Source organism: Trifolium pratense, linkage group LG2 (genome assembly GCF_020283565.1).
Source record: "Trifolium pratense cultivar HEN17-A07 linkage group LG2, ARS_RC_1.1, whole genome shotgun sequence".
Taxonomy (NCBI): domain Eukaryota; kingdom Viridiplantae; phylum Streptophyta; class Magnoliopsida; order Fabales; family Fabaceae; genus Trifolium; species Trifolium pratense.
Window position 1 is genome coordinate 5,402,256 of NC_060060.1, and position 111,614 is coordinate 5,513,869.

A 111,614-nucleotide genomic window follows, 5' to 3' on the forward strand; every position below is an offset into this window, starting at 1 on the left:
CTTTGCTTGCATAATAAGTGGAATGTGATTCTTGTAAATAAAAATGAAGGGTAGAGGAAAAGGATTGTGAATGTGATGCCACATGATGTCTTTGCACTTTCTTTGTTGCAATTTAGTTTCACATTTTGTCCTAAGTTTTAATTTTTGTTTGACAAACATGCGAGTGACGAGAATCTCACACAGTAAATGCGAATAATAAAAAAAATTGCGGATTTGAATGAGTTTGAACATATCAAATATCTTTGCAGCTGTATTTGATAAGATGTCTTAAATGCGATCCTCGTAAATAAAATTGAAGGCTTCAATGTGACATCACATGATTTATCATCACTTTCTTAGTTGCAATATTCAGTTTCACATTTTGTCCTAAGTTGTAAATTTGTTCTTTAGATTATTCTTTTTATGAATATTTGTTCTTTACATTTTGTTCAATTGAAAAGGGGGAAATTTAGATTAATTAAGATGCAAAGTCAAAAGCTAAAGTTGAGGCAGAAAGTAAGGGATAATGGATCAATTTAGTGACTGTTTCCAGATTTAATTACTTGGTAATTAATTTCACTTCTACTTTTTATGGGGAAATAAACTATTTAGTATACTCATCCATTAATAGGTTTGATTATTAGTTGTCAAAAGTGTACTTGGTTGGGATCAATTGACAAAAGTAGAACTTGGACAAAATTTGCTCTAACAAGGAATCAAACTCGGGTTCTCCTGAACGATTAGTCATAGAGGGAGTTCATTAATCACTTGAGTCCAATATTTTTGGTAGATGTTACAAAGTTAAATTTTTTCCATCTCACATTTCATGGATGAGAGAGTACCAGTTAAGTCATTTTTAAATAATCAAATATCATGCAGAAAAAGAACAACATAATTTTTCATTAGAAAATTTGTACAAGGGACTTGAATAAGTTGTGAACCAATCTACATGTATAAGACAAATGTCATCGACACGTACAAAGCATGATTCAACAAATTAAACTTATAATCAGTTTTCTGTCACCATATTTTATATCTAATATCTAATATCTATACTTATAAAACTATTATTCTATTAGTATTATTGTTATTGTTATATTTAATTCAATAGGTCAACAATCCCATGTTAAGCTTCAATATTGGAATCTGATTCTGTTTTGCTGTATACATAATGTTATAACCATGACTTGATATTAATCGTTGACATTCTATGGATTCTTTTCTCTCTATTTTTCTCCCTTTGAATTTTTTTGCCCTTTATTTGGTGAGAATGAAATGAATACTATTATAGAAGCACTTAAATATGTCCTCATGGGTTGGCACGAAGGTGTAGGCTTAGGCTTGAGAGTTGAGACTTACACCTCTCTAGGTGTCAGATTTAAATTCTTCTAGTGCCAATTTTTATGTTGGGTCGGTCTATTCAAAACTTTGCTCTGACCTCAATTGACCCCACATTAGTAAACAGTCAGATGAGTCTCATGAATTAGTTAGTCCTTAAAAGATGTTATTGCATAAAAAGCCTAGTAGTATAGATGTCATGAAATAGCATATGTGAGAAATTTCAAGTTTAGAATAGATAGTAGATTAAATACCTTAACTTCATTTTGTGCTCAAATTTTTGACTCCATGTAACAATTTCCTTCAAAATTTTGCAGGAGGAAATTCCAAAGGATATACACAAGGACTCAGAAGATAGGTTTAGAACATTTTATTTCCCTAACTATGATTTCACTCTCATGATGCTATGGAGCAGATTCCTTATAGTAGGTGAAGAAAGAATGGTAAATGGAACAGGAACAAGCGTTTTCGACTTGAATTTCGATAAAATAGACGAAGATTGGGCGAAAGTAATACCAGAATTGGACTATGCAATAATTTCAGATGGACATTGGTATTTCAGATTAATGTATCTTCATCAAGGTGGTAAATTAATAGGTTGTGTTTATTGCAATGAAAAAAATGTGAAAAATTATGACATAGATTTTCCTTTAAGGTTATCTTTTGAAAAAGCATTGAACTACATTAACAATTGCAAAGAATGTAAGAAAGGAAAATTGTTAACAATTTTGAGGACATTTGCACCAGCCCATTTTGAGAATGGAGTTTGGAACACTGGAGGGTATTGTAATAGGACAAGTCCTATGAATGAAGGTGAAGTTGATTTAGGAAAATTTGAATGGAAATTAAGAAATGTTCAAAGGGAAGAGCTTATGAAAGTTAAAAATAATAATAAAGGGAAAATTAAGTTTGAAATTTTGGATGTAACAAATGCTATGATGATGAGACCAGATGGACATCCTGGTGAACATTGGGGTAATAAATGGATGAAAGGTTATAATGATTGTACTCATTGGTGTTTGCCTGGTGCTATTGATATTTGGAATGAATTATTGTTAGCTGTTCTTCAAAGGGATGGTGATGAAGATATGATGATGAGTTTTGGATTAGAGTCATCATCAAATACAAGATGATTATTATAGTTTTTATGTTATATATAGTTAAAAGGGGAATATAAATTTCTATGATTATATACATTCTTTTATATAATTAGTACATGAGAATAATGATATTGTCTTTGTTTTATTTTGTTACATTGATATGTGGTTTTAATTTTTAGGATTGTTGTATCTTTTGTGTCTTTTCATTGTTCATAATATTGCAAGGGTAAAGTGTCTTAAAGGTATTGTTTAAGGATTTCATAAAAAGAAATTGTGGCTTAAGAATAGATGTCAAATACATGTAAAATAATAATTGCACAATTTTATGCATAACATTTATCACTTTTTGACTGCTTAAGGAATAAGACTTCAATTTTAAACACTTCATCTACCTTTTACTTTGGTGGTGCAACCTTCAACAACTCCTATGAATTTTATTTGATTACTTCTGTCTACTACTATATTTGATCGTATGAGATGTCGACAATAAATTTATAAGTGAGGATAATCTTTATCTTATAAGTTGGTTTTATATTGGTTGAACAGTCAACTTAACTTTTAAGATGATATTTTAGTATATTCAAAATCTATTATATCACTAACTAATAAGGTCCCTCCTATTAGATCATCCCTATCTCACACCCCATATATCTAGTTACATGCTTGTGTTACACGAGAGTTGTTTGGATATATATTATTGACAGTTAGACTATTTACTCGGGCTTATACTTGAGTAAAGGCGTCGTCGTTTGAGCAGCGCTCGTGATCAAATTCTTCGACGTTTCAAGAGGTAAACACATGAATTCATAGTGATTCTTGTAATTTTTTTCACTGAGACTGATTTTAAAAATAAGTTTTTAAAAGTCTACCTCTTAATTTGGGCGCACACACACGAGATACAACCATTTAATCGAATAACATGTATATTGATTATGCATTAATTAATTATATGATATTAAATATCTAAAATAACATATCTAATAATGTAATCATCTAACAATTTAGTTAAAGTGTTGTTTGTTGCTTAATTAATGTGCTAATACTTGCTAAAGAGTGCCCCCGAGGCAATAGTTAAGGACACAAAATGGTAGTAATATAATCTTAAAAGTAGTGAATTCAATGCTTTGAATTTTTGAAAAAAAAACTTTTTCGTTTAAAACTTTTGCTTTTATTATCATTTTTGTTTTCTTAACTATTACACCGGACACTATTTAACCGGACTCATAATTTAAAATGTAGAAAGATGACAATGTTTCAATATTATTAACGTCTACATATTTATTAAATGTTGCGTAAAAACATCAAACATTTGATTAAGAAACTAGAGGTTTAAAATGCATTGAAAATGATGTGAGGTAGTGTGTCAATAAAATTTGCATGTTTATCAAAATTTCTTTAGAAACACCAGAGTTTGATTGTAAATCAAAGTTTGCATCGAAAAATGAAGTTTAATTTAGTTTGTCATTAAAGTTTGTGCATTTGTAAAAGTTCATTGAAAACCTTAAATGTTACATTGATAATAAGTTAAAATGAATAGATGTAATAAAAATTTAGACATGCATTGGAAAACATTGCGTAGAACAATGCACCATTAAAGTTGTTCATTTATCAGAACTCAGAAGTTTCTTAAAAACAATAAATGTTGCATTGAAAATGAATCATTGAGCAATTAGAAATGCATTGAAAAATGATCTATAATAAAGTTTGCGTGTTCATAAATTTTTTTTTTGAAAACATCAATGGTTGATTGAAAAATTAAAAGTACAATTAAACGTAGAAGTTTATAAATTAAAGATGCATTGAAAAATAATATGTTGAAAATGTGACATTAAAGACCGTACATTTATCAAAGAATGAAAATGAGAGTTGAGAGTTGAGAGTTTCAAGCTGTTTTTTTTTTAATGCGAATAATTAAGAAAGATAAGCAAGAGTTAATAAGACCCCCACATGGGTTAAACAAAAGTTTCCTTAGGATAAAAGATTACGGGTTTGGATTAAAAAAAGAAGATTAGGGTTGAGTTCGGTTAGTCAACCACTTAAGAGATTTGGAAAGAAGGAATTTTTTTCTTTCTATTAAATAGAATTTATATAAATTAGATCTCAAAGACTTCCTACTTCCTAGTGCACACTTGAATGTTCAGATTACACAAACAATTAAACTTACATTGCTATAATTTTTTTTTTTTAAATTTTATCCAAAAATTAAGACTTGACTGAGAGTATCCAATCAAAAAACCCAAACACTATAATAACAATCGTTAACTCTACTGTTTTATCCGATAGTAAAAAATAAACCCTAAGTAAAAGAGTTTTTTAAATCTAAGCTATAGTGCTTTTGGAGGGAGAAAAATCTATAAGTACCCTTCCAACTTAAAGTTTTAATTTTTATTATCTTAAAAACTCATCCTAAATAATTTTATTTGGCCAAAATAATATAAATATAAAATAAAATAAAATAATAATTACATTTTGTAAGTTTTCTTTCCCTTCATTTTCTTTCTCTCACAAATCACTCCAAATTTCACAAAACCCGAACCAAAACAACCAATCACTCTTTCTTCTCCAATTTTCCGATTCCAATGGCTTCTTCTTCCGACGAAGGTTACGCGATCGAACTTTACATGGATCCAGCACTCGAAAACCAAGTTCTCAAAGCATGGAACGTTCTCGCTCGCCGTCAAATCAGTACCGAACTAATCGAAATCGGTTCACGACCACACATCACACTCTTCTCAACTCCTTACCTTCTCGAACCTTCCAAACTCGAATCCATTCTCAAAACCCTAACTTCTAAATTCGATCCATTTTCTCTTTCTTTCTCTTCAATCTCTTCTTTTTCTAATGATAACAATACTCTATTTCTCTCACCTACTCCTTCAATCTCTCTTCTCAATTTTCACTCCAATTTAGTTGATTCCATTGTTAAAGAAGGGATTGAAGTTTCTGATGTGTTTTCGGTTGGAAATTGGATTCCTCATTGTGAAGTTGCGAATCATGTTCCTAAATTGAGAATTGCTGAAGCTTTTACTCTTCTTAGAGATCTTAAATTGCCTGTTACTGGTTATGCTGTTGATGTTGCTCTTGTTCAATTCAATCCGGTTCGTGAGATTTTCTCCTTTGTTCTTGGTAACAATAGTAATAATATTATTGAGAATTGAATCCTTTGTTTGTATGTTAGCTTGTTGTAATAAGATTGTTGTTGTTGTTATGTTATTCTTAATTTGGAACTTTTTTTTTTTTTGGAGGAATTGTTTATGAATTATGATGATTAGTTTTAGAATATTGGAATTTTGATGATTAGCTATGAAGCACATGATACTGACATTGACATTGGTAAAATTTTGGAATTTATGTTGTTGATGCTGATTGAGTTATTCGTAAATTGGAACTTTTCGGAGGAATTGTTTATGAATTATGATGATTAGTTTTAGAATATTGGAGTTTGGAATTTGGATTATAAACTACGTAAGGCAGACACTTGATATGACACTGATAGTGACACGTAGATTAGATTCCGGTAGTAATTTAAGAATTGTTGTTGTTGATGCTAATTTAGTTTTTCTTAAATTGGAACTTTGTTTGGAGGAATTGTTTATGAATTATGATGATTAATTTTTTAGCATATTGGAGTTTGGATCATAAGATATGAAGCACATGACACTAACATTGACACACCAGTAATGATTTAGGAATTTTTGTTGTTGATGCTGATTGAGTTATTCTTAAATTGGAAGTTTTTTGGAGGAATTGTTTATGAATTATGATGATTAGTTTTGGAAAGTTTGATTATAAGCTATGAAGCAGAAATATAGGATAAGAAACTGAGATTGACGTGTAGATATTCTTAATAATTTAAGAAAATGGAAGTGATTGCTCTGTTGTCAATAGCGGTGCGTAGATTATAAGACATTGTTATGTGGAGAATTTGTCTTGTAATAAGATTTCTGTTGCTTTCCTTTTTATGCTAATTGAGTTATTCTTAAATTGGAACTTCTTTGGAGGCATTGCTTATGCATGCTTATGCATTATGTTGATTAATTTTGGAAAGTTGGAGGGTTGATTATAAACCTATGAAATGTAGACACCTGACATGACATGAAACTAACACCGCTAATAATTTAAGATTTGTTGTTGTTGTTGATGGTAACTAAGTTATTCTTGAATTGGAACTTTTTTGGAGAAATAATTTAGGAATTGTTTTAGAAAGTTGGTGGTTGGATTATAAGCTATGAAACATAGATACTAGTACTAGACATGATACTGATATTGACATGTATGTAGACTCCAGTAATATTTTAAGAAAATTAAAGCGATTGAATGCAATGTCGTCAAATAGAGATATAGCGTAGCAGAATTTGAACAAATCTATATTATTCTGAGATGCACTATTTAGTATAAAGTGTTGTCAAATAGAAGCTACCGTGGCACTATAAACGCTGTCGCGTAGTTGAATTTAAAAAACTTCTAATTTTCACTTTAAGCAGTTTTGACAACACGGGTTGAATGTAACCACATGTGTCTGACACCAGACCCGTCTTCAATTTGAAGTGCCGATTCTTCGTAGATTATAAGAAAATGTTGTGTGTAGAGTTTTGTCTTGTTATCTCTTGTAGAAGTGATTCGATTCCTTTTCATGTTAAATGGTTCTAACTTCTAATCAATGTTTTTATGTTGTAATTGACAACTACAATTGTGACTGTATTGTACTGTAATTTTCTACTAGATTAAGAGTGATCATTACTGATCTAAAACTTTGGTTCTAAGTTTCTAATGAAGATAGTCTTATCATGTTGTTGCTTTTTTAGAAGTTGGGAAATTATTCTCTATTAAGGCCTAATTTATATTTGCTTGTGTATTATGAAAGCTTCTCAATTGAAATAAATTTTTGACTATCTCCTTATGGAAAAGTATTCATTGAATTAGGATTGCTAATTTCATGTTATATGAGAAGAAGCTATGTTTAAAAGTTCATAGATATTGCAAGATTCTTTTCAAGTTTCTTTTTTCTTTCTCTTACATTAGTGTTTTTTGAGATTTTTATCAAACTGTCTCTTAATATGATAGCTGTTGTTATTTTGATTGTTGCTCCTGTGTTGCCATTGAAGTTGTCTTAGCTGGATTCCTGTAGTTTTCAAGTATCTATCTCCTGCTGTATACATTTCAGCTATGATAATGCATATGCTCTATTTAATTTATGTTATCATGTTGTGATCCTAGCTTAGATATCAGTGATGCGAGTTCCTTTTAGGTATTTGATACTTATGTGATGCAATGCATGGTGAATTGATTGTATATCAGGATTAGTGCATATGCATGTCTGTTTTGTTTTGTGTTGTGTTTGTGTTTTTCAGATATTGGAAAACATGGTAACGGACTTTGTTTTGTTGCTGTTTTGTTTATAAAATATTTTAATTTGAAAAATGTTTACATGATTCATTAAAGAAAGAGACATTTAAAAAGTTTGTGAAAAAGTTTATGCATTTTCTTTCTACATGTTGTCAAATTGTTATATCTGTATGGGTTTTTTGACCTGATAACCAACTGTGAATCCAAAGTGTGCCTACAAGTACATGTTTATTTACATATAGTAGCATATAGAATTTTGTCGACTTCACTTTGGTTCGGCCTTTTTGTGATTGGGAAATGCAAGTCACCTTCATTTTAGCCGGTTATTTATTGGGGGGATGGTATCTCCATTTCTATTGATATCCTTCACCAACAAATTGATAGGGATACTTATTTACAATTTTTCACCACTTATTTGTCAGTATACTTAGCTTAATCTACATTACAGTGAAAATATTAACAATGAGGTGTTCCTTCTCAATCATTTGACCATGTAAGGACATGCTATTTTACTCAAATATTTCGTTTTTGTTGATGACCGGTTGGGTAAGACTGCAAAATAGGTTAGGAGAACAAATAATGTGCTGAATGCTTTTATGATAAGTATTGACAACACACTAGACATTAGTTTAACCTATTTTTCTGATCTTGGAGCTATCTTAGGTGACTGTAGAATTATTTTAGCTTCTACTCTTGTGAACTCTCATGTTAAGTTCATCCGGAGACAAGCAAATGAAGTTGCTCATAGGCTTGCCGGGGCGGCTACATCGTTAGCTAGTTTCCATAATTTTATCGATATTCCTACATGTATTTACGATATTATTATGAATGAAATGAGATAAGCCTTTTACTGTAAAAAAAAAAAAAGTATTGACAACACACTCTAGTCTCTTGTGTGAAATTTAATTTGCGGTCTTTTGATCGAGGTTCTGGCTCTTAAAAAGTGAGAGATCCCAACCTCTAATAACAACAATGATTGATATTAACATATATGTAAAGTCATTTTCGACCAATGTGAATCACTTACTAATGTTACTTAAATGTTGATATGACAAATGCATAAATGTTGCTATTTGATGCCCTCTCATTCTGTTTTCTCCTGTTTGCGAGATTATCTCCGGTGTGCTTGGTAACAAAATCATCGCGGATGCCTAATATCCTAAAATCCTTTAATTTTTCCATTAACTTGAACTGATGGCAGTTGGAGTTAGTTATAATTAGTTGTTTCTGTGATCTTTCATTCACTCTGTGATACAGAGATGTAGAGCACTGTATAAAATCCTAACTGATGCTGAGAAATTCATAATTGTTCTGTTTTTCAAATTCCCTGCTACTCTTATATTTCTTTTCCATTGTGTCGTCCTTGGAGCTCAACATAGAATAAAATTATATTATAGTAGTTGAAACTCATTGTTTAAGAAATGAAATAGCATGTTTCACTTAGCTTTTAGCTTATGAGTGTTTCTTCCTTTAAAAAAAAAAAAAAGCTTATGAGAGTTTCTTTGTATGAAATAAGTTTATGGTTCTTCGCTTATGAAGATGTCTTTACACTTTCATAGATGTTTCAACTTTCAAGAAAAAATTATGATTCAGTCAGAAGATAATTTCAACATATAATAAGCTGTTACGTAAAAGATGCATAGTTATTGTAGGATTTTAATTTTTTTTTGAAGTGTTAATTTTAGAAACAATAGAATGTTAATTTTATGGCATTTTAGTCAATTTTGTTAAATTATTGTTATATATTTAACTAACCAAATTTTTGCCTCCAGATTGCTTAGGGTATTTGGTTCTTTAGTGATACGTTTTAATATTATAATCCTTTGTGCAAATGAAGTTTTCATCTAAATGCTACATTAGTGTACTTATTGTTGTCTCATGCATAAGCTGACATTTGTGATTGTATAGTTTTATTGTAGTCCAACCATATCATTGCATATTGATTTTTGAATTATGTTAATTGTTTTCATTGGGTCTTTATTTCCCCCTCCTAACATGGTGGTATATGATAAATGAGTGAATATGAGAAACTGAGGAAATAGAGAAAGAGCTTTGAGTATTCTTTTTTCTATGAAATATATTTAATATTACAATAGCTGTCTTTAGTAGAGGTTTTTACTTAACCAACAACCATCAGTTGTTAAAGTGACTCTAACTAAAAATACAACATACACAAAATACACATAAAAAACCTAGTATTTGGAAGCTATTACATTATACTATAAGCCGCAGCGGCATAGACAATAACATGCTAGAGACATAAGAAGATTGTGTTATGTACTGTAAAATTTGGGGTTACTTTGAACAAGTTATTTTGAAGAGTGGGGAAGTACTTTTTTTTGTGAGATTGCTTTCTTAGCACCGAGTCTTTATGAATTATTGTCCATAGTTATTCAAGTTTATGCAACTTAATAGATTTATGAAGCTACATTGTTTAGAAATTTTGAGCTAAATTTGAGCCAAAGATCCTTTGGAAGTTCAATTAACATCAATATATAAGTCATGTTAATGGGAAGTGATTTGTTTGAAATAGGCTCATATTTCACCAATATCTTAGAGGAGTAACAGCCATAAATCAGTCCAATCTGAAGTTTTTCTTGTTGGTTTGATTGACTCTTAAACCAGAACAAATTTAACTGAAATTATACGATCTAACTATATTTCTCAAAACTTCATTAATACAATGTAACAATACAAATGAGGTTGAGCTTTTGGAAACAAACTACTAGATTTACTAGTATGGAAAATCACATCCATTTCATGGAAATACAAAGGGAAAACTACTGAAAGTACTAAAAACAGAAGAAGATGGGGCAGAAACTTGCAGTGGGAGAGAATGCAAAATCACTCATTTGCCTCATCTCTCTCATGCTCCTAGTCCTAGAAACTTGAGTTACAGTATTAGTTTTATTCGTTACAATAGGATTGTTATGAAAGACACAAATACAACAAACATGGATACAACATACACATAAGTATAAATGTGTAATGTATGTATAAACACAAATACAACAAAGAACTATTTAAGACAGTTCAAATACAAACACATAAATAAGTTCAACAACTAGTTAGGAACACGACAATAAAGTGGAATAGAATTGGGTTTGTTTGGAGGTGCGTCCCAAACAGAGAAAGCACTAGAAGCGTTCAACCATTTGTCTGTCATTTCTGGATGGTGACGATCAATCACTTCTTTTAAGCTCTCGGTTGTGTTCACCCATTCCAAACCTTCTTTGGTGTATGTCTCCTCATTGAAGTTGATTGTGAAAAACCTATCAGCCTCTAGCCTCCTTCAAAATGCATCATGAAAGTTCAATCAAATTCACTATTTGTATTTCTTTAATAAAAACTTCAGTTTATAGTTCCGTGAGTTTAGTTCAGTTGTCAAAGACATTGCATTATATATGCAGGGGGTCGGGGTTCGAACCCCGGCCATCTCACTTATCCAATAGTGGAATTTCTAGCCACTAGACTGCTTGACAAAAAAAAAAAAAAAAACTTTTGTATAAAAATTCAATATTTTAATAATAAAAATTAAAGAACATAATTTTGTAGTTGTTTTTACCTAGTTGCCATGACAATGAATATTGCAAAAGCAGTCTCACTAATTGCAAAACCCTTTATCTTCTTCTCTGCCATGAGACCTACTAGCAAATCAAGCTCCTCAACATCATCTCCATACAACTCTTCTAATACTTTAATGGTTTCTTTATCATCTGTTAAATCTTCCCATTTTGATATAGGTATCATTAGCACTCCTCTCCTAAATTGGTTATATCTTGCAAGATTATTCTCTCTATCCCTGTAAACTGCATTTATCAAATTTAATTACAATGTTAATTCCATGTCACTAACACAAAAAATTAGAAATGGTTCGATCCCCGCAACTGTGATCGGGAGGGGGCTGAAACCACTTGATGTCAAAACTGATCCCTGAACCAGATTATGCGGTCCAGTGAGCCGGATACCGGTGGTGAAAATTAAAAATTAGAAATGGTTTTAAAATTAGGTGTAGTTCATATAACCTACTTTCAAGAGCAGCTAAGTCCACATGATCAGATCTTTCTGTGCCATCTACATTATGTGGTACTAGGTTTCTCAGCCATGATGGGTAGTTCCACAGTTCTAGAGCTCCACAAGATTGGTGACCCATTGATACTAATTGTTTTGCAACTCCTATCTCAAACAAGGTCTTTGTTCCTTGTAGTCCAATCATGTCATTCATAGGAATCCTATTTAATATCAAAAGAAATTTTAAGCCTTTGAGACTTGAGTGGTAAAAAAACATTTTATCAATAATCAATAAATACATTTTCTATATTGAAAATAAGATAGTAATAAGGTATGATGGTGTAAAATTATTGTGTCATACTCTTTGATTAATGGTGGAGATTTATTTGGTCCTGGGGTGGCAGAAATGTCTCTCAAATGCAGAGAATCAGGTAGTAGTGGATGCATTCTATAAACACTAGAAAAGTCTTCAGTCAAAGAGTATGGAACACCATGATTTTCCGTTCTCTTCATGCCCGCATATCCACTCAAGATGGCTACTCCAAGATGTCCAAATGTGTCCTTAAATTTCTTTCCCAATATTCCATACCTAATATCAAACTGAATAGTTTAGCAAAATTAATTAATGTAATGAACATCAAAATCCATTATACTTTATCTGCTCTTTTTCATAAGAAACAATCAATTTTTTATATTCATTCAATAAATGATATATCTAGTCTATAATATAAATCATACACATTAATTGTTCAATGAACCTAAAAGTCAATTGTTTGTTATAAAAAGAACCCGATTGAGTACCTATTTCCTTTTAGTTTGACATAATCATATTATAACTCCTATACATTTAGAGCAGAAATTCTATATTTACATTAAACAAAATATTATTTATTTTGTATAAATTATCAATAACCTATACATTTCGAAATGTTAAGAGAAAATATAACGAGATAAAATCGCTTCCAATTATTTGTGATTTTACCAATTGGATCGGAAGCCTGCAAGCAAAATGTCGGTTTTAATGAGCTCTACACTCCAATCTAAGATGTGAACCTTTGCAATCACAGCTGAAGTCACCAATCTAGCTCGACGATAAAGATCTTCATCTTCAAAGTCTGGGTAATGCTTCTAATAAAATATAATATTAAAAATATATTAATTTCCCTTTATTATATCAATTCTTTATGATTATTATTGCTCTTCCCTCCCATGTATTGCTCAGAGCCCATAAAATCCTTAAAATGTCCCTATCAGAAGATATCTTCCGTTTGCTTGTTACAGGAGGATAACATATAATAAGTAGGAGCATTTTAGACATTTTAGAGGCTATGAGGGAGAACAAACTTTCAATATACTACTCTCTTCGGCCTTAATTATAAGTAAAATTTCATATTTTAAATTTATTGAATAACTAATATATTTAGTCTGATTTTATTTACCAGACACATTACTTATTTAATAAATCTGAAAGTAAAAATTTATTTATAATTAAGATCGGAGAGTGTATACGTTGTACATACCTTAAGAGCATCACAAACAGCATTGTGTTCTTGAATAAAAAGGGCCTGCAAAGTTGAGACACCAGCCCAACTATTGCGAACATCACCTGATACTGCTGTCCCATCTTCGTTTTGGAGAAGGTTACCATCCTTTGATATTTTTAACTTCCCATCTTCAAAAGTCCTCACTTTGTTCAAAACTTCTTCATTGCTTCCATATATCACGCTTCCATCCCTTTTGTTATACATATATTTATTCATGTAATGTGTAAGTTCAATTAAAAGATCTTAAATTGAAATTATTTATAATTAAGACTTAAATATACAAATGGTCCCGTAATTATTGAGTTTTTTTTTTTTTGACATACAAAAACTCAAAACATTTCATTAAGCAATACCATTTCAATACAACTGAGGTATCATCTCAAAGATGTAGCAACTAGACCATGATATGGCTGCCCTAACAAATGAATAAGCAATTATATTTGTTTTTCGCTTAATCAACTCTACCACAAAGTTCGAACGAAAAAACAAGATGTTTTTTATCTTACAAATTAAAGTTCTAAACACTGACACACCACTATGTAAACTATGAATATTGCATCCACAACATTCTTCGAATCGGTTTAAAAAATGACGTTTGTAAAGCCTATTATATAAATTAATTTGAATATGAAGATATGTTGTATAAATAAAATCACTTGCTTTCTAGCTACTAACTTATTTGTTATCATATAATTTGTGTGAAACAGGGTGTTTATAATATTATATAAGATGTTGATTGAACCATATCGCCAAGATCAATTAAAACCATTATATATGACAAAAATTTAAAATTCCAAAAATGCAAAAATACAATTTAAGAATCAAAAGAAAATAATATAAATAAGTGACATTTGATCATTCAATAAAACAAGCCTTTCATTTGAAACTCTTAATCAATTTTTCACAACTATTTTCAAGACTTTCTCAATCTGTTTCTCTATTCTTTTTATTTTCTTGGATTAAGATTGATCAATAGTGAGTGTGCAATCAAGAACAATTGAATGCATAATTTACGAGATAAAATTTTCATATTTATATCCTTAACTAGTGTCCCGGGCATTTTCCTATAAATATATTATCATTGTTTGTACATAGCAAGCCGGCAGGCCATATGTTTATTATAAAATGACTTATGTTGTGTGTCTCGGAATCTCATCCTGGCAAATCGCACTCATGAATTTTATAAAAGATATGATTGATTGAAAAATATATAGATAGTTCATCAATTATTGTATTAAGTAATAATATAAAGGTCGTTGATGAGATTTTAAGTGTCAAACTTACTTGCTATCTAATAATTTTTTTAAGTCACAGACACATGTTAATACACGTGTGTCTATAACTTATATTATAGAGTGACGATCATAGTGTTGATCATAGATGCCTATATGATCAACACTAGTCATCATTATGTAATATAAGTCGCAATCACAGGCGTGTAGGAACAAGTACCTGAAAATATAGAAATATAAATATCCTTACCACCAAGGTGTGCGGATGTTAGCAGCTCCAGTCTTGATATCATAGAATCCGGTGGGAATTTCCTTTATTTTGTAGAACTTGAAAGATTTCATTGGGCATTGACTTGCAACTTCTCGTGGTGCACTTAGTTCAATCTACATATTTAATGATTATTTTGTCAGAATAAATGTTTATTGAAAATAAGCCGGATACTAATGGTGAAAAACAAAACATTATAAACACTTCAACTATACTAAAAGTATAAAAAAAATAAAATTATAGTACCAAAAAATAATGATATAATGTAATTTTAATGATGTAGATTGATAATGACCTGCTTGGTGTCCTCCATATGATCAATCCAATCATGTACCATAAATTGAAGCCAAGATGCTGCTATCACATTAAATTGCTTCCCAGTGTCCTTGTATGTTTTTCTCTCTAGAAGTTTTGTGGCCACTAGTATTGGATTTGGCTTCAACAACTGCACACAAACAAATAAGTTATATTTAATTTTTTTTAAGACTCGATATCTGGCACAAAGACTGACTAATCTGAGGAACATTTCTTCGACTGCTAAGAAAAACATATATAAATTTAATTTGAACCTTTTCCTTTTGATCAACAGGAGGAACATTTCTACCAAAGAAAGTCCCTTGGCTTCCAGCACCATCATTAAAAGGGTCATTATATCTTCCATCAGCTGTTCTATATGGAAAATCTGTAGGGTTGTACCTAATCCCTACAGGTGCTGTCCCAACATTTATAAGGTTGTATTGTTGGTGAAGATGGCGTCTAAGGTTCAAGTAAATTAGGCCTAAGAAAACAGGCAAACGGTGCCATATCCCCAGTTTGTCAATTGAGTGTACAATCTGTAAATGCCATGCAACAAAATATGTTCATGAGCATAATAAAATATAAAAGATTTAAATATGTAAATGGTTTCCTACAAATATATCACGAGTTTAATTTGATTTTAATCATTGTATATTAAACTTGGTCTTTGTTTGGTATATGGATTTTTTTTAATAAGTAATAATGAGAGTACAAAAGATACTCGAACCCTTACAAATATAAATATTTAGGAATAAAAATGACATATTTGCAATAAAAATAAAAAAAATATAAAAAGTAAAATTACAAGTATTAAAAATAGAACTAGATATATTTATAGGGACTAAATATATATACTCTCTTCGTCCCAAAATATAAGAGAAAATTGGTCAACCAAAATTAATGTATTTAATCTAAATTTTTAACTAAATACATCAACTTTCTTTGACCAATTTTCTCTTATATTTTGGTACAGAGGGAGTATATCGTTAGAGAAAACCTAGGGTCAAGACTTTGACCATGTGAAAACAACAAAAAAATGACTTGTATATTGACTTACTAAATCAACTTTAAAGTATAATTTAAATTTAAAATATGAGTGGTTTAATGTTTATAAAACCATCAAAATATGCTGAGTATCAAATTTCACAATAGCTATTATGTATGTATGATATTATGAATATGACGTATAATTTGTGAAAGAAACAAGAACAATATAGTGGAGTATGAAAGATATTTGTACAAGGAAGATAAAAGCATCGATGGGTGTCATTTTAGACACAATTTCATGGAAATCTTTATGGATGGCATGTTGCATAATTCTTGCAATAAGATCTCTAATGGGATCCACTACTATAGACCACATTATTGTTGCTTAACACAAGACTAATTTTGATGAATTATGTGTATGTGTTTTTCATTCAATACAAAACTTTAGGGTATATTTATAACCTCAAGGGAAAAGGACTTATAGAAGTTTTTTATTCTAATATCTAATTTATGTTCAAATTAATTATAAATGAATGAACCATATTCAACCACGAGGCTCACCACGAGGATAATGGTGAAATTTTTATTTTAAAAATATCATGTTTCTTTCCATTCAACATGTAGCCTGCAGGCCTATTTTAATACAGTGTTGTTTATTGCAACTAGTGATAATGTACAAACAAATGGTACTATATATATATATATATGAACAAAAAGACAAATGAACAATTTGTTTGATGAATTTAGATTTGATTCAATGCATACAAGTAGAAATTTTGTATCGTGAAATTAAATATACAATCTATTACTAATATATTAAAATCAACTACCATCAAAGTTATTAATTTATCTTTATTATTTTTAACTACGTTGTAAGTTTTATATCTTTCATTGTAATTTCATTAAAAAATTTAAAAATATAGAAAGATTTTTTTTTTGACAATTTTTTTTATAAAAAATATAGAAAGATGACATGGTTAACAATAGGAACAAAACTAAAAAAAAAAAAAGGAAAAACAAACAATAAAAAAATTATAAAAATTTTAGTAAATAAAAAAATATAGAAAAAAAATGAAACCCCATAAAAAATGAATTTGATGGGTGTATATAATTGATGGGTGATCCTATGATTCAATGGATCTTGATGAACATTTGATACCATGTTAAAATTGAAAATTGAGTTTAATTCAATCCTATCCTATAAAATTAGTTTATTATAAAACTCATTTTCAAACAAACTCTTTAACCTGACTTTTTTTCATCTTATTTAGAGGTTATACAAACAACTTATGCAATTTTTATATATTATTATAAGTTTGTTAAAATAGTTTATGATAAAATAATTTATAAAATTACAATTTTCACTAGTGTAAACTTATAAAATAACATAAAACAACAGTGCCCCTGGGGCACTAGTTAAACATACTAAAAAAGGAAACAAATGATAAAGTTAATGATGAGAGAGAATAACTTTTCACATCATTAAAACATTGAATACACAATTTACGAGATAAAACTTCTATATTTGTATCCTTAACTAGTGCCCCGACGGCACTGTTTAGCATTTTTCAAACTTAATTTATATTGCATAAGCTATTTGCATAAGTTCAAATATAACTAGGTCAAACGGACCCTAATTAACATGTATCTTTAAAACATGTTTACTCACAAAACTAAATTTCATGTTTATCTAACATTTTTCAATATTTTTCTACTTGGATTTTTACGATACAAACAAAATGAAATTATTAATTGCTAATTTTACTAAGTCAACGAATCAAACACATATCCATAATCCTTGTGGATTCGAGCTCCGTGGGGTCCAAAATCAATAAATTCACGTGTGCTAGGCAATCTTTTATGACTCAATATTAGTTCCGTTTCTAAAAGAAAACTACTTTTTAGATTCATCGAGAATCCTATGTATTTGACCAACATTATAGATGAAATACTTAAATTCTCGATGAATTTAAAAAGTAATTTTTCTCTTATATTTAGGACCGGATGAAGTATATTTTTGTATTTTTCGAGATACCCCTCCATCCCAAAATATAAGCAAAATTGAGTAAAAAAAACTTAATGTATTTGGTTGAAAATTTGGACCCAATACATTCACTTTGGTTGACCAACTTTTGCTTATATGTTGGCACGGATGGAGTATTTGTTAAACATACCAAAAAAATAATAAAAAGTAGGGTTAAATATGATTTTGATTCCTATAATTTTTCAAAATTTTACTTTTAGTACCTAAAGATTTTTTTTTTTCTGTACTTTTTAGTCCTTAAAAAGTAGGGTTAAATATGATTTTGACCAACTTATGCATATCATTCGAAATTTTAAAATTTTTTCTTCGGTCATGTTTAATACATTATATGAAACTCTCTTGCAAAAACTTAAATTTTTTTAATAAGAGATGAATCAAATATGAATATTTTAGTTTTTTTACATAAAAATTCATAAATAATTCATTTCATGTTAAAAAATTATAAATTTTTATCGAAGATGTTCTTATTATTATAAACATGAATAAAAAAATCATTCAAAAATATGAAAGTATACAAAAGTTTGATTAAAAGTAGGGACCAAAAGTTGTGATAGAAATTTTTTTTAGTACCAAAAAGTGCAAAAAAAATCTTTAGGGACTAAAACAAAAAATCTGGAACACTATAGGGACCAAAAATATATTTAACCATAAAAATAAAATTAATGTTGGTAAGATAGCTTTATACATTTTCGAAGTTCTGAATACACAAATTTCAAGACATAATTTCCTTTTTAATAGGCTTAACTAATGCTCTGGGACACAAGTTTCAATCATAAATATCTTTTATATCCACCGACAATAGTTTATTAATACTAACAAGTGATATTCTTACACTCCAACACAAGAAATTCAACGGACAAACTCATACTTAGATTAAATCCTTTGTGGGTTCTTCAGCTAGCAGGTTTATGATTGTTTCAAATTTGAGTAATGATAATCTAGGCGTGTATAAACTTGAAATTAAATAAAAATAATAAATTGCTGAAAGGTAAATTGAGTTCATACGTCAATTAAGAGTTTACAACTTGTATTAAGAAATGTATCCTTGTGTGTTTTGTGTGTTAACGTGAAGATGCTTTTCTATTTTAAGCTATGAATTCCTCTTTTGGAAATGAGCTCATATTTATAAGAAAACAAGAAAATTCGACTAATCGCCTTCAATCTTTACATGTATACCACATGTCCTGTTAACTTCTCTTCGATGGAACCGCCAAAAATTGTTTGCTATTATCTCCTTTGGTGTTTGAAAGTTAATTTTTGGTAGAAAACTTCTTTTGGTGTGTTTGTCCTTGGCCTCTCGAATTTCTCTTTGATGTGATTTCAAACTCAGTCTCCGGTTGCCTTTCGAATCTTAAGTAAAATTTTATATATAACAATTTTAAAGAAAATTATAGATATGAAGTTAAAAAAATAATGGCTTAAATACAGTTTTGTCCTCCTGTTTTAATTAAATAGGAATTTTACCCCCGATTTTAAAATGCGGACTTTTATCCTCATTTTAATTTTTGTTAGATTTTGCCCCTCTATCATATTAGCTTATGTGGCAGTGCTTATGTGTATAAGTGTTTTCCACGTCATTAATTATTTATTATTAAACATTATCTTATTATTTCTTTTGAATGAAAAAATTCTAAAAATGACAAAAAAATATCAAAATGAATATGGAAAAAAAGTAAAAATAAATAAAATAACTTTAAATAGCATAAACAAAAAAAAAGAAAAATTCAGTAAATCTCCAATAATAAGTAAAAAATAGTAAAAATCACAAAAAAAAGAGAGTAAAATACAGTAAAAAAAAAAGAAAAACATAGTCTAATCAAATCAGAAAAACCAGTAAAACCAGTAAAACCTTTTCATAGTAAAGAAATAATAAGATAATGTTTAATAATAAATAATTAATGACGTGGAAAACCATAAATAATTAATAAGATAATGTTTAATTTTAGATTTTAAACAGAATCATAAGCTGATATTAACTGAGTTTAATCTCAACACCATATGAACTATTATATCTGTTGTGAGAAAATTAAGATAATGGAATGCAGTTACATGAATGAAAGATTTCTCACCTGAGTGCATGCAAACTCAATCTTGTTAGAAGATCATCAACAGCTTCCTTAGTGTCAAAGGTAACAAACCAAAGACCACAAGATCGATTGGTAGCGTGTGAAAAGTCTCTTAAACTCATCTGCACAAGTAAAAACAATATACACCAAAGCAAGGTTCCATTTGCTGCAGCTTTTTCCAAATCAATAACTTAATTTTAGATTTTAAACAGAAGCTTAAGCTGATACTAACTGAGCTTTAAAGAAATGTGCGGTCATAATGAAAATAGTCAATTTACTTACCACCAGACATTGGAAAAGCTTTGGATTGAAGATTGAAACTTTGGAGCAACATATTTTCTTCATTCTAGAGTTATTTCTTACTCTTAATTTCATGAATTCAACTTTTATGTTGGTGTTCTTTTTGATTATGGATAGCTAAATACTATTCTAGGGTTTTTGGTGTATCTTGCAATTAAAATTTCTTTTGCTATGTCTTAGCTATATGTTCTAGTTTCTAATTTGAATTTCGATATTTTGTTAATTAATTTTATCCTATTGATTTTATCACATAAGTAGGAATTATCAACCTATGAATGTTTATAATCAATTGATTGATCAGCGACCGTACTGCAGTTAATTGGTGGACCTATAGGATAAATGAGACTTAAATTATTGCATGACCAAACCTTAATCATAGTCTTCCAATCATTCAACTTTTTTGTGCTTTATGCTTTTCTTAAATTTCAACTCTTTGCATGACCAAACAGATTAATAGTTTTAGTAAAGAGATTGGTAATTGAGTTAAAATAAATGAATTCAAATGGAACTAGACATAATCAAATATTGCAAGTGAAACGATGACCCTAGACCTCTCTCTACTGGTTTACAAACTTCACGTTTTTATTCTTGTTCTTACTCTTACACGTCATTATTTTCTCTTTACTTATCATGACAATTCAACTACTCGTTTGCAAACAATTTTCATTCAACTTCACGTTTTTATTCTTGTTTGCATAATTTTTATATATGAATAATTGCTCAATATTTCATAATTTCACACATTAAAAAGATAAAATATCACAAGTCAAAATAAAATACAATTTATAATTCAAACCAAATTAGAAATTATATAATAAACTAAGTTCAATAACACAAAATAGCACTATAACATCAATTGACAACATTTTGCCTTCAAAAAAATCAATTGGCAACATACTACAAAAACAAAGTGCCAAGTGAAAAAACAAAAACTAAATGTTCATCAAGTTCATAAAGAAGTCCATTGTCAAATGCATAGCAAAATGCAACATAGTGCCAAGTTAAAAACTAAATGTTCATCTAGATATAAAAAATTAAAAACTAGAAAAAAAGTTAAAACGACGTCGTTTTGCCCTGTTTTTTTTTTTTATTTATAAATTCTGCAGAACCGCTTGAATCGCCCTGGCCGGTTCGTCCCGGTTCACGCGGTTTTTTGCCGGTCCGTTTCCTATCAGTTTTTTGCTCATAACCGAACCGTTTTCATGACCGGTTCACGGTCCGACCGACCGGTCCGGTTTTGATAACCTTGGATAAAACCGTCATCAATTAGGTCAATGTTTAAGCCGAAAATAATATTCCCTCTGTACCACAATATATGTTATTTTGGAGAAAAAATTTGTACCAAATTATATGTCGTTTTACGATACCAATGAAGCATTCTATTTTTTCTATTATACCCTTAATTATTTATTATTCTCTATTCTTTCGATTCTTCAATTTATTTTTCCCATACAATTAATGAAGGGTAATTTTATAAACTAATTCATAATTTCTTTTTTCATACAACATTCATTATATTTCTTAATATGCGTAAAAATGTAAAAACGACATATATTGTGGTAGTCACTTTATTTTTTAAGTGTATCTCCACAGTTATTGGAATTTTTGACACTGATCTTCGGAATTTTTGACTCCATATTATAATTTGTCCTAGTTCACAATCTGATAGTTTGAGTTAGGATCTATCATAGCCTAGCTTCATAGGAGAATCCAAGGCTATTCTTAATTTACATAAAAAATTAACTACAAGATTAATCAGGGAAAAAAGCAAATCCAATTATTCATAGTTGACCGACCAACTTTATTTACGACTAGTTCTCAAAGCTATTCCCTAGTTTTTAGTGAAATGCAATGAATTCATCCTATTTCTATATATAAAAAAAAAGCCTTAAAAAAGAATCCATTATCAAAGCCTAAAAAATACTTTGTGGAAAGATGAGAATTTAAATATAGTAAATGAAAGAAATTGATTAAAGAAACATTTTCTTGAATGTTAAAATTGAAGGACAAATTGCTCAAAATTATTGGACCCAATGCAAATTGCTTAAAATTGAGGAAATAATGTTTGTATATAGACCATTGGATTAAAAACATGTGATAATATTTTAATTAGAAAAAATTAAAGTAAAGTTGGTCAATTGTTAAGCTGTAAAAATTGAGGAAAAAAAATTGAGAGGATAAAATAATTATAATTCAAAAAACATATAGAATAATAATTATAGAATATAGATAGAAAATAAAATTGAGATGTACCAAATCAATTTGTTTGCCTATACTCTTATAACAAAAAATATCATTTGCCAATATACCCTATAAACTATAAAGACACTCCAGAGTTACGAGGCAACTCAAACGTAGTACTTAGCTTAGACAAAAGCACTGCAAAAACTAAAGAAGCAGAAAAAGTGACAAGCAAAGACAATAAATAATAGCAACAGGGGTAAGGAAGGGCCAGAAACATGCAAAGACAATAATACTCGAGGATTGAAACTTCTATTGAATTCATATTTGAAGTATCTGAAATACTCAACAATGTTGAGTCTGTGTATTCATCATGAATATGGAGCATGAGTCAAGCATGCTGTCTTTCGGCCTAAATCTAAAGATGAAATCAACCAATCTAACGGAAACAAACGGAAACTCGAGGGATATCAACATCATTACCTTCCTCATCCTGACATCCCACAAGCAGGTCCAAATGACGACGATACAAAGGAATCGTCAACTTGTCCCTTACCAGATTTTCTATTGTTCTGTCCATACGCTTCTTTTTATCTTTAGTGCTACCGACCATGCTAGGAAAGAGCAAATAATTTCCGCATGAAATACTGTAAGCTTTCAAGCCTTTATCCTTCAGCCACTGAATAAGTTCCCTAAGGGTGGGATTGTTTCCCAGAGTCCATCGGTTCCAAACTGTCCAACTTGTCTCTTTATGATTGATAACCTTCGGTGGGACTGGCTCCGCCATTGAAAAGAGAGGCAATGCTAAGTTTGCAAATGTGTTTCTATAGTCTTTGACTTTGTGGCCTCCATCCAAAACTTTGTACAGCTCCAAGCAGACAAGACCAGTGGCCATGGCAGTTGAGGTTGCAATTGCAGGAATAATCTGCCCAGCAATAAACTTGGCTTTAAGCTTGTCAACCTCAGGAATGCTGTAATTCCGAGCTCTCATGTTTGCAAGCCCAGCAATCACATCCATATGGTAGTTTGTATCATCATCCTGCAGTTTTTTAACAGAAAATCAATTTCTTAAGTTATGACAACCAATAAAAGAAAGTGCATTCAAATACAGAATATAAGGCTCATAAACTCAAGTGATGATCCAATTTCAAGCTAATACAAAATCATACCCACCAATCTAGCATTTTCAAATGTAACTAAATTCTACAATATATGAACATAAATGACAAGAATTCAAACATTTTACTAGAGAAGCTATTTAGTTTTCCGCAACTGTAATGAAAGAAAAACAAACCTTCTCAAACTGAATTGGCTTCATCCTGAATGTAGGGGCCAAATTTGTCCGACACGTCTCTAACTTGATTATTAGATCATTAATAACATCTGCATCAGCCTTCTCGTCTGTCACTACTTTCTCACCTTTAGGCTGAAAGCCAGGTACAATCACCCTACCAACTGCATCAGCCACCTTCTTAGGGTTCTTAACCCACTCAGGAATTGGGATACCAGAAATTTCTGAGCGTAAAATAGCAGCAGACATCACAAAATTTAGGTGACCCAGACCAGAGGTCGAAAACTGCAATGGGCGAGGAAATCTTTTTGGAGCAGACCAGAAAGGAGCTCCAGTACTAGTTGTAGCATCTTCAGGAAAATTAATGGTCAACTGCTTCACCCGATTAGCAAAATAATCTTCAAACCTGTAGAAAAAAATGGTTATAAATAGATAGAAAAATTAATATGGTGCCACATCATTACTAAAAGAGAACACAAGTCTAAAATCTTCAAAAGTATACTTTAGTCGAGCCCAAGTAATACAATCTTCAAAAGTGTCACACTTATCCCTGTCCAGACAATCAAGAGCACGCTCCAAAGTATGCCTTGCTTGACCATCTCCAGCATTCCTCATTGCATTAGTATATTCACTTGGGTTGGACAAATATGTATCGACTTCAGCTGGAGTTTTCTCAAACAAACCATCAAACTCTGATCGGGCCCATGTCAAGCAATGATCAATGTTGTGTGGAAATGAGTGCACAGTGCACATCGGTGCCTGTTTCTCAGGAGGATCTATCGATGCACCATAATTTTCTGTGAGATGGGGAATGACCATCTGGGTATTGCATTTCGCTCCAAGAGTCCCAGATTCAAGAAGAGGCTTTTGGAAATACAGGCATCTCCGATCAACATACCGTCTTGCATTCACATCGTCCAGTGCATTTATCACAACACTCAAGTTTTCCCAGAAGGTATCATGAAACACATTTTCAGTTTCAGGGCTGACACGGTTTTGTAGAGCTTCAATATTAAAACTAGGATTTATAGATGCAGCAGCTGAAGCAGCAACAGTGGACTTGGCCTGTCCAATATTCCAATCACGGAAGAGTAACTGTCTGCTTAGATTGCTTTTCTCTATCACATCATCATCAGTAATTGTCAACTTCCCCTGCTTTCCACAAGCAACTCCCATAAGTGCAAGGTTTTTTAAAAATTCACATCCCAAGGCACTACATCCAACAACAAACACTTGAGAATCCTCTAACTTCTTTTGTAACTTCCGTCCAAAAACTGAAATTTGTGCATCATAACGACTATTTACTGGTCTAAAATCATCTGGGTCCAGCTGTTCTGAAGGAAGTGATTCCACCGAATCAAAATAGAAAAACTGCAAGGGAACAAAAGTTTAAACAAAAGTATTTTAAAAAAGCAGAGAACATGATGAAACAGTTCATTAAAAAAAACATGAAACAGTTCATAAAAAAATGATGAAACAGTTAAAAATATACTTACTTGAAAAAGTGGATGAAATTTTCCAGAGCAAGCTTTGAGAACTTCTTGTCCAACAATTCCACCAAACATGGCAGCCATAGGGTTCAGTACAGCCCTAGAACCAAAGGCAAATCGGCGCAACAGTTTTGGATTTATAGCATCTAGTTTATCATCACCTGAGCTGTCATTCATATCAGTGACAATGGCTATAAGCTTTTGTGCATCATCCTCTACTCCAGGAATAGGGAAGCGACCTAACTCAGACATAAATTTATCCAAAGCCTGGAATGCTAAGTGAAGGAGAGGTGGGCGATCAAACTTGGCAAAATCACTCAGAAGAAAATCACCTTTATCACTAAGTGCCTCCCTCAGTGGCTTAAAATTCAATACCTTTTGCTGCTTGATTTGTGTGACAATACCACCTTTTTCATAGCTACCATAATTTGTCGTGTCTTCTTCAAGGGTAAATGAATAAGCGCTAGCATTTTTAATCTTCCTTGGCTTTCCATCATTTAATTCCTTCATACCATGAACTTCAGAGAATACAACAAGATCTCCATCCTGAAACTCAAGCCTCTCATCATCAACACAGGAAACTAGAGCAGGATTGTCGTTGCTGACAGATGCAATTATGCCAGTATGGGCTTCCTCTCCATCAACATCAAAAACAGTAAACTCAGGCCCAAAATCACAGAACACGGAACCAAAAAGGCCTCTAACTTCGGTTTTAATAAAAGCAATAGTAGGTTCATGACTGTGGCAGTAATCATTGTACTCAATGGCTTTCTCAAGACTAATATCAGTAAAAACAACAGCCTACAAAAATAGCAAATAAAAAAATTGTAAATATCACAAGCATTATACACTACTTATGAAAGCACAAACAGTTCGGAAAAAACTTCAAAATAAATTACAACATTATACTACAAACATTATCAGTCTTAGGTTATATACTTGTCTTTACTTCAGAATTATGCAAATCATCACAGCAGGACTTTATGGAAAGGAGCAAGAGCAACAAATCAATATGCAGAAAGGAGTGCTTATCAGTGGTTTTATATGCTAGGGGAAACTATAAAACTTTACAAACATATTTTCTAAATATCAACTGCTACTAGCCTACTAGAAGTGAGAACATTTTCAGCAGCTACATTGCCCTTTCAAAAACCATAGATAAATTAAAATATTCAGAAACGACAAGCAAACAGACAAACATCTATGTAAGTGTGTGTGTGTGTGTGTGTGTGTGAAGAGTAGAAAGCAAGAGAGATACTTGGAAATCAGCAAGTTTCTCTTTTGTCAGCTCAGATGTTAAGCTTTGCACAACCACTGCATTGTTCAGCTCCTGCAACTTAGCAACAGAAGCCAATGCTCTGTTTTTCCCAACATCATTCTCCGAAAACACAAAATTGCTAGACATGTCCCATAGCTCAACATTCCCCACATCATGCAAGGTCACAGATTTGACACCGGCAAGAATGAGATTCTTCGCTGCAAATGGCAATTTAATGGCTTAAGTTAACAATGTAAACATTACAAGACTGAATTTGAAGAGCAGTTAATCATTGTCCATTGAAATTTCTCACCATAAACAATAAACTACAAGATTATGTACAGTGATATCCCCTCCATTGAAATCTCTTACCATAAATAATAAACTACAAGAATATGTACAGTGATATCCCCGTCACTGCCTCCATTTTGCAGATGGCAATGAAAACTAATAACCAAATCACAAAACTTAGAAGGACCAATCTCATTATCTAAGAAGCAGAGATGTTTAAGCTCCAGGATATAGAGCAGAAATAACCATTGGCAGTTTTACCGAGAACCATTACAAATCAAAAATTGAACAAAAAACACAAACCAAACCTATATCTAGGCAGCAAGAAACTAACCTAAAATCTACTGAAGAAACAACAATAACAATGTGACAAGCAATCAACAAAAATTCAAGATCAAAGACTACATACCAAAACCAAAAGTCATGACCATAACCACAGAACTTACTAGCACTAATCACATCATCTCCAATTAAATTAACCATTGAAAAAGCTTCATCAAGAACCATTACAAACAATATGGCACACAAAAATCACAAACAACAAAAAATATAACAGCATCAAGAAACTAATCTAATATTCATTCAAGAAACAACAATAACAACATGAAAAGCAAGCGATCAACCGAGATTCAATATCAAAAACTACTTACCAATCTCGACGCCAAGACCCTGCATTCCGGACACAAGGACATCAGCTCCAAAAAGCCTCCGCATGGTCTCTCTACCATACACAGCCAGCTGCCTGCTATGTAAATCTTCATCAATCTCTTGAGGATTGTTATCTCCCACAGGCATAACGTAAGTTCCTTGATCAACCTCTTTCTCGCTATTGCTATTGTTGTTATTACTGCCACTCAAACTCCGGTCGCTGTTAACGGCCGATTCTTCTGGTTCGGTAAACTACTAAAGATCAACTAGGAAGTATAAAGATCAACTAAAAAACATGCAAAAACGTAAAGATTAACTGAAAATAGTTAAGATTAACGGAAAAATGACTAACAAAAAACCATAACCCTAGAGATTCCTTAACGTGATTAAGATTGAGTAAAAAAGCAAGAGATACAAATCAAGAAGAGAATGAGGAAGATCGAAGCAACTTACCGATCGGAACATCTAGAAGAAGTAAGGAAAACGAAGAATGGAATCGAGAGAAATGGCGGGAATCAAGAGAAATGGCGGGAATCGGAGAGAAACAGAAAACGGTTATGCTTCTTCTTCTTCTTCTTGGTTTTGGGTTTTTGTGATAGTGTGTTTGAAGTGTTATGGTATTTATACTAGAATTTGAAATTAGAAAAACGAAAATGCGAAATTAGAAAGGAAAAGAAAATTGAGTTATGAATTGAGGGGTATTTATGGATTTTTGTAATGTAGAAAATTAGAAAGCAAACATGTTTGTTGTGACTTTGTGGGTAACAGTGTGAAGGGTGTGATACGGCGTCGTTTTGTGTTGGTTTGGTATGTGAAAATATGACGTCGTTATAGGGATGTTCACGTAAAGCGTGGTTCAAGTTTGAATAGTTTTGGGTCCAACGGAAACCATACTTTTGGTTCATTGGGTTTATTTTATATTTCAACTTTCAAGTACCTTATATTTTAAAAGTTTTGAGTTAATCTCTTCCGGTTCTTTATATTTTAAACTTTTTAAGTTAGTCCCTTAAATTTAGAAAATTTGAATTAGTTAGTTATTATTTAATCATCTTTATAGGACTAATTAATTCAAAACCACCAACACAAACCTAACTATTACAGGGGGTATGATTCGAAACAAGACTCGGTTGGAAGAATTGGACCGCACACATATTACTATGTTTTCTGTAGACGAAGGGGGGCAAGACCACATAAAGGTGGTGTTTATAGTGATGGACCCAGAGATGTTTATTTTAAGTTGAACAATATTGGCTCATCTCTTATTTCTATGGCAAAGCTTGGCCCATCTTCTAACTCTAAGGCAAAGTCGATTCCCCAAGTATCAATTGGCAAAACTCTTAACAGTATTAATCCTACACCTGCAAAAGTGAAAAAAACAACAACATATTATCCATCAATTGCTTTTTATTCATCTCAATGGTCAACTCTCCCTTCTTCATGTTGATGCAGGCGTGACTGGTTGCTAGGAATGGTCTTCATAGGATTATATCTCTTTCATCAGCTAAGTCTATGTTTATGATCACAAAGTCTATTGGGAATGTCAGGTCTTTGACTTTCACTATGACATCTTCAATCATCCCATGTGCATTTATTATTGACTTGTTTGCTAGGAGTAGTTCCAACTTACTGGAAATTGTCATTTTTCCCAGTTTGTACTTCTCGACGAGAGTTAATGGCATTAGATTGATGCTGGAACCAAGGTCTAGTAATTCTACTATTTTATTTTATCGATCAATGTTCAGTCGTAATCGAGATCGAGTCCTATCACTAGGTCAATAGAAATGACATCTACAGATTGATGGAATTTGGCTTTCACCGCTGCTTTCGACGTGTCATCGTCATGCACAACACTTTCTTTGTGAAAATCGACTTGAAGATTATTGTCCTTTGAGGAAGCTTCAGGTTGAGGAAAACCTTCACTTTCTGGTTCCACATCTACTTCATCCATCTCTATCACTTTGAATCGAATCGAATGCGGTTATGCTTCGATGCATGATCAACAGTGAAAGGTTCATCACATACAAAACATAAACCCAATTTCCATCTTCTCTTCTACTTCAACAGCACTCAAAATTTTCACACTCTTGAATTTTGCAGCCGTTATGCGCGCTGAATCGAAGGCTCGAGATCCCAATTGTAACGGAAAATAGATTTCAGAGACGAAACCGATAGAATCAAGTCTCGAAGTAGGAATTCCAATGGTTGAATAGAATTCAGTACAAATGAGAAATGTAAACATAAATTGAAAGTTATTTTTGAGAGGAGGGATAATTGTTCATTATGATTTCATTAATTTACAATTACAAAAGAGCTAGTGATGTATATTTATCAAAGATGATGAATCTAAGATGTAACTTAAATTACAAGCATGGCATAATAACTGACCCTATCAACATGGCATAACAGGTTTTGGCTGATCAGTCTTTTGCGCAGGAATTGAAAACTATGAATAACATGAGAGAGGCATTTCTGAAAAACTCTATCATTTTACTTTTTTCATGAAGAGTAGGCAAAGAATATAAACATGAAGAGAAGTGATGGTCTACACTCTTGACAGTTCAGCATAAAATCAAGAATGCAGTGAAAGATCACACTCAAGTGCTACACAAAGCATATACTGCAAATATAACAAATAACAATCAAACCTTATTCTTTTGGAATATACATATATATCCCCAATACCTTCGATCAAGTAGATTGTTTCTAGAAGCATCTTGTTTGTTGGATTACTAATTACATGATCTCACCGCGCGCACCTTCCAAGAAGTGGAGTAGCCAGAAAAAGTATATTATCGCTGGCAGAATGTTAAACATAGTGAATACATATTGCTGGCAGAATGTAGTAAAAGTTCAAAGTATATTATCAAATTCTTCATATAGATATTATTTCAACACAAACCTAAAGGCCATTCAATAAGGGTAAAATGTCAATCATTTCATTGATGCAGAAACCAAATTAGTTTGCAAATAAGAATAGATAGAGTAAACAAGCTAATATCCCAATAATTGTGAAAACAAGAAAAACAATTAATGACTTATTCCTTGAATTGGAAGAATGTTTTCCTTGTAGTTTACTATCTGACTATAATAAACCAGTCCTCCTTCGTAACCAAGCTCCGCAATCATTTGGGTATTTAAATCAAGCCAAACTAGTTTTCCATCTTTACTTATGAAGACTATTTCTCCTTTCATCCCCACTCCCATAGGACGCTCAACACAAGACAATGGCCCAACAATTAAAAATTTAGTCCATGATTCCTTTATACCAAATTCACCCAAAATTGATATGTGAAAAGTACTCGCCTCATTATGATATGAGATCAATGCAATGAACCCATTGAACACCGCCAAATTTATCCATGAATTAACCTCATAACAATTATCTACATTTGATGGTATGGGTGTTATGCAGAACACCTCATTGTTCAAGTAAAATGAAACCAAAAATGGTCTTTTTGGTCTTTCTTCTTCTTCTTCTTCTTCTTCTTCTTCTTCTTCTTCTTCTTCTTCTTCTTCTTCTTCTTCTTCTTCTTCTTCTTTTTCACACAACCAATGACACACTCCATCCATGTAGACTTGGGTGCCACCATTACATTCCAATGAATATGGCATGTTAATATGAAGTCTCCTCCACGAGTCACTTCTTAGGCTGTATATCTCCCATATGGGATTATGAAGTATTTTCACCCATTCGTCAAAGTAATCACATGATGATCCTATAGAAACATGCACATGCCGAATGACCTTATAGTCATTTGTAGCATGTTCATAACCAAATCCGTGAATATTATACGTAACAGAATTTGGGATATGCGAATGCAACCACTCAGCCTCACTGGAATGAAAGAGCTTGCCTGTTTGGGTAGCTGGTGTCCACAATGCAATTCTGACATTAATAGATGAATAGAGACAAAATGTGCCATTAATACTACCAGATCCAAAAATATTAGTAAGAAGAGGTCTCCAACCTTTAAATGGATTTGACCAATCTAATTGAACCATATTCTCAAACATCTCACCAGAAAAAGAATAGAAAAGGTCTTCATCAGGGGACTGATTAACATTTAGGATGAGAGATGATGGGTCATTATACGATAAGAAATTGCTACGGAACATGTTCATGAAGTGATCATTTTGAAATAAGAGAGACCATGATTTTCGAACACATTCAAATCGCTTCAAAGATTTAACAGGCAACTTTGATAGAATTGATAAGGAAATATCATCAGGTATGTAAGAGTTCACCTTTTCGTTTGTAGCAGCCATTGATTTCTTCTCCGTCGCAATTTGTTGAATAGAAAAAGGGAATGCTATGATATTATTCAACTGCAAAGTAGTGGCTTATATAAAGCCTTTACAAAGAAAAGCAAATAAATTGAATCACTCCACTAAACCAGTCCACTAACTGATAACGTGGATTGTGGAGAAAAATCCTCTAACAACTCCTAATAAGTAGGGATTTTTATTAACTAAAAGATTGAAACTAATCCTAACAACAATGACAATTTAGCAACAATATTTTCAACAATGCTAAACCCTAATTTTAAAGGTGCTAGGGTTTTGGTTGCAAGAGTAGTGAAACAAGCGTAGAGACTGCTTGTTTGTGTCTTACTTTATGTATATACTAGAAATTAAACCCGTGCGATGCACGAGTTTGATTAAATTTGTTATTTTATAATTTGGTTATTGAATAAAATAATATGATATTAAATTTTTTAAAATTTAATAATAGATTTATAATATTGATAAATAATAGACTTATAAAATTCATAATGTCCATTGTATTTAATGAACCCAATTAATCAGCTAACTAATGAGTTTGCTAAGCGGTTAATAAGTTTCTCCTAAGTTCAACTTCAAATAAAATTATCAAAGATAGGTATGTATATTAAAAATACTTTTTTATGATCAAGTCAAAAAGAAAAAAAAAATTATGATGAAATTTTTTTGTGGTGTTTAATCAAGACATAAACTTTATCGGTATTTTCTATTAAATCTAAAAATGAAAGTTGGTGTATTTAGAAAGACTAAAAATATATTTATTCCTATTTTATATTAGATAAGTACTTCAAAAGAATAAATAGTTCGTTTATAAACTTTCGAGATAGATTAAAACTCATTAGTAAAATACTGTAAAAATCCCTCACCGAAAAAAAAATCTGTAAAAATTTGAAGCTTTTGGTTAGTGAAATTTGAAAGAGATCCTTTAAAACTAACATTAGAATTAGAGGTTTTTTATACCCTAATTTGTATATTATAATGTTAAACAACACAAAAATACCAAGTTCAATGCTACTACCTCACTTGCAACACCGTAAACCGGCCTTGTTTATTGTTCCAAGCGATAGAATGTTACGACAATCCATACAATGGTGTATTTTTGTATTGTAGGGAATAGGGAAGAAATCAAGCTCAAATAAAATAATATATTTATAGGTTAAGTTGTACCATCAATAATAAAATGCTACTATAATACATACAATGGTCATTCAAGCCAGACCATACCTCGAGACCTATTCAACAACCAAACTCTCATAATCAATCGACCACTCAAATTTGAGTTTTTATAAATAATTAAGTTATAAATAGACATATACCTCATGATTTTGAAGGGAAAACCTTCCTTTACATTTTTTTTTGAAGCACTTCCTTTACATATAAATTGAGATATACCTCATGATCATTCTCTTATATGAAGTCAAAGGTACAAATCATATATACATTAGCACACATAATGTGCACCGTAATATTCTCACATGTTGAATCTATAAAAGATCAAGACACATAATGAGATAACAAATTTTTTTAAAAAAAAAAATTTTGCAGATAAGAAAAATAATAATAACTACAAAAGGGGTCTAATGTATATAAAACTAAGCAATATATCATTCTACAATTATACTTGACTTTTCATTGGCAATGGCTGTAATTGGTGATCATCAAAATAATGAAAACAATTGCATAAGCTTTGAGAGATATATCATATTTTATCTTAATGTTGCAATTATATGCAAGAATTTTTCATTTTTTGTTGATCGAATTGGTAAATTCATATGATTTTTATATCTTAGGATCCCTTATAGAGATAAATATGCTTGATATGTCTGTCTTGTCCATCAGAAAGGTTTCAATAAAAATCTTGTTTAAATGTATTTTATCTTTGGTGATTTTTTATCTTTTTCATCCTTTGGTTCAGTTCGTCTTAAATTATGTATCAGATAGCGTAACTGCTTACTCTTACTCTTCTTCTCTATTCTCTAAGCAATTTACAATTGCTCATATTTTAAAAAATGCAGTTCTTGTGCTACTTTATTGGATTATATAGAAATCGAGAGAACTTAAGAGAAATTGTGAAGCTTTTTTAGTTTACAGAGATACATGTCTCTTCTTCTTCTTCTTTTTTTTTTACTAAAAATATACATATCTCTCTTCTTATTAATGAAAATAAATTCTAAATTATTCAATTCTATACAATGGTTCTGAAACAGAAATTGAATAGGACTATTCATATAATGCAATTTCATATGATGCCACGGTTAGGACTTCCTCCATGATAAAGCTTGAGAATTGGTTTAATTTGTCATAGTAATATTTTCCCAAACTCCATTTGTGATGTTGCTACACATTCAGCAACAACAATGTTGCGTTAATGATCAAAGTGTGAATCTCGTAACCTTCTCACCCAAATAAAAATTCAAGCATGCGTGAACTCATATGATCAATAGAAATTAAAATTAAAATTCTCATTATTAAAACTTGATGAAATAGATAATCTGTAAAAGAAGGCAATTTTTGTAAAAAAAAATTGATATGTCAGTTGGTATAGACATCTCAACAAATAAAGACTAAAAATGTACAATTCATGAGATTGATAGCAACTCAACCTAAAATAGAACAAATTTTTTAACTAAGCACAATTTTTATATATGCATACTCAAGTTTACAATTCATGAAACAAATGTAAAATCTTGGCATTTTTTAAAAACGTGAAAGATCAATATAAGTACCATGGTAGCAAAAGAAGAAGCAAATAGAGAATATCTTATAAGTACCATGGTAGCAAAAGAAGAAGCAAATACTTAGAGAATATTCATATAAATATTATAATAAATAAACAAACATTTTTTCACCTTGCCAAAGAGTAAAAGTAATGCGATTGACAAAGGTAGATAGAATTTCAATGAAGTACTCCTTCCTAAGATAACAAAAACATCAAGGTGTTAAATATCAGAATGCACCGGATCACAAAATAAGAAGTAAAACAAATGATTGACATATAAATCCAAAGATCTATGGTACAATGTTAAAGTAAAATAAATAATAAATAATGAAATAAAAATACATTTTTATGTAAAAGCTAATTACCTTTAAATAAAACCCTCCTATTTCGGCATCATGCAAATGCAATTGTAAAAAGAGGATGTCCATTTAAGTAGAAATGCAAATGCAATTGTAATAACAAATTGTTGTTACCAATTAATTGATGGAAAAGGAAGAGTTAGTGGTGGTTACTGATTAGTATAATTGAAAGGTTTATGTATTATATGTATGTATTAATATATGAGAGAGTTTAGAATGTAAGAAAACAAATAAGTAGTAATTATTTTCGTAAATAAAGAAGATTCGATGCAAGATAACTCTTGACCTTATGTATTCTTTCCATTAAGTTGATATCATTAACCATATTTATTCATTTTTTTTTAAAAGATGACACATCATCATCATAATAGTATGAGAGATGACACATAAGCATCAACTTAAGCTTAGAAAAAAAGAAAAAATAGAAGCTTTGTTAGGCTGCCACATCAGCAAAAAAAAGTTTGCTTTACAATTATATATATAGATAGATAGATAGATAGATATAGATAGATAGATAGATAGATAGATATAGATAGATAGATAGATAGATAGATAGATAGATAGATAGATAGATGTTTGGGTTGGTTTTGGTCGCAAGAGTAGTGAAACAAGCGTAGAGTATGATTCATTAGCATGTACAAATCCAAACCCAATTTTTGGCACAGAAGAAACAAATATTTTTAGGGAAAATTCTTAACTATCCATTCCTTAAAAATGGGTCATTCAGCCCATCTTAGGTGTCTTATATGTAGTAGTCTACCAAAGTGTCATTTATAATATTATTAAAATATAGTTAATTCTTAATTGTGACAACACAACATTAAATAATTGTAAACACACCCATGTTTCAATTCATGTTTTTTAATTTTTCCATCATTCTCTTCCAGTTTTTTTTTTTTTTTACGGATATTTCATCCATTCTTTTCATCTTCTTCCTCTTGATATGCACCATTAGTATTCTCAAAAATCTCTTTTTACTTCTTTTCTCTAAATGCATCTCTTTCTTTTTAATCAAAATTCTCCTCTTGCATAATGGGTAACATAATTTAGGTATCAAATCTGAGTATTTTCTTCAACAAATCTGGGTATTTGTTCTTCATATTTTAATTTTAGTATTTGATTTAATACATTTTTAATTGAAATTAAAATCAAAAACATATTAGAAACTATTTGTATGATGTTTATGAGTTATTAATTGTGATTTTTTATCTTAAAATTGGATGGCAATGCGCGAGATCTACATCTGCGGTGGATGAGAAGTCGGGTCAAATTCGGGTCACTTGCTAGAGGTTGAAGAAAAACTTTTTTTTTTTCCAGTTGTTGCGCGTAACATATTAATATATTACGAAACGAAATTTAATTACATAAACATTGCTGGCGTAGTGTTTAAGGTTGTGAGTTCAAGTCTTGTTTATGTCATATTTTTGTGGGTATTTTTTTTTTGTGTAACTATTTATTGTGAGATTATTTATTTGACAAAAATTTTTAAAAAATAATAATTGGACTAACAATTAATTATAAATTTGAATTTTAAATTAACAAGACTAAAATGTTTGACTATCGAAATTTAAAAGTTTAATCAATTGTTAGTCAGTGTAGGTAATATATTAAATGGTCTGAATCATCAATGAAAAAATTTGATTTTTGTTTTATTGTAGTATAGTTATTTTAGTCTATGCATTGCTTCAAACAAAAAAGTTTATTCTACGCATAAAGGGTCTGTTTGGTAAAAATAAGCTATAAGCTAGCTGATAGCTGATAAGCTAGCTGATAGCTGATAAGCTAGCTGATAGCTGAAAAGCTAGCTTATAGCTGATAGCTGAAAAGCTAGCTTATTGAAATTAAAGTGTTTGGTAAAATTAGCTTTTAAAGTGGTTATTAAATATAAAATTACATAATTGATAGTGGGTAGTTTATTTTTTAGAGTGAGTAGTTATTAAATTAAAGGGTAAAAATGGAATAAAGTGTAAAAAGCTATAAGCTATAAGCTCAAATGCTACTTGAAATAGCATCTGAAAAAAAGCTATAAGCTAGTACAAAAAGCTTGTTACCAAACACCTCTAATTTTTTGAAACAAGCTTATAAGCTCATATAATAAGCTATAAGCTAGCTTATTTGTGTTACCAAACAGAGCCAAAATTAGAAAATAAAAAACAAAAACCAAAAAATTATATATATATTTTTTTTACAATAATCAATAAATTTTAAAAATTCGGACTGCTTATGATATCTCGCAATTATCAAAATTTAATTTAATTAAGAGTGAAGATTCATTTTGATCCAGCACAAATTTCAGACGGATCAATTTAGTCTCTAACATTTTCATACTAGGGATAAATTAGTTTTTTATTTGTTATAACCAAGAGACTAGTTTGTCGCTGATATAAAAATGTTAGAGACTAATTTAAGTTTTATTTTTATTTTTATTTTTTAAATATTTTTTAAAAAAAACATTGTTAGATATTGAATTGTTTCATACAAATTTTGTGAGAGATCAAATTGAGTCACCACTCTTTAATTAATTAGGGTATATTTTTAAATTCAAATCAAGCAATTAATTTGTTTTGCAACTTTCTAAGTCTGCCTATTAATTTCCAATTTCCAATTTGTTTTGTAACCACTAGGCCACCAATGTTTGTGTGCTTTAATTTCGTTTCGTAATATATACATATGTTACGCGCAACAACAGAAAAAAAAAACTTCATCTTCAACCTCCAGCAAGTGACCCAAATTTGACCTGATTTCTCATCTGCCGCAGATGTAGAACTTAATCTCTCCAACCCACCTCTTAGAAAAATTTAAATGGGTCCCACAAATAACTCCACATCTCATCAATAACTTTACACCTTTATAAATGAGTGCCACAAATTCTCTTAGGTACTATGAGAGAGAGTGCTTATTTGAGAAGTGGTACTTATTTGGTACTAAAATGTGTTGTGCTCCAATGGTAGTACCTAATAAGTATCATGAGTACCTAATAGGTACTACACCATTGAAGATGATCTTAGAGTTCAATTATGATCCAAAGTTTAGAAAAAGGGTAAAAAGCTAATCTTAGACTAAAAAAAGTTACAACATGTCAAAATAGAAAATGTGTGCCGAAATTCAGTGATTAGTAAGCGAATAAGGGAAGCTCCAATTCCAAAGCTAAGACTAGACAAAGATCTTATGCCAAGATCACCTTCTTCCAAGTCAAAATGATCAATTTCTTTTGAATTTTCTCGAACGATTCGTCATAATTTTTCTCGAACTATTCGTCCTAAAAAAAAACTCAATAATCACACGAGTTTAATATCTTGATTATACAATATTTTATTCTTTTTACAATACCATCTTGTTGATAAAAAAACTAAATTATTACGAAATTTCTGTATTGATTAAATACACATCAATTATATTGTGCAAAGATATTTTTGCATTACATTACGATTAATTACTAAATTTTTAAATTGAATTAAACGTAAAATATTATTATTAGTCAATATACACAACTACACCCAACTAAACCCCTCAAAGAAAGGAACACACACTATCAAATGAGAAGGATGTAGAGGAGGATGATAATGGTTTATGACTAATGAGATTGAGCTTTAGGAAATCAAATACTAGATTTTACTACTATGAAATCATACCCATTTTTTGAAAATACAAAGTACTCTAATATAAGCTTTATTCTTACAACAAGTAAACATGAATACATACACACCAACAAATGTGTATGTATGTACACAAATACACATATAAGTTCAATAATTAATTAGGAACGCGAAAGTAAATTGGAATAGGATTGTGTTTGTTTGGAGGTGAATCCCAAACCGAAAACACACTAGTTGAGTTCAACCATTTGTGTGTCATTTCTGGATAGTGACGATCAATCACATCTTTCAAGCTTTCAGTTGTATTCACCCATTCCAACCCTTTTTTGGTGTATGTCTCCTCATTGTAGTTGCTTGTGAAAAATCTATCAGCTTCTAATCTCCTGCAAAGTGCAATATATTTCAATAACATATCAAATGACACCCGTTAAAATTAACGGTTTATGAATTTTTATTAAATACCGTTAATCTTTATGAGACTCAATAACATATCAAATGATTTTCAATGTTTTTAATTTTTTTTTTATGAATGATCTATATAATATAAACTTTCAATCCAACGGTAGTTTTTGTAAAATTCGTATTCGTTATAATAAAATCGGCAACTTGTGCAACATGCATCATATCATGCACTTGTGCATGTTAGCCAAAACCTTATATAATATATAATGAGGTACGTATAAGCATCAATCTAATAAAATAAAATTTTATTATTGTTTTTACCTAGATGCCATGAGAAGGAATATTGTAAAAGCTGTCTCACTAATTGCAAAACCTTTTATTTTCTTCTCTGCCATGAGACCTACTAATACATCAAGCTCCTCAACATCATCACCATATACCTCTTCCAATACTTCAATTACTTCCGTATCATCTGTCAAATCTTCCCATTTAGAGATAGGTATCATCAGTAGTCCTCTCCTGAATTGGTTATATCTTGCAACATTTCTCTCTCTATCCCTGTAAACTGTATAATTTATTAAATGAAATTACAATGTCAGGATACTGGTAGTGAAAAAAAAAAAAAAAACTCGAAATCAAAAGTTATGGCTCCATTGTCATACTTTCAAGAGCAGCTAAGTCCACATGCTCATATCTTTCTGTGCCATCTATGTTATGTGGTACAAGGTCTCTAAGCCATGATGGATAGTTCCAAAGTTCTAAGGCTCCACAAGCTTGGTGACCCATTGATACCAATTGTTTTGCAACTCCTATCTCCAACAAAGTCTTTTCTCCTTTTAGTCCAATCAAATCATTCATAGGAATCCTATACAATACCAACCAAAAGTAAGAAAAAATTTAAAAAGTTTTGAGATTTGCACATATTCTTTGATTAATGGTGCAATAAACGATATATATGACATACTCTTTGATTAATGGGGGAGACTTGTTTTGTCCTGGAGAGGCAGATATATCTCTCAAATGTAGAGAATCAGGTAAAAGTGGATGCATTCTATAGACACTAGCAAATTCTTCGGTTAAAGAGTATGGAACACCATGATTTTCTGATTTCTTCATGCCCACAAATCCACCCAAGATGGCATTTCCAACATGTCCAAATGTGTCCTTGAATTTCTTTCCCAATAAACCATACCTAAAATAAAATTGTATTCTTTATCTCCATGACATATAAAATGAAATGAACCATACCAAATACTAATTTTATTTTATTTTGATTTGAGATATATAGTAACAACCAATCCAATAAATTTGGAGCAAAAATTTCTTATAAAAAACAAACCCTAAACATTATTTTGAATAATAATTAATATATTACTAAACTAAAATTATAAATGTCCAAGACAATAGTATTTTTTTTTTGAAAATTCGGTATTCGACCATATGACCGACTAAAAATAATATTTATAACAACAAGTGCTAGCTCTTACCAATTGGCGTGCATGCCTGCAAGCAAAGTGTCAGTTTTAAGGAGCTCAACAGTCCAATCTATAGTATGAATCTTTGCAATCACAGCTGAAGTCACCAATCTAGCATGACGATAAAGATCTTCATCTTCCAACTCCGGATAATGTTTCTAATAAAATACAATATTACACATATATAAATCAAATTTCCTTTGTTTGGTCTCTCTTTAATTTTTTTTTCTCTTGAAAATGTAACACATGCACAAGTGTGTGTGACATATGTTTTAGATTTCAAATGTATATACTAGTACACATACCTTGAGGGTATCACAAACAGCATTGTGATCTTGAACAAAAAGGGTTTGTAAAGTTGTGACACCAACCCAACTATTGCGAATGTCACCAGATATTGTTGTTCCATCTTTGTTATGGAGAAGGTGACCTTCTTTTGATATTTTGATCTTTCCATCTTTAAAAGTTCTCACTTTATTCAAAACTTCTTCGTTGCTTCCATATATCACACTTCCATCCCTTTTAGTTGATCAAATATGAAAAGTTACATAAAATTAATAGTTGTACGTACTAACTCATTTAAATGTATTAATTTATCCTAGAATTAACATAACTTGACCCAAAAGTAATATTAACACATGTTAATATAAGTATTCTTACCACCAAGGTGTACGAATGTTTGAATGTCCAGTTTTGATCTCATAGAAGCCAGTGGGAATTTCCTTCGTTTTGAGGAACTTGAAAGATTTTAGTGGACATTGACTTGCAACTTCTCTTGGTGCAGTGAGTTCAATCTATATATAATATATAAACTAGTGTGAGACACTATACGAGAAATTTTTACATTTTTTAACTTACAATAGAGTCAATGAGAATCGAACTTAAAATCTCATGCATTTTACTCAAACTTTTAATTAATAAACCAAACATAGGGATTTACATAATATACACATTAAAATAAGGTTTAAATGTATAATAGTTTTAAAATAAAAACAAAATATAGTATTGATAATAGCTATAGTTAAAAAAAAATAAAAATAAAAAAGTAAATATTAATGATGAAACTTTCACACCTGCTTAGTGTCTTCCATATGATCGATCCAATCATGTATCATAAATTGAATCCAAGATGCTGCTATTACATTAAATTGTTTCCCTGTGTCCTTGTATGTTCTCCTCTCCAAAAGTTTTGTAGCCACCACCATTGGATCTGGCTTCAACAACTGCACAAGAAAGAAAAAAAAAACACTAAATACCTTCTCATCACTATTGTAAGCAAAGTAATTCATGTTTATTTATTTTTATTTGGATTTTTATCTACTCTTTTAAAAATGTATTTTTCTACTCTTTATTTTTATGTTTTTGTATGGACCTCTAAAAAATAATTTAAAGGTGGACTCTTACTATTTTAAATAAAAAAAGATATAATACTTTATTAAAAATGTGTACTAAAAATAGTAAGGTTCATCTTGGAACTTGGTTTATATTAGATGCTCATTTATTTTAACATATTTATTTATTTCTTGTTCAAAAAAACATATTTATTTATTTTAATATATTTATTAGGATGTTGTAAATGATAGGTAGTCGGTGAGTTGTGAGTATCCAAATTGGGATGTCATTGTTGACATGTGATATTTTTGTACTCAAATTTTGCTTACCAAAAGGAATTTAAAATTTATTTTTTTTGTATGTTTAAATTTTAATCTCTAATTAAAAATTCTAAAAAAATCAATCATGTAATTTTGAATCTGTACCTTGTTCTTCTGATCAACCGGGAGAATATTTCTTCCAAAGAAAGACCCATGACTTCCAGCACCATCATTAAAGGGATCATTATATTTTCCATTAGGTGTTCTATATGGAAAATCAATAGGGTTGGACCTAATCCCCACAGGTGTTGTACCAACATTGATGAGGTTGTACTCTTGGTGAAGATGTCTCCTAATGGCCAAGTAAATTAGGCCTAAGAAAACTGGTAAACGATGCCATATTCCCAATTTGTCAATGGAGTGTACAATCTGTACTTATCATAAAAAAAAAAAAATCATGTAGTTAGAGGCTATGAGAATAATAAAGTAAATTTAATTAGTTATACATGTAGCATTGACCGAGATTTCCAGATTTCCTGATATAACTACATGATGAATTTATAGTTTCTATTATAGCGTCAAACTGTGTGAAAAATTTACTTTAGTGAATCTATATTCGAGAGTCTGAGTCTCTATGGTCATAGAAAACATAATCTCGACTTAGATAAAGATAAAATAAATTTGTATTTTTATGATTTTACGATTGAATTTGCTTTAAAATAGGAATCATCTGATCATCACTAAGAGGTTATGAGAATTCAATTTCACAACAACAATAATGTATGATATTGTTAAAGGAAGAATAATATAGTTGATTTGATGAAAAGAGTATTTTTACAAGGAAGAGAAAAGCATCTATGATAGACATTTTGGCCACTGCTTCATGGAAATCTTTATGAATGGAATGTTGCATAACTCTTGTAACAAGATCTCTAATGGGATCAATTACTATAGACCACATGGTTTTGTTTGATACAAGATTAATTTTTCTGAAATATTTGTGTTTGCGTGTGTCATTCAGATAAAAAACTTTAGGGTATTTATAAGCACAAAAGGGAGAGGAGTGAGAAGTTTTTTTTGGTCTCTCAATTTTGGTTCTTGCAGCTAAGGTGGACATTTTCTTGAATAACTCAATAGTAGAGAAATAAAAAAATAAAAATAGAAGAGTAAAGAATGAAATTGTAGTAAGTGCGGTTAATTAAAAAAATTCATATTAAGGGTACTATGTTTGGTCTAGTGGTGAGCGGTTTGGGTAGTACGTTATAGGTTATGTGTTCGATTCTCACTCATTGTAAACAAAAAAAAACATTCATATTAAAAAAAATATTTTTAGAAAAATACTAAACAATGTCCCGGGCACTAGTTAAGCACACTAATATGGAAGTTTTACATTGAAATTTGTACATTTAATACATTAAAAACATAAAAAACCATCTTTACTGCATTAACTTTATCTTTTAGTTTCATTTTTAGTATGTTTAATTAGTGTCCATGAGCTCTATTTAGCATTACCCATATTTTTATAGGGTTCCGCTAACATGTGCCTTAAGGGCGCATTTTAAGGTTCAATTAATGAGCTAGTATCCTACTTAATGTGTTTCAAAAATAGTAATAATCAAGTTTTTTAATTAAAAGATATGATCCACAATATTTATTAATTATTTAAATCAATTACAAAGGCAAATTGTGATACTTACCGACCATCATCATGATTACACGCGCCTGACATTATATGGATCCTTAATAATCTATTTTTTTTGGAACGATTGTTAGTGCTATTTTGGGTTTTGAATTGCTAATATATTTTGGAATTTTAAAATACTTCTAATTAAATTTTTTGTTTTCAACATTAAAAAATAATTGACAAAAAAAAACTGCTTTTGAAACAAAATAATTTATCTGCGTGTGTAATCATAGGATGATAATTGGCAAGTATCACAATTTCTTTGAAATTGATTTAATTATTTAATAAATATTGTGGATCATATCTTTTAATTAATAAACTTGATTATTACTATTTTTGAAACACATTAAGTGGGACATATTAGCATTTGTCATTTTTAAAGTGTGCCCTTATGACACATATTAGCATTTGCCATTTTTATATAATAATGATTACATAAGTTTTAAGCCGACTTTATCAAAACTATGAGCTTAAGTAGTTAATAATTTTTTTCTAACACGGCTAAACTCTCTATATCGACTGGACGCTCTTCTCCAAAAAATCAGAAAAAAAATGGATAATATTATTATATTTGATTTTTTAACTAGTAATTTAGGGATACTAGTTAATACTCTCTCGGTCCTTTTTATAAGACACACTTTGAAAAAATCAGAAAATACATTGTATATAATTATTTTCATTTAATACTTTTATAAATTTAAATGTATTTTATATATACTCTTATTGAATTACTCTTGATTCAACTTACTTAATTATTTTTAATATTCTATCTGATAATAAATAAGGGCATAAGTGAAATTAAACATTTAAAATATTTAAAAATTGTTCATAATTTCTTATAAAAAAGACAAAAAAATTCATTTTTGTTTCTTATAAAATTGACCGAAATGAGTATTTTCTATGCCAAAACTATAAATTTTGAATTAATTATAATTTTACCGGTTTATAACAAAAAATATTGCCTAAAAAAACAACAAAAATATGCACCGTTTAAATTTACTATTAATCTAATATGTACCAGTTTTTTATGCGGTGCATTATGTATTCTTATGTTTTAAACATATATAGCATGCATATACAGCCATCTAAAAGTTTGAAATGCTTAATAAATCTTTCCACGTATCATTCATGAAGGTACCATGTGTAATATATTTTTGGCTTAACTATACATTTGGTCCTTTACGTTTATTTTAGGTTTCAATTTGGTCTCTTATGTTTAAAAAGTATCAATTTGATCCCTTACGTTTATTTTAGGTTTCAAGTTACTCATTTCCGTCAATTTTGTCACATGTGGCAGTCAATTTGCATACGTGGACTGACACGTGACACTTGGACACGCTGACACGTATACTGTTCAAACGGTGTTAGTGACAAAACTAACGGAAATGACTAACTTGAAACCTAAAATAAACGTAAGGGATCAAATTGATACTTTTTAAACGTAAGAGACCAAATTAAAACCTAAAATAAACGTAAGAGACCAAATGTATAGTTAAGCCTATATTTTTCATCAGTTAGTAAAATTACAAACAAATAAGATACCCGTGCTGTATTTGCAATTTCAATAAATTTTATAATCTTTGTTTAGATTAAAATCAAAATTATCTTGTTTTTTTCTTCTAATAATCTATATCTAGTTAGACTTTTACTTTTTAAAGTGAATAAGTAAAACTATTAAGATTTAAACTCTGATCCTACGTATTAGAGATAATGTTATTATAAACATAGTTATGCTCACGGGATCAAACTTATCCTCCTGTATAAAAATTTCGGATATAAATTCCCTACAGTCAAATAATGACTGCACTTAAATCTTAACAATTGATCAGATCAGTACATTTTTTTTTACGAAACAATACTTTTTTTTGTCAAGTAATCTAGTGGCTAGAAAATCGACCTTTAAAGGTGAATAAGTAGAGTGTCTCGAGTTTGAATCCGGACTCATGCACATATAGTGCAATGTCATTACTAACTGAGCTAAACTCACAGGAACAAATAAAATGGAGTGTCCCAGATTCGAACCCAGCAATACATTTTATAGTATTAAATCTATATCATTTTATTTCAATCTAAAAATACATAAGATATAAACTGACCGCATGACTATACCATTTCTTAATTAACTGCTTGAAATCCATATATATAATCCACATAAATTTCGTAGTCAACATTCATATATTCTAGGGTGGCTTTTGGAGTGCACATGTAGTTAAATTTATGTTCCCCATTAAGAAAATGCTCTTTCCTTTTATAACTGATTTAAGAGTTTTAAACTCAACATACTATATGAAGGGCAAGTGTTACTTTGAGAACTTAAATTTATCGTGTGATACGAATTAGACATTATAGTATTTTGTGAATGCAGACAGCGGTGGATCTTATCCCTTTTTTGGGGTACAAGAATCCGATATTAGGATAGCACACTAATTATTAAAACATAAAATTATATTATTTCCTCTGACCGTATTTAGAAGCAAAAATTTCCTTTTCAGATTCATTTAATAATCTATGTATCTGATTCATATTATAGATTAGATATATCAGTTATATTCAATGAATTTGAAAAGTGAATTTTTGCTTATAAATATGGTCAAAGAAAGCATGACACTATAGCTTATGCTTCTCTTTCTGTTATTAATTATTATATGAGTAATGCTAAACAATATCTTCATAACAATAGTTAAGAAAAGAAAAATAAAACAAGAACAAAATTTTTAAGTAAAAGAGAATTTTTTTTTTAAAAAAATAAATTAATGTGTTACTTTCAATATTATATTACTATTATTATTTTCTTAATTATTGTCCTGAAGATATTATTTAACTGAATGATAATGGTACTACTCAACTGAATGATAAAATTTTAATATTGCTACATTTGTCCTGAAGATATTATTTAACTGAATGATAATGGTACTACTCAACTGAATGATAAAATTTTAATATTGCTACATTTACAAGGTTGAATTCGGACTTAGAACATTCAGTTAAACTGAAAGAAACAACTTTAAATATAAATGAAAAGCTTCTTTCAACTTAACTAAAAGTTTTGAGTTGGAATTCATTTTTCAATTGTCTCAAATGGATTTGAATCATATTCGTTTCAAATCCAAAGTAAGTTTTTTTGAGTGAGTTAGTAACTCTTAAACTAAATGCAAATAAAAAAAGCAGTGGACATTTATCATCTAAACTCTGAAGTCCAACATTTGATCATTAATAAATTTTTTTTTGAAAGAACATTGGATCATTAATATAAAGGACAACATATGATTATTTTGAAAATCACAAATACACCAAAAACATGAATACATACACATAAATGTGTAGGTGTAAACACAAATACACCATAAAATTATTTAAAAAATTCAAATACAGCACATAAATAAGTTCAAAAACTAAAATGGATAATCAAGGGAAAATAATATATCTTAAGTAAAATCGATTAATGAGGAACACGAAAGTAAATTGGAATAGGGTTATGTTTGTTAGGGGCTGAGTCCCAAACAGAAAAAGCACTTGAAGAGTTCAACCACTTATGTGTCATTTCTGGATAGTGACGATCAATTACATCTTTTAAGCTTTCAGTTGTGTTCACCCATTCCAACCCCTTTTTAGTGTATGTCTCCTCATTGAAATTACTTGTGAAAAATCTATCACCCTCTAGCCTCCTGCAAGATGTGTGAAAGGTTAATCCAATTCATTATATGTATTTTATTTACTAAAACATTTCAAAAATTAGAATTTAATATTATACTCCGACAAATAAATAAGTTTTATATAAACAAAACATCAATCTTATTAGATTTTTGCATTTTACCATGTCATAATAAGTTATATCTTTGGTACTATATATAAAATAATTACATATGAACAAAAGGTAAATGGACAACAAATTGCTCCACTAAGAATTCATAATATAAAAATTATGCATGTTTTTTTGAAGAAGCTAAATTAGCCCACCCAAATTAATATCAGAGAGAATCGAACTCAGACCTCAAGAGGAGCACACTCTCAGGTCCCAAGCCAATACTAATGCACCAACCAAGTGAGTTAAAAAAAAATTATGCATGTTGAATGACTTCAATCATGTTTCACTATAATATATTAGTGCAATATTACTACTTATTAAAATGTACACACAAATTAATATCTACATGATAATTAATATATGATTATATATTTCTAATAGTATAGAAAAGGTATAAACTTCAATAAAATAAAATTTTAATTGTTTTTACCTAGATGCCATGAGAAGGAATATTGTAAAAGCTGTCTCACTAATTGCAAAGCCCTTTATCTTCTTCTCTGCCAAGAGACCTACTAGTACATCAAGTTCCTCAACATCATCACCATATACATCTTCCAATACTTTAATAACTTCCTTATCATTTGTAAGATCTTCCCATTTAGAGATAGGTATCAACAATAGTCCTCTCCTGAATTGGTTATACCTAGCTACACTCCTCTCTCTATCCCTGTAAACTGTACAATTAATTAGATTAAATTACAATGTAGTTCCATGTCATTTACACATAAAATAAGAATGTCTTAATATTTAAAATATTACTCAAAAGAATCTAATATATCTGGTCCTAATTATGGACTAGATACAATTAGATTTTCAATGAATCTAAAAAATAAATATTCTCTTATATTTAGGATTAGAGAGAATAGTTCATATATCTTACTTTCAAGAGCAGCTAAATCCACATGATCAGATCTTTCTGTTCCATCTAAGTTATGTGGTACAAGGTCTCTAAGCCATGATGGATAGTTCCAAAGTTCTAGGGCTCCACAAGCTTGGTGACCCATTGATACCAATTGCTTTGCAACTCCTATCTCCAACAAAGTCTTTTCTCCTTTTAGTCCAATTAAATCATTCATAGGAATCCTATATAATACCAAAAGAGAGATTTTTAAAAAATTTGCAAGTACAAATATTATATTTTATCAACAATAAATAAGTATATAATTTCTAATAACATACTCATACACCCCATAACTAATAGAGCAAAGATAATAATTAGTTATGGGATGTACAAGCTAGTATTTTTTTTTTCATACTCTTTGATTAATGGTGGAGACTTGTTTTGTCCTGGAGAGGCAGATATATCTCTCAAATGGAGGGAATCAGGAAGAAGTGGATGCATTCTATAGACAGTAGCAAATTCTTCGGTTAAAGAGTATGGAACACCATGATTTTCTGCTTTCTTCATGCCCACAAATCCACCCAAGATGGCATTTCCAACATGTCCAAATGTGTCCTTGAATTTCTTTCCCAATAATCCATACCTAAAAAAGTTATAACAAATATATTATATATGTAAGATAATTAAACATGAACAAAAGTTAAATAGATAACAAGTTACGTCACTAGATAATTATTCAATTTGATATATATAATAATTGCATCCGCATTCAGTGATGTGTTGTTACCAATTGGCTCGCATGCCCGCAAGCAAAGTGTCGGTTTTAAGAAGCTCCACAGTCCAATCTATGGTGTGAATCTTTGCAATCACAGCTGAAGTTACCAATCTAGCATGGCGATAAAGTTCTTCATCTTCCAAGTCATGATGTTGTTTCTAATAAAGTACAATATTAAAAATATGTTAGTTTTTTCCTTTATTAGGATTAAGTCTACTTTATTTACTTTTTTGTCGTTCATAGAAAAATATTTACATGAATAAAAGTAGTTATTAGAATTTTAAATTAAGTAATCTGTATAAATCATATAATTAAAAGGGAGAAATTAATGTCCTCATGAACTTAGCTCAATTGATAATTAGAACATTGCATTATATATGAAGAGGTCGAGATTCGAACTCTGGACATTCTACTTAAAAAGTGAGAAATTAATAAAAATATGTATATATAAATTTAAGAAAGGAAATAGTAATTAGCTAAGTTGATCAATTCATTTCAATGTATATAGTATATACCTTAAGAGCATCACAAACAGCATTGTGTTCTAGAACAAAAAGGGTCTGCAGAGTAGTGACACCAGCCCAACTATTGCGAATATCACCTGAAATTGCTGTACCATCCTCATTATGTAGAAGATGTCCTTCCTTTGATATTTTGATCTTTCCATCTTTAAAAGTTCTCACTTTGTTCAAAACTTCTTGATTGCTTCCATATATCACACTTCCATCCCTTTTATTATATGCACATAAATCAATTTAAAAGGTCTTAATAATTTGACAATATGTATATATAAGAAAAATAGTTAACAATATTTGATTCCAAAAATATGAAGGAAAAAAAAATTCAAATATCATAGAAGCCAGTTGGAATTTCCTTTGTCTTTAAGAACTTGAATGATAAATAGAAAGTTTTTTTTTTTTTTTTTTGCCGGTATTTAGCCATTAAACCGTCTAATCTAATTCAGATGTCAGTTCTGACATCAAATGATTTCAACCTCCTCTTTATTGCAGTTGAGGGAGAATCGAACTGTGACCCTTACTACCAAATTTAATGGCAATTACTACTCGACCAACTAATAATCGGTTAAATAGAAAGATTCTTACCACCAAGGTGTACGGATGTTTGCATGTCCAGTCTTAATATCATAGAAGCCAGTGGGAATTTCCTTTGTCTTTAGGAACTTGAATGATTTTAGAGGACATTGACTTGCAACTTCTCGTGGTGCCGTGAGTTCAACCTATATGCAACATAATAACATTTATTTCTAATATGTTCATCTTTTTTATATAAATTTTTTAAATTGTTCTTGAACATTAATAATAACTCAAACAATAATATGTTAGTTATACATGTTTTTTCAATAAATTTATCACTCCTATTTTGGACCAAAATTGACTTTTGACTTATGTAAGTTGTAAATAAATGATTAAAAAACCAAAGATGTAACGTGTAAAATTGGGACACTAACATTTTTTTTAGTAAAAATTGAGCCACTTATAATATTATATTGAATATTCAAATCTAGCTACTTGAATATTTTAATATTCATATCTACAGACTACATCAATATCTTTTATTGTTGAAGGAATCTACATCAATCTTATATAGAAATGATTATGAAAGTAAATATCTTAATCTAATATCATATAAAACAATTTCTATGATTGAGGTTGTTAACAAAAGACGAGTATATAAATAGAAAAGACAAAGGAGGCTAAGCTAGACTAATTATATAGTGGTCATTAATAAAAATAATTGATGTATAATATACATCAGATACATCAATTATATCAATTATTTAATGAAGTTAAAAAGTTAAATGTTTTTTTTTATAGAAAGTACAAGAGATAATAGTATAATTTTTAGTCTATGAAACCAATTCATACCTGATTGGTGTCTTCCAAATGATCTATCCAATCATGTATCATAAATTGAATCCAAGATGCTGCAATTACATTAAATTGCTTCCCAGTGTCCTTGTATGTTTTTCTCTCCAGAAGTTTGGTGGCTACCACCAACGGATCCGGCTTCAACAACTGCACACAATATTTAACTATATATTGAGATTTGCTTACTCTGTGACACTTTATAAGGAAAATTATATTTTTTAGATTTATTGTATATTTAATGTGTTTGGTCGATATTATAGACCAGATCGATGCATTATATATAATGAATATAAAAAGTATAATTTTGAATATAAAAAAAAAAAAGGGATATAAACCTTATTTTTCTGATCCACAGGGAGAATGTTTCTTCCAAAGAAAGATCCTTGACTTCCAGCACCATCATTAAAAGGATCATTATATCTTCCATCAGCTGTTCTATATGGATAATCTGTAGGGTTTGACCTTACTCCTACAGGTGTTGTCCCAACATTTATGAGATTGTACTCTTGATGAAGATGTCTTCTAATGGCCAAGTAAATTAGGCCCAAGAAAACTGGCAAACGATGCCATATTCCTAACTTGTCAATGGAGTGTACAATCTATACATGCCATGCAAAAAAAAAAAAAAAAAATCCAACAAAAGAAAATATAATTAGTGGTCATCATGAGCATATAATAAAGTAAATATAACTAGTGGCCTTTTCGAGCAGATGATTTTTGTAAGATCTCTGCAACCCTTCATAAAAAGTGAATAGAGTGTTTTTTCAATGATGCTGAGATGTACAAATCAATAAACTATTTCAATTTATAAAAAACAAAGACTAGATATGTAATTAGTTTTTTTTCTTCTTCTTCTTAAAAGGCTAAAAGAGTACAAAGTGACATCTAAAGCATCTCAACTATATTGAAAACCCGATGAAGCCACCTATGACTGAGCGGCGGAGTGTCGACAGCCTAGCAGAGCAAGGTTGATTAAAATCGTGCAACCGTCTAAATATGTAATTAGTTAATAGTTTGTTATCAAAATGAAATGATGAGTAAGATAAAGATGAAATGACTCGTTTTGTGACTTTACTAAATAGACTTTAAAATATGAACCATCTGATTTTTTATCAATAAAATTTGTTTACAAATCCAATTTCACAACAACAATTATGAATGAATAAACAACAAGAATATATATATAATTTCACAACAACAATTTGAATAAACAACAAGAAGAATATATATATATATATATATATATTGTTTTGATGAAGAAGATTTGTACGTACAAAGAAGAGAAAAGCATCAATGATGGACATTTTGGCAACTGCATCATGGAAATCTTTATGAATGGAATGATGCAAAACTCTTGAAATAAGAGTTTTAATTGGATCCGTTACTATAGACCACATGATTTTGCTTGATACAAAGACTAAATTTGATGAAATGTGTGTGTTTGATATGAGAAAAACTATACGGTATTTATAAACCAAGAATGAGAGTTGACAAGTTTGTCTCTTTCAATTTGGGTCTCCTCTATATGGCAGCTAAGAGGGTGGCCTTTATTTTATTATAATTAATTAATACTAGTATTCAATTAATAAATCGTACTAGAGTAATTGAAAATGATCACTAGTATATCTTGTCTTGAATAATTCAACGGTAGAAAAATTATTCCTATTTATACAACTACGAGAGGATAACAATGATTTATTTTTTTTTTGTAGTTTTTTTTTGGATATAAACATAGACGAAATAATAAGTTATTGAAAACTCACAAACTCAAAATGAATCGAATGATCGGGATTCGAACTTCGATCATTGCGTTCGACCATGCAATTTCGACATTTATGCCGGTCGAACTAAAATTTCTATATGATGATAATTTGTTTTTTTTTTTGTCAAGTAGTCTAGCGGCTAGAAAATTTACCTTAAAAGTGAATAAGTGAAGTGTTCTGAGTTCGAACTCGGGATCCTGTACATATAGTGTGATGTCCCTATCAACTGAGCTAAGCTCACATAGACTTATGATAATTTGTTTTATTGGCGGCTTTTGCTAATTTTTAACATGTGTTGATTTTATATATTTTTTAAAATGTTGCTACTTTCCAAATAAATAACTTTTCTTTATTGCAACTAGTCCTGCCGTGTAGAAACCAAGGTAAGAAAAATAGTGTTACGGATTTCATTTTCTATATGTATACAAGTTACTACCAAACAAAATAACTTTTTTTTTTTAATATTAATGAAATTTGGCAGATCAAGATGTTTAGCACGTGCCCATGTGTGTTTGAGGGTTCAAAAATTAATAAAATCAAGTGTGCTGGACGATAAAATGAGACTTTGAAATTATTTTGGAGGTGTCAATTAGGAAATTATGTACAAAGCCTTTGAATACTTTTGCATATTAGAAATTGAGTTGCAGATGATACATGAATGTGGGTGGGTTTGGGAGTTGCGAGGATATTTTCTTTATATAATAAAAAAATAGAAACGTAGTTAACAAAATATATAGAGGATACTCTATTAAAATTTCAGTAATTATTATTTGAAAGTAAAGGGTTATTTTAGAAATTTTAATATTTATTGTTCGATATATTTGGTCATTAGGTTTGCTGGACTAATATTAGTTCGTACTTCGTTCACGATGCGAGTTTAGTCGGACAAAGTTGCCCTAAAAAAGAGAGGAGATAATTGCTCATTTTTTAAAATAAGGTGATAAAAATTGCTTAAAACAAAATAAAAGATCAAAATTACATATTTTGTAAAATATAAAGATCAAAACTGCATTTACAAAACTTGTATCCGCGACAGAGATGGAAGATTTGTACAAACATTCATGAAAAATCATATGGCTCAAGCGTCTCGTTTTATTGTTAGTCCCCAAATTTTTAATGACTGTTGTTCTTGTTTGAACCAATTATTATTAATGAAATGAATTAAACTTATTTGTATATATAAAAAAATAACTTTTTATTTTTTTTTATGTTTATAAATGTGATCGGAGATTTGCTTATTTAGGAATTGGTGGGTCTAACATTTAGTGAGATTTATTATATCTTGTGGACCCACCACCAAGCTTTTCAACTTGTTTTTCTCTATCGTAATTGAAGCTCTTAATTTTTTTTGAAAAATACTAAAACTTCTTATCTGTATTCATCACCTTAAAGACTAAAATAGGAAGATCAATGTCATGTTGAAAAATATATGACATGTGAGCGAAATTTCAATATTCTTCAAAAGAGATCAATATGACTTTTGCTATAGATGAGTAGTGAGCGACATTTCATTATGATTTTTGAATAGTAATAAAGTTCGATCCTTTTTATAAGAAATATTTTATTTTTTAAAATTCATTCAATAATTAATATAATTAATATATATATTATAGACTATGAAGCACCGATACTCCTCAGATTAGGCGTGTTCGTGTCAGACGCTATCGGTGTCTGACACCGACACTTATAATTACACTAAATTATGACATTTTTCCAAATTTTTATCGGCGTCGACGTGTCAGTGTCTGTGTCGTGTCCGGTGTCCGTGTCTGTGTCTGTGTTTCATAGATTATAGATCATATACATTCATTATTCGATGAATCTAAAAAGATAAAGTATCTCTTATAAAAGACCGAAGAGAGTATAGTATTGTACGAACAAAACATGATACTAATAAATGTGGAATATAATAATAACGTGTTTGATGCATATGATAATAATTTTTTTTGTCAAGTAGTCTAAGATTATAATTTTTATTTTTTTTTGTCAAGTAGTCTCGGTCCTTCATAATACATACAATACTCATATCATCAACTGAGGTATACTCATAGGCAAAACATTAATCATTTATAACATGTAACATACATGAATTCTCATTAACAATTTTTTTGGGTACATTTTTCTCATTAAATATTGTATTATATAAAAATATGAAAAATATTAAGGAAGTAATTGTATAAATCATTTTTTAGAATTTGTATTTTGACTTTTTAAATATTAAATTTCTTGCTTTAAGACACATATTATTAACATGACTTTAAAAATATTTTAAATTTTTTTTTAAAAAAATCTTGACAGTACATATTTTCATCAAACTTTTATAAATATCTCATCTAGTGAGGGCACTGGTATCAGTGTGTCGCATGTGGTGTATTTATATATTTCTTCATCGTTCTCAATCTATCTATATATAGTACAGTACTCTCTACATACATATACAGTCATCAAATTTATTATTTTTCTGAAAGGTCAGCCATCAAATTTGAAAGCCATATGTAAAAGTTTTTTCTTGAATATGTAACCAGTAAAAGACCAGTATGTTTATGGCTAGTGCTATTATGAATCATCTTTATAAGTGGTCTACTATGAATTAGTGCTTAAAATTTTAACGATTATCGACTATATTTTTAAAGATAAAAAATCATAACTCTCGTAGCTTTTACAGTAAACAATGACATGATTGAAATCAGTGCAATACAAGTATACATTTTTATTTTTCGTTGTTTTAGTCAAATCAATATCAAATAAATTATTATTTTAATCGTAAAAATGAGAATAATCATTAACTTATACTTTCAAACAGCGGTATATATCATCGTTGAAATTTTAAATATTTTCTAAAAATTGATCCACGATGAACCACTTGTAGGAGTCATCCATATTAGAATTACCGTGTTGATCAGGGACGGAGCGGTTAAGGGACTGGACCATAACCCTAAAACCTAGCTCCGCCACTAATGTGGGTGTTTATATCTGTAAAAAAATAATTTTTATATTTTGTTAATATGTAATATGTATATCGATATGATAAAATTTTAAAAATTAGTGATATTTTTTTATATGTCAAAATCTATTAAATATTGGCCTGGTGCCTATTAAAAATTCCGTTAAACATTTGCACCACACTCGTTCCAATTTATGACCTTATATTTACAGAAATCAATTCTTTTGTCTTAATATGATGATAAAAAGTTAAAATAAGAGAGAGAAAAGAAGTGAAAAGAGGAAAATATAATAAAAAATTTAAAAAATAAGAAAGGGAAAAAAAATAAAACATTAAATGTTAAAATGGAGACATTATTATCATGTTAATGTTAGTCTCTCTCTTTTGAATCAAGTTTAAAAAAGGAAGGAAATTGAACTCCCAAAGATTATCATTTCCTTATTTTGCAAGTGAACTTGTATTTTCAAGAGGAAAAATTTCTACATGGATGAAAGTAGGAATCCACATAACAATTTTTAGGGTTTGAAAGTGTAATCTAGTAGTAAAAAGTTGAGACGTTGAAGAAGTTTGAAAGGGAGGTCTAGGGTGCTCTACTAACATTTCCCATCTCCTATAACAATATACTACTAACAACTAGCATTTTGAAAAAAAAAGTTTTTTATGTCGAACACCATATTTATATATAAGGCTTAGATGAGGTGTTACTTTTTTTGATTAATTTTTTTTATCTCTTTTTATCACATCAAAAAATTGACACTGTTTTCTACAGTGTAAAAATAGGAAATTTATTTTTTTTACTTAAAATAATAGAAAAATCTTATCTCCCTCATGAGCATAATTTAGTTGGTAGGAATATTACATTATAAAGACTAGAGACGAAGTTCAAACTTACAATTTTCCACTTATTCACCTCTACGAGTTAGGGCCGGTCACAAGGAGGTGCATCCATTTGTTTGCATCGAGCTGGGCCTACCTCCAATTTCTGGGGGTCCTAATATTTTTTTTTTGGTTTTTCACCACCAGTTGAATTTGGTTCGGGGATCAGTTCTGGCATCAAGTACGATCGTAGTTGCGGGGATCGAACAAAAATAAACAACCAAAAATAAATATATAATTCCAAGTCTCATTTAACTTCTCCACCCACAATCCACTCTTACCTTCTTACCTTGTAATTGCTATTTTTATTTTTATTTAATTAGAACTCTATTTTAAATATTCGATCAGAAACTCTAAATATAGTACGCTATAGGTTCTGGGTTCGATCCCCAACTCATTGTAAACCAAAAAAGAAACTCTAAATATAGTTAGGGCTAATTCTGCCGGGAGTGGGTTACAAAATAAAAATTAGCCCTAACTATATTTAGAATTTACTGTTGGATTGAAAGTTTATATTATATAGATCATCCATAAATTTTTTAAAATTTTTTGAAAATCATTTGATATGTTATTGAGACACATCAAGATTAACGTTAATCTTGATGTGTCTCAATAACATATCAAATGATTTTCAATTTTTCTAAATTTTTCTATGGATGATCTATATGATATAAACTTTCAATTCAACGGTAGATTTTGTAAAATTCGTATTTGTTATAATGTTATTCATGTTCACCATGAATCACTTGATGAAGTCGTCCATATTAGAACGTAATAACATATTGGAAATGGAAATAGTGTAATCAAAGTCGTCAAAAGCATAAAAAATTATACTCCCTCTATGTTATGGCTTCAAGGACCAAACTTAACCAACTAACCACTCCTATGGGTAAATTAGGAAAATTAGCAAACGAGGAGCATATATAGAATTGATTTTGCCAGAGGCAAAAGCTACAAAAGGCAACTTCATCTAGAATTGATTTTGGAATGGAGAATCGCGTTCTTAATTAATTGCCAAACATCTTCCCACACCACAAAATCACGTTTGCTTTTCCAAACGCACGTCCATGGCTGCTAAATGCTGAACCAAACAGATACTATAGTATAGTATGCGATATCAGGCTACTCTCTCTGACCTGTCAATACCTACGACACATGAATCTTAGCATGTATCTCGAAAAAATTTGATGAATGCTGAACTTTGTGTAGTCACCATATTTCTTTTGTCATTTAGATTTATGACTTAAATTTTGAATTATTTTGAGGTTCGAATATGATATATCACTTGTTTTTACTCAAAAAATGTCATATATTCATTGCACATGTATCTTACGATCCATGATTCGACGTATATGGCTTTTGGTTCATGATGAAATCTCGATTAAATAACCATGTTTTTAAACATTTCCATCTTTTGTCTTTTCAAAAGTTTCAGTTCTATAGCTTTGCAAAAGAGGTGCATTCTCTGTAGATGGTGACTCCAAGATACCAACATCTTCCTCTATCTCTTCTGATGCTTTGCCCCATAATACACCATATAGACCAATTGAGATTATTGTTGCTCCAATTATACTGCAAAATCAAGAAAGAATATACATAAATGAACACTTCAAAAACCATAAAAATAGAGAAAGAACTATGCCACAAAATCGGTATACAACCTTTATATCAATTCAGTTCAGGACAAACTATAAACGGTTCGGTTGAGTTTTATCAAACTGTTGTAACAGTTCAATTTGGTTTGTCTTTTGAACCGAACCATAAACAATCCTACCTAATGGAAGCCTTATTTATTTGCTTCACCATGTTTCAACAAACAAAATTGGTGCGCTGAACCTTTTTACCAGTTCGGTTTGGTTGAGTTTTATCAAACCGTTGTAATGATTCAATTTGGTTTCTTTTTTAACTGAACGATGAACAGGCCTACCTGGTGGAAACCTTGTATATACTCCCTCCGTCTCATATAAAAGGAAAGATTCCTTTTTTAGGTTCATTGAATAACCCGTGTATACCTAAAAAAGGAATCTTTGCTTATATACGAGACCAGAGAGAGTATTTGCTTCCCCATGTTTCAACCAACAATCAAATGCAAAAGTTGAATGAATCATACCTTCCTAAACAAAGAGTATCACCAAGAAATATAATTCCCAAGCCAACAGAAATGATAATTTGCAGCGGCTTGAATGAGGTTACATAGACAGCTCCCTTTAAGTGCAATGCCCAAGCAGAAACTATATTTCCTACTAACTTTCCAAAAATGCCCTGGAAAAAAATGTGTAATCAATAACAAAACTCAAATTTTTTGGTCAAAGTGTGGCAGTAGTTTAAAGTGTATCTTACAGAAGAAACAATGGAGATGAGTGAGAGATTTAGTCCTATTTTCCAATCACTTGCATCTGGAACGGATAACAAAGCTACAACTGTTGATATGATTGTGGCAGCTATGGAGTATAACAAGACTAAAGTTAGTTCATCTGGGAACTCTTTCAAGGTATGTACCTGTAAAATGAATATAGGAACTGAAAATTTTTAGAACTAAAATTTGAAGCTCTCATCAAATACAAGAAATGAAGAAATATTTAGTTGTAAAGGATTTGGATTTTCTGAAAAACAAGTAGCATAATTTAGAGAAGAGTAATAGTATTAACATTTTCGAAGTTTCTTGTAACACACTTTTCAGTATAGTATTTGATATTGAGTGAAATTCGCGTGGAGTGATGGAAAGAAATAATTACAGAACTATTGTAACAGTGGTGTCTAGTGTTTGTATCGGTGTTTCATAGGTAGGACTATTCATGGTTTGGTTCACTGTTCAGGAAGGAAATCGAACTATTATAACAGTTCGGAAAAACTGAATTGAACCGTTAATGGTTCATCCAGGAACAAAACTGGTATAAAAATTTGATCCACCGGTTCTGCAGTTTTTAACTGAACCAGAACTAACTTTACAAAAAACCTAACTGAATTTTTTCAAACCAAACTAGTTCTTTGTAATTGTAACCGATAATTAGGACAAATGAAAAATAAAACAAAAACTGAACTGTTAAACCAAACCACATCGCACAGAAAAGTACCAAACTGTGACAAATAAGTTCATAAATTGAACTAGTTCACAAATTGAACCAAACTGGTATAGTTAGTTACTGTTGATCACAGATTGGTGTTTTTCGGTTCGATTTTTTTCACAATACTAATTTTACCTGTAAAATGTACCATATTGAACCCATAAAATAGTCAACTGTTAGCAGAACACCAGCAATGGCCCAACTTGAATCCACTGACTTGAGAAATTCAACTGGTTGATGAATTGGTGAGGAAATATGAGTATAGGAGGATTGCAAGATGGGTGGTCCTTTGTAGAAAGTCAACACAAAAGCACCTGCTATTGAGATTATGCTTCCCATTACCTTTGCATTACTACTTCTACTCTTTGCAGATAACTTTTCCATCCTTAATTGCAATGATTAGAGCAAACAAAATAAGTCGACAATAGACTAAGTTTAATATAACTTATTCAAATCTTAACTAACTTATTCTGTTAAGAAGGGCTGGACTGACTTTTGGTTAGAAACAGATTCACAGTTGGTTAACTTGGCATTCAAGAAACCTAGTATCATTCCCGAATTGCTTACACTTACTTAGCTAAATGTATTTTAAGGTCTCATATTTTGAGAAAGGGATTTTTGTGCCGACAAGGCGGCTAATATTTTTTTTGAAGAAACTAAATTAGCCCACCCAAATTGGCGCCAAAGAGAATCGAACCTCAGACCTCAAGAGGAGCACACTCCCAGGTCCCAAGCCAATACCAATGCACCAACCCAAGTGGGTTGACAAGGCGGCTAATATTGGTCACTTCATCCCAAGCTTTGCTTGGTGGGATAACATTCTAAATTCTATTAAGGAGGATTTTAATTGTAATAGGTTAGGCCCTTCTCCGAGGTTTTATCTCACTTGATTTTCCTGGTAAGGTTTTTAACAAAGCAGTTGCCTTTGTATATCTTGTGCGTTGCCTTGGGTTTTGGCCTAATCTACCCTAGTTTGTTATCTCTATTTTTCGATGCTTCTGCACTCTAATACATGCTTTATAAAAAAAGAAAAGTTTCTAGGACATTTCACTGAGTGCAAGAAAAGAAATGCAAAATTTAATTGAGTAAAAAAAATGAAATAACTAACTAGTTTAAAAGGGTAAGAATCTGCTAAAATCAAACCTGAAAGTAACAGCTAACATGAAAGTGAAAGCAGGTATCAGATTACCAATTGCTGAAGCAAGTGTTGGAGTACTGTAACTAATACCAATATACCCCAAAATCTGAGATGTGCATCTGCATAAAAGGCCCAATACAAATATCAAAACATGAAACACAAATCATTAGAAGCATAAAATTAATGACACCCCTTTGGCCTTAACTATCTAACATAACATCAACACTAGCTATAACAAAATTACTAGTATACCAAGGGCCTGTTTGGATTGGCTTATTTGAGCTTATCTAATGACATTAGTTTTGTACGACTGCTTGGTAGAACTTACGAGAACAGTTTGTGGTATTTTTCATAAGCTTTTTTCAGCTTATTTTCATACGTTTTATAAGATAGTTTATGAAAACAACTTATAGTAGACTTATACATAAGTTCTTATAATGATAAGCGTTTGTCCTATTTTGATAAGTGCTTCTGTTATAAGCTGCAAATAAGCTATTTATCCAAACAGGGACCAAAAGGCCTTAACAACGACTCTCTCTCAGGAGAAGAACATGAATTCAACCCCTAAAATCGTCTATTTAGACCACAGTTCAACCTCTCGTAAAAAAAAAATTGGATGTCTCACTCTCACTGTGGACTATGCTCAAAACTCAAAAGACATAAGTCGTAGAGATACCTTGAGACGCCTAATGAAGGTTAAAGGTACAATAGATTAGCAGGAAAAAAATGACTTAACAACCAATTATTGGTGTAAAGTAAAGTATGAGACCATTTTGTCATTACCCTAGTGCCCCAAGAAGAATACTTTTCCATATAATTGAGAAACTGATTGGAGGAACCACTCTTGACCTGCAAAAAGACATGATAAGAAAAACATCAAAAAATTAGTCAACTGAAATATAAGTCCTAAGGGCATGTTTGAAATCACGGTCAATTTGACGAAATCATAGTGACTCCATAATATCGATCGGTGGAGCACTGTGATTCTGCCAAACTCACCGTCAATAAACAGACACTAAATTATATGCATATGTTGTTTGTTTATGATGTTACAATAAATAAACAACTAATATGAACCTTCTGGTGAAAAGAGTGACAGGGAGAAGAACAGAAGTACCAACAGCATAAGCATAAGCAATAAAGACATGATTATTCATTCCTTGAAGTGTTGCTGCTTTGAACAAAGTCAATAAACCCATGTCAATACATTCATTTCCTATAATCACTACAACTGGCAGAAAATCCATGTAAAAGGACCATCTTCTTGTCATGTTTTCTGTCAGTTCTGTTACAACAAACAATCAAAAATTTCTGTTGATGTTTAGAATTTCTGAGACATGTTAATTATGATATGGTTTTGGTTTTGTGACTAGAAAAACAGAACCAAAGTTAAAGATGTTTAGCCTTAAATGGATAATAGTATTATAATAATAATAATAGTTTTTCATATTGGTTTGGCCAAAATATCTTAAAACTTTTTCATGGTATTGTCTGTTTGCATATAACATATGAATAATTAATTTGTGCTCAAAATGGGTCCACGATAGCAAATTAAATTTTACAAGCAATGGTGAAAATGACAATTCAGATAATTTTTTTATTTATTTTCTTCTTATCTACAAACAAATATCTCGGATTCGAACCCGGATGAAGGTCTTTATTCTAATAATTTCTGAATTGTTAGTTGAATCAGATGTCTGCTCAAATATTTTTTTTCACTAAATTATAATTTATTTATGTCTTCCATATAAAATTAATTGTGTTTCTTAATTTGTGTATCACTTCATGAAATCAAATATATTTTGTTGTTTATTGCAACTAGTGAGTATACAACATCACCATATAGTTGTAATTATATTGTTGTGTACAAACCCAGATACCTTATCCAATAGTCTAATCAACTCTAGGGATATATAATTTTATTATTAATGATAAATACTAAGATAATATTGAAGGGGTGTTGCTACAAAAAAGGCACGTTCCAATTTTTTTGTTCTAAGGTATAGCTCCCTAAATTAATGCAAAATCAGTTGAATTGGAATGACTCAAGTAGTTGTTACTAAAAATCTGCAACGTGATTAATAATAGTAGAGTGGCATTTGTAAATGTGAAAAGACCAAGTGAATAATTAATTATATATAAAAAGATTAAATATAATCAAGATTTTTTTTTTTGGTAAACAAAGGGGGGCAGAGTGCCCAAGAAGGAAAAATGAAAATTAGTAAATTACAAAGTTAAAAGGCACACTCTCTGACGCATACAAGCGCCGGATATGTCATAAAAAATAGTCTTTGAAGATCTCTAGGAGGAACCCTCCAAAACATGCAAGTCAAAAGAGTTTAAAGATAGATTAAAGTTAGCTAGTCAATCAGCCAATCTGTTTCCTTCACGCTAAGTATGGTTGATGTGAACCTGCCGGTTCATATTTTTTAGATCACGGTATCAGTAACGGTCTGTTATTATATAAAAAATGTCCGTAGAAACGGAATAAAACTGTATCAGTAGTGTCCGTTACCGTTTTTATAGAGTGAATAAAAATTACGGAAATAACTGTTGCTACTAAATAAAACAGTTTGATAATCTACTTGCATGTTTTCTTTTTATGATTTGACAGTTTGATAATCTTGCAAGAGAGGAACATTCTCAATAGGTTGTGATTCCTTGCTACCAAAACCATCTTCCTTCTCTTCAGTTGCTTTTCCCCACATTACAGTATAAAATCCAATTGATATTATTGTGGCTCCAATTATACTGCACAATGAAATGCCAATGTTAAACAAATAAAAAGAATCATACTAACAATTCCACGCCTTATGACGAAAGGAGAGTCGGCGTGCTTTGAACATTGTTTAAAGAATAAAAAGACTTAACTTTTGCATAAAAAATTATCTTCTCTCATTTTACTTGTCAAGGAAGAAACATGGTAAATTGGTAGTTGAAGGTTTTGTACCGATTTTAGGGTCTTATAACTGCAGGGCTTTTACAGCCATAGTCAAACCCTAGCAGGTGAAAGAAGATGTGGCTATGGATTTCATCACCGGATTACCACTTTCTTATGAATTTACTGCCATCATGGTATAGTCGTTTTCTTGGCGTTGAAATCTGACTTCACTAGCAAGGCAGTAGCAAACACTTTGCGAAATTACATGCCCTATACAAGTCCATTGTCTCGGATAGAGATAAAGTCTTCAATATGTGGCCATGTCTCCGGCCTATCACTTCCACTCTCATGGTCAATCCAAGGCTTTAAACAAGCTTGGAGATTTATTTGAGATGCTCTAGCATTCTATTACAACATGTTGCATTGGATGGAACTCTGGCATGTCCTCACTGAAAGGCTTATATGGTAGTAGAGATTGAAACCAAGGCTTATACTCTAGTGGTCCACCATCTGCGCAGGAGTTACTGTGCAGCCGAGAAGCCATCGCGGCTGAAACCAAGTTGCAGCCTTATACACGTTACTCTACTGCATTAAGGAAGAACCAAAAGTTGTGTATGTGATACTTTAGACCCCATTTCCGGCTCTCTGAATCCGCAAGAATTCACTCAATGTTCGATATTTTCTGGCTTAAACCATTCAAAGGTGATCCTAATGAGCATTATCTTCCACTACCATTAACCCCGACAAAATTTGGGCCAATTCTACAAACTGCAGCAGTGTTACAAACGATAACAGTTTCTGGTTCTTCCTATTTCTCTGCATAAATTTCCAAAGTTTTCCCGAATTACATTCTATCTTTGAATTGGAAATCATTTTTAAGCCTATATATACTTGAAGTGAACTGTAATTTGGATCCATTACAATATAAACTAATCCCTCGCGGCACTAAGATGCATTTAAGGGGTTAGCCTATGGATTTTCCTTATTCATGAGCCTGAGATCGAACATCTAATAATTATAGTGTCAAACCGTGTTGGCTCTCGTAATAGATGCAATAAGAAACATCTGACAACATGCTCAAGAGATCCTAATACATATATATCAACCGTGCCACATAAATTCCGAAATATTTTCTTTCATACTATCATAAAAATTCTTATTATATAAATTTTCATTTACCTTCTTTTATTTAACTTCAATCTTATTTACTTTCTATACTTTCCCATGTTGTAAACTTGAATCAAATATAAAAACTATATATACTCACTCACCTTCCAACATGAAGAGTATCACCAAGGAAAAGAATCCCCATAACAACAGCAATAACAATTGAGAGTGGCTTGAACAATGTTACATATACAGGACCCTTTAAGTGTATTGCCCAAGCATATATTGCACTACCTAGGAACTTGCCAAATATTGCCTAAGAATAAATACATCATAACATAATCAATAATCTGCATTAGTTAAGTACATAAGTTTAATGATCTGGCCTGGCAGTTATAATTGATTGATAACGTAAAATAACTTTACACTAACAGTATGTATGAATTCATATTGTTTGTAGATTTCATGTGTCAGTGAAAAGAAAATGTTAGGGGCGTCTTATCTTACAGTGCAGACAGTAGAGATCAGTGATATGTCCAGTGTTATTTTCCATAGACTCCTATTTGTCTCAGCTACTAAACCTACACCTAAAGCCAAAATGCTTGCAAATAAGTTGTGAAAGAAGACCGAAGTTAGTGCATCTTGAATCTCCTTCATGATTTCCGCCTTCAAAATGAACATATATATCAGAATCCAAACTTATTAGAAAGTAATCATATTCTATAAAGCACTGACACACCGATACAGATATTTTTGGCCCCTAACTTTCACAAACTTGTGATTTTGGTCCCCTAATTTTCATAACAACACTTTTGGCCCCTGCTAACTTTAGCGCCTTTTGCAAAAGGCTGACGCACTGATTTTGACAAAATCAACACACACTTGGAATGTGACTCACGTTTCACGTCAGCATGTCTTGCCACGTCAACATATGTGGGAAGACAAGCTGACGTGACATGTGAGTCATTGTCCATGTGTGCGTTGACTTGGTCGAAATCAGTTGGGGGTTAGTCTTTTGCAAAATGGAATAAAGTTAAGGGCCAAAAGTGTTATCATGAAAGTTAGGAGGCCAAAATCGCAAATTTGTTAAAGTTAGAGGGCCAAAAGTACAATTTAATCTAAATATTAATAATAATTGGAGAAACTAAAATAATTGAATCTAGCCACATGTGTGTCAATATGATGTCCGATAATGACAAGTGTCAGTTATTGGACAATGAACACGCCTTCAATCTAAAGTGTCTATGCTACATAATTATTGTATATTCCAATATTTGGTTACAAAATATATACCTGAACAATGAACCATATGGTAAATAGTATTTTTGATACTGTCAGAAAAAGGGCACCAATGGCCCAATTTGTATCAACTGATGTAAGAATGTCATTTGAGAGTTGCATATGAAAGGAGGGGGAATTATGAGCAATGACAATTGATTTTCCTTTGTAGAAAGTCACTATAAATGCACCTGATATTGATATAATGCTTCCCCAAATCTTAGCTTGTGTAGTTCTACGTTTTATAGCTAGCTTTTCCATCCTTAAATTGTTACAAAATATTAACAAAATAAAATTATAAAACATAATATTGACAAAATAAACTAAGATGAAAAGAAAAAAAGATTTTTCAGTTGAAAGAAAGTGGATGAAACCTGCAAATGACAGCTAAAATGAAGGTGAAAGCAGGAAGGAGGTTTGCAATTGCAGAGTAAAGTGTAGGAGAACTGTAACTGATGCCAGCATACCCTAATACTTGACCTGAATATCTTCACATATTCATGGCCACCAAAATCCAAACCAATAAATATTAGCATAACATTTATCATATAAGTGCTTATGTATAAGCTATTTCTATAACAAAATATAAAATAATGTTTAACTATTTTCTTAGCTATCCTGGAGATAAGCTTATGAAGATGTCATAAGTTTTTTCTAGAAGTTCTCACAAATAGTCTCACAAGTGCCTATGTTACTACATAAGCTCAAATAATCCAATTCGTTCAACAGTCGACTGGAAGACTCTTGAGAAGGTACAATGTAACCTAAAACCGACTAAATAGTCCAATAATTGTCTGGAAGACTCCTGAGAAGGTACAATGTAACCTAAAACCTACTAAATAGTCTAATAGTCGACTAAAACCTATTCCACGACAAACTAAATACTAAAAAGACCTTTTAGTATTACTTACCCTATTACTGCAAGAATAGCAATTTTAAATAAGATGTTGAAACTGAGTTGAGGAACCACTCTTGATCTGAAAAGTTCGAGACACGAAAAAACAATTATTAATCACTGTCAATCTAAACATACACTACGATAGCGTTATGTATACATTACAATAAACACCTGGAGTTATACAAACCTTCTATAGAAGAAATAGACAGGAAAGAAGAAGATAGTTGCAAAAGTATAAGAATAAGTAACAAACACATATTTACTCATTCCTTGCAAAGTTGCTGCTTTGAACAAAGTGTTTACTCCTGTTGTCATGCATTCATTGACAACAAGAATCACAAAAGGTAGCAAATCTTTGTAACAGTAGGTTCTGTCCATCCCTCACAACTTTAGTACACTTCAAAATTCAAATTTCATATACTATATCAGTTATATATAATCTAAGAAAGTTAGCAGAAACCAATAGGAGTTTTTGCAAAAGTAGTATCAATCTTATATGTGACTTTAAAACATGTTATGGTTGAAGTTGATGTGATATCTTATAATTAATTGATAGTCTAAATAATATGTACGATGATGGTATCCTCAACATGTTGTGCAACTGTACATGCAATAATACTTTTGCGGATTTGGTCCCTCTATTTCAAAATTTGATAGTTTTGGTTCTATATTATGTCAAGAAATCTCACATCGATTACGAGATGGTCTGAAGATATGTTTAAAAGGTAAAGACAATTCTCGCCTTACAGATCTGTTTTATAGGGTTGAGCTGCTCAACTATCAATTTTAAGATGGTGTCATATTTTTGATCAAATATTTCAATGGAGTAGTCAAAACTGTCAAATTTTAAAACAGTGGGACCAATGTCGCAGAATGGTGAAAATGTAAGCACTAAAATTGCAATTAAGCCTATTTTTTTCACTTAAAATATCTGTACGTGTAATAGTTAACAAGAAAAATTATTAGATAAGACATGAGAATAGTACTTCAATTATGGAGGGAAATGGCCCAAGGTAATGTCAGTGACCGGTAACTCTAATTACAGCAGGCAAAACCATGTTGAACAAACGGACAAATAAGATACCTTTTTAATTTTTCATTTACTTTTTATTTTTTGACTAATTTTTCATTTACTAAAATGGAAACTACAATTCATGTTTGAATGTGAAATGCTTTTACTTGTCTTTTTAAACATGGTTATCAATATCATACTATACATAACATCAAGGTTGTATCTCGATTCGAAATCAAGTCAATATTAATTGTCCTACGTATTTCTTTTACACATGAATCTCGATAAATTCATATGAACTACTGGTTTCCCTTAAATTAAACCCGTGCAGCCGGCCACACTTTTTTTTTTTTACAATTTTGTACAATCAACCTATTTCTTTTGCCATTTTGATTTATGACTTTTTTTTGACAACTTTGTACAATCAACCTATTTCTTCAAGGTTTGAATATATCACTTGTTTTCACTTAAAATGTTATACTTTCATTGTGCGTCACAAATGTACATGATTCGATGTATAGGGCTTTTGATTCATGATTGAATCTCGATTTGATGACCGTGTTTTTAAACATTCCTATCTGTTTTCTTTTCAAAAGTTTGATCAGTTCTGTAACTTTGCAACAGAGCTACATTCTCCGTAGATGGTGACTCCAAGGTACCAACATCTTCCTCTATCTCTTCTGATGCTTTTCCCCATAATACAGCATAAAGACCAATTGAGATTATTGTAGCTCCAACTATACTGCAAAATCATAAAGAGTATACACAAAATGAACACTTCAACAACGATATCATTAAGCTGGAAAATCATAAATGAGCAAGACAAATGCTAAAATGTGTCTAGTTTATGATTGAGGATGAATACACATGATTTGGTTATCTAGTTTGAGTAAAGGTTGTTCCTAAATGAAAAGATACATGCAGGCTAGAGTCTGTTTCGATTAACTTATTTGAAGTTATCTACTAATATAAGCATAAAAACTACTCACCTTCCAATATGAAGAGTATCACCGAGGAACACCATACCCATGACAACAGCAATAACAATTGAGAGCGGCTTGAACATTGCTACATATACAGGACCCTTTAAGTGTATTGCCCAAGCATATATTGCATTACCCATGAACTTGCCAAATATTCCCTAAGGATAAGTACATCATAACATAATGAATAAATTGCATAAGTTTAATTTCGATACACTGTCAGTAATGTAAAATATTTTACACTATCAGCAAATCACTACCAATCATATTTAATGATCTGGTTGTTATAATTAATTGACATTGTAAAATAACTTTACACTAACGGTGTATATGAATTCCTATTTTTTTAGTTTTCATGTGTTAGGGGTATCTTATCTTACGGTGCAGACAATAGAGATCAATGATATGTCCAGTCTTATCTTCCAAAGACTACTATTTGTCTCTGCTAATAAACCTACGCAAAAAGCAAAAGTGGCTGCAAATAAGTTGTGAAAGAAGACCGAAGTTAGTTCATCTGGAATCTCCTTCATGATTTCTGCCTTCAAAATGAACATAAAAATCAGAAATCAAAATTATTAGAAAGTAAATATATTCTATAAAGCACTGACGCACAGATACAGACACCACACACGACACTAACACATAATTGAATCTAGCCACATGTGCCATTGTCATGTCCGATAATGACAAGTGTCAGACACTGGACAATGGACACACCTTTAATCTGAAGTTTCGATGCTACATAACATACACCTTATTGTATATATTCCAATATTTGGTAACAAAATATATACCTGAACAATGAACCATATGGTAATTAGTATATTGGATACTATCAGCAAAAGGCCACCAATGGCCCAATTTATATCAACTGATGTAAGAATGCCATTTGAGGAGTGTTGAAGATGAAAGGAAGAGGAATTATGAGCAATGATAATTGATTTTCCTTTGTAGAAAGTCACTATAAATGCACCTGATATTGATATAATGCTTCCCAAGACTTTAGCTTGTGTAGTTCTAGTTTTTATAGCTAGCTTTTCCATCCTTAAATTGTTACAAAATATTAACAAAATAAAAATATAATACATAATATTAACAAAATAAACTAAGATGAAAAGAAAAAAATTGTCAGTTGAAAAAAAGCGGACGAAACCTGCAAATGGCAGCTAAAATGAAGGTGAAAGCAGGAATGAGATTTCCAATTGCAGAGGAAAGTGTAGGAGAACTGTAACTGATGCCAGTATACCCCAAAATCTGAGCTGAACCTCTTCAAATATTCATGGCATAAACACAACAAGTACAAGAATTAAGTTCTTATGCCAATAGATAAACAGTTAAATTACTAGCATATAAGCTATAAGCTGTTTATATAAGTTCTTATGCCAATAGATATACTCAAATAAGTCAATCTAAACAGACTCTTAATGATACTTATAGCATAAACATTTATCATATAAGTTCTTATGTATAACCTATTTCTACAACAAAATATAAAATAAAGTTAAACTATTTTCATAGCTATCCTAGAGAGCTTATGAAATCAAGCTTATGAACGTGACCTAATTTTTTTTCTTTCTATAAGTTTTCACAAACAGTCTCACAAGTGTTTATGTAACTAAATAAGTTCAAATAATCCAATCCGTTCGACAGTAGTCAACTGCAAGACTCTTGAGAAGGTACAATGTAACCTAAAACCGACTAAATAGTCCAATATTTGACTGCAAGACACTTAAGAAGGTCCAATGTACCTAAAACCGACCAAATAATAATCTAACAGTTGACTGAAAGACAAGAAGGTACAATCTAACATAAAATCGACTATATAATCCAATAATCGAGCTTATGCAAAACAACTTATACAAATAAATAAGTTTTGGGGTTAATTCACAAGTTCTCACTAACTAAAATTGTACTTTTATAAGCTATTTTTTCATAAACTATCTTGACAAACTTATAATAATACATAAAAACTTATTTATTTGTATAAGTTGTTTTGCATAAACTCAAAAATAAGTCAATCCAAACAAGCCCTAAAAGCTATTCCAATACAAACTAAATTTTAGTATTACTCACCCAATGACTCCAAGAAGAGCAATTTTAGATAAGATGGAGAAACTGAGTTGAGGAACCACTCTTGATCTGAAAAGAACATGAAAAAACAATCATTAATCACTGTCAATAATCTAAACATGCACTAATTAAGACAGTTAAGTTATATATATGCATATGATTTACAATAAACAACTGGAATTACACAAACCTATAGAAAAAATAGACAGAAAAGAAGAAGATAGTTGCAAAAGTATAAGAATAAGTAACAAACACATATTTACTCATTCCTTGCAAAGTTGCTGCTTTGAACAAAGTGTTTACTCCTGTTATCATGCATTCATTGCCAACAAGAACCACAAATGGTAGCAAATCTTTGTAACAATATCGTCTATCCATCCCTAAGAACTAGAGTACTTTAGTCTTACAGACACACCCTTTAGTCTATAAAAAATATGTACAATGACAGAGTCTTTGAACATGTTTAAGGTGTGCAATTGTATGGGTAACAACACGTTTTTTGTACTTTTTAAAATGATTATTTCCGTTTTGATTTTAAATATTACAATGTAAAAGAAGAAAGAACTTCGACAAGAGGCAAAGCATGTTTTTTCTAATCTACCCTTTCATGATGATTTGAGTGTATTTACTCATAAGAATAACTCATATGCAAATTCAAAAGTTTCATACAAGTTAGTTGTGGAGACCACGTGCAAATCCACTTGGATGGTTTGTTTTTATTGGTTAATAGATAAATACCCTCAAATTATGAATGTGTACAGTAGGCCTCATCGTAATAGTATTAAATAGGGTTATGTTTGGAAAAAATAATAAATATGTTTTGGAACATGAAAATGAACTTATATTTAGAGACAAAAAAACTTCTTACAAAGAGTATTTATAATTAAGCACAGAGAAAATAGTTAACGATAAAATAAAATTATAAAATAAATAACTTATGAAAATATCTATATGGATGGAGGGAAAGGGCCCATGGTAATGTGAGTGGTGACTTCTTTTTCTTTTTCTTTTTTCACAATTGACTAGTGACTTCTTGAGAACCAACCAATTTGACATTTCAGAAGGGAAAGCTATGTTACACATCAATGGACAAATAAGATTCCTTTTATTTTATTTTATTTTATCTTTGTGACCTTCATTTTAAGAAATTATGTTATTCATATTATTGAAACTCTAGCCTCTTTCACATCACCAATGGACATTTATCATTTGGAGAAAAAGCTTGTGGAGGCTTTGAATATTCCCTTGCATATGCAGCACACTCTTACGGCTAAGGTGGTGGAGAATTTAATTGAGAATGGACAATGGACAGTTCCTGATTTAATTACTGACATGGCTCCTTGGTTGACCGACGAGATTTTGGCGATTACATTACCTCGTTATGATGTTGTTGATCGTCTCGTCTGGAAGAACACTAAGGACGGGATGTTATCAGCTCGTGATGCTTACATCTATTTCCAAAGCCACCACCTGTCTCTTGGCAACTTTGATATGGTGCAATTTCATTCCACCCTCATGTTCATTTCTAATGTGGCGCATTATCCATAATCGTATGCCAACGGATGATAATCTTCGGTCGAGAGGATGTGTTTTGGTTTCTGTTTGCGCCCTCTGTTTGCATGCTTATGAGACTACTCGTCACTTGTTTTTTGATTGTCAGTTTGCGCGCTCCATTTGGGTGTGGCTGGAAGGTAAACTATGATGTAAATTTGATTTTTTCTTCGCCTGTTGATATGCTGCTACGTTGTCTGTCTGCTGTTCGTCTGCTGCTGCGTGACATTGCTTTGGCTGCCATCTTGCATACAATTCATACGATTTGGATGGCTCGAAATGGGATTAAACTTAACAATGCAAATATTTCGTTGCATCCATCTTTGATCAAGATTAATACTGCAATTTCGTTAAGCGCGGGACTGTCAAACAACTCTTGCTGGTCTGACAGCATCGCGCTACAGTATATGCGTGACCTGCAGGTTTTTCCGAAGCACAAACCTCCTCCGCGGAATATTCAGGTTCTATGGCGGCAGGCACCGCAATATTCTTGGGTTAATATTAATAAGATATTCCTTTTATTTTATCCTTGTGAACTTGATTTTAAGAAATTATGTTATTCATATTACTGAAACTCTAGCCTCTTTCACCAATGGACATTTTTGTTGGAGAAAAAGCTTTTCATTTAAGAAATATAAGGACATCCAATAATGCTATAGAAACTGACAATGCTATCTAGGAAGAGTAAATGGTTTAGAATTTAGAAATGGAAACTTCACTTCATGTTTTAATGAAGGTGAAGAATTTTTACTTGTCTTTTTAAACATGGCTATCAATGCCATACTATACATGGTGTCAAAGGTGTATCTCGATTCGAAATAAAACTAAATCATGTCAATATTAACTGTTCTACATATACACTTTAGACACGAATCCCGATAAATTCAGATGAATCACTAGTTTCCCTTAAATTAAACCTGTGTACGTAGCCGGCCACACTTTTTTTTGACAACTTTGGACAATAAACCTATTTCTTTTGCCATTTTGGTTTATGACTTAAATCTCCATTTATTTCGAAGTTTGAATATGATATATCAACTTACACTATTTACATATTTCACTTGTTTTTACTTAAAATATCATACTTTCATTGCGTGTAACGCATGTATCTTACGATTCATGATTTGGTGTATAGGGCTTTTGAGTCATGATTGAATCTCGATTTGATGACCGTGTTTCTAAACATTTGCAACTGTTTTCTTTTCAAAGGTTTGATAAGTTCTATAACCTTGCAACAGAGGTGCATTCTCTGGTGACTCAAAGGTACCAACAATATCCTTCTTTATATCTTCTGATGTTTTTCCCCATAATACAGCATAAAGACCAATTGAGATTACTGTGGCTCCAATTATACTGCAAAATCATAAAGAATATACGCAAATGAACACTTCAACAACCATATCATTAAGTTGGAAAATCATAAATGAGCAAGAAAAATGCTAAAATGTGGCAGGTTTATGGTTGAGGATGAATAAGCACACATGTCTGGTTATCTTGTTTGAGTGAAGGTTGTTCCCAAATGAAAAGAAACATGCATGCTACTAAACTAAACCAAGTGTCTCTTTAGATTGACTTATTTGAACTTATCTATTAGTATAAGTACTTGTGAGACTGTTTGAAAAAACTTATAGAAGTAACTTATAGCTATTTTCATTTTCCTTATATGTATCAATCGTGCCTCATAAATTCAAAAATATTTTCTTTGGTAAGATTATTTCTTGGAAATCGGCCTCTCTTTTGGTGATCTCCAATACTTCTCTTGCTGTAGGGACCTCTTTCTCAGCTATGCATGATTTTGTGATACTTAAGACCTTTTCTATTTTAATCCATGCTCCCAATGCTCCTCGGATTAAAGAGGTTATATGGCATCCACCTATTTTTTCCAAGATCAAATGCAACACAGATGGTACAACAAATGGTTACCCTGGACCAGCTGTGTGTGGTGGTATTAGGGTTGCTGTTGTGAGCTGTTTCGCTCAAAACTTAAATATATCTATTGTTTTCATGCAGGGCTCATTAGGGCTATGCATGAAATTGCGGTAAGTTTTTTTAACAAGGCATGTTATTTATGCCCTTGGTTGTTTATATCAGGTTTTGGCTTAGGCCCCCAATTTATGTAATTTCTCTTATTCTTATTTTAAACATTATATACTTTCTTTGTAAACTAGAATCAAATATAAAAACAATATATGCTGACCTTCCAATATGAAGAGTATCACCAAGGAACACCATACCCATGACAACAGCAATAATAATTGAAAGTGGCTTGAACATTGTTGCATATACAGGACCCTTTAAGTGTATTGCCCAAGCATATACTGCACTACTCAGGAACTTGCCAAATATTCCCTAAGAATAAATACATCATAACATAATCAATTAGCTGCATTAGTTAAGTACATAAGTTTAATTTTGAGACACTGTTAATAGTGTAAAATATTTGACACTATCAACAAATCATATATGTCATGACTCCTAAAACATTTTAAGTTATCTGACAATTATAACTGATCTACGGTGTAAAATAACTTTACATTAACAGTGTGCATGAATTAATCATATTTTGTCAGTTTCATGTGTCAGTGAGAAAAAGAAGTGTTAGGGATATCTTATCTTACCGTGCAGACAATAGAGATCAGTGATATGTCTAGTCTTATATTCCAAAGACTACTATTTGTCTCTGCTAATAAACCTACACCTAAAGCCAAAATGGTTGCAAATAAGTTGTGAAAGAAGACCAAAGTTAGTTCATCTGGAAACTCCTTCATGATTTCAACCTTCAAAATGAACATATATATATCAGAATTCAAAATTATTAGTAGAAAGTAAATATAATCTATGAAACACTGACACGCATATACAAAACACCAAATACGAAAGTGACACGTCAATACTAATAATGATTTGAAAAATTAAAATAACTGAATCTACCACATGTGTCAATATCATGTCCGATAATGATAAGTGTCAGACATCAGACACACCTTCAATTTGGTAACAAAATATATACCTGAGCAATGAACCATATGGTAAGTAGTATATTGGATACTGTCAGCAAAAGGCCACCAATGGACCAATTTATATCTACTGATGCAAGAATGCCATTTGAGGAGTGTTGAAGATAAAAGGAAGAGGAAATATGAGCAATGATAATTGATTTTCCTTTGTAGAAAGTCACTATAAATGCACCTGATATTGATATAATGCTTCCCAAAACCTTAGCTTGTGTAGTTCTACTTTTTATAGCTAACTTTTCCATCCTTAAATTGTTCAAAATATTAACAAAATAAACTAAGATGAAAAGAAGAAAAAAATTGTCAGTTGAAAAAAAGTGGATGAAACCTGCAAATGGCAGCTAACATGAATGTGAAAGCAGGAATTAGATTTCCAATTGCAGAGGAAAGTGTAGGAGAACTGTAACTGATGCCAGCATACCCCATAATCTGAGCTGAACATCTTCAAATATTCATAGCCACCAAAATCCAAACCAATAGACATGTCGTAAGTTCTTTTCGTAAGTAAGCACACACAAACAAGCTCAAAAGTGTTTTTATAGCTATCCAACAATCTAACATAAAATCAACTAAATAGTCCAACAGTCGACTAGAAAAGCTATATGGAGTATCGAGGATTGTTAATTGTATTGTAAATTTTGGAGACTAAAATCTATTCCAAGACAAACTAAATATAAAAAACCTTTTAGTATTATTACTTACCCTATGACTCCAAGAAGTGCAATTTTAAATAAGATGGAGAAACGGAGTTGAGGAACCACTCTTGATCTGAAAAGAACATGAAAAAACAATCATTAATCACTGTCAATAATCTAAACATGTACTAATTAAGACAGTATTTTGCAATAAAAAACTGTAATTATACAAACCTTCTATAAAAAAAATACACAGGAAAGAGGAAGATAGTTGATACAGTATAAGAATAAGCAACAAAGACATATTTACTCATTCCTTGCAAAGTTGCTGCTTTGAACAAAGTGTATACTCCTGTTATGATGCATTCATTGCCAACAAGAACCATAAAAGGTAGCAAATCTTTGTAACAGTACCTTCTGTCCATACCTTACAGCCAAGACTTCTGTCTTACAGATACCCTTTAGTACACTTCAAATTTCATATACTATATTTACTATTCATTATATATAATCTAGAAAATTTACCAGAAACCAATAAGAGTTTTTCAAAAAATTTACACCTTAAACATACCACAATCAATAGTATGAGACTGTAGAATTACACTGACGGTGTCCTGAACATGTTTAGGGTGTGCAATTGTACGCGTAACAATACGTTTTTTGTAGTTAAAATTTTATATATATAATAGTTAACAAGAATTTAAAACTATTAGATTAGATAAGGTAATGTCAATGACTAGTGACTTCTTGAGAACAAACAAATTTGACATTTCAGCAGGGAAAGCTATGTTACACAAATGGACAAATAAGATTCCTTTTACTTTATTTTTTTAATCTTTGTGACCTTCATTTTAAGAAATTATGTAATTCATATTATTGAAACTCTAGCCTCTTTCACCAATGGACATTTTTTGGAGAAAAAGCTTTTCATTTAAGAAATATAAGAACATCCAATAATGATATAGAAACTGACAATGGTATCTAGGAAGAGTAAATGGTTAGAATTTAGAAATGGAAACTTCACTTCATGTTTTAATGTGAAGAGTTTTTACTTGTCTTTTTAAACATGGCTATCAATGTCATACTATACATGTCGTCAAAGGCGTATCTCGATTCGAAATAAACTAACTCAGGTCAATATTAATTGTTCTACATATACATTTTACACATGAATCTCGATAAATTTAGATAAATCAATAGTTTTCCTTAAATTAAACCTATTTCTTTTGCCATTTTGGTTTATGACTTAAATCTCGATTTATTTCGAGGTTTGAATATGATATACCAACTTATAATATTTACATATATCACTTGTTTTTACTTAAAATGTCAAACTTTCATTGCGCATGACGCATGTATCTTATGACACATGATTCGATGTATACGACTTTTGATTCCTGATTGAATCACGATTTCATGACCGTGTTTTTAAACATTTCCATCTGTTTTCTTTTCAAAAGTTTGATAAGTTCTATAACTTGGCAACAGAGGTGCATTCTCTGTAGATGGTGACTCCAAGATACCGATATCTTCCTCTATCTCTTCTGATGCTTTTCCCCATAATACACCATAAAGACCAATTGAGACTATTGTTGCTCCAATTATACTGCAGAATTGAGAAAGAATGTACACAAATGAACAACAACTAACAACCATGTCATTAAGTTGGAAAATCATAAATGAGCAACAATAATGCTAAAATGTGGCTGGTTTATGGTTAAGGTTAAATAAGCACACATGGTTTTGAGTAAAGGTACATGCAGACTACTAAACTAAACCGCGAGTCTGTTTAGATTAACTTATTTGAACCTATCTACTGGTATAAGCACTTTTGAGACAGTTTGAAAAAGCTTATAGAAACAGCTTATAACATGTCCATAATCCATTTTCAGGTTATTTTCATAAGCTCTCTAGAATAGCTTATGAAAATTGGTTATAGCTTATATGAAAATAATGAGGTTATTTTTTTCTTGTTATAGAAATAGCTTATATATAAACGCTGATATCAGAAGCGTTGCGTTTCTACTATAAACGCTTAATTAAACAGTTTATTGGAACAAGGCCTAAATTGGATAAACAGCTGCATAATAGTAAACTTTACATAACATCACAAAGCACAGGTGCAATATGATTGACTTTGTCAGATAGAACCTTCGTCATTTGAAGGTAGAATCTTGGCGGTAAAGTTGTTGCCTTGTGACCTGAGGTCACAAATTCAAATCCGAAAAAAATCTCTCTACTTTCAGAGATAAGACTACATACATCTATACTCCTCATACTTCACCTAGTAGAAGCATTGTATATTCGCTTCGCTATGTTTCAAGAAAGAATGGAATGCGAAATAATAAAAAATTGAATTAATCATACCTTCCAACATAAAGACTATCAGCAAGGAATATAACACCCAAGTAAACAGAAATAACAATTTGCAGTGGCTTGAATGAAGTTACATAGACAGCCCCTTTTAAACGAACTGCCCATGCATAAACTATATTGCCTATCAACTTTCCAAAAATTCCCTGAAAAAAGAAAATGTGTCATCAATAAACTCCGCAAAGTTTAAGAAGTGTAAATAATTTTGGTCAAAGTGTAGAAGTAGTTTTGAAGTGTATCTTACAGAAGAAACAATGGAGATCAATGAGAGATTTAATCCTATTTTCCAAGCACTTGAATTTGGAACTGATAACAAAGCTACTACTGTTGATATGATGGTGGCAGCTATGGAGTATAACAAGACTAAAGTTAGTTCATCTGGGAACTCTTTTAAGATATGTACCTGTGAAATGAATATAAGAACTGAAATGAAGAAATTAATATTTACTTGTAAGTAAAATGGACTTGGAATGTCTGAAAAACTAGCAGCATATTTTAGTGAACAGAAAATGCTACTTTAGGTGTATACAGTGACTTTGACAAAATCTATAGTGGTATATTGAGTAAAATTCACATGAAGTGATGGAAAGAATGAATTACAGAACTGTGCGCCGCTCGTATTATTGAAAAGAGAATTAAGTTCAAGTGGTATATTTTAGCAAATAGCTATGTAGAACCGACACTTCAAATTGAAGATGTGTCTGGTGTCTGACACGTGTCATTGTCTGATACTTTTATTTTATGTTCTAAAGTATAACTTTCATGTTATATAATACTAATCTTACCTGTAAGATGTAAAAAAGTGAAACCAGAAAATAGTCAATAGTCAGCAGAATGCCAGAAATGGCCCAACTTGAATCCACTGACTTGAGAAATCCAATTGGTTGAAGAAGTGACGAAGGATTCATGATGGATGGTCCTTTATAGAAAGTCAACACAAAAGCACCTGCTATTGATACTATGCTTCCTATTACCTTAGCATTACTACTTCTACTCTTGACAGCTAACTTTTCCATCCTTCATTGCAATGATAACAAGAAACAAAATAAGTAGACAATAGACCAAGATATTTCATTATGGTACATAAGTTCAAATTTTAATTAGCTTATTCTGTTAAGGAATTAGGCTATGATTTATAGACAAAACTCAATTGTCACAATAAGTTATCATTCCTGGCCAAAGTTGTTAAATAGCGGCTATACAACAATATGCGTAGGGAAATTTCAACAAATCGCTATGATTCTGCGATAAACTATTCAATAGCACTGTTGCGTAGCGGAATTTGAACATACAACTAATTTCCACAAACCTGAAAGTGACAGCTAACATGAAGGTGAAAGCAGGTACAAGATTAGCAATTGCTGAAGCAAGTGTTGGAGAACTGTAATTTATACTTATATACCCCAGAATCTGAGATGTGCATCTGCATAACATGGCCATACAATTCCAAAATATGAAACACAAATCATCAGAAACATAAAATTAAATAGACCCCTTTGACCACAACAACTATATAACATCAACACTAGCTATAACAAAACATGGTGTTGGTATAGTTCGATAACTTGATTTTGTCCCTCGAGGAAAAGAACATCAGTTCGGTACTATAATCGTCTATTTGAAAGACAATTGAACATATTGTAAAAAACTTGGATGTCTCGCTACGGACACAAAGACTAGTCCCTATTGCCCCAAAGACCTTAATTACAGTGGATTAGCAGGAAAAAAAGGACTTAACAATTAATTATCTATGTAAAGTATAAGATCATTTTGTCATTACCCTATTGCCCCAAGAAGCATACTTTTACATATAATTGAGAAACTGAGTGGAGGAAGAACTCTTAATCTGCAAAAAAAAACATGAAAAAATTAGTCAAATGAAATGTAAGTCTTAAGTTGATGTCTAAAATCACGGTGAATTTGACAAAATCATGGTGACACCGTATATTGAAATTCTAAAACATAATTCTTTTTTCAAAATCTCGGTGGCACATTGTGATTCTGCCAAACTCACCGTCAATAAACAGACACTAAATCATATGCATATGTTTTTTGTTGATGATATTACAATAAATAAACAACTATTATGAACCTTCTGGTGAAAAGAGTGACAGGGAGAAGAACAGAAGTACCAACAGCATAAGCATAAGCTATAAAGACATGATTGTTCATTCCTTGAAGTGTTGCTGCTTTAAACAAAGTGAGTAAACCCATGTCAATACATTCATTTCCTATAATCACTACAACTGGCAGAAAATCCATGTAAAAAGACCATCTTCTTGTCATCTTTTCTGTCCCTTCTGTCACAACAATCACAAATTTTGTTGAAGTTTAGAATTTCTTTGATATGTTTTTCATGATAAGGTTTTAATTTTGACCATCTTTTGAAACAAAAACCATAATGAAAGACAAAGCTTCATTCATGTTATATTATAGTAACAGTACGTAATAGTTAATAGCTCACAATAATAGTCCACAGATTCCATCTCAACCGGCAAAAATGTCAAAATCGTTAGGTCGAACGCCATGACCAGGTTCGAATCCTCATCCCTCAACTTTGTATGCGTGAATTTTCCATTGCTTGTCATTTCTTATATGTACCCAAAAAAAACTACCTTATAGTATTAAGAACAAAAAAAAACAATTAATTAATTTCTCATAATGGCGATGACAAAATATCTCAAACTTTTCATTAAATATTAGTAGGTACAATTTTTTATTTTGAACCATGAAAATTTGGCCGAAAGTGGGTCCATGATTGTAAAATACAAACAATGGTGAAAATGACAACTTGGCTACAAAGTACCAAGACATAATTTAGAATTAGCATACATAATATATATAGTTTTATTTTATTATTTTTTGTCTTTTTTTCATTTTACTTCATTTTTTTTATTTTTTTTTATAAAGAACTTTATTTTTCATCTTATACGGTGAAACAAATTCTATTTATATTTTCTGCATGTTTGCAGTCACAATTTTATTTTATTTTTAACATAAAAATAATATATTATAATTAATGAAATAAATAAGAGAAATTAAAACAAAAGAGAGGAATTGTATTTCACTCATAATGAAGACGGTTTTTGGCCTAATAATATTGGCATTCTTTACAAAAACTGAGATATTTTTAATCTCGGTCATCTATGTTAATATTCTTGTGGAATAAATAGGTCTCCATAATTGCTAAATTTTGGTCTCTTTTCTTGAATTTAATAGTGTTTTTTTTGTTTACAAATAAGTGTTGATCATTCAAATCATCCTATTATATTATAGGGATAATGATTTACAATTCAATCTTGATATAATAACCATATTTTAAACATTTCCATTTATTTATTTTCAAATGTTTTATCAACAATTCTATAACTTTGCAAAAGAGGTGCATTTTCTGTAGATGGTGACTCCAAGGTACCAACATCTTTCTCTATCTCTTCTGTTGCTTTGCCCCATAATACACCATAAAGGCCAATTGAGATTATTGTTGCTCCAATTATACTGCACAATTCAGAAAGAATGTACACAAATGAACATCAATTAACAACCATTTCATTAAGCAAGAAAATCATGAATAACCATGTTGAGTATGACTTATAGTGTTCTATAGTCGCAGACGTAGTCGTGCTCATTGTTTGCTCTTTGTGCATTGTTGTTCTACATAAACTACTTGAAAGAACTTATGACATATTCATAAGCTAAGCTTACTTTCATACACTCTTCAAGGTAGCTTATGAAAACAACTTATAGCTTATATAAAAATGGTTTCACTTTATTTTGTTATAGAAATAGTTTATACATAAACAATAGTATATGATAAGTGTTTATGCTATAAATGCTTATTTAAGTTGTTTATCCAAACAAGGCATAAAAAGCTGCATAATAGTAAATTTGACACAACATGTCAAATAGAAATGATTTTGTCGAATATCAAGTTCTTTACATTTGGAAGGAGAGTCTTGGCAGGAAAATTGTTGCCTTGTGACCCAAGGTCACAACTCGCGAGTTCAAAGCCTAAAAAGTTTCGCTGTTTGCAGAGGTAAGACTAGGTACATCTATCCTCTGCAAATTTCACCTGGAAGGACCATTGTATATTTGCTTCCCTATGATTCAAGCAACGAATCAAAAGCAAAAAAATTGAATTAACCATACCTTCCAAGATGAAGAGTATCACCAAGGAACATAACACTCATGGCAACAGAAATAACAATTTGGAATGGTATGAATGAGGTTACATAAACAGCTCCCTTTAAGTGCACTGACCATACAGTAATTGTATTGCCTATTAACTTTCCAAAAATGCCCTGAAAAAATAAATGTGAAATCAATAAAGAGTGTGAACTATTTTGGTCAAAGTGAACCAATATTTTGAACTTTGAAGTGTATCTTACAGAAGAAACAATGGAGATCAATGAGAGATTTAATCCTATTTTCCAAACACTTGAATTTGGAACTGATAACAATGCTACAATTGTTGATATGATGGTGGCTGTTATGGAGTATAACAAGACCAAAGTTAGTTCATCTGGGAACTCCTTCAAGATATGTACCTATGAAATGAATATAGAAAGTTAAACTTTGTAGTACTAAATTTTTTTGGAGCTCTCATTAAAGAACAAGAAATGATGCAATGAAGACGTGTCTGGTGTCTGATATGTGTTTATGCCTTTCACCGTCACATGTGGTTATAGGCTTACAGTCGACCACTTTCATTTTTTTAAAAATTATTATTGATGCACCTACACAGCTACATGTCAGTATCATCGTCTGTGTTTGTGTCAGTGCTTAATAGATAATCCTACCTGTAAAATGATGTTTAGGGCAACCAGAAAATAGTCAACTGTTAGGAGCATGCCACCAATGGCCCAACTTGAATCCACTGATTTGAGAAAATCAATTGGTTGATGAAGTGATGAAGAATTCATGATGGATGGTCCTTTGTAGAATGTCAAGACAAAAGCACCTGCTATTGAGATTATGCTTCCTATTACCTTAGCATTACTACTTCTACTCTTTGCAGCTAACTTTTCCATCCTTAATTGCAATGATAAGAAGGAAAAACTAAGAATTTGTGAAACTGTTTGAGGAGTTTATGGAAATAGCTTATAATATGTTCATAAGTTGTTTGCAGCTTATTTCCATAAGCTCTCTTTGATAGCTGATAAAAACAGCTTATAGGTTATAGAAATAACTTATAGAAAAACAGCTCTCTTTGTTTGCATTTGTGACATCAGTTTGACTTTATTTTATCTTTTGTTATAGAAATAACTTATATAAAAACATTTACATGATAAGTTTTTGTGATATAAGTACTAAATTAAGTTGTTTATTCAAGAATGACTTAATTTAGAAAGGTAAGAATTAGGCAAAATCAAATAAAATTGGCAAACCTGAAAGTGACAGCTAGCATGAAAGTGAAAATAGGTATCAGATTAGCAATTGCTGAAGCAAGTGTTGGAGAACTGTAACTAATACCAATATACCCCAAAATCTGAGATGTACATCTGCATAACAGAACCATAAAAATTCCAAAACAGTAAGCAAAACCATCAGAAACATAAAATTAATGTAACCCCTTTGATTATATCTAAAGACAGTTCAATATAATCTCGTGTAAAAAACATTAGATATTCCACAGCTGATTCGAGGATTAGTCTCATAGAATATTCAAATGATCTAGTATCATGTTGGAAATGCCAGAATGACGGTAACTCACCATGATTTTACAGAAGCTGCAGAGTGTAGCTTTTGGAAAATCACGGTGGATTACCGTGATTCTGACATATCCACCGTGATACCAAACATATGTTAGGACGCTTCTTAGTGAATTAAAGACCTTAATATAAGACCATTTTGAAATTACCCTATTGTCCCAAGAAGCACAATTTTGCATATGATGGTGAAAGTGAGTGGAGGAACCACTCTTGATCTACAAAGAAACATGAAAAGAAAAACATGAAGAAATTAACCAACTATTTATCCTAAGTTATATACATATGTTGTCTGTTTATGATAATGCAATGAATAAACAATTGTTATGAACCTTCTGGTGAAAAGAGTGACAGGGAAAAGAACAGAAGTACCAACAGCATAAGCATAAGCAATAAAGACATGATTGTTCATTCCTTCAAGTGTTGCTGCTTTGAACAAAGTGAGTAAACCCATGTCAATACATTCATTTCCTATAATCACTATAACTGGCAGAAAATCCATGTAAAAGGACCATGTTCTTGTCATGTTTTATGTGAATTCTATGTTTAATCATTTGCACAACAATCACAAACCTTAGTCGAAGTTCAGAGTATTTGTTAGATGTTTTTGTTTTGAAGTTGAGGTTTTGAGTTTGAGCATTTTTTTAATCAAAAACCAAAAGTAAAGTTAAAGTTAGTTGTCTTAAATTAATATATGTCAAAGACCTGCTTATTATATTATTTTTAGTCATGTTGTCATCATTATTGTTTTCCTGATTAATGTTACCATTATATTTTAAGGACTAAACTGTTATTTGAAGGTTGTTGAACCTACCAAGCTAAGATTGTATGGAATTCTACACTAATTTGATAAATTCATTTGATTTCATTGATTGATTTTAAAGTATGTTAACACACTACATATATAGATTTCTTCTTTTTGCGTCTCCTAAGTCTCGCACTAGTGATCATTTTACAACTGTGTCATATGAAAATGTGATAAGAAAATCTTCATTTCACTCTCCTTTAAAGGGGCAACAACATGGTGAAGAGTTTTTACTTGCAGAAAAGTTATCTTGACACAACAACTGATATATTAATAATACGGATTTGATTTTTATTATTATTTTTTCTCTCATCGAATCAAAGCAAAGAATAACTCGAGTGTATTTTGTACGTTGTCCAACAATATGTGACTCTTGTGTCAAAATGTTATATTTTTATCACATTGTATCTTACGATTTGTTATAAGATTTGATTCATGAATCGACTTATAGAGCTTTTGGTTCATAATTGAATCTCGATGTAATAACTGTATTTTTAAACATTTATATTCGTTTTCTTTTCAAAAGTTTCAATTCTATAACTTTGCAACAATGGTGCATTCTCTATAGATGGTGACTCCAAACTACCAACATCTTCCTCTATCTCTTCTGTTGCTTTGCCCCATAATACACCATATAGACCAATTGAGATTATTGTTGCTCCAATTATACTGCACAATGCAAAAAATATACACAAATGAACACTTCAACAAGCATATATCATTAAGTTAGAAAATCAGAACAATGCCAAAATATGGTTGCTTTATGATTGAGCATGAATAAGCACACATGGTTGGGAGATCTAGCTATGAAACTAAACTAAGTCTGTTTGGATTGACTTATTTGAACTTATCTACTAACATAAGTACTTATTAGACTGTTTGGAAGAGCTTATAGAAATAGGTTATGACATGTCCATAAGTAGTATTCAACTGATTCTTAAACTCTTCAGGGTAGCTTATGAAAACAACTTATAGCTTATATGAAAATAGCTTATACATAAACACTTATATGATATGCGCTTTTGTTATAAACTCTTAACTAAATTGAGTTTGGTTCAGGTTGTGCAGAAAAACCAAAAATTGAATCATCAGAATAAAACCACAGTGAAGAAAATCGAAATGTGAGTTTGGTTCAGTTCGCGAACTATCTGTCACAGTTCAATTATTTTTGGTGTAGTTTAGTTCGATTTAGCAGTTTGCTTTTTTCTTTTTTATAAAAATCCTAATATTCAATTTGATTTTTTTTTCCAAAAGTCCTAATTACCAGTTAATATTAACAATTTGGTACAGTTTCACAAAGAATAATCTAACTTTTTACAAAGGCATTTTCAATTCAGAACTTCTGAACCGGTGCACTAAATCTTTATACCAGTTCGGATCGAACCATTAAAGGCTAGGTTGAGTTTTATCAAACTATTGTAACAGTTCATTTCAATTTGGTTTAGTTTTTCTTCCTGAACTAAACAATGAATCAAATGTTTCAACCAAGAATCATATGCAAATATTGAATTAAAATTACCTTCCAATATGAAGAGTATCACCAAGGAATATAACTCCTAAGCCAACAGAAATAACAATTTGAAATGGCATGAATGAGGTTACATAGACAGCCCCTTTTAAGTGAACTGACCAAGCATAAATTATATTGCCTATTAACTTTCCAAATATTCCCTGAAAAAAAAAATTCATCTATAAATTACACAAGCTTAAGAAGTGTAAATTTTTGAAGAGTAAAAGTAGTTTGAAGTGTATCTTACAGAAGAAACAATGGAAATCAGTGAGAGATTTAGTCCTATTTTCCAAGCACTTGCATCTGGAACTGATAACAAAGCTACAACTATAGATATGATTGTTGCAGTTATGGAGTATAACAAGACTAAAGTTAGTTCATCTGGAAACTCTTTCAAGATATGTACCTGTGAAATGAATATAGAAACTGCAAGCTATCAGTGCTAAATTTTTGAAGATTAAAGACGTGTCCGGTGTCTGACGTGTGTTAGTGTCTTTCACCAACGCATGTGGTTACAGTCAATTACACATGTGGTTACATGCCAGTATCAGTGCTGTGTTTAATATTCGTATTTGTGTTAGTGTTTCATAAGTAAATAGTAGTCGATTATTGATCTCATTTTGCACAATCCTACCTGTAAAATGTACCATAGAGAAAGCAGAAAGTAGTCAGCTGTTAGTATAATGCCTGCAATGGCCCAACTTGAATTCACTGATTTGAGAAAGTCAATTGGTTGATGAAGTGATGAAGAATTCATTATAGATGGTCCTTTGTAAAAAGTCAACACAAAAGCACCTGCTATTGAGATTATGCTTCCTATTACCTTAGCATTACTACTTCTACTCATTGCAACCAACTTTTCCATCCTTAATTGCAGAGTGATAAGAGGAAAGAAAATAAGTTGACAATAGTGAATTGGAATAAGGCTCTTTATAACAAAAGATAAAATCAAATTGTTAGTCTGTGAACACATGACAGTTGCAAAATTAGTGAATTATAGTGAAAGTAAGTGGAATATTGCTAAAGTGCATCAATTGTTATGAATTTATGGAAGATTTGGTGGAGACGAAACCAAAAAATGCTGGAATAATATGCTACCAACGACGTTTGAGGTAAGAAGACGAGAAACTGATACATTGGCAGACTGGTTGAGAGTGGAAGGATCGAGTGCAAGGCAACACCAAAGGTCCAACAATAAAACTTATCACAAATGGTGTAAACCACTTCCAGGTACCTTAAAGTGTAACATTGATGCTGCTTGTTATGTTAACTCGAACCAGTTCAGCATTAGTGCGTGTATCGGAGACGCAGGTGAAGGTTTCTTAAAAGAATTCGTGCAGACGTTTGAAGGACAACCAGAGATACGCGAAGCGAAAACCATGGTGATGACTGATGATGGAAACACTCAAATGGCTGCAAGTGCAACAATACCGTGTACAACGATTCCAAATTGAAACAGACTGTCGACAAGTTGTTCAAGGTATTACAGGAAAGACTAAAAATAATTGGAATTGTTATAGATAAATGTAAGAGGTTATTGAATTCTTTTAATGACTGTAAGGTCAGTTATTTCCGGAGATACGCTAACCAAGTAGCCGATGAATTAGCTCGGTCCACTAGTTTATACGCTAGTCACCATCCTTTTCATTATTGTCCACCTAGTATTGAAACTATCATTATGAATGAAAAGCATTAAGCTTGTTTCCGTCAAAAAAAAAACTTAGTTTAAACTTATAAGGGTAAGAAACTGCAAAATTAAAATGTACTAATTATCGAACCTGAAAGTGACAGCTAGCATGAAAGTGAAAGCAGGTACTAGATTAGCAATTGCTGAAGCAAGTGTTGGAGAACTGTAATTTATACCAATATACCCTAGAATCTGAGATGCACATCTGCATAACAGAATCATACAATTCCAAACATGAAACACAGATCATCAGAAGCATAAAATTAAATAGACCCTCTTGACCAAAACTAACTAATATCAACACTAAAATTACTAATACTTTTTTGGTCTTTAACTTTCCGGTCTTCAGGAGAAAAGGTCTTGATAATTTGATATTCGACCGAAGATAAGTACATTTTAACTAAAGATTATTTCAACCGGGGACAAAATTACTAGCATACAAAATTCCTCAAAAGTCAAAAATCAAATACTGTTTAGTAGTAAATTATAAGGCAATTTTGCCATTACTTACCCTATTGCCCCAAGAAGTACACTTTTCCATATTATGGAGAAACTGAGTGGAGGAACCACTCTAGATCTGCAAAAAGACATGAATAGAAAAACACAAAGAAATTAGTCCAATGAAATATAAGTCCTCAATGCATGTATAAGAACACAGTCAATTTGACAAAATCACAAAGGCACCAAAATCTTATTAAGACTCTAAAGTGTAGCTGTGACACATCCTGATGCTGCTAAACACACCGTCAATATGAAATTCACCAAATTACTCCCTCCGGTCCTAAATATTTACTTTTTGGCTTCATTGAAAAACTAATGTATTTGGCTTATAATATGGACCAAATACATTAGTTGTTCAATGAACATGAAAAGTAAATTGTTTTTTATAGTTAGGACCGGAAGGATTATATACGTCCTAACTAAGTGTATGTTTAAAATCATGATAAATTTGACGAAATTATGGTAACACGTAATTTTACTATAATTCCAAAATCTCAATGAAACTCGTGATTCTGCTAAACTCACCGTCAATTTAAACAAACACCAATTATATACATATGTTGTGCTTTTATGATATTTGCAATGAATAAACAATTGATATGAACCTTCTGGTGAAAAGAGTGACAGGGAGAAGAACAGAAGTACCAACAACATAAGCATAAGCAATAAAGACATGATTGTTCATCCCTTGAAGTGTTGCTGCTTTGAACAAAGTGAGTAAACCCATGTCAATACATTCAAAGCCTATGATCACCACAACTGGTAGAAAATCCATGTAAAAGGACCATCTTCTTGTCATTTTTTTTTTTGTTTTTGTGTGACTTCTATCACAAAAATCACAAACCTTGTTGAAATTCAGAGTTTCTGCGAGAAGATAATGATGATGATGATGATGATGAGATTTAGATTTTGACCAAAAACCAAAATTTAAGTTACAGCTATTATCAGTCTTAAATTCATATTATATCAAACATGTGCTTCTTTTGCAAAAATATAAAAAAATAAATATCAAACACGTGATTTTTTTAAAGTCAAAAAGCCATAACTTTAATTTTTGGGTTAATAGCATTTTTGTTGTCCGTCATGCTTTGATTTTTCCATCTGTTTTTTTTCTTTTCGATTTCATCTTATAATTCGAAGATTTTTTGTTTTTAGTCTTGTAGTACTTGGTGACATTTTATAGAGGAAAATCAAAATTCACTGAAATGAGAATTTTTTTTTTCTACCCCAACATTTATCAGTTTATCCCTACAAATAAACTAATATTCCCACTTTACTCCTTCTAGAAAATTTAAAAAATGAGTTTTGAACATTTAGTCACGGTTTAACCATGGCTAAATGGAACATTTTTCCCTAAGTTTTTCGGTAACAAGTGTAAACCGGAACAGTTGCAAAAAGTGTTCCGGAAAGAGTTAGCCATGGTAGGGATGTACATGGATTGGACAAATCCGGTTGACCCGGTCAAACCCAAAAAAGTGAGTTGGGTCGGGCAAGTGGGTGAATATGGATTTCAAAAATGAAAAAACCCATAAAAAAAATTGGGTTCCGGGTAAAACCGGACCCAGCCCAAAAAACCCACTTACCCACTAGTGCTATGTTTTTTGAAATATTTTACATATTAGAAATCATGTAACATCTCTTTTTTTTAAAACATATTGGATTGAGCAAATTTAGTTTTGAGTATGAATCCTTTACATTTGTAAAGAAAAACAAAACTGACTCATTGCTATTTGTCTTTCAGTGGTCATATACTTTCATAGGTGGTGGCGGCCCTAAACACGTTTAGGGTTGCGGTATCGCACATTTCACAGAATCTGTGATATTCGTTGAGAAATAATAGACATAGAGAAAATAAAAAAATGCAATTACAACACAAGAATATAACGTAAAACTCTAAAATCAAAGAAAAAATCATAGCCGTTAAAACCGACAATTAGAGAATTAAAACTATGTGAAGATATTTCCTGAAAATCACAAATTGTACATTCAGAGACGTTTTAAAATAAATAATACAGCGACTAAAACAAAAAAAAAAACGCGTACATACATGGACGAATGTGATATTTAAGTCATATGAAAAAGTTGGATCCAATCAACCAAAATGATGCAACAAGGTATAAATTTCATCTACTTTAAATCGTTTGAGAGGGAGAAGAACAGAAGTACCAAAAGCATAAGCTGATAAGCATATGCAACAAAAACATGATTGTTCGTTCCTTGATAAGCACCTCGAATGTACTTTGCATTTTTTTGTACTTGTAACGTGGATTTTTTTTGGTAGCTGATCCGTGCCATATTTAGGTTGGGTGTTTTAGACTCATACGGTATGAGTCATACGAAATTTTTTCATCCCACCACTCACTTTCTCGCCTACTCCCCTAGCGCGCAAAAAAATTCGAAAAATACGTTCTGAACTGTTTTTCTAGTGTAAAATTTACACTATAAAAAATTCGGAAAACATTTTCCGAATTGCTAGGGAGGTAGGGGAGAAAGTGAGTACTGGGTGGGATGAGAAAATTTCGAGTCATACCACTAAAACTTCTCGATTTTCATGGGGGAAGTATCAAACGATCTCTTCTTGAATTGAATCTAATTTGTGCTCTTTATAAGCTGACAAAGAGTATCAATATTAAGGACATGGACTTTGCGTATGTTTGGTTTGAATTCTACCCACCACCACTATCGTAAGTTTACTACCCTTTTGACCGTAAAGGAGACGCTCGAATTTAGAGTCTGGGCGAGTTTAATTCATCCTTCCACCCCCCGGTTCCAAACATTGCATTCTTCTAAATGTTTAAATTCTGAAGGGAATATATAATAAACTACAATTTGAATGTTTGTAGTGTCTACATTGATGATAATGAAAAAGTATAATAAAAGTTGAAAATTGTATATGCATACGATATGATGTTGATGTTAGAGGATTTTGTGTCTAATAACACCTAAATTTGGTCGTGGTAAATAATGTTCTCAGGATACTTAATACTTATTAAGCATATCAAAAAGAAAAATAAAAGATAAATTTAATGTTGTTAAGATAACTTTTTTATATTTTTAAGATATTGAATGCACAAATTTCAAAACATATTCCAGAAACACCGTTTAACATTTTCTTTTTATAAATACTTGGTATCCTCATTTCTCCATGTATTTCCACCGCACATGCATGTACATATAACAACAATTATGCATGATTTAATGAAAACACAACTATCTTGCAATTAATTAATGTAAAGAAGAAATTAAATGTCTAGTAGCATTACTTTTCACTGTCCAGGCCACATGGACAATGACCCCCCAATGGTGGTTACTTGCTTAAAGAAATTAGCTTACATGAAATGACTTATTAGGAGAGACTTAATTAAAATTGCTTTTTGGTGGACCATGTTGCATAAAACTTTTAATTAATTAGCACTTTCCTTCTATTGAAGACAACAATATAACACCTAAATTTGTAGTACTAGTTTGGCTCAAACAAGAAAAATTGTACTAGTTGTGTTTAAAACTTTTCCATAAACTTAAATCCTAAGATAAATAACCCCTTATTGTAAGTAACATCATAAATAGAAGCATTCAATAAAATCTAACAGAGATTTTAATTTTAACCTATAGTTTAGAGGAAAAGTATAATACTACAAGTTACATACTACTTCCTACCAAACTTAACATAAGGTTCTTATGAGTATTAAAAAAAATGTACCCTTTTTTCTTTTGTTTTGACTAATAAGTTAAAGGATGGCATTAATTAATAATTGACATGCCACAATCCTTTAATTCCGGTTTACAGCGACATAACGTGTAACCTACTACTGAAAATAACAATAAAAAGTATCCCCTAATTCAAAAGTTTTTGCTAGCTCATTCATTTGTTAACCTCAAGTGGTATTTGTGCTTCCTATAGTAGCTAGAATACGAGTTGAAACTTGAAACATAAGTACTTCTCTTATTTTATAAACTTTAACAAAAAGGGTGTTGTTAACATGTGAATATAGGGCACATGTTAAGGACTAATAAATGATAATTGGTCCCACTTATTTTACTTTGAAATAAACAGCATCATAAAGTGTGTCTCATAAAAAATAAAAACACATTTTTTTACATTTATTTAAATGAAGTTAATTATTCCTTTCTCCAAAATAAAATAAATGGGACCTATCAGTATTTATTGTTCCTTATCATGTGCCATGTATGCACAAGTTAACATTGCCCTAACAAAAATTACAGATATTAAAAAAAATTATTTGAGTAATAAATTTATCTGTCTAATTATCAAAAAATATATATATAAAATATATGTAATTATTACTAAAATATAGCTTATAGTAATTTGCCAATTGAGTACTCGAAATCTTAGCATTGCTCATGTCAAATATATCTAGCAAATTTTCAACATAATTTTTTTCAAATTGGTAAAAAAAAAAAAAACAGATAAACTAGTTTATAGGAGATGAGTTTATAATGAATAAGCTAGCTAATTGAATTTGTAGTGTTTAGTACAATTAGCGTTTGAACTATTTTGTACGTATGAAATGCCATAAAAAATATAAGTTTTAATTAATATTTAAATTTTTTTAAATAAGATGATAGAAAAAATAAATTGAAAGAAAAATTAATAAGTTATCTGAAAAATTAATAAATTATAAACTCTTTTTAAAAAAAGTTTACAGGACAGACTTTTTTTATCATATAAATTTATAAACTACTAGTATAAGCTATGAGCTCAAAATTTACTCTTTACTAAACACGGCCATAATTTTCCACACCAAATTAATGTGAATGTTCATCCAAAAAAAACCTAGTAACATCTAAGTCTTTGACTTTCAGTTCATTTATGCTATATAGTGACGTAAAATATAGGAACTCTAATTGATTTCGAAATATATATTAAGTTAAAAGATGAGACTATTTAAGAATGCCCTTCAAAAATTCAAAAACAACATGGCCTAGTATTCAAACCAATCTAAAAGTGAAATTGCAAATCGAATTAATCCAAATCAAAAACTGCAAAAAACCGCATTTAGTATGAACCACACGGACCATTTTTTTTAAACTGTCCGATTTGGTTTGGTTTGCGATTTTCATTTCAAAAAACCGAACCAAACCAAACCACAATACTTAACTTAACTCTATCGACTAGTAGCAATCAACATATTACCTAGTCCAACCTAGCAAGCCCAACACAAATTGAGTCTATAAAACAGTAGGTTGTCAAAACATATCGATTTCACGCGAACTGTTGGTATTAAAAATAAGTTATTATGTATGCAATTTCTGTATATGAATAATATATCATGTAAACAATAAAATAAATTAAAATTTTCTATGTTATTTTATAACAAGTTGATAATATTTTCATATTTTTTATATCGCGATAAATTGTACAAACCGAACCAATTCTAACCGCATTGGTTTGAATGACTTTTTAAAAATCAACCGAACCAAATCGAATCACATGAATTTTTATCTCGCAATTAGAATAATTTTTATGCTCAAAATCGAATCAAACCGCACCGCCATCACCCCTAACATAACTTAATAATTTACTCCAAAGTCAATTCTACTAAAATAAATTTCAGAAAATCGATTTTGTCTCTTCCCAAAATGAAATTCAAAATAAATTTTCATGGCATAAAATAAAACCAAACACATGCATAGTAATTTAATTTCCACTCTCCTATAGAGCGAGTGGAACTAAAATAGTTTTTGTTTCTTACTCTTTTATCATCCCTTACCTCTTACTTTGGGAACTGCTTCCTTCCCACTTTCACAGTTTTTGGATTCTTTCCTTCCAACCCACAAAGATAAGAAATTTGTCCATTTTGTTTGGATCCATCACACACTTCCAACTCAATACATTTCACACTTCACTTTTCTCTTTCTCTTCAAACATCACCACTTAGCTTCAAAACCTGAAAAAGAAGAACTTGAGAAGAAATTAAAACACCCCAAATGGTGTTTCACTTAGGTGAGTTAAGTTCAAGATATTTTCTCAAAAACCCAAAATAGAAAAAAGAAAAAAATTTGATTTTTTTTATTTTTTCAAATCCATCACTATTTTCATTTTTTTCATTTTGAAGTGAGTTTTAAGCCAATAGATATGTTAGAGTAAACATCCTAGTACTGTACTTTGTTTTATTTGTCTGAAATTTGTAAAAAAGTTTAGATTTTTTTTTTTATTAGTACTTTTGTTGTTGTTGTAAGATGTGACTTATTAGGATCTTGTTTGGTTGGTTGAAACTTGAAAGAGAATATTTTTGTTGTTTGATTTGTTATATGTCAGAAACTATGTATCCTAAGTTGTTATTTGAACATACCCATTTGAGAATGTCTTTGATTAATCATCAAATCTATCAAAAAGATGGTTACTTTATGAATTTTCCACCACCACCATCACCATCATCACTATCATCACCAACACAATCTTCATCAAGTTCTTCAACAACACCAACACAACCATCTTCATCTTCTAGTACTAAAATTAGTCCAGCTGTTCTTTTCATCATAGTTGTTCTTGCAGTTCTGTTCTTCATATCTGGTTTACTTCATTTGCTTGTTAGATTTCTTATAAAGAATCCATCTTCATCTAATTCTACATCTAATAGACAACACCATAATGAAATTTCAACTTCTGATGCACTTCAAAGACAGTTACAACAGCTTTTTCATTTACATGATTCTGGTTTAGATCAAGCTTTCATTGATGCACTACCTGTTTTTCAATTCAAGGAAATTGTTGGTTTGAATGAGCCTTTTGATTGTGCTGTTTGTTTGTGTGAGTTTACTGAGAAAGATAAGTTAAGATTGTTACCTATGTGTAGCCATGCTTTTCATATAAGTTGTATAGATACTTGGCTACTTTCGAATTCAACTTGTCCTCTTTGTAGAGGAACACTTCAAACTCATGGATTTTCGATAGAAAATCCGATATTCGATTTCGATGATATTAGAGAAGATGGCGAGTTTCCTTGTAATGGAGAGAATGGATTTGGTAATAGACAAAAAGAAATTGTAGTTGATGAAGTTGTCGATAAAGGGGTTTTGCCAGTTCGACTGGGGAAATTCAAGAAGATGAATGCGGAAGTTGGTAGAGAGAACGAAGAAGTAGGTGAAACGAGTAGTAGTAATTTGGATGCAAGAAGATGTTTTTCAATGGGATCTTATCAATATGTGGTTGGGAATTCGGAGTTAAGGGTAGCCTTAAGTCATGATAGTAGAACTCATAACGATGATATAAGGGTTAACAAAGGAATGGAAAATGTTAAGAATCTTTGTGTAGAGAGTGATTTGGAAGCAAAGAAGATTAGTAATGTTAGTAAAGGTGAAAGTTTTTCGATTTCTAAGATTTGGTTGTGGCCAAGGAAAGGAAAATTTTCTTCGAGTTCTTTAGAAGCTCATAATGGGATGGCATTGCCATCTTATCTTAACAAAGATTTGCAGCATCATGGAATGAGGGAAACAGATGGTGTATGAAACATTGAAAGGTATATCTATCTATATATTAACTTTGTTTCTTCATTCACTTGAATATTTATTTCAATCCATTGATTGAAGATGCTTCATTTTGCATTAGAGTTCCAATAGAATTTGGTGTGCTAATTTTGATGTATTATTAGAGATAAAATATAAGAAATACAGTTCCTTTCTTTGTTAAAAAAGATCTTCTGACTCCATGATATGATGAAATTGGATTTTGTGATTGTAAATTTTATCTGATCTTATATAGTTATGCATATAGTGCAAACCATGGTTATATTAGTATCGATACATGTGAGAGATGCTTATCGGTTTGATGCAAAATTAAATCCAATCGATATGAATCTCTAGTGTGTATCTATTTTAACATTTGATTGACCACGATGAATCCTGATTTGCGCTACAATTAATCACGACCCGAACTTAGTGTAGTCAACCACTTGTTTTTGTTAACTTTGTAGTATAGTTAGTCACTTTTCTTGACATTTGATTTACGACTGTGATCTTAAATTAGTTTGAAGTTCGTATATAATATACTATCATATAGTTTTGCTATGTCAATTGTTTTTACTTCAACGTTCCATATTCATATTAGTAACATGTATCTTTACGATTCTACATAGATTTATCAACTTCCTAGTCCAATCAACTGCACCTATTACTCATAATGTATGTTTGGATTGACATTCAATCTAGTAAAATCACTGTGACGCTGTTATTTGTGAAGCTCCAAAGTACTTGAATGTTTGGATTGACGGTGAATTCAGCAAAATCACAGTAACACCGTGAATTTGGGAAGCTCCTAACATATAGTTTTCGCCAAGATCATGGTTGTTCAGTGTGATTCTGTCAATCTCAACGTCAATCCAAACATACAAATAACAATGATTACATTAGATAGTTCCAATGTAGTTGGTTGAATTTGGTTTGGAGCCTAAACTCTTTCAAAGCAAGACTTGTCTCTTTCTATGTCAATGTTATCTTGCTATCACTGTGTCTAGTTGTTGTCTACTAGACCATGGTGAGTGACAATTGCATTTGCTTTATAAAGTTTTTAGTTTTTTTTTTCTCTTTTTTTTAATTATTATTATTCCACATACACTTTTTAGGAGAGTGTGAATACAAACTTTTTATGCTGAATAATATCTTTTAGTTTTTGGACAGTTGGGCAATGATGGTGGGGCCCACAACAGTTGGTGTGATTGAACTTAGAAGAATCTATATTTTTCTTTTTGATTGATTTTGATTCAAAAATTTGGTTGTAGATGCTTTTTTATGGGGCCACTTTAATCTTCCCATCTGTCCATGTTGAAATTAAAGACAAATTTCTTTAATATCAATCATAATTACAATCAATTAATAATCCCAAAATTGACTTAGGGGAGGGGGTATTTGTTCAAGAAGAATATGATCTAAAATTTGCACTTTTAAGATTACTTAACTTGCAAACTAATTATCATAGCTGTTTTGGGTTTTCTAGATTAGTGATCTTTGACAGAGTTATTTTTTTAAAAAATTTTCATTTGGTGTAACAAGATCACTCATCTATAGTTAGTTTTATGATATTAGTGTATGTTTGGTTATGCGTTAAATCAATGTTTCTTGTGTGTCAATGCACTTTGAATGCGATTTTATTGAAGCAAAAAATTCATGTTTTACTTCGTTTGTCTCAGGGTGGCACCGTGATTTTAAGATTTTTTCTCGAACACGCTTCAATCTAGGCTTTTTGTATTAACTTTTTGATTTCTAGAGTAATTGAGCTGGACAAATCTGAGTTCGATTATATGGTAAGTAATTTATTGTCAAGAATTGTTACTCAAAAACTCAAATTCGGGTTCTCTTGAATGATTTGACGTTAAGAGGATTATGTTAACCACTTGAGTCTAATGACTTAGTTACTTTGATTTGGGTTTGATGTAAGTAAATAATAATAGTTTTTCTTTTTATACAATATTAGTATTTATTAAACCTTATAAAAGGTAGGAGTATTAACATAAAGGGGAAAAGATACATGAAAATGAAAATATAACACACAATAAGCAAATTGGATTAATTCAAATGAGATGGAATCTTTTTGTAATTATAATTAGTAAGGCCTTTTTTGTTTTGGTTGCACATTGTGGTGGCATCTTTGTTCTTTTATCTTAATTTTAACATGTGAAGAGGTGGTTAGGTACTAGAATCTATTGATAGCATGTTAGTACTAACTTCCATAAGAGTAGTGACAAAATTTATTTAAAAAAGAATCCAAGAGTTTAGTACTCTCATTTATGTAATGATAATGTCTTCAATCTCAATGTATTCAATTAAATTGAACATTAAGTCAGCAACACTATACCCTAGAAAAACTAATAAAGAAAGAAATAAGGAATGTACTAATATTTTGCATGCACTCGGTTACCAACAAAACATAGAGATATACATATATATCCGGGTTTGAACTCTGGTACTCTCACTTATTCACCTTAAAACGTGAAATTAAACATAGATATCATTATCACTAATTCTTGATCAACACTCTGATCACCGTTAATCACTACTTCACCACCACTTTGACTACCATCGATTACCACTTGATTGACTTCATAAGACTTTACGCATTGTCGACTGACCCTACAAACCAACATGAGTCTTTTCAGTGTCATGTCCTCACCTTACACTTTCCGGAAAATTTCTCAGAAGGTCACCCATCCAAAGACTACTTCAAGTCAAGCACGCTTAACTGTGGAGTTCTTCTCGAATGAGCTACCGAAAAGAAGATGCATCTTGTTGGTATAGGTAGTACCAAACAATTCTTATATGCCTTCCTTCAACCATGCAGTTCCATACTTGCACGGTCTTAGGATCCCTGTCATTCCGATGTGATTCATTTTTTGCCTAGAAGCTGTCAGGAGCTGCTAATTTGCATGCCTTATGCACCGACAACCACTCCCCGTCCTCGTCAGACCCGAGCGTTACAATACCAATGTTCTAATTCTGGTCTCTGTATATTACATATAACATACCTATCTATTTTTTGCTTTCTTCATATTTGCCATTACTAAAGTTTTGGGAACATAAATGCAATGATGTGATATTTGGTGAGTCCAATAATTTAATATATATCATAAAATTCTTCAAAACTATAGTAATGGAGAGGAGAGGAGAGGAGAAATGGAGAATAAAAATGAAGAGGATCATAACTCCTATGCTCATGAAAGACAATAAAATTATGAGATATTTTGTGTCCATTTATACTTTTCCATGTTATAAAAATAAGAAATTTTTGAAAAAGATCGTCCGGTACTTAAATAGCGAACAAGAGTATTTTTGTAAATTCGTATGACTTGTGAGAAAATGAGTAGGGTAGGAAAAAAATTATAGTGGGTTTGTATTTGTTGTTGGTTGGGCCCAAAGCTCTGCAGGTCAGTGCACAATTGTGCATGCTACTGGAAATTTTTTTTTTCTACCCCTACATTTATCACTTCACCCCAACAATTAGAATTGAAATGACAAATATGCCCTCATATATAAGGTAAAACTGTAAAAAAAATTATTTTCTACACTACTCAGAGAAAGTGTGCCGGTGTGTCTTAGGAGTAAAAGAGAGAGTAAATGAAAAAATACATACCGGTACACTTTTTCAAAGTGTGTCGGTTTGAAATATTTACCGGTACTCTTTTTTCCAAGTTTGCTGGTATGAATATTCATACCGGAACACTCACATAAAAGTGTTCCGGTATTAATATTCATACCGGAAAACTTAAAAAAAAGAGTACCGGTAAAGATTCGGCACACTTTGAAAAAGTGTACCGGTTTATGTTTCTTTTAAATTTGCCTACCGGAACACTTTCTCAAAGTGTGCCGGTATTATCAGTAATTTTCTCCACATATCCACAAGCAAGCCAGCTTCTTTGCAAACTGATTGCCTTTATTTGTTGTTCCAACAAACCTGGCATGTTAAACTTACATTTTTTAATATACCAGTTCTTCAGTTCAATTTCCAAATTGCAATTGTTAGGATTTGTTGAAGTTAAGGAAAAGTTACAGGAGTTTGAATTATGAAACCATTCATTCACCTGCCATTGAGAATAATACGATGATGTGTTCTACCTATTTTACCTTAGTTATTTATTAACTTTAATATTAATAGGTAACTGGAATGTTTATGGGCAATTGCATGTCTGGAAAATGCAGGATGTTGGTTGAGTCGGTACTTACCAGACATGGATGCATTTTTGTTTGCAAATTTTCTGTTGATTTGTTGTATATTTAGATTTGTTTCCTTCACTTTTCTGTTATCATGTGTCAAGCCAAATTATCTGATCATCAGAACTAATTTTGTATGCACGGGAACACTTTTATAATACCGGAACACTTTTCAAAAGTGTTCTGGTAACAATCCATATCTTTTTTCAAACCGATTAACATACCGGAACAGTGTTACCAGTTTACTGAAAAAAGTTATAATACCAAAAATTAAAAAATATACTGAAATTTTTTTTGAAGGAAAAATATACTGAAATTTGATAAGGGTAGAATTGGAATATTGGAAAATATGTTGGGGTACAGGAATAATTGTTGGGGTAGGAAACAAAAATTTCTGTGTATGGTTATTTTCTTGGGCCATCTTTAGTTATTCTTGGTCAATCAATGCTTGCTAGGATGGTTTCTCTCCCCACCCCTAGTTTATCTTTTTGCGCAAAATATACATAAAATTTTGGAAAATGTTTTTCAGAGTTTTTTCCGGTACAAATTTTGGTAAAATTTACACACAAAAAAATAAAAAATTCTATGCAAAAAGAGAAATTTTGGGGTTAGAAGAGAAATCATCACTTGCTAGCTAGGATATATTTTGGGCCACTAATAATCTATGGGAGCAACTTTCTCCATATCCCATTTCTTAAAATAATAAATATTTTAGTTTAAATTGGATAATTGGTCCTTTAACTTTGTTAGAAGTCTCACATTGGTTAGAGATATTGCATAGATAGCCTTTATAATAGTAATGCAAATTTCAACTCTTAAGCTAGTTTTTGTGGTTGAGTATAGGCCTCTCAAATTCTAATATGGTATCAGAGTCTATCCTATCTATTTGTTGTTTATTGTGGAGACCTCTCATATTTGGGCCACCCGTTGTTGTTGATTCCACGTTCCAGCTTGTTCAATCCTGGACGTGAAGGGGTGTGTTAGAAGTCTCACATTGACTAGAGATATGACATAGATAGCTTTTATGATAGTAGTGCAAACTTCAACTGTCAAGTTAGCTTTTGTGGTTGAATATAGGCCTCTCAAATCTAATAAACTTATTAATTTCATATTAATCCCTTAAATAATTAACATTATAAATTAATCCCTTAACTTTAATTATTTTTGAGATATTGATCATTTCCGCTAGTTACCCCAAAATAGTTGGTATGTTGAAAAGAGCTGATTCTGATGTAGAATGGAGGATGTACAATGTTTTTTAGTGGGGACCAAACGATATTTTCAAGGCATTTAGTGAATCACAAAAGGAATTATTCCATCTACATATATATATATCCTTTTGTTGTTTGGACTCTTTCATTTGGTTCTATAAGTTCACTTTGCATTAATATCCCACTAAGGTAGTTCATTCAAACGTAGCCACCTATTTGAAAATCAAAATTTATTAACTTTGCACAAAACTATACTCCTTTCATTTTTACTTGTTGATTTTAAAGTTTAATGTAAAATTTTACTTGTTCTTTATTGTTTTGTCAGTAATATCTTTAAATATTTATTGCACGAACCATGCTCGCGCCATGATACGATTCATTCGTATCAGTTTTTACTACACCTCAATTACATACTAATTTGAGCGTCATCACCGAAGTAATCTGATTCCTTCTCGTTTGGAGCAAAAAGATAAACTACTGAAAGCTAAGTGAGTACTTAAATTATGTAGGTCGAGGATGATCTATTAAACTTGCACTCGAAAAAGTTTTAGAAGGTGTATGAACTTTTATTATTATCATAACAGAGTAACAACTAATATAAATATAAAAACAATGATATTAACCACACAAAAATTGAATAGAGTAAAGTAATGTACACTACAAAATGTTCTCTTTTTCACTTTTTTAAAAAAGGAAATGCTGATGAGTCTACAAAAATTGAAGTACATATAATTGATCAAAGTAAAGATATTGTCTCTCCCTTAGCTGCAATGTGCAGTTTGCATACATAATAATTTCGATTGTAGATTTGAATTTAATAGACATTAGACACCACGGTTGTCAATTGTCACATCTTGCAAGGGAAAAATTTTCTAACAAAAAAATAAAGGGTAAAATTGGAAGAAAAAAAATTATTTGTAGGGGGTAGAGGTATAATTGTAGGGATGGGAAAAAAAATTTCCTTGCAAGGAGCAAAAGCCCATGTGTTCCATCTATTTTAAAAAAAAAAAAACCTTATGTTCTAATTGAGGGGCCTAGATTTTTTTTTTCAATATAATGTGTCACAATTTAATGGTTTTATCTTTTTCAAACTATCGATTTAATTTTGTTCGGGGACAAGCAAATTAAGCACCTCATTTTTTAACTAGGCATTCATATTTTATGATAGTACCCAGAGTTTTGATTTTATTTCTCTTTATATTAATTTTAGTGTTGTCAAATGGTTTAATTGGACTTGCTCATGTCCAATGGACACCCAATTAATTGAAAGAGAAAATGTAAAAGTGAATCGGAAAATGATTTCTCTTCACTCAACTGATTTTTTTTTTTCATATGCAAAAAATGAATCGGAAATCAAACTCTTGTTCACATGTTTAAGGATCCAAATCTCTTGTCAATTAAATTAATCCATTATTGGTTACACCTCTAAATTTTACATCATCAAATTTCTTAGTCAAGCGAATATAGTAGTTTGCTAGGTCAAATTATTTTACCTAATAATTTCTTCGCAACCCATTCTTCCACCCTTTCTATAAGAACCACAATTTTGCCACCCACTGTATTAGTTTTTTTTTATTTATTGGAAATGTGTTTTTCATACCTTAAAAATGAGTTCCACATAAAACAGTAAAGTTGACATAATTTTGTCTAACACAGTATAAACAATTAAATGTTCAGCGTTAGAAAGTGAGTGTTTCTGACATTGGCACTGCTCAAGAAGTACTATTACATGGATCATGAACATGCAATTAACAATTAACTCATTTTGACATTATTGCTTAGGTGATTTAATGATTATTTCATTAGCGTTGAAAAGATGAAAAAAGATAGGAAAATGCTAAACAGTGCCCCCGGGGCATTGTTTAAGAAACCAAATATAGTAATATCATATTGAAGTTTGTGCAGTCAACGTCTCGAAAGTCTAAAAAGTATTATTTTCAATTTTAAAATTTCCTTTTTTGGTTTCAATGGAGGGGAAAAAACTCACATTTTTTTAGGGGGAAAAAACTCATTGAAGAGTATAGAGAATATATCTTGGCATATTGAGTGCAAGAAACAAATTAAAAATAAAATAATAGGGACTGCAAGAAAATTAGAAACCTGAGACATAAGCAATTTAAATAAGAAAAAACAAATTTCCACAAGGAAACAAATTCTTTTTAATTGTTTGTGAAAAAGACAATTATATTTCCATCTTTTTGGGCTGAAAACAGTTCTATTGTTGTGACATACCACCTAATAATATTCAGAAAAGTGACAATAAGATAATGCCAAACCAACATGTGTGTGTAATATCACGACCCCAATCAATCATTCTCTTTTATGAAATTAAAGCCATATTTATTTATGTTTAGAAAATACATTATTTTTCGTCAAAAAATTGATTTAATTTATATATTCGACAATTAATATATTTTTTCTACATACAGCCAATTTATTTTTTCTACATACAGTCAATCAGATCATTTTATGATATTATTTTATTACTTTACTTCCTAAAAATATTTTTGTAACTATAGTACAAAAATATTTTATAGTGACAATGTATAAAAAATAATCTCTATAGAAAGTTCCTAGTTACTGTAAACAAATAAATGGAGAATTCCTAGTATCATACATTAATATTTTTCTCTATCTTGCATCGATGCATTATCCTTTCATTCTAAACTTTTGTTGAAAAAAATATTTTCACATAAAATAAAATTAGACTAAATTGCACATTTAATCCCCTAACTTTCACAAATTTACAATTTTGATTCCTTGACTTTTATAATAGCACTTATGGTATATGGCCCCCTAACTTTAGCTCATTTTGTAAAGGAATGACTCAAACTGGTTTTGATCAAGTTAACGCAAACGAGGCAAGTGACTGATCACATGTCACGTCAATATGTATGGCCACGTGGACGACAAGTCACATGCCACGTTAGTAGATATGGCAATTCATGCTGACGTGTCATGTTAGTCACTTGCCGCGTGTGCACTAACTTGATCAAAATCAGTTGTGGTTGCCCTTTTGCAAAATAGACTAAAGTTAGGAGGCCAAAAATATTATTGTGAAAGTTATACAGGGTCAAAAGGGCAATTTAGTCATACAATTAAGAAAACAAATCTTTGCTTAGTTGAATAGGAAATTAAAAAAGAAAATTATTATTGATTTAGTATTCAAATTCTAATAGATTAAAATAAATAATAGAAACTACAAAATATTGGGGAACATTCACCAAAACCCAATCAAACTACACTTCAGCCCAAATGCGTATACTAACAATTCAAAATACAACAAAAGTGGTTGAATAAAAACAGAAGTAAGTGCATCTCTTTTTCTCTCATCTCCTAAGTTCTAACCCTAGCCGTCACCTTTTTTATTCTTCTTAGTTTATCAAAGAGGGGTGATTTCAGGTCAAATCTTGACCTAAAATCACCCCTCCAAATTGTTTTTTCTTTCCCGTTATTAAATAAGTGTGATTTTTCACATATTTGTTTGGTTTTGTGTTATTTGTTATCCCGTCCTTGTGCGGTGTATTCTGTTGTGCCGTCTCTGTGCGGTGTATTTTGTTTTCCCGTCTTTGTGCGGTGTTCATTTGTTTCAGGTTGAAGGATTAGATCCGATCAAGTACAAATCTATCCAATGTCGACTTTTGTGTCATCAACGCTGCAGATCTGGGGGCATGGACATTCCAGACACTTCAATATAGTCATATATGTAGGCTTATGTAATTTGCCGTTTTATGCTATTAACATGGATGATGTGAGATTGTTTGCAGATTCATCCTTTTTGTTTTTAGCAAATTTGAATTTGTATTACATCGATGTATTCTATCAGTTTAAATGAATGAATATCCTTTATTTTTAGTCAAAAAAAAAAAAAAAACAGAAGTAAGTGCACACTCAGCGCATGCACTATCCAGCAAACCCGTAACTAGGCGTGAAACCAAATAGGAAAAAAAGTGTTATGTGAGCCTTACCACTCAAACCGTCGTATGAGTCGGCCGCCAACACGAATTGATTCACGAACCAAGAACCCCCTGCGATAAATCATGCCAGGCATGAAAGACTCTTTCGAGTCAAACAGTCCAAATAGAGCAAACCACAAACACCGGGAATAGCTTGAAGGATAACAAGAAACCGACAAAACCAACTGATCGAGAACAAAGCAGCATGTCAAATCAGGAACAAGCGAACCCAAACTGCCCATTGCGACACAACAAGTGAAGATCTAGCAACACCAATGTTTACTACTATATTACTAATTTTTACTTATTCTCGGTCGAACTTCATACTACTATTGGTATCTTCTTTGAAAAATTAAAGGTTAAGAAAATATTCAAATTCAATGTCTGAAAGTGAAATGATCATATTTAAAATTTTGCAATAAGTGGTTGGAATATCACAATCTTGAACTAATATTAGCCTCAAATATTTCAATAACATAATAAGGGGTATTTCCATTTTTGGATTAGACAATGAAATATCTTTGACAACTTTTGTTTGAGATTACAAATTTGAATTTTACTCTTTTTTTCTTTCTATAGAGAAAATGATAAATACTACTAAAATTTACACACGACACAACCGTAACATTGCAAGTTTGATCATGAATAAAAATGTTTAACTTAACAATTTTAATATTTTCAGTTGAATCAGACTCTACGAACACAAGTTTTAAATTTTAATCAACAAATCAACAAAACAAAATAAAACTAATTTCCCCTAAAAAAACACATAATTAATGCAAGAGCAGAAGACAAAAAATCAAATAGAGATCTTTCAACAATTATTTATGAATATTTTGATTAAAATTCACATTCACACAAGAAGGGCCGGCTTGATGTGAGGAATATCCGCCGGCTGTAGGAAGGTTGAATTGAATGAACTGAATCAAGATTATACTACTATATATCAAATCATATAGTACATTAATTATGTAGACTTTGAATAAAAAAATACATTAACATGTTTAGTATGTCAGAAGATCGACAAAGTGCTAATTAAGAATATTGAAATTAGTATTATGAAAATTCTTGGCATTATAAAATGTCTGAGTCAATTAAAAAATAACTGTGTGATAGTTCCACTTTTTTTTTTTTAATTTTTTTTTTATTTGAACAAATGTGATAGTTCCACTTAGAAAGTAGAAAATATATAAAACAACTCTATTCACTTCCATCAACACCGGCTACACCTGAAGTTTGTGGACCCAAAAAACAAATATTATGCCAAGAGACCAATAAGAGGGGAGCTGAATCATCTTCATTTCTAAAAAAAAAATTGAGAGATTAATTTATGAGTGAGAAATACACAAATGATGGAGTATGTAGTACACTGATTATTGATGTGTTTTTTTATTATTTTATTTTACGAATCAAATAGTTACTTTGTCAACTTTTGTATTTCAGAAAGATTATTTCATAAGAAAAAATATTATATTGTTTAAAAAGCATTGTACTAATTTATTATATTTTATCTTAAAAATTATTCAATATTCACTATTATGATCATAGTAAAAACTTAGAAAATAATAATATTATAATTTTGCCAATACTTTTGGTAAATATTCCAAAACAGAACAAAAAATTCATTTAGCTGTGATTTTAAAGAGCAAATGTATCCATATCTATGAATCATCCAATATGTACCAATATAATAAGTGGGTCTCATTAATTTTGGTAAAAAAAAAATTGGGTCTCATTAGTGGACATCACTATAACCACCTCCTAGTATTTGTGTTTATCTCTTTCACGCTTGTGGACATATGAGCAATATAGGATTGGCCGGAGAAAAACTAACTAGGAACTTCTAAGTTAAAAGTGTTTACGATAATCAAAACATTAGAGTTCAATCTATTGAGGAAGATTGGAAGGTCTCGCGCGGAGTTGGAAAGACCTTCATAGAATTCAAATATTTATTTGGATGATGGCTCATGAGCAGTTGCTCACTAATTTTCATATGAGTAAATGGGGCTCCCACATGCCCTAGATGTGACGGAGTCAATGAAACCACTATTAATGTTTTGAGGGATTGTCCCGTCGTAATCCAAATCTGATCGATAAGGTTAGTCCTTTCATATCACTTCACTAATTTTTTTTCTTCTTGTAATTGCAGTGAATGAATCTTCAAGAACATCAACCATCGACTGCATGATATTCAGAATAGGAAGTGAAGAACAATTTTTATTGTGGCGTACTGGCACATATATAGTAGAATATATCGATTCGATAGTGATGAACAAATAATTAATACAATGTAGAATTTGAAAATAAAAAATATTCATTTTTAAATATTGTTTTACAAGTACGTACTCTTTCGGTCCTATATTCTTATTTTGAGAGAAAAATTTATTTCAAATTATAAGTCGATTTACAACTGATGATTCATTTAGTGTTACTTTTTATATTACCTTTAACTATTTATTATTCTCTCTTATTTTATTTTTTTAATTTATTTTTCTAATATCATTAATAAAAAATAATTTTATAAAATAACTCATAAATTTTCTTTTATATACAACATTAGTTACTTTTTTAATTTATGTGAAATTATCAAAAGCAACTTATAATTTAAAACATATGTAATAATGTCAAAGATATTAGTGTTCTTTTTTTTTTTTTTTTTTGTAAAAAGAAAAAAGATATTGATGTTATAATGTCAAAGTCAATCTAGATTATGGGGTCTCTAGTGATGTCAATAGGACACACATGAAAATGAACAAAGTTTCCTATGGCATCATGATACCCCGGGTCGTGTCTTTAAGTTTTATGGACCTGAACCAGCCACAGTTATTATAAAACTAGAGTATGTCTGAATTGAATATTAATTTGGATTTATATACCGTCGTATACATACTAACATAAACACCAATGAATTATTTGAAAATAAATTGAAAAAAAAATTATTTGTTTAAATAAAACTGCAACATTTGTAACCAAAAAAAAAACTGCAACATTAACTTATGAAACAGTTTATTCTTCGTAGCATAGGAGGCTAACTAGTTTGAATTAAAAGAAAAAAAAAAGACCCCTATCCAGATAACTTTTTTTCAAACAATATATAGGCACTGTACATCTAGTCTGTGCATGCAGCCCAAAAAATATTAAATGGTAAAAAAAAAAGTATTGTTGTATTTTGTCTAAATCTGTTGTTCAAATAAATTTTCCGTTAAAAATATTATACTATATTGGAACTTTACGAATTTTTAATTGAGATGCCTTATGAAGATATAGGTGGCAGTGACAGTCTGATTTGGACGATGTTTATACTGTTTGTGGTGCATATCAGCTTTTGACGACACATGATGCAGTTACTTTGGATGCTGTGTCAGGTTTCATTTGGCACCGACAGGTTCCTTCGAAGGTTTCCATTTGTGCTTGACGTCTCTTGCGGAACAGGTTACCTACCAAAGCAAACCTGGTTACTCGAGGGATTTTATCTGCGACGGATCATCATGTGTTTCTGGTTGCGGAGAGGTTGAGTCGACTCAGCACTTGTTCCTCTCTTGCAGCACTTTTGGCGCCCTTTGGTCTCTTGTCAGCTCTTGGATTGGTTATTCTTTGGTGACTGCTCAGACTCTTTCAGAACACTTTGTTCAGTTTACAGATTCAGCAGGTGGTTTTCGAGCACGACGTTCTTTTATGCAACTCATATGGCTTGCTTGTTTTGGGTTGTGTGGACCGAAAGAAATCATCGGTTGTTCAAGGGCTCAGCAAACTCGGTGCATCATGTGTTGGATAAGATTAAAACTTTTTCTTATAGGTGGTTGAAAGTAACGAGTAGCAATTTAACTTTGAACTGTCATAGTTGATGGTCTAGTCCTTTGTTTTGCCTGAACCTTGTATAGTTTCTTTTGGTTCCTGTATTTTGACTTTATTTGTAACCTTGTTTAGTTTTCTTGACACGTCTTATACCGAAAACTATTATATATATATATATATATATATATATATATATATATATATATATATATATATATATATATATATATATATATATCATTTTGACTTGTTAAAAAAAAAAAGTATATTACTTAGGAGAATGTTAACTTGTGCCCTTAAGGCACATGTTAAGGAAGTAAAAATAGAAATTATTAAATGCTAATTTGTGCATTTTGACTTTTGAAACATTAAATTTCTTGTATCATTAAATGATGAATTTCTATTTTGGTATATCTTAACATGTGCCCTTAGGGCACATGTTAACAAGACCCTATTACTTATATGTAGATAGCTTATCCACCTCAATCAGTCTCCCAAAAAAAATAGTAAGAGGGAAAATTACCTTAGTCAGCTTATCGCTAATAATAATATTTGACTGTAGTTTGTGGTGATAAATTGATAATGGCATCATCGTCACCTTTAATTGCACCACTATATATTCTCAATGAGATTCTTTATCATGCATTATGACGATAAATGATAGTGCCAAATGTTATGTCCATGTCTAATTTAGTGGCACCTTGTACCCTTTTTGGACTCCAAAATGACTATGTGGGACCCATTAGTAGGCTAATAATGTTGTTCAAATTTTGACCTAGTGCATTTTCTTTGACCATAATTAAATAACCTTTTTTTTACCCTTTGAATGTAACTTTCTCATGATATGCAATATGCATGCATCAATGTTAAGAATCAACGACAAAAAAAATGAAATGCCATATCAAATTGAATGTATCGTTACACTTCGTGGACGGATTGTTAAATCCACTAAAAATAGAAAACGACTAGAAAAGTCAAGAGAATGAAAGTACGACCTTTGAGAAAAACAAAGTAAGGGGTGGATTAGATTGAAATTAATTTTATGAGATTTTGTTGGACTATATTAATTTTGTAAGATTTTAAAGATTTTTTTACAATCAAATTTACTGTTAAGAGTTTTGCATCAGATGAAGGATGATTTAAAGATATGTTTATAAGTTGATATAATTATTACCTTATAAATTAACCAGTTTTGTAAGGTTAGTTATGTTCAACCCAAAATTTTAAGTTTGTATCAAAGTCTTCTCAGAGAAGTGGAGACAATTTTAACCTTACAAACTGATTTTATAAAATTAAGTTAGATTCAACCTAAAGTTAACTCGGCCCAAAATTTCAAGAGTTACATCTTAACCTGACTAATCTGAGCCGAACACAATTCATAAAACATTGACATGTAGAAAACACCCAACAACTTTAGACTGCAACACTAGTATGTATTATTTTTTATACCAAAAGAAGATATTGAGAAAGTTCATTCTTACAAAACTTGTCTTTGTTTCCAAGATCTTGTTACTTAAACTAATTAAAATCAATGTATCTTATGTGCGCAATGTATCTTATGTGCGCAAGTTGAGATTAAACCTCAAATTAATTGAGATTCACTATTAAGAGGTCGAACTTTGTAAAACATTGATTAAATTTTAAGTCGATTTGAGTTTGAATTCAACTTTGAATATTTAACAAAGTTAAAACTCTTAAGAAATAGCTTTATAATCTATATGTGATTTTAAGACAATGATCGTCATTTAGCTTGCCGCTCCCTTGTACAATAAAAAAAGTAGGAAGAAAAGGGATTATATTTTTCAAGAAAAAGCCAAAAAAAGAAAAAGGAGCTTTACGTACGTTAATTCTTTTTAATATTTGATGATGATATATTTGAGCATAAATACTCCAAAAACTTGAGATGCCATAGACATTCACAAGAGTGGGAGATAAAGGGAAAGTGGTCTCTTAAATAGACATATAACCCATTTGGGAGGCCCGTGTCCAATTGCAATGAACAAAAAAATTGGTATTTTTTGTAGTGAAAAATATAGCCACTTGTCCCGATTTGTTTCGATCGATATTCAACGAATTGAAATATTGAATAAATTCAAATAATTA

General features: G+C 31.0%; 14 protein-coding genes across 21 annotated transcripts in view; 3 read left to right on the plus strand and 11 right to left on the minus strand.

Annotated features, from left to right (window-relative positions):
* The window catches only part of LOC123904030 (xyloglucan O-acetyltransferase 3-like), a 3,728-nt gene extending 1,278 nt beyond the window's left edge, over positions 1-2,450 (plus strand). Inside the window, exon 3 of the mRNA XM_045953729.1 lies at positions 1,635-2,450. Coding sequence (XP_045809685.1) covers positions 1,635-2,450 — 816 coding nt within the window. The remainder of the gene's footprint in view (positions 1-1,634) is intronic.
* A 2,436-nt stretch (positions 2,451-4,886) lies between these two features.
* On the plus strand, positions 4,887-5,818 carry LOC123906524. Its single transcript, XM_045956449.1, has one exon. The coding sequence runs from the start codon at positions 4,997-4,999 to the stop codon at positions 5,573-5,575; it is 579 nt and encodes a 192-aa protein (XP_045812405.1). The 5' UTR covers positions 4,887-4,996; the 3' UTR covers positions 5,576-5,818.
* Positions 5,819-10,415: 4,597 nt separating this feature from the next.
* On the minus strand, positions 10,416-16,531 carry LOC123906525 (alpha-dioxygenase 1-like). The gene is made up of 10 exons (XM_045956450.1): positions 16,356-16,531; positions 15,388-15,651; positions 15,114-15,263; positions 14,801-14,934; positions 13,295-13,508; positions 12,757-12,902; positions 12,136-12,363; positions 11,793-11,995; positions 11,329-11,572; positions 10,416-11,053 (listed from the first exon to the last, which is right to left on the minus strand). The coding sequence occupies exons 1-10, from the start codon at positions 16,476-16,478 to the stop codon at positions 10,828-10,830; spliced, it is 1,932 nt and encodes a 643-aa protein (XP_045812406.1). The 5' UTR covers positions 16,479-16,531; the 3' UTR covers positions 10,416-10,827.
* Positions 16,532-23,132: 6,601 nt separating this feature from the next.
* LOC123904031 (ubiquitin-activating enzyme E1 1-like) lies at positions 23,133-29,619 on the minus strand. The gene is made up of 7 exons (XM_045953730.1): positions 29,440-29,619; positions 27,674-27,923; positions 26,733-26,950; positions 25,481-26,275; positions 24,487-25,355; positions 23,988-24,390; positions 23,133-23,732 (listed from the first exon to the last, which is right to left on the minus strand). Exons 1-7 carry the CDS (start codon positions 29,617-29,619, stop codon positions 23,133-23,135), a joined length of 3,315 nt encoding a protein of 1,104 aa, XP_045809686.1.
* A 1,079-nt stretch (positions 29,620-30,698) lies between these two features.
* Positions 30,699-31,937, minus strand: LOC123904033 (F-box/kelch-repeat protein At3g06240-like). Its single transcript, XM_045953731.1, has one exon. The coding sequence runs from the start codon at positions 31,935-31,937 to the stop codon at positions 30,699-30,701; it is 1,239 nt and encodes a 412-aa protein (XP_045809687.1).
* A 6,682-nt stretch (positions 31,938-38,619) lies between these two features.
* On the minus strand, positions 38,620-43,075 carry LOC123906527 (alpha-dioxygenase 1-like). The gene is made up of 10 exons (XM_045956452.1): positions 42,934-43,075; positions 42,261-42,524; positions 41,577-41,726; positions 41,164-41,297; positions 40,809-41,022; positions 40,516-40,661; positions 39,993-40,220; positions 39,691-39,893; positions 39,350-39,593; positions 38,620-39,009 (listed from the first exon to the last, which is right to left on the minus strand). Exons 1-10 carry the CDS (start codon positions 43,054-43,056, stop codon positions 38,784-38,786), a joined length of 1,932 nt encoding a protein of 643 aa, XP_045812408.1. The 5' UTR covers positions 43,057-43,075; the 3' UTR covers positions 38,620-38,783.
* Positions 43,076-47,023: 3,948 nt separating this feature from the next.
* On the minus strand, positions 47,024-52,727 carry LOC123906526 (alpha-dioxygenase 1-like). The gene is made up of 10 exons (XM_045956451.1): positions 52,364-52,727; positions 51,425-51,688; positions 51,087-51,236; positions 50,304-50,437; positions 49,716-49,929; positions 49,213-49,358; positions 48,841-49,068; positions 48,465-48,667; positions 48,015-48,258; positions 47,024-47,444 (listed from the first exon to the last, which is right to left on the minus strand). The coding sequence occupies exons 1-10, from the start codon at positions 52,484-52,486 to the stop codon at positions 47,219-47,221; spliced, it is 1,932 nt and encodes a 643-aa protein (XP_045812407.1). The 5' UTR covers positions 52,487-52,727; the 3' UTR covers positions 47,024-47,218.
* Positions 52,728-57,960: 5,233 nt separating this feature from the next.
* Positions 57,961-62,340, minus strand: LOC123906528 (WAT1-related protein At3g28050-like). The gene is made up of 7 exons (XM_045956453.1): positions 61,953-62,340; positions 61,659-61,724; positions 60,881-60,994; positions 59,873-60,122; positions 59,013-59,171; positions 58,783-58,934; positions 57,961-58,244 (listed from the first exon to the last, which is right to left on the minus strand). Exons 1-7 carry the CDS (start codon positions 62,144-62,146, stop codon positions 58,070-58,072), a joined length of 1,110 nt encoding a protein of 369 aa, XP_045812409.1. The 5' UTR covers positions 62,147-62,340; the 3' UTR covers positions 57,961-58,069.
* A 940-nt stretch (positions 62,341-63,280) lies between these two features.
* LOC123906534 (WAT1-related protein At3g28050-like) lies at positions 63,281-67,547 on the minus strand. 2 transcript variants are annotated; one of them, XM_045956462.1, is made up of 7 exons: positions 67,227-67,547; positions 67,053-67,118; positions 66,516-66,629; positions 66,157-66,403; positions 65,371-65,529; positions 65,028-65,179; positions 63,281-63,626 (listed from the first exon to the last, which is right to left on the minus strand). In XM_045956462.1, the coding sequence occupies exons 1-7, from the start codon at positions 67,415-67,417 to the stop codon at positions 63,476-63,478; spliced, it is 1,080 nt and encodes a 359-aa protein (XP_045812418.1). In that variant the 5' UTR covers positions 67,418-67,547; the 3' UTR covers positions 63,281-63,475. The 2 variants fall into 2 exon arrangements, with proteins under 2 accessions (XP_045812418.1, XP_045812419.1); XM_045956463.1 differs by lacking the exon at positions 66,516-66,629.
* A 732-nt stretch (positions 67,548-68,279) lies between these two features.
* LOC123906529 (WAT1-related protein At3g28050-like) lies at positions 68,280-71,643 on the minus strand. 3 transcript variants are annotated; one of them, XM_045956456.1, is made up of 7 exons: positions 71,295-71,643; positions 71,108-71,173; positions 70,188-70,301; positions 70,008-70,078; positions 69,415-69,488; positions 69,041-69,192; positions 68,280-68,793 (listed from the first exon to the last, which is right to left on the minus strand). In XM_045956456.1, exons 1-7 carry the CDS (start codon positions 71,480-71,482, stop codon positions 68,616-68,618), a joined length of 843 nt encoding a protein of 280 aa, XP_045812412.1. In that variant the 5' UTR covers positions 71,483-71,643; the 3' UTR covers positions 68,280-68,615. The 3 variants fall into 3 exon arrangements, with proteins under 3 accessions (XP_045812412.1, XP_045812411.1, XP_045812410.1); XM_045956455.1 differs by having other exon boundaries at positions 69,415-69,509; XM_045956454.1 differs by having other exon boundaries at positions 69,415-69,573; positions 69,829-70,078.
* A 1,719-nt stretch (positions 71,644-73,362) lies between these two features.
* LOC123906530 (WAT1-related protein At5g40240-like) lies at positions 73,363-76,986 on the minus strand. Its single transcript, XM_045956457.1, has 7 exons — positions 76,539-76,986; positions 76,372-76,437; positions 75,998-76,111; positions 75,666-75,915; positions 75,274-75,432; positions 74,853-75,004; positions 73,363-74,008 (listed from the first exon to the last, which is right to left on the minus strand). Exons 1-7 carry the CDS (start codon positions 76,727-76,729, stop codon positions 73,834-73,836), a joined length of 1,107 nt encoding a protein of 368 aa, XP_045812413.1. The 5' UTR covers positions 76,730-76,986; the 3' UTR covers positions 73,363-73,833.
* Positions 76,987-77,397: 411 nt separating this feature from the next.
* LOC123906532 (WAT1-related protein At3g28050-like) lies at positions 77,398-85,037 on the minus strand. 3 transcript variants are annotated; one of them, XM_045956460.1, is made up of 8 exons: positions 81,142-81,363; positions 80,770-80,977; positions 80,458-80,523; positions 79,987-80,100; positions 79,463-79,694; positions 78,922-79,080; positions 78,672-78,823; positions 77,398-77,910 (listed from the first exon to the last, which is right to left on the minus strand). In XM_045956460.1, the coding sequence occupies exons 2-8, from the start codon at positions 80,961-80,963 to the stop codon at positions 77,733-77,735; spliced, it is 1,095 nt and encodes a 364-aa protein (XP_045812416.1). In that variant the 5' UTR covers positions 80,964-80,977; positions 81,142-81,363; the 3' UTR covers positions 77,398-77,732. The 3 variants fall into 3 exon arrangements, with proteins under 3 accessions (XP_045812416.1, XP_045812414.1, XP_045812415.1); XM_045956458.1 differs by lacking the exons at positions 80,770-80,977; positions 81,142-81,363 and adding an exon at positions 84,718-84,926; XM_045956459.1 differs by lacking the exons at positions 77,398-77,910; positions 78,672-78,823; positions 78,922-79,080; ... (3 more) ...; positions 80,770-80,977; positions 81,142-81,363 and adding exons at positions 81,866-82,175; positions 82,827-82,978; positions 83,066-83,224; ... (2 more) ...; positions 84,538-84,603; positions 84,718-85,037.
* Positions 85,038-85,563: 526 nt separating this feature from the next.
* On the minus strand, positions 85,564-89,830 carry LOC123906533 (WAT1-related protein At3g28050-like). The gene is made up of 7 exons (XM_045956461.1): positions 89,494-89,830; positions 88,899-88,964; positions 88,479-88,592; positions 87,335-87,566; positions 86,948-87,106; positions 86,710-86,861; positions 85,564-85,859 (listed from the first exon to the last, which is right to left on the minus strand). The coding sequence occupies exons 1-7, from the start codon at positions 89,685-89,687 to the stop codon at positions 85,685-85,687; spliced, it is 1,092 nt and encodes a 363-aa protein (XP_045812417.1). The 5' UTR covers positions 89,688-89,830; the 3' UTR covers positions 85,564-85,684.
* A 4,720-nt stretch (positions 89,831-94,550) lies between these two features.
* Positions 94,551-98,334, plus strand: LOC123906535 (RING-H2 finger protein ATL46-like). 3 transcript variants are annotated; one of them, XM_045956464.1, is made up of 2 exons: positions 94,551-96,369; positions 98,035-98,334. In XM_045956464.1, the coding sequence occupies exon 1, from the start codon at positions 95,162-95,164 to the stop codon at positions 96,356-96,358; it is 1,197 nt and encodes a 398-aa protein (XP_045812420.1). In that variant the 5' UTR covers positions 94,551-95,161; the 3' UTR covers positions 96,359-96,369; positions 98,035-98,334. The 3 variants fall into 3 exon arrangements, with proteins under 3 accessions (XP_045812420.1, XP_045812422.1, XP_045812421.1); XM_045956466.1 differs by lacking the exon at positions 98,035-98,334 and adding an exon at positions 97,526-97,927; XM_045956465.1 differs by lacking the exon at positions 98,035-98,334 and adding an exon at positions 97,515-97,829.
* The last annotated feature ends 13,280 nt before the right edge of the window (positions 98,335-111,614 follow it).

What these genes read in the sequence shown, in the direction of transcription:
- LOC123906528 (XM_045956453.1), bottom strand. Translation starts at nt 62,146, where the DNA reads ATGACAAGAAGATGGTCCTTTTACATGGATTTTCTGCCAGTTGTAGTG. An exon ending in TCATCTCCATTGTTTCTTCT is followed by an intron (nt 58,935 to 59,012) that starts GTAAGATACACT and finishes ATTTTTTTCCAG; the next exon opens with GGCATTTTTGGAAAGTTAGT. An exon ending in GATACTCTTTGTTTAGGAAG is followed by an intron (nt 58,245 to 58,782) that starts GTATGATTCATT and finishes TTGATTTTGCAG; the next exon opens with TATAATTGGAGCAACAATAA.
- LOC123906532 (XM_045956458.1), bottom strand. Translation starts at nt 84,911, where the DNA reads ATGACAAGAACATGGTCCTTTTACATGGATTTTCTGCCAGTTATAGTG. An exon ending in GTCACTCTTTTCACCAGAAG is followed by an intron (nt 80,524 to 84,717) that starts GTTCATAACAAT and finishes TTTTTTTTGCAG; the next exon opens with ATTAAGAGTTCTTCCTCCAC. An exon ending in ATGCTTCTTGGGGCAATAGG is followed by an intron (nt 80,101 to 80,457) that starts GTAATGACAAAA and finishes CATGTTATGCAG; the next exon opens with ATGCACATCTCAGATTCTGG.
- LOC123904033 (XM_045953731.1), bottom strand. Translation starts at nt 31,937, where the DNA reads ATGGCTGCTACAAACGAAAAGGTGAACTCTTACATACCTGATGATATT.
- LOC123906533 (XM_045956461.1), bottom strand. Translation starts at nt 89,687, where the DNA reads ATGACAAGAAGATGGTCCTTTTACATGGATTTTCTACCAGTTGTGGTG. An exon ending in GTCACTCTTTTCACCAGAAG is followed by an intron (nt 88,965 to 89,493) that starts GTTCATATCAAT and finishes GTCTTTTTGCAG; the next exon opens with ATCTAGAGTGGTTCCTCCAC. An exon ending in GATACTCTTCATATTGGAAG is followed by an intron (nt 85,860 to 86,709) that starts GTAATTTTAATT and finishes TGCATTGTGCAG; the next exon opens with TATAATTGGAGCAACAATAA.
- LOC123906524 (XM_045956449.1), top strand. Translation starts at nt 4,997, where the DNA reads ATGGCTTCTTCTTCCGACGAAGGTTACGCGATCGAACTTTACATGGAT.
- LOC123906530 (XM_045956457.1), bottom strand. Translation starts at nt 76,729, where the DNA reads ATGGACAGAAGGTACTGTTACAAAGATTTGCTACCTTTTATGGTTCTT. An exon ending in GCACTTCTTGGAGTCATAGG is followed by an intron (nt 76,112 to 76,371) that starts GTAAGTAATAAT and finishes GAATATTTGAAG; the next exon opens with ATGTTCAGCTCAGATTATGG. An exon ending in TGATCTCTATTGTCTGCACG is followed by an intron (nt 75,005 to 75,273) that starts GTAAGATAAGAT and finishes ATTTATTCTTAG; the next exon opens with GGAATATTTGGCAAGTTCCT.
- LOC123906534 (XM_045956462.1), bottom strand. Translation starts at nt 67,417, where the DNA reads ATGGACAGAACCTACTGTTACAAAGATTTGCTACCTTTTGTGATTCTT. An exon ending in TGATCTCTACTGTCTGCACT is followed by an intron (nt 65,180 to 65,370) that starts GTAAGATAAGAC and finishes ATTTATTCTTAG; the next exon opens with GCAATATTTGGCAAGTTCCT. An exon ending in GATACTCTTCATGTTGGAAG is followed by an intron (nt 63,627 to 65,027) that starts GTGAGTGAGTAT and finishes TTCATTGTGCAG; the next exon opens with TATAATTGGAGCCACAATAA.
- LOC123906529 (XM_045956454.1), bottom strand. Translation starts at nt 71,482, where the DNA reads ATGGATAGACGATATTGTTACAAAGATTTGCTACCATTTGTGGTTCTT. An exon ending in GCTCTTCTTGGAGTCATTGG is followed by an intron (nt 70,302 to 71,107) that starts GTGAGTAATACT and finishes GAATATTTGAAG; the next exon opens with AGGTTCAGCTCAGATTTTGG. An exon ending in CCATATGGTTCATTGTTCAG is followed by an intron (nt 69,574 to 69,828) that starts GTATATATTTTG and finishes TTCATTTTGAAG; the next exon opens with GCAGAAATCATGAAGGAGAT.
- LOC123906527 (XM_045956452.1), bottom strand. Translation starts at nt 43,056, where the DNA reads ATGTGGTCTATAGTAATTGATCCCATTAGAGATCTTGTTACAAGAGTT. An exon ending in ATATGGAAGACACTAAGCAG is followed by an intron (nt 41,298 to 41,576) that starts GTGTGAAAGTTT and finishes TATTATATATAG; the next exon opens with ATTGAACTCACTGCACCAAG. An exon ending in GCAGGCATGCACGCCAATTG is followed by an intron (nt 40,221 to 40,515) that starts GTAAGAGCTAGC and finishes ATTTTATTTTAG; the next exon opens with GTATGGTTTATTGGGAAAGA.
- LOC123906526 (XM_045956451.1), bottom strand. Translation starts at nt 52,486, where the DNA reads ATGTGGTCTATAGTAACGGATCCAATTAAAACTCTTATTTCAAGAGTT. An exon ending in CTGTGGATCAGAAAAATAAG is followed by an intron (nt 51,237 to 51,424) that starts GTTTATATCCCT and finishes TATTGTGTGCAG; the next exon opens with TTGTTGAAGCCGGATCCGTT. An exon ending in TTCCTTCTCATGGCATCTAG is followed by an intron (nt 47,445 to 48,014) that starts GTAAAAACAATT and finishes CACATCTTGCAG; the next exon opens with GAGGCTAGAGGGTGATAGAT.
- LOC123906535 (XM_045956464.1), top strand. Translation starts at nt 95,162, where the DNA reads ATGTCAGAAACTATGTATCCTAAGTTGTTATTTGAACATACCCATTTG.
- LOC123904031 (XM_045953730.1), bottom strand. Translation starts at nt 29,619, where the DNA reads ATGGATGAAGTAGATGTGGAACCAGAAAGTGAAGGTTTTCCTCAACCT. An exon ending in AGAAACTTGCTGATTTCCAA is followed by an intron (nt 26,276 to 26,732) that starts GTATCTCTCTTG and finishes CTATTTTTGTAG; the next exon opens with GCTGTTGTTTTTACTGATAT. An exon ending in AATTTCATCCACTTTTTCAA is followed by an intron (nt 25,356 to 25,480) that starts GTAAGTATATTT and finishes GTTCCCTTGCAG; the next exon opens with TTTTTCTATTTTGATTCGGT.
- LOC123906525 (XM_045956450.1), bottom strand. Translation starts at nt 16,478, where the DNA reads ATGTGGTCTATAGTAGTGGATCCCATTAGAGATCTTATTGCAAGAATT. An exon ending in TCGATGCTTTTATCTTCCTT is followed by an intron (nt 15,652 to 16,355) that starts GTACAAATATCT and finishes TGGCATTTACAG; the next exon opens with ATTGTACACTCAATTGACAA. An exon ending in AACATCCGCACACCTTGGTG is followed by an intron (nt 13,509 to 14,800) that starts GTAAGGATATTT and finishes GTATAACAAAAG; the next exon opens with GGATGGAAGCGTGATATATG.